Below are 142,984 nucleotides of genomic sequence, written 5' to 3'. Positions count from 1 at the left end.
AGACATCCATACAATGTGGCAAGCCCAGCAAAGTTGATGGTGCCTGATCATCACCTCAGTGCTCATGGTGGTTGCTTGCAAGGAGACACTATCTTTCCACTAGATTTGAAAGATCTTCCACAGGCAGCATTGATGGTACTTCTCTAATGACTTGAGGTATCTCCTGTACACTGCCCACATCTCAGCTCCATACAGTTGTAACAGACTGCCAATGTGGGTTCACCAGATTGGCTTGAGATACTTACTAGGCCTGTGCGAGTCAGCAGTGAGCTGATCCGGCTTCGGATCCGGCTGCTTCAGATGGCTGCAATCCGATCCAGAGCTCCAGAATGGGTTTCACCCTTGATCCGACTGAAGCAGCTCCGAAGCTTCAGAGCCACCGCGGAGATCTGGCCATAGGGTATAATGGGGAATCACTGAAATATCTATAACTTTGTTGGTTTTTGTCCGATTTGGATGAAATTTGTAGGGATGGTAGCCACTGCTAAGAGCATGAAACCTGCCAAGTTTCAAGAAGATCGGTGCAGGGGTTTGGGGGAAACTGCACCTCAAGCTGCAGACAAGCAAAACTCATACCATGGGTGCTTGTGGGACTCACTGTCTCTGGCTTGGGGTGGGGAGGGGAGACACTACTGCAGGCCTGGCTGCTAAGCTGCTGTGTTCTCACGCCCAATAGTGTCATATGCCTTTTGCTAGTCAAGACTCGCGACTATCATGTTCCGCTTTCGGTCAAAAATGTACGACAGTGAATCCCGGAGCACCCAGTGTGCTTCTGTCATCTACTGCCCCCCCACCACGCACATTTGTTCCCAACCCAGCACCTGCCTTAACACCTCCTCCAACCTTGCCACTAAAATCTTAGAAAATAACTTATAGTCTGAATTCAATAAGGTGACTGGCCTCCAATTCTTGATGTGCTCCCAGCCCCCTTTCTTGTAGATCAGAACCACAACACTCTGTGCAAAACCCTCCCCTACCCATCCCCGATCCATAAATTCCCTAAACAGGGCCAAGAGATTCTCCTTAACTAAGTCCCAGAACTTCTAGAATTCCACCAGGATCCCATCACCTCCCGGTGTCTTCTTTAGCGGCATTGTTCTCAACACTCCCAGAATTTTGCTTTCCATCAATTCCTTTATCAGCCCCTCCCTCTCTTCTTCCCCCACCTTTGCTTCCAACCTCCCCCTCCCACCAGACCCTCCAGTTGTTCCCGTCCCACCACTTTCTTGTGAAACAAATCCCCATAATATCTGGTCACCTCCTGCAAAACCCCTTCCGCATCCTCCACCCTCCCTCCATCAACCGTGTGAACCGCCCCCATCACCTGCTTCTTCCTTTTCACCCGCAAGGCGAAAAACCGCCCCCATTCCTCCTCCTCATCCACTCACTCTGCCTTGGCCAGGAACATCTGCTCTTTCATCCTGCTCCGGAACCAATTTTGCGCTCCCTCTCTTGCCCTTTCCCATTCTCTTTTAACCGCTTCCCCCCTTCAACTTTCCACACAAAACTTGAACTTCCACTTGCAAGTATGCTAACTCCTTCTTTTTCCACCATGCCCACCTCCTCCCCATGCCATTGAACCACTCACGCACGCATCCCTTAATTTCCACCCACCAGTCCCACTGTGTTGGGAAAAAGAGCTGCAAGGTTTGCCACTGGTGGTACGCCCTTTGAAAGGCGCAGCATTCTTGGGTGTCGTCCAATAAGGAAACATTTAATTTCCATGCCCCTTTTCCCTGTTTGAGCCCCTGCCCAACGCCCACCTCCACCCACAAGACACAATGATCCAAGAAACTTGCATTGACCAGTCGCTTGCTATGGATCTCCAACCCCTTCGATACCAAGACAAAATCGATTCTCGATTGCCCCCTCCCACTAGGATCCACTCTAGTAAACACCCCCATCCCCTCCAAACATTCAAGAGCCCCTCATCTTTAATCCATCCCCTCAGTCACTTCCCAGTGCTATCCATCCCCACTCCCTGCCCTATCCCAATCTGCCCACCCTCTTCAATAATGCAATTAAAATCCCCCATCACAATCCGTGGTCCTCCACCCCCCATACACATCCCCATTTTGTGAAAGAAGCGCACCCTCTCCGCTCTCTCAGCTGGGGCATATATGTTATACGTCGTATCCACGCCTACAACTTTCACCACTGCAGTCTCCCCTCTTCCAAGACCTGCAGGTCTTTGAATTTCAAGCCTCCCTCCCTTCCCAGTGTCATAACCTAATGAGTATTTTTGTGTGTGCTTCAGCACTGCAAAATTACTTCCAGCCATCTGGAGCTTTCTTTGCTGGGTGCAATTCTCAGCTTCAGAGAGAAAACCCCGGTGCAAAGGAGTTCCCGCCACTCGCATGCAAATTTGTGTCCCACTATTGGCTGTTTCTAAATTATTCCCACGTGGCGGCTAGCGATTGGCTTGCTAGCCGTATAAGAGGCTTGAACAGTTTCCGCCCAAGTCGGAGATCTCTGAGAATCTCAGGAAGATCCTGAGAACCCCGATTCCGAGAATTCCGGGAGAAATCCAAGAGAATTCCGGCAAGGAGTCCACGATTACCTCGTGTGTTTCTACGTAAATCTCGGACCGAATGGTGGTTTGATCAGCCATCAAGAGTCTCTCCCCATCACCAAACGATCCCTGACGTATCCCTACCCTGCGCGCTCGTTGAGAGTCACAGCTCGGACTCTCGTATCGGTTCAGAGAGCTCTCATCATTCGAGTTTTCTTCTTTTCTTCTATCTACAACTGTAACCAAGCAAGTTTTTCTGCCTGCACCGCGACCATCTACGGTGTAAGTAAAACAATCTTTAATCAACCTCCACGCATCAGTGCCTAATTCTAGTCCGCCGTGTCGACTTCCCCGGCCCACGTGCCCGGGCTGCTGGCCACAGCCCCTTGGCCCCGACACCCAGGAACCCCACTCCTGCAGCTTTATTCTCATTCGAACCCCTCATCATGACGGTTCCACCCCCATTGCTTCTCCAAGTATTTATAATTCCTCCCCCATGGTATCCCACACTCCTGCAAGCCCAACACTTGCGTGCCCAGGCCTTGTAAGGTTCAGTGCATTATGCCACATCTCTGCCTCATGTACAGACTTCTTACATTTAATAATGCCAAGATCAGAGCCATAACAGCTATTTTCCAAAGAGAACCCTGCATCATGTCTCATCTATGCCACTACTTAACTCTGAAGTGTCTCCCCCCACTTTTCGCATTCCTGTAGCCCTTGCAAGATGTTCAATCACAGTTGGGATCAGGAAACCAACACCTTCCTCCCTTCCACCTTCCTCAACATCTCATCTATCCACGGGCAGCTCCCCGCTCTTCCCCCCTTCTTTTCCAAGTGCTCCCCCTTCTGTCTCACAGACCTTCCCCCCCTTCCTCCTCTACCCTCTTTTTCTTTGGCTTCGCACTATGTTTCTTCTATCTTTTAACTGAGACAGGCTCTTTCCCCTTATCCCCAGGCAGTTCCAGGTCCATGACCGCTGGCTCAGACTCTTGTGCCCTTTCTCCCATTCCCTTGCTTTGGTCCTCTTCCATCTATGGCTCTTCTTCAGAAGGCTCCTCCACAGCACTTTGTTTTATATATTTAAAAGTGCCAAATTGTGAAGAGAACTGTATAAAGCTATAGTCAAATAAAGTTTGGTCAAAAATTGTAAAAAATTGCCAATAGGTCCAGAAAAAGCACACATTTTCCATTTAGAAATGTATCAAAAAACAATAAAAAAATCATATTTCTGTTATGAAAACTACAAAAAATGTAGGCTTTTTGTAAAATTGCTATAATCTTTGAGCAATCAAAAAATATGCAGTCAACTGAATAGTCAATTGACCGGCTTGCTAACCCTAGTATGGATACATGAATGTAAACTCTAAACTGTCAGTCACAAATGCATGATCAAATTTTTTCTTCTCACTGTTTGTCTTTTTTACATAAAGAATAAGTCACAGTTATTCTGCATCCTCTGTTTATATAACTACTTATATTACATACATTCTGCATTTTCTAATTCAGGACTTTCATAAATTTGCTCAAAAAAAACTAATAAGATATTTTGTTTCACAAAACAATCTACAACACTGCACATGTTTTAATAGCAAGTCCCAGTCTCTCCAATAAGAGCTCTCCTTACCTAAGTAACTGTACTCCATTGTTGGTGCACTTAGGCAGACAAAAAGAGAGGCAACTAAATATCACTGACTCTTGTCAAACAGAACCTGAACAAATATAGTATAACAAGCCAGTGGGCTAATTACTAGGTTTGCCTCTTCAAGGCCAGTGTTGTGGTCACACACAAAAAAATTGCTAACCGAGCTAACAGAGTTAAAAACTGGCTAAATGACCATATATGTAAGTGTTAAATTCATCCCTGTGCAGAGGACAACACAAGGCCTTCAGAAACCAGTTTGTCTAATGGGTGCAGCATACACAAAATTGGCCAATGTTAGCTCCAAGAAACATAACATAAAATAGATAGTATTAGTGTTACCATAGAAGAAGAATGTTAACAAGACATAATTTCTTAAGAGTGGAAGGACAAAAAACCAAAGCTGATCTCCTAATTATGGTAATACGTAAGAAAGCCTGTTAATTAGCTGGAAATTCCACAGCCATGACATCCTTCTGAATACTGATGGCATGAGTAAACTAAACCATTTTACTAGAGTTTTCTCTCCTTATTCCTAATCAGTAGCCATACCTGCACTTTCCAACAATACTGAGTTGAGTTATTTAATACACTTAGCTGAACGGCTGAAAGTGAATAAAAGCTGATACAAGTTCCAGGAATGGGGGGAAATAAGGCATATTTAGGCCTGTTAAACTTGCTGGTATCTTTTCCTGTTGCTGTAATTAAATTTCAATCTGAAAATGCAGCATATTGTTGGCAACAGTCTTTTCTTAACATATAAAATTTAAAACTTATTCTTTTCTGCTTTTTATTTTGTATACTTTGTATACATACAGGTATATATAAAAGTAGGTGATTGGATAGCTTGTTTTGTACACGTATGCACTTTACATTACTAGGTGCACCCCTTTATGGGGTATAATTAATGCAAGATTGTCTCCTGCTTACTGGTAGAAACTGGAAATTCCAGGCCAGATTATCAGCTGCTGCAAATCATACACTAGACATGAGCTTCTGAGGAACTTAACTGATTAACAATACATGAACACCTAGCCATCAAGAGAAAACTGTGTTAACTTGAAGAGAGGGGCCATCACCAAGGAGGAATACTCCTCCTTGGTCCGTGAGTGTAGGAAGGCCAAGGCGGGGGTGGAGCTCAGGCTAGCGACCAGGATTAAGGACAACAAAAAGTCCTTCTTCAAATACATTGGGAGTAAGAAGAGGACACCGGGTAATGTAGGGCCCCTGTTAGACTCAAATGGTAATCTTGTGGCTACGCCAGACAAGAAAGCCGAAATTTTTAACAAATTCTTTGCCTCTGTTTTCTTGGACAGGGACCAGGACAGCTCTCCCACCACAGGTAGGGGCACTCTTGGGGATAGCACTGCCAGGCCTCGGGTCTGCACAGAAGTAATTAGGGATCTTCTGGAAGGGCTGGATGTTTTTAAATCTGTGGGCCCTGATGCCCTCCACCCGTGGGTGTTGAGAAAGCTCGCAGGGGTCATTGCTGTACCCTTGGCCCGGCTGTACGAGTGATCGTGGTCCACGGGCAAGGTGCCCGGAGATTAGAAACTAGCTAATGTGGTCCCCATTTATAAGAAAGGGAGAAAGGAGGACCCAGGAAACTATAGGCCCATAAGCCTCACATCGGTTTTGGGGAAAATCCTTGAAAAAATTACCAAGGATCACATCTGTGAGGGGCCAGCAGGGGAGATCATGCCCAGGGGAAATCAACATGGGTTCATCAGAGGCAGGTCCTGCCAGATCAACCTGATGGCCTTTTATGACCAGGTAACTAAATCCCTGGATGATGATGTCGCCGTGGATGTAGTCTTTCTGGACTTTAAGAAGGCCTTTGACACTGTCTCTCACCCCATTCTCATTAATAAATTGAGCGACTGTAGCATTGATGCCTACACAGTTGGGTGGGTCAGAAATTGGCTGATGGGGCATACCCAGAGAGTGGTGGTGGACAGGTCATACTCAACCTGGCGGGATGTGAATAGTGGGGTCCCCCAGGGCTCAGTCTTTGGGCCTACACTGTTCAACATCTTCATCAGCAACTTGGATGAGGGGGTGGAAAACAGGTTGTCCAAGTTTGCCGATGACACCAAGATGTGGGGAGAGATAGGCACGCTCGAAGGGAGAGAGAGGCTGCAATTAGATTTAGACAGACTACAGAAGTAGGCAGATGGTAATAGGATGGGCTTCAGTGTGGATAAGTGCAGGGTGCTGCACCTGGGGAGAAGGAATCCACAGCATACTTACAGGCTGGGGAGCTCCCCCCTTGAGAGCACAGAGGCGGAAAAGGATCTTGGAGTCATTGTGGACTCCAAGATGAACATAAGCCGCCAATGCCAGACAGCAGCCAACAAAGCCAACCGCACCTTGCCCAAAGATGCATCTCAAGCCAGTCCAGAGAGGTGATACTCCCCCTCTATGCGACATTGGTCCAGCCTCAACTGGAGTACTGCGTCCAGTTCTGGGCACAGCACTTTAAGAAGGATGTGGCCTGGCTTGAGAGGGTTCAGAGGAGGGCCACCCGCTTGGTTGGAGGGCAACAGGGCAGGCCCTATGAGGAGAGGCTGAGGGACCTAAACCTGTTCAGCCTCAGCAAGAGGAGGCTGAAGGGGGACCTGGTGGCTGCCTACAAACTTGTTAGGGGAGATCGGCAGCAAATAGGAAGGGTCCTATTCCCCCCAGAACCACCTGGGGTGACGAGGAACAATGGCCAGAAGCTGCTGGAGAATAGGTTCAGGTTAGAGAGTAGGAGGCACTATTTCACTGTTAGGGTGGCTAGGATCTGGAACCAACTTCCTAGGGAAGTGGTCCTCACTTCTACCTTGGGTAAATTAAAAAAGAGGTTGGATGAACACTTGTCTGGGGTCGTGTGATCCCAGCGTGTGCTCCGGGCAGGGGTGGGGGGTCAGACTAGATGATCCATTTAGGTCCCTTCTGACCCCTAACTACTATGAAACTATGAAACATAATGCTGTATCTAGCTGATTGATGTCAAGAAGTTTGTACTCAGATTCTTCTCAGAAGAGCCTCAAATACATCATGAATAATTATTCTGTTTTAGCTTTTTCCACTTAGTTTGCCCATCTTGGAATTATTATTTTTGCATTCTGGAAAAGAACTGTTGGTAAGAGGGTGAGTGATAGCTTTATCTGGTTATTAGTCCTCTCACTGTCTTGAGAGATAATCACTTTATAATATGCCATATTTATCACCAACTCTTATATAATAAAGGCCTTAGTTCATTTGTCTGTCTGTCCCTAACTCTTTTGGAGCACTCTGGTTAGTGAAACAACCAATCAGAGTGCGGAGCACCACCATGATGGCCGGAATGGAGTGGGGGGAGCAAGGCCAGCACCACTGGTCTTGCTCCCCTACTCTGTCCCCACCATCATGGCGGCGCTCTGCCGCCTCCACGGAGCAGGACCGGGGCAGGGAGAGGCCAGAAGCACTGGGGGCACCACAGGGTGCTGGCAGAGAGGGATGGAGGGGATGGCAGGGCAATCTTCCTTTTCCCCCACCACCCCGCTCCTCGGAGGCGGTAGTGGCACAGGGTGGTGAGTGGCGGCACTCCGTCCCCGCCTGCTCCCCACCCTGTCATTCTTGACAAGCAACTTGCTAGTCACTTTATAACGTCAGGATTATTCATTGTCTTGCTTCATTATTACTGAAGCTATGTTTAAGAAACTGAATTTTGAAACATGAGGCAGTTGATTACTGCCTCATGTAACAGTTTTGGGGAAAAACTGTTACAGACTAATCGGGATTGAGAGGCTAAGAGGGAGCAGCATTTAATGGATATTAGCATAGTCTAGTATGTATGATACATCCTTTATCTATTCAAGTGTTCAGGTGAGAGGAATATCTAATATTAGAATTCTGTTACTGCTAAAAACTAGATTCAATAAGGACTTATCCTTGGGTGGGGGGGCAAAATACAGCCCGCATAGAGTGTTACCTGGTCCGCAGAAGGCCCCTTGGCCCCACCCAGCACAAGTACAGAGGGCAGCCCAAACCGTGGTGCATGTGGCCAGTCCCACCGCCTGCGGATATGGAGGTGCTGTGGATATGGAGGTGCTGCCTGGCACAGCCTGCCCTGTCCTGGTGCACAGCTCTAAGGCATGTTAGAAGCTGTAGTCCATGGGGCAGGTGGTAGAATGGCAGGGAAGGGATGGTGCCGCAGCTGGACTCAGCTTCTCAGCAGCCCCCGCCACCCAGGAGCATGTGCACTCCACTGCAGTCAGACCCCAGCCCCACTGCCTGGGCACCCCGGGCCCATCTGCCCTGCACCCACTACCGGGGTGCTGATCAAAGCAGGCACATGGGTGCAGTCTCCATGAAGATCAACCCAGGATCCCATAGGCAGGGTATGCTTGGCCAGACAGATGGAACGGGGCTGCAGGAAGGCAGACAGCAGTATCTGGGAGCAGGATGGGTGGGTGGGGGCAGGGCTGGGGCCAGGCTCACAGGGTGATGACAATGCAGGGTTAGGACCTAGGACAGAGCCATAATCTGTTCTCTGCGTGTCCCTGAGATGGGCCATGGCCTCACACTCTTACCACCCCGTGATCCTGCTACACCCGCCTGGCCCTCTCCCAGACACCACTCCTTGCCCACCTGCAGCACCATACCATCCACCCATCTGAGCATGCTCTGCCCACAGAGTTCCATGGAGAAACGACCCCCCACAGACTCTTGCTCCACCTGGTGCCCCCAGTGGTGGGTGTAGGGCAGATGGGCTTGGGGCCTGTCATAAATGCCATGGCCTTACCTCCCCAGTCACCAGCACCTGCCACGTGCCCCATGCTGGAGCTGAAACATACTAAAACTGTTAGTGAAAAATAATTTCATACAAGCAAAAGTTAGAAAAGTCTATAGTATGGTGTCTATAGTAATGGTAAGCAAGTTCATCATCACTTGCAGTACCTCAATATGAAGACAATCTTCCAGTAAATAGGGAAGTCATTGGTGACTCAGTAGGTGACTGAGGAAGCCAATCTGAGATCCTATCTGCAGACATGGCAATGTTCTGGGAAGGAGGAGTGGGTCCTGGTGATGTCACATCACAGTTCTTTCCCTTTGTCTCTCTCACCCATCTGCCTCCATAGTGAGGGAAGTTTGCTCAAAACGATAAATGTCTAGTCATATATCACAGCACCAATAGGGATGATTCAGTACCTGAATTTCTCAGGTACTGATGTTAATATTGCATTACTTCAGATGAGATTCAAGGATACCTTGAAGGCCATTCTCTTGCCCATTTCTGGAACAGTGACCATCAGTGAGCTGGAGTATAGGTCCTGTTTTAACAACCAGTTGTCAGGCATCCATATGACATGTCCTGTCCAGGGGAGCTGGTGCCTTATAAACATGGCTTGAATGCTGGTGGCATTTGCTTGAGTCAGAATTCATTCTTCTTCCAACTGATATGGAGGACTTTCCAAAGACCTCACTGATGGTAACTTTCCAAAGCTTTCAGGTGTTTCCAATATGTGTTCCAAGTTTTACATCCACACAACAGGGTAGGGATAGCAACAGCCTGGTAGACAAGAAGTTTGGTTTGGGTTCTGATGACACAGTTTTGGAGACATCCAAATGCAGCACTGGCAGATTTTATCTGGTGTTGAATATCATTGACTATGTTCACTTTTTAAGAAAGATGGCTACTCAGGTTGGAGAAATGCTTAACATTCTCCAAGGCCATTTAATTGTAATATGTGTGGAGCAGCTAATTGTCTTGGGGTGGGTTGGTAAAGTATTTTGGTTTTCTGAAGTTAAGAATGAGTCTAAGCATTTCATATGCTTCATAGAAGCAATCAAGAGCGATCTAGAATGTTTCAGTTGAGTGGGCACACATGACACAACCACCAGTGTACTGACAATCAGTAATAGAGATGATGGTTATCTTGGATTTCGAACGTAACTTGTTGTTAAAGAGATTCTCATCCATGCAATACTAGATGTTGACTCTACATGGAAGTCTATCAGCAATTGGATGTGAAATAGCTTAGAGATAGATGGAAAAGAGTGTTGGTGGAATCACACATCATTGCTTGACTCCTACCCTAATAGTAAATAGGTCTATTTCCAAGCCATTGCTCATCGTGTCATAATGAAGGAGTATGATAATGATAACAAATTTTGGCAGGCATCCAAATCACATCAGGACTTTCCATAGGACCTCTCTGTTGATTGAGTCAAAGGACTTTGTCAGGTAAATGAAGGCCATATAAAGATCTTAGTGTTGCTCATGGCACTTCTCCTGCAGCTGTCTAGTAACAAAGATCATATCTATTGTACCTCTGAGTGGTCTGAAACCATACTGGAACTCAGGTAGACTCTCCTCAGAGAAGAAAGAGAGTCTATTGAAAAGCATGCAGGTGAGGATGTTCCAAGTGATGGACAGGAATACAAAACCATGATAACTCTTGCAATCTGGTCTATATTCTTCTTTGAATATGGTAATGATTCTAGCATCCTTCACATCCGTGGGAATCTGTTCATGTTTCCAGACTTTTATAATAACGACATGTACTTGAAGAGAGCTGTTTTTCCAATTTGCTAATAAACTTCATCTGGACTTCCATCAGGACCACATGTTTTGTAGCTCTTCATCTGCTTGATAACTTTCAAGGCGTCTTGTTAAGTACATGAATGTGCAAGGTTGTCCTTAATGGCATGTTGTGAAACGGCTATAACAGTATTGTCTTCAACATTAGAATCTCAGTACAGGAGCTCTTGAAAGTGCACTTTCCACCATGCGTTGAAGGAGCTGTCTTTAAAAAGTGTTGTGCCATCCTTGGACCTCAGAGGGATGGCTCCTTGTATGCTTGGCTTATAGACAGCTCTGGCTGCCCTGAAGCAACTGTGCATATTGTGGCTGTCAGCAACCATTTGAATCTCTTTCGCTTTGTCTTGCCACCACTTGTTCTTTCAGTCTTGAATTTTCCTCTGGCTCTTGGCTTTGATGTGGTAATAAGTGTCTTGTTTTTGTTTGGAGCTGATGTCATTCTGTCAAGTTTTTCTGTCAACAAGAACTTAAATTTCCCTGTCATTCTTATCAGACCAGATAAGACATTCTTTGATGTTTCTTTGTGGAGAAGCCTAGAGATTCTTCACAGACCTAAAGGATGCCTTTTTTTGAGCCCCTCCCAGTGACCAATGGTGTTGAGATCATCAGGGAGGATGGAAAGTTTCTCACTGAGGAACTGCTGGAAATGATCACTTTTACCAGGGTTTTTTAAACACTCAATATTGAACCTCTTCCTTGATTGCTACTTTTGTTTACATCATTTTGGAGCAATACAAATGGTAATGATGGAACATTTAAACAAAGATCTGTTCAGAAGTCATCAGTACTGTTCATAGCTCTAGTGATACAGACATTGTGATGGTCACACACTATGATTTGAAAGAATTGGAAGTTCACACATAGTCATGGAATTATGACATGACTGACATAACAGAGACTTGGTGGGATAGCTTGCGTGACTGGAGCATTATCATGGATGGGTATAAACTGTTCAAAACGGACAGGCAGGGAGAAGAGGAGGAGTTGTGTTTTATGTAAAAGAGATACATGTTTGCTCAGAGCTCTAGTATGAGACTGGAGATAGTCCTGTTGAAAGTCTCTGAGTTAGGGTCAGAGGTAAAAGCAACAAAGTGATGTTGTCGTGGGTGCCTGCTATAGACCACCAGACCAGGAGGATGAGGTGGATGTGGCTTTCTTCAACTAAAGGAAGTTTCCCAATCACAGGCCCTGGTTGTCATGGGGGATTTCAATCCCCCATGGGGAGGGCAATACAGCAATGCACAGGCAATCCCGGAAGTTTTTGGAGAGTGTTGGGGAAAATGTCCTTGTGCAAGTACTGGAGAAGCCAACTAAGGGTCATGCTCTTCTTGACCTGGAGCTCACAAACAGGAAAGAATTAGTGGGGAATATAGAAGTGGATGGCAACTTGAGCAGCAGTGACCATGAGATGACTGAGTTCAGGATCCTGAGGAAAGGAAGGAAGACGAGCAGCAGAGTATGGACCCTGGACTTCTGAAAAGCAAACTTAAGACTTCCTCAGGGAACTGATGGGCAGGATCCCCTGGAAGGCCTGTTTGGCGGGGGTGGAGGGGAGTTCAAAAGAGCTGGCTGTACTTTAAAGAAACCTGACTGAGGACACAAGAATGAACTATCCCAATGCACAGGAAGAACAGCAAGTATGGCAGAAGGCCAGTTTGGCTTAGCATCCTTCATCTGCCTTTGCAATCATTGTGAAGTATTCTTTCTTCATCTACCTGCTCTGCCATGGAGGACTTTGAATTTTATTTTTGGATTAGTCTGGAAACCTTGCTCTCAACCTTGCCACCATGGGTGATCCTATCAGGAAAGCAGAACTGCAAGTGGCATTGCTCTTGAGGTCACTGATAGCACACAAGCCTCTCTACCACATCAAGATTGCAATCCTTGGGAGGGTAAGCAAGCTGCATTATGACCATTAGGCTACACTATGACCATAATGAAAGAGAATATCACAGCTCACAGTAACAGAAATAGTATATATACACAGTTTAAAAAATATAGCTCCTATAGGAATTATCAATTTAATATCCTGACTCTTGTGTGATCAAAGTTTCATCCATGCCACTACAATAACACAATTCTGAAAGTGGCATTGCTATGCACATTTGCCAGACTACCTCAACATCTCCACAGCACACTGTTGTTCAAATTATTTATGCTGGATGTAAAATGCCTATTTTATTCCTTTAAAAAGAAGGATGTTCCACTTTAACTGTAGCAGAGCTGGTGCCTCATGATAAAGCAGTGTTAAATTTGCCTTGCAATCTACATGAGAAAAATTGTGTGAAATTATAAAAGCTCCAATCCTACACCCTTTGAAATCAATTGGCAAACTTCCCAATAGCTTCAAAAGGAGCAAAGGATGGCATTAGATCTCTAAAATAAGATGATTATTCTCTTCTAAGATGCAGCTGTGCTTCCTATCAGCCCCCTGCAGAAGGGTGACATCCTCCCAGCTTCCTAATAACACTCTGTCAGAGGGATATGTCTTTGACTGCCAGCACTAATCTTACTTCCCAAGGCCACCCAAGGACTACTACTTGGCTCAGTCATTCAAGCTACATTCACCTCACTTGAACAAAAGGGGGAAAAATCAAGCCATTTGAGAAGAATAAATTCAGGAAAGATGACAGAGTGAATGAGCAATGACTTTAATGCTACTTTTATGATTATCTGTGAGTATGGAGAAGCATTAATTTGAAGTGATAAGAATTTCCAGGAAATGTTCAGCACCACAAAAACATAGCATGAAATCCACATGCAGCCATTCAAGTATCTGGTTGTCCAGAGTGCTACAGAGTCTGGCAAAAGCATACAGTCTACAGCCAGGGGCCCAGTGAGCAGTGATCCCAGCATGTTTTGCATGATGGGAGTGTAGGGCTGTAGTGTGCTTGTTCGGTTTCCACTGCCATAGGCTCAATGATTTCACTTCTAGCTGCAATAGATCCCAATTGCCTGCATGCTCCTCAGCTCACAATCCAGCAATGCGAGCAGGTCCAATGCATGCTGGACTCCTGCCAGCACAGAGTCAAGACATGCCACTGTTTCTGCAGAGTTAATTCAGCTCCTGTGTGCGCTGGTGTGCAGTACCGTGTATGGTCATGAAGATAGTGGCCGCAAACCACTTCAGTGTAGACAAGTCCACGGTGGGAAAAGCAGTACAGAAGGTGTCATTGGTTATTCAGCAGGTGCTGGCACCATGATTCACCTGCTTCATCAACCTGGGAGAGGTTTCATAGATTTCATAGACATTAGGGCTGGAAGGGACCTCAAAAAATCATCAAGTCCAGTCCCCTGCCCCAGGGGCAGGAAGTCAGCTGGGGTCATAGGATCCCAGCAAGAAAAACATCCGGGTTTCTCTTGAAGGCATTCAAAGTATGTGGTTGAACCACCTCCGGCAGCAGGCCATTCCAGACCTTGGGGGCTCAGACAGTAAAGAAGTTTTTCCTTATGTCCAGCCTGAAACGGTCTTGCAGTAGTTTATAACTGTTCGACCTTGGAATCCCTTGAGGTACTCTGGTGAACAAATGTTCCCACAGGTCCTGGTGAACACCCCTTATAAACTTATAGGTGGCCATCAGGTCATCCCTGAGCCTGCACTTTTCCAGGCTGAAAAGTCCCATGGCTCTCAGCCTCTCGTCATAAGGTCTGTTTTCCTGCCCTCTGATCATGCGTGTGGCTCTCCTCTGGACTCTCTCAAGCTTCTCCACATCCTTTTCAAATTATGGAGCCCAAAACTGGACGCAGTACTCCAACTGCGACCTCACCAAGGCTGAGTACAACAGGAGAATGACGTCCTGGGATTTGCTCGAAAAGCACCTATGGATGCAAGCCAGCGTTTTGCTCACTTTACTGGCTGCAGCATCACACTGCAGGCTCATGTTTATCTTGTGGTCAATCCGGACCCCCAAGTCCCTCTTGTCCATAGTGCTAGTCAGCCTAGCACTGCCGAGCCTATAGACATGCTGCAGGTTTTTCCTCCCAAGGTGCAGAACCTTGCATTTTTCGGTGTTAAACACCATCAGGTTCTCATCTGCCCATTTACTGAGCCTGTCAAAGTAAGCCTGGATTACCCCTCTGTCCTCAGGTGTGGATGCTTTACCCCAAAGTTTGGTATCATCGGCAAACTTGGCCAGTCCACTTCTGACTCCAATGTTCACATCATTAATGAAAAGGTTGAACAAAATAGGTTCAAGGACAGAGCCTTGAGGGACCCCACTGGTCACAGGGCACCATGACGATTGACTTCCATCAACCACTATCCTCTGGATTCGACCACAGAGCCAGTTCCCCAGCCAGTGGATCATGGTGGACCCGAGGCCGCAGCTGGCCAGTTTTGTCCAAAGACAATCATGGGACACCAGATCAAAGACTTTTTTAAAGTAGAGATATATGACATCAATCTCTTCCCCCTTGTCCAGGTGATAGGTCACCTGGTCGTAAAAGGAAATGAGATTGGTCAAGCATGACCTACCTGCAACAAACCCATGCTGGCTATCCCTCAGGGTGTTGATATCAGCCAGTCTGTTAAGAATGGCCTCCTCGTTGATTTTTTCTAAGACCTTCCCCAGGATAGAGGTCAGGCTGATGGGCCTGTAGTTTGCCAGATCCACTTTCCTCCCTTTCTTGAAGATAGGCACCACATTGGCCTTCTTCCAATCATCAGGCACTTCACCAGAGTGCCAGGAGCTCTCGAACATCTGTGCCAGGGGCTGAGCTATGATGCTAGTCAGCTTCTTGAGTACTCTGGGGTGTAAACTGTCAGGGCCGGCTGACTTGAACGTGTCCAGCCTCTCAAGCTGTTCCTTCACAAGGTCAGCATCGATGGAGGGCAAGGAACCACCCTCGCTTAGGCATACCTGTCCCGTAATGGGCAGAGGCATCCCATGGGACTTGTGAAAGACTGATGCAAAGTACCCATTTAGCAAGTTGGCTTTTTCCTGGGAGTCAGTCGTCAGTTCTCCCTTTTGGTTTAGCAGGGGTCCAATGTTGCCCTTGCTTTTCCTCCAGCTCCCCACATATTTAAAAAAGGACTTTTTATTGTCCTTGATGTTTGTAGCCAGTTGGAGTTCCATGGCAGCCTTGGCTTTCCTGATTTCCTCCCTGCAGCTCCGGACCAGTGCAGAGTATTCCTACTTGGAGGTAGATCCCGGCCTCCATTCTTTGTAGGTCTGTCTTTTTAGACACAGGAGGACCGCCAGTTCCCTGGAGAGCCAAGGGGGCTGCTGTGCCCTCTTGCTGCCTTTCCTCCAAGATGGAATAGCCTTAGCTTGTGCATCTAGGATCACTCTCTTGAAGATCAACCACTCTTCCTGGACTCCCCTCCCTTTGGGGTCATGGTCCCTTACGGCCTCACCAACAAGTCTCCTGAGCTTGTCAGTCAGCCCTCCTGAAGTCAAGGATCTCTGTCCTACTGACTGACTTGACAGCTTTTCAGTGGATGGTGAAGGTGATCAGCTCATGGTCACTGTCACCCAGCTTCCCTTCGATTGTTAGGTCACTGATTAGGTCGTCCCCGGTTGCCAGTACCAGGTCAAGCAGCACTTTGCCTCTTGTTGGCCCATAGACTTCTTGAGTCAGATAGAGCTCATCCACACACGAGGAAGCTTTGCAACCATTTGGATTTGGCCGAGCGCTCTTCCCACAAGATGTCCGGGTAGTTGAAGTCCCCCATGACAACCATGGACTGGGAGCATACAGCCTCAGCCAATTCCCTGGCGAACTCCTGATCAATCTCTTGATTCTGGGAGTGGGGTCTGTAGTAGACTCCCACCATTGTATCTCCTGTGCCATGTTCCCCACAGATTTTAACCCAGAGGGTCTCTAGTCGTCCATCCTGGGTGCTGATGTCAGCTTGTAGGAATGCGTAGTTCTCCTTGACATAGAGAGCTACACCTCCGCCCCTTTTGTCCTCTCGATCCCTCCTGTATAGGGTATACCCATCTATACCCATGGTCCAGTCATGGGTGGAGTCCCACCAGGTCTCCATTATCCCTATAACAACCTAATTATTTGTGCTGAGCAGGAGGACAAGTTCCTCCTGTTTATTCCCCAAGCTCCTGGCATTGGTGTACAGGCATGCAAGTGTCCCCTTGGGGGCCCTTCCCTTGCCCACAGCTTGCTCTAGGGCTGAAGCAGGGGTAGGCTCCCTTAAGTGCCTTGGCCTGCTGGCTTTGCAAGGATTGCTCTGTGGGCCAGCAGTGGCAGTAGTCTCCCCGTACACCGGCGGGCTTAGTTTAAAGCCCGGTGGAGCAGGTCAGCCAGTCTAGCTGAGAAGAGCCTCCTCCCTAGGGGAGAGAAGTGGAGGCCGTCCCTTCCCAGCAGCTCACTGCCTCTCTCACCAAAGAGTGGACTGTGATCATGGAAGCCGAAGCCTTCCCGATGACACCAGCGCTGCAGCCTTTGGTTCACTACCTGTATCCTCCTCTCCCTCCTCAACCCATAGCCCAAAACCTGAAGGATCAAGGAAAACACCACCTGTGCCCCCAACCCCTTAAGCCCCACTCCCAAATCCTTGTAGTGCCTTATGATCTGGCTGGGAGGGTTCCGAGCCCTGTCATTGGTGCCCACATGGATGAGGATCATAAGGTAGTGGTCAGTGGGCTGGAGGAGTTTAGGGATCTTCTCTGCGATGTCTCAGATATGGGCTCCCGGGAAGCAGTAAACTTCCTGGGCCAAGGGGTCGGGGTGGCAGATTTCCCCCTCCATCCCCCTCAGGATGGAGTCTCCCACGACAAACACTTTGCGTTTTGTCTTAGGGAGAGCAGGGGCGGTAGCTGCAGTTGAGCCTGTGTTACCTGCGGGAGCTGGCAACTTAGCAGGCTCTGCTGGGGCTGCAAGAGGTTTGTACCTCTTGGTACAAACAAAGCAAAGCTCCAGCGGGGCAGGGGCCTTGGTGCGGCAGGCCTTAGGGCCCTTGACCACCTTGGTCCAACCCCATGGCTAGACAGAATGGGAGGTCCCTGGGTCCTCCCTTGTCCTGGAGGGAGACCGTGTTCTACCCTTAGTATCCCGGGGGAGAAGGGCCTGGCAGTAGGAGTCTATCTCCTGCTCACAGTCCCTGATGGCACGCAGTCTCTGGACTGTGGCCTGGAGCTCTTCCAACTGGCACACCAGAGACCCCAGTAGGGAGCAGACCCCACAAGGGGAGGTGGCCATGCTCCCAGGCCCCAGAGCTTGAAAAAGCAACAGGCAACCCCTTCAGACAACAGCCAGAGGCTCCGTCTGCTTGGAGCCCAGAACCATGGGCTCCGTCTGGGTGGAGGTCTCTGAGGTGCTGGGGGGGCCACAGACCCCGAGGGGACCCTTGGGGTGCAGCGTGTGCCCATCCATGTCATGCCACCGGCAAGCTGGCTACAGCTGGGGCTGGCTTCCCTAGGGGGGCTCACAGGCAGGGCCACGGGCCCTCCTGCTCACCCTCCTGCACAAACTCCACGCTAACTCACATGCCAGGCAGACAAGTGTGCCTGTTTGCGCAGTCTGTTCACATGGCTCCAGTCATGTGGCTCCTTTGGGGGCTGCGAAGTAGGGGCTGGGGCGGGGCAAGACCCTCCCAGGTTCCTACTCAGCTGCCTCCCGCAGCTGAGCTGGGCTAGTCCCCTCCCACCACAGGCCCTGCTTACCTCTGGCTGCTGCTGGGGGTCAGCGACAGTTGGGGGTCACTCGGGGGCTTTGGGATGCGGGGGCGTGACGGGCTTTCACCCATGCGTCTCACGCCGCTCCCTAAGCCTCCCACCGCTTCCTAAGCCTAGAAGCCTAGGTTAGCAGTAGGGGCACGGTTCTGCTATTCCTCCTGCTTCAGAAGAGGACAGTTGAGTCTTTTCTTTGCTCCAGTCATGGTCTTTGCAAATTATGGCAGCTGGTCACCACACTAAGCACACATGTATCTCCCAACTCATGGCTGGCACTGCACTGAAGGACTCTGATGTTCCCTCCATAGATTCATAGATGTTAGGGTTGGAAGGGACCTCAATATATAATCGAGTCTGACCCCCTGCATAGGCAGGAAAGAGTGCTGGGTCTAGATGACCCCAGCTAGATTCTTATCTAACCTCCTCTTGAAGACCCCCAGGGTAGGGGAGAGCACCACCTCCCTTGGGAGCCCATTCCAGACCTTGGCCACTTGAACTGTGAAGAAGTTCTTCCTAATGTCCAATCTAAATCTGCTCTCTGCTAGCTTGTGGCCATTATTTCTTGTAACCCTCGGGGGAGCCTTGGTGAATAAATCCTCACCAATTCCCTTCTGTGCCCCCGTGATGAACTTATAGGCAGCCACAAGGTCGCCTCTCAACCTTCTCTTGCGGAGGCTGAAAAGGTCCAGTTTCTCTAGTCTCTCGTCTTAGGGCTTGGTCTGCAGGCCCTTAACCATACGAGTGGCCCTTCTCTGGACCCTCTCCAGGTTATCCGCATCCCTCTTGAATTGCGGCGCCCAGAATTGCATGTAGTACTCCAACTGCGGTCTGACCAGCGCCCAATAGAGGGGAAGTATCACCTCCTTGGACCTGTTCGTCATGCATCTGCTGATGCACGATAAAGTGCCATTGGCTTTTCTGATGGCTTCGTCACACTGCCGACTGTGAACATGGAGAACACTCCACTTCAGCAGATGTGCTGAAGAATCTCTCCTTTGCCCTGGCCATGGTATTTACCAAATGTAAAAGCCAAGGATCAATTCTGAAGTGTCCAGACACAAGCCCACCACCCGTAAGTTCCTGCTCTGTGACCTTCCTTAGCTTATAGATAATATTCAGGGGTCAAAAAAAACCATGGGAAAAAAAAGCGGAGTGGCGCACACAGCGACAGCATGCACGGCCCAAAGCTGAAACTTGGCTGTCCAGAGCCACACAGCAGGCTCACCACTGCTGCAGCCCCAGGGTAAAGCTGCTACGGGCAGCCCAGTACTGGCCCCAGCCTCCCATACCCTACCCAGGGTAACCTGCCACACACCAAAGTGCATGAAGCACAGATGTTCCCCAAGGACAACTAGCAGTGGCACAAGGTTGTCCCTGGGGAACCAAATGTCCATGCACATCTGGACGCAGCCCCTTGTTGCAATTTAAGTCTGTTTTGTCTTTTCCCAGCTTCTGTGAACATGGAGAACAGCTAATGTCCCTGCTCTTTACAACAGCTTTTTTATATTTGAAACCATTATCAAATCCTCCCTCAGTCATCTGTTGTTCAGGCTAAGTAATCCCAGTTCTTCCAACTTCTCTTCATATGCTATGTTTCCTAGACCTCTAATCTTTTTTGTTGCTTTCTTTTGAACTGTTTCCAATTTGCCCGTGTCTTGAAGTATGGCACCCAAAACTAGACACAGTTCAGCAGTATAGAACAGAATGAAAGAATCACTTGTCAAGATTTTCACACAATACTCCTGTTTATATACTCTGATACACATTAGCTTTTTTTCAACAAAATTATACTGTTGACTCCTCTTCGTCTTGTGATCCACTATAGCTCTATAGCTCTTGAAACCTAACCAGTTGTTTCCCATTTTGTATTAGTAAATTTGATTTTGTCTTATGTTCAGTACTTTTCCCTTGTCCTTGCTGAATTTCATATTACATATTTCAGACCAGTTTTCCAGGTGATTTTGAATCCTAAACATGTTCTCTAAACTAAAGTGCTTGCTACACACCAACCTTGGCATATTAGTCCTTTAAAATGGAAAACCCAGTGAGGTTGTTTAGTTTATTCTCCTGCCAGTGTAAACTTAGTAAGAATGAGATAGTTCTAGCACAAAACACAACATACAACCCCCAGATCTGTAAATTGCAATACAGCAATAAAAGAGATTTCATTGAAATATGGGGCTGCTGAGAAATCAGTTTGTCTACGGTGCCAAAGATGTTAAGAGATTATTGCCATCTACTAAAGGAGAGATCTTCAAAATAATTTACAGATTTTAATGTAGCAGTTGTTTTTTTTGCAAGTGGTTCCTGTAGATGAGGGTAGAATAACAAGGATTTTACTGATCCACTAGTCAATACGAGATATTGCTGAACAGTTTTCATTAGCTGAAGAGGTTTCTTCGCATTCGTATCAGCAAAAGCAGTTACTATTACTGACTGATCTTTACAATTAAGGGAGAAATAGTCAATATTTTTGAGAAAAACAATGGTGAAAATATAGCAAGTTTTCTCTTGCCTTCTTGAACATAATTAAGCAGATTCAAATAACTGCCCTTTCTTGAACAGCTACTTCACAGAAGCTAACAAATAACTCTCCCAACTATGGAGTTGTGTAACAGGGGCCCCAATACCTATTACCAAGAGCAGGGCCAGGCAGCATTATGGCTAGGGACAGAATTTACACATAAACAAGTTTAAGTAATCAGAAGCTGGTTTAAACCTGTAACAGAACAGAAGTTCAGTGCACATAAACCAGTGTCAAAATGGCTGAAACTGGTTTAAGATAAACCTGGTAGAATGTACTATCAGACTTAGCTGATTTAGGTCAAACTGGTTTATGAAACTTCTGTTCCAGACCCCTTCCTGGTTTAAGCAGGGTTGTCAGGCATCAGCTAAATTTATAGCCCAAAACTAGACAATTTTTAAAAATGGAAAACAATCAATTTTTTATCAATACATGGATGTTCACACTAGGCAATGAATGCTACGGACACTAGTTCCTGCTTTAAGTTCCTAAACAATGGCAGTAATGAACATCACTCATAACATAATTATGCAGTATGTTGTTGTACTTTTATTGTTTAGGTAGGCCCAGTGGGGCAGACAGACTTTCTTTTGTTTATTGTATAACCCAAGCCACTGTGCTCCCCTCAGCCACATCCAGATTCAGGGTCCTGGGGTCTCAAATAGTCTTAGTCAACTCCCCACCCCTGAGGCTGGGGCCACCTCTCCGTGGAGTGCTTTCTTGCGGTTTCCCCACACACTGGAGTACATAAAGTCTAACTAGTTACACAGTTTATTATTTACAAAACAGTCAACATATGAATGAGGTTAATAAGAGAACAAGATATCAGTTATCAAATTGTCAAAGGCAGGTATCAATGAACTAAAACACTCTATACAAATTGAATCAAAGACACCCTCAGTACAACTCCTCAGCTAAAACCTTGAGACTCTAGTGAATTTCAGCAGGAGCACACAAGACATCAGCACTCCTTCACACTGGCAACACAATAACCATAGCTGCTGCTGCTGCTTCAGAAAGTCCTGCTCTCTGCTAGAGCCTCATGGGGAAGAGAAGCTTTCCTCTGCTCCAGCTGTCTGTGGTATCGGTAAAGAAACACACACTGTCCCCTTTCCCCAAAAGCCCCTTTCTCCAATTCCCAGACACAGCCCCTTGTGCTGATAACTGCAACAACCCTGGGTTTATCACCCACCTGGCCCCAGGCTGTTCTCAGTTAACTCTCCCCAGAGCTTTCCCAGATCAACACCCTGCCCTCCTAGGCAAGTCTACCTTACCACCCTTTTTCCTCCACATGCGTCCCTCTGCCTCACAGAGGGAAAAAGGATACCAGGTTGTCTTCTCCCCACCACTAAGGGCAGGTTCACTTCACAGGCTGGCTGCAGGGTGGTTCCTCCCTGAGCTCTGCAGTCCTCTGAGGGGAGAAAGTTACTGCTGGCTGCGACTGTGGACTACAAATTCCAGAGGCACCTGGAAGCAGGAAGAGGAAGTGATGAGCAACACTGCAGAGTCCTGCTCCTGTGATTCTGGACCACAAATCCCAGAGACCTCAAGGGCAGCAGGAAGAGGAAGTGAATAGATTCATAGATGTAGGGTCAGAAGGGAACTTGTAGATCTTCCAGTCCGACCCCCTGCCTGGGCAGGAGAGAAAACTGGCTCAAATGACCCCAGCCAGGTAAACGTCAAGCCTCCTCTTAAAGACCCCCAGGGTAGGAGCCATCACCACTTCCCTTGGAAGTTGGTTCCAGATCCTACCCGCCCTGACTGTGAAGTAGTGCCTTCTAACATCTAGTCTAAACCTACTCTCTAGCAACTTCTGGCTGTTATTCCCTGTTACTCCGGGAGGCACTCAGGGGAACAAGGTCTCTCCCAAACCCCGCTGGTCCCCCCTGGTAAGTTTATAGACGGCCACCAGGTCCCCCCTCAGCCTTCTCTTGTGAAGGCTGAACAGGGTAAGGGTCTCATAGCCTCTCCTCATAGGGTCTGCCCTGCTGTCCCCGGATCATGCGAGTGGCCCTCCTCTGGAGGCTCTCAATGCTGTCCACATCCCTCCTGAAGTGCAGTGCCCAGAATTGGACACATTACTCCAGCTGCAGCCTGACCAGTGTCGCATAGAGGGAGATGATTACCTCCTTGGCCCTGCTTGTGATGCATCTGTGGATGCAGGATAAGGTACGGTTAGCCCTACTGACCGTGTTCTCATATTGTCGGCCCATGTTCATCTTGGAGTCAATAATGACTCCAAGATCTCTTTCTGCCACCGTGCTTTCGAGAAGGGAGTTCCCCAGCCTATAGGTATGCTGCTGGTTCCTACTGCCCAAGTGCAGCACCCTGCACTTGTCAGTATTGAATCCCATCCTATTTTCATTTGCTCACCCCTGTAACCTGTCCAGGTCCTGCTGTAATCTGTCCTTCCCTTCTAGCGTGCCCATCTCACCCCAAATCTTGGGTGTCATCTGCAAATTTAAACAGGCTGCTCTTCACCCTGTTGTCCATGTTGCTAATAAAGAAATTGAACCATGCGGGCCCGAGGACCCCACCACCCACTTCCCTTCAGGTCAAAAATAACCCGTCCACCACCACTCTCTGAGTACAACCCCTCAGCCAATTTGCAATCCATCTGACTGTGTAGGCATCCATGCCACAGTCACGTAGCTTTTTAATGAGAATGGGGTGGGAGACAGTGTCAAAGGCCTTCCTAAAGTCCAGAAAGACTACATCCACCACGACACCTGCGTCCAGTGATTTTGTGACCTGATCGTAGAAGGCAATCAGGTTGGTCTGACAGGACCTGCCCCTAATGAAACCATGCTGCTTGCCCTTGAGCATCATCCCCATTGCTGACCCATCACAGATGTGCTCCTTGATAATCTTCTCAAAGAGCTTCCCCAGGATTGAAATAAGACTAATGGACCTATAGTTGCCTGGGTCCTCCCTCTTCCCTTTTTTAAAGATGGGGACCACATTGGCCCTCTTCCAATCATCCGGCACCTGGCCAGAGCACCACAAGTGCTCGTAAAGCCGTACCAGGGGCCCCGCGATAACCTCTGCCAATTCCCTCAACACCCTGGGGTGGAGAGCATCTGGACCTGCTAATTTGAACATGTCCAGCCCCTCCAGAAGTTCTCTAACCTGGTCCTCCCTGACCCTAGGCTTGGCAGAGTTTCTCCTAAGTCTATCCTGAATCTCAGTAGGGAATACATAGACCATGCTAGCTACGTGCCAGAGAGCTTTGCTCTAGCACCCCCTGGCTTGTGGTCTGAGCCACGGCTGGCATGTGGCTGCATTTCCTGAATCAAAAGTGAATGCATATCTAGTTGTTTCTCAGCTTAACCTCTACAGCTTAAACTAACCTGCAAAGACTGAATTGATTCAGCCTTGGACTTTTTGACTGTCTGTACTTAGCCTATAGGTATAGGCAGCTGGGTCCCAGTCAGCTGCAGGGAAGTAAGCAGCCAGGGAAAAATAAAGGCTATGGGGGTGCAGGTGACTGCTTGGGGCAAGCTGCATGACAACGTAATTGAGCTGTGTCAGCAGCAAAGGGCAGAGTGCTGGCAAACTAGTAAGGTAGTGACTGCAACACAGCTGAAAAGATTGTGGCCCATCAGGGAAGGAACAAGGCAGTAAGCCTGCTGATTAGCAATGGAGGAATTCCTATGCCTTATTAAACAGGTGTTGGCCTGGTGGCTGGAAGAGGTGGAGCCAGGCAGGGGAATTAAACAGGGGTCCTGGGCTAGAGGGGAGCATTTGGTCCAGGTTACGGTAGTGGAAGGAGCAGAACAAGTGTCAGGTAGAAATAATTTTTCATATTTGTTTGTAATTGAGCTGAGGTCTGGGAGTATCTGAATGGGTGGAAGGAGGCTACTGAGGGTGCTTGGTGAAGGTGCAGCAAGTGAACCTTGTGGGTTGTATGTGGCAATGCCTATGAACTGTGTGCAGGATGTCCACAGCAAGGCCCAGGAAACTGTAAGGAGGGCCTGAAAGCCCAACAGAGAAACTGAGATCACTGAGAAAAAGGGTTTCAAGACTGGAAGCCTGGCTTTTTGAAGGCACCCTCTCAAGTAAATCATGGTAATGTCAAGGTATGGTAGGTGAGATGGGAGAGGGTGCCAGAGAGAGGGAAGCAGGCTGGGGCAAGATGCTAGGAGCCTGTAGACTGCCTGAGACTTCCCAGGCCTTGCTACAAGTTGGTCTAATAAAATATATTCCCTACAAAAATCCTTGCTTCTTGCATAAATTCCATACAATTATTAAATGTGAAAATGCACTACAAAACAAATTATGTCAAGATTTTTTTTTTCCACCCCCTAGGAAACATGGACCTCAAGTAAGAATCTCTGTAGCCTGCAATAAGTTAAAAGAACTACACTGCCCTCTGCAGTAACTATATGAATCCTGTATACCTGCTTTTTGCAAGCTAATGATTCCACATTTGACTGTGATGCTTCTTCTATTTTTAAATTATGCAGATGAAGTACAGGCTAAGTATCAATAATAGAATTTTGAAAGGTGAAACTCAGTTGAACCAAAGGCAACTTCAAAGTAAGTAGGACTTACAAAAACATTTTCTTGAGAATTAGATTAAATGAAATGGTTTGTGAAAGATTTTACATTTGTGACACCAGAATTAATATTGTTGTGCCATACTGTAAATTACAGGAATAACATGAACAGGAAGATAGTAACTCTCTCTGAATTCTTCTGATAACTGATTTAGCTAGTAAAGATTGCAGACCTATTCCTTTTATTTTAGTCACAGTGCCTCAATTTGCTAAACAAAACTAAGATGATGGAGCTCTCTCATCCATCTTGCTTGTTCATTACAGTCACCTGCTATGTCTGTCAGTCTGTAGGCCCAGTTCCAGCAAAAAATAAAGGCAAGTACCTAATTTTATTCTAACCAATAATGGCATTGAATCACATGAACAGTTCTATTAAGAAGACTACTCTTATGAACAAAGAGTAATGGTTATAGTTGCTTAAATGTTCACAGGGTCAGGGCCTTGGATCAGTGGTACTCAAACCTTCTGGCCCCACTATCTAGATGAGTGGCGCAGGTTCGGTCTATGGGCTGGATCCTGAATTGGGTCAGTGCATGAGGTTGAGCCATGGGTAAGATCCAGCATACCACCCTGACCCTATGTGCATGGCTGTTTACTAGCATAATCTGGCACACAGGGACACTTTATGAGGACCTCAGGACTTCTGCTCCCCTGCTGCCAATTTCCAGACCCTTAGGGAGTTCCAGAGATTGGACATCATGGCTAGAGACAGACATTCATAAAGCCTGACCTGGAATTGATTCAATCTTTGTAGGTTAGTTTAACCTAGCTAAGCTAAACCGCTTTGTAACTGTACAGACTTTGCCTCTGGACTGAAGAAATGCAGGCACGTGCCTGCAGCGGCTCAGGCTAGAAGGCGGGGAGGGGGAGCGTTAGAGCAGCCCTCCATTCCCTTCCACAGAGCTGAGTTGAGAGAGGCATGGCCCGGCCCCACAGGATGGTCCGATTAGGGAGGGGTTCTTCCCCCTCCTGAGCAGCCCAGCAGGGAGTTGATAACACAGTGTTTATCACCCATAACTCCGTGTTTATCAGCTCATTAAGAAAACAACTGCCTCTCTCCATTAGTTCAAGCTCTTCTTAAACAGCTTTTACAAGGAAGGAACAGAGGGACATTACTAGCTGCCTATTGATTAGCTCCAAAAAGACCTAAGCTGACACAGTCCTGTCTGCCTTTGTCCCGTCTCCCACAGCATAGACTGTAGCCAGCACGTGATATGCTAGCTAATGCTGAGAGGTGTCTGTGTAAGGCAGAGGGGAGAGGGTATCCCTGCTTCAGCAGGGAGTGGTGTGGGGGAGGGTTCCAGATTAGGAGCAAGCCAGGCAGATTCCCTGTATGTGCTGTCTCTGCCAGAGCTCCAGCCAAGGAGCAGAGGGGAGGGGCCAGCCCAGCTCTCTGGAGCAGAGAGCCCTGTCTGGCCCAGACAGCATGCTGGGATGCTGGGGGACTCTGATTTAACTTAAACCAGAAAGGGGTCTGGGACAGACATTGCATAAACTGGTTTGACCCAAATCAGTTAAGTCTGATACTACATTCAACCAGATTTATCTCAAACTGGTTTCAGGCATTTTCAAACTGGTTTATGTGCACTAAACTTCTGTTCTGTTACAGGTTTCAATCTGTTTCTGATCACTTAAACTGGTTTATGTGTAATGTCTGTCCCTAGTCCATATTGCTGAAGGCTGGTTCTAGCCCATGGGCCAAGGGTTGAGCACCCTTGCCTTGGATCCTAAAATCAAAGGTATCAGAATTGTTTTTTCCATGCATTTTACAATGCCTAGAACAAGGTACTGGATGCTACTTGAAATATTAATAAGATAGCTGAAACATTGGACAGCTATAATTTCATTCTAATTATAGTGTAATCATTATATGCTTGTCACATGGACTCTAAATCACTTAAGTGCCTGCTTGAAGTTAAGCACATGCGTAAGTACCATTTAATGAATTAGCCCTTACCATCCTTGTACGCTTTGCTGAAAGACAATCTGATGCCATATGTGCTGATATCAGTGGAACACTCATCGACTGCAGGGATACAAGACTGAACACTGCATAATCTGTATATATCTTACTGCCTATATGCATTTTTCTTATTTTATAGTAGTAGGAATGGAGAACAGCACTACTAATAAGGATGTGAAAAGTGTAGTTTTATGCAGAGTGTTATTTGGACATCAGTGCAATATAGGAGTCAGAATAGGAATGATGTTTAATGAAAAATTAGTTCACTTTTTGCATTGTAATGATATTTCCTTAATACTAAAATACATTTCTCCATTGTGACAGCATAAGTCCTTGCCCCTCTAGAAAGAGGTTCAAAAAGCTAAGATGCAATCACTTCCATTAAGGCCAGCTGTAACAGGGCAGTCTGTTTACAAGAGACTAAGCAGCCTGGGTGAGACTGCCTGGCAGCTGGACTTTTGGATAGAGAGGGAGTGTCCTGCTAGGAGGTATAACAAAGCTTCTAGGTGAGCAGTAAATAAGTGGTGAATTTTGCTGCTTATTGCCAGAAGAAGCCAGTCTGCTGTCCTGGGAGCCAAGGCCAAAAAGTTCTTCCACCAGTGTCTGGGACAAAGCAGAAGTGTTTAATGCGGGGCCAGGCAAAATACAGCCTGCAATTTCATCTGGTGCCCACCAACTGGTCAAAATACAGTCTGTAATTTCATCTGGTCATGGGTGCCCACCAACTAGCCAGCCAGCCCACACACCTCACTCCCACCCTCCTGTGTGGAAAGGCCCAGCCCAGCCAGCATGCACCTTCCAGATGAGGCTGCCACTGCCACTGCTACAGCTGCCAGGGGACCTGCTCAGTTTCCCTGGAATCCCAGTCTGCTTGCTCTGGGCACCAGGTAGGGATGTAGCATGGGCTGGTGGAGGGGAACTGCAGCTGGGTGGGAGTGTGGAGCATGGAGCTGGCAGCAGCATGGAGCCTGCTTTCAGGTTGGGGGTAGGAGCATGGAACTTGGGTGGGCAGGGTGTGGGTGTAAGGGGGGGGGGAACCCCCTCTTCCCCCCTCCACTTCCCTGTGGTGCACAACCCCTGCCACCAGCAGAAGCAGCAGTAGACAGCAGGTGGGTGCTCAGGGCACTTGTGGCCCATACAGGTAATGCTGCCCAGCAGCACACGGCTTCAGCCAGTACTGCACACAGTGGCAAGGAGCACAGCCAAGTCGGCCTGCCGCTATTGCACGAGGCTCCCTGAAGTATGTGTGCAGCTCCTGGCACTCGCATGCTATCGGGGCAAGCCCCACACAGAGCCGGCAGCCTTTGCCCCCCCTGCTGTGCAAGTCCTGGGACTCCTCCAGGAAGCAGGGGTTGGGGCTCCCCTCCACTTCTGGCAGAGTCCCGGGATTTGCACTGCAGGGAACAGCAAAGGCAGCCAGCTCCATCGCACAGGGCTTCCCTTGGTGGCACGCGAGTGCTGGGAGCTGCATGCATGCTACTAGGAGCCCACACAATAAAGGCAGGCCAGCTTGGCTGTGCTCCTCACTACCACATGCAGTGCTGGCTGGAGCTATGTGCTGCCAGGCAGCAGCACTTGCATGGGCCACAAATACCCCTAACACCCACCTGTTGCTGCTGCTACCAGCAGCAGAGGCTATGCACCATAAGGGGGGAGTGTGGGGGGGTCCCCCCACCCCCCTCACTCCACAAATGCCACACACCCAAACCCTACCCCAACCCCCCCATACATACAGCCCAACATACCCTATTGCCCCCATACATACTCACACCCCCCACACCCCACCATACATGCACATGCCTATCCCCAACCACATCCCACATCCTCCACACACAATAGACAAGAGTAAGACCTTATTTTTAAGTTATAATACAATTACCTCTACAGTATACAAACACAAATAGTGACAATTTTTTTTTGTAATAAAATTAAAATGTTATAGTAGGTGTTTGACTTTTAGTATATGATTTGGTTTTTTTCTGGTTCCAAGATGCCAACCCTCTGCTCCCCAAAGGAGTACTTTGGGAGGGGAAGGGGCAAGGGGAGTGACTTCTGATAGCAAAAGTCAGGGGTTAAGGGCGGGACTTCTGGTCCCAAGATGGCGACTAGGGGGTGGCTCACCTGTCAAGCGGTGGGGCTAACCTTGCAGCCCTTGGCAGCTCATTAAGCAGCCCTCCAGCTAGAATAATTGCCTGCCCATGGTTTAATTTGTTTGCTTATTTCAGCCTCTCTGGACTGCGTTTGTTTGAAGGACTGGCTGAGGAGCTCCTCAGGGAGCAAAACCAGCCTGCCAGAGCCAGCAAGCCGACCAAGCTGCCTACAGCAGCCTTTCTGCTAATGTTGACAGACCTTGGGATTTCAGAAAAATAAGTTTTGCTTTAATTGGTACACCCGCAATCTGATTTAATTTACATCAATTTCAGACTCATACAGATTATACAATCATCAGATTTTCAAATCTGTTCTGGCTCCAAAAGTCATCTCTGATGACAAAAATACGATGAATCACCCATGAGGACTAAAAGATTAAACTGCATTTTTTTGGCTGTACCTGCTGAGAACAATGAGGGGAAATTTAACATAATGTATTCCTTATTAAATCAAATCAAGCTTTTGATGACTTATTCTTCTGATGTCCTCAGGGGAGATCTTAAAAAGGGGGCTGTAGCCAAAATGTTCAGGATGTGAAAAATATTCATAGTCTGGATGCCGACTTAATCAAAGGCAGCATGTAATGCTTGCATCACCAGAAAAATACCAGACTTGAACTCCTCCCTTAGCCTGGCAGTTAAAGTTGCGCTGGCGCTTCCAGGGGGTAGATAGCCAATCTTGGGGGGGGAGGGGGGCATGTGCACCCACGTGCACCCGCTCCACGTCGCCAAGGGTGGTTCTCAACCGTTTTTGTACCAGGCCCCATTTATAAACCGATGGCCAGTCCTCACCCAGCGCCCCTCACACCCCACCCGTCTGCCCCCAGGCCGCAGCCCCCCAGTTTCCCACATTTTTCTCCTTTAAAGGAGATCCCGTTTTTAAAGTTTGTTCCCAATTCTTTCATTTATTCTTGTGAGCCGCTTTTGCGTGGAAACCCGCTGTAAGAGAGTGCGCCACAGGAAACCAGCACACCCGCTCCTGGCGCTGCACCCCCCCAAAAAGGAACGTCACGTGGGCGCCTTCCTCATGCACTGGCCCTAAGGCTTTTCCCCGTGGATGCCCATGACGGCAGCTGCGTGACATGAACCAAGCGGACATGACGCCTAACCGCGACAACAGAGCGGAGCTAGGAAGCTTCGGGCAGCGCGGCCGAGCCAGGAACCTGGGGCTTCTCGGACATCCCCACTGCGCATGCGGCAGCCGCCCTCAACTCTCGCCAAGCAGGTCACCTGGCGCAGGGCAGCCAATCAGGTGAGCCTAGCAACCGACTCCGCTTTGCCTTGGCAACGAGAGAAGCGGTTGCCAGGGAGACTAGCGGCGGCGGGGCAAGGCCATGGCGGACGCCCCCGCGGCCGGGCCGCCGCAGGACCTGCCCCTCTACGAGCCCCCGGCGGCCCGGCCGCAGGAGCCGGGCCCCATGCCCGGGCACGGCCCCTACCAGCCGCACGAGCCGGGCTACGGGCTGTGCGCGCCGCAGGGCGGCCCCTGCGAGGACCCGACGAGCGAGCAGCCGCCGCCGTCGCCCCGAGAGCTGGCCCTGATCAACGCCAAGGCGTACCTACTGCAGAGCAGCACCAAGTCCGGCCTCAGCTTGTGCGTGCGGGCAGGGAGGGAGGGGGACCCCGGGGGCAGAGAGGAAGAGACAGCCAAGCTCTTGGGCAGCTGGGGGCTCTGGGGCTCTCCCGGGGCAGACCTGCCTCTGGGACTTCTCAGGGGTCAGACGGGACGTGGGCCTGATTCAGCCCGGCAGCGAACGGGGAGAGGGTGCTTAAACCAGAAATGGGATATTAACATCTTCCCGGAAACATTCCAAGCGTTTCCTCATTCCTGAATGTGCATGAATCCAGCTTAATTCCCCATGTCGTTTACAGCTTTTTTCTTTTTTTAATTAATATATGTCATGTTCCAGGTCAAATCAGTTTGAGCAGGACTCAAATCATTCCAAAAGCCATATTGATTGAGCAGACAGAACTACAACCAGGAGCATCCTCTGTCCCAGGCTCTCAGATACTCCCAGATCCATTGGCAGGCAGATTGACTTTTATTAGTAAATGTTTAGGATTGTAAATCCGAAAAAAGCTGACAAAGCCGGTAGGGAAATACATAGCACCCAAGGGAGGGACTAACAATAGAAGCATGGGGGTGAGGAGGGGAAGGCAACTAGGTTACAGGAGATACAATGTTAGCCAGCTAAGCGGGGGAGGGAGGGCGGGGGTTTGCAACGCTGAGAGACATGCAGGCTCAAACCCGGAGGTCTTGGGATTCGGATGCCCCCACTTGATCTTAGCCTACAAAAGGCCAAGAAGCAATAATTCCTTTAGGGCATTAAATCAGGCTTTCTGTGCAGCCCATCTAAATAGGACATTTATAGCTCATTATTTTGGCACTGCCTCTAGTGCTCAACACGGGCAAATCCAGGGTGGGTGCAGCAGTGAGCTCTCTGGGCTCACAGCCCTGTCAGTGCAGCTTCTGCTGGGAGCTTTGCATGTGCATGTTCTCATGCATGTGCCCATGGCTTTGCATGTGCCATGAGCTCTATGAGCTCATTGGCTGGTTGGCACAGGATCTGCCCAGAGGACTTGCTTGCAGGCTGCTCTGGAGCCCAGGGTGTGAGCACCACTGCTATTCAGCCTTGGTTTTTCTCCCCTGCCCTGAATGTAGCAGTGGGGGAAAAAAGGGGGTGGGCAGCTGACAATGATGCTCAGCTTATGCTTTTGTGTAGCTCACAACTCCAGAGCCCAGGGCCTGAGTATCATGACTGGTCATTCCCTCTTTTCCCTTGATGATGAATGGAGGGTGGGGTGGGGGGAGGAGAGTGAACAGCAGCAGTGCTCGCCACCTGGGCTCTGGAGCTGCATGCAAACAGGAGCCACAGGCAAACCCCTACCTGACCAGCTGGTGAACTTTAAGAGCTCTGCATGTGCTGTGAGCTCATCAAGCGCTACACTGACATGCTGATGAGCTCAGCTCAGTGGCATCCAGGAACTTGTGGGGTGCAGCTGCATCCCCTTTAGCAGTGTAGCACATAGTGAGCTTTCTTCACTGCACCTGCACCACGCCCCTCACCACAATCCTGGATCAGCCCCCAAAGCTCAAGGAGCTATTTCTGGATTTGATATAGTATTCTGCCTGTGTAACATTTTTCCTGGTGACAGGTATGATCATCTTGCTAATATGCTGACCAAGATTCTGGATGAGCACCCCATAAATGCAGCAGACATAATTGAGAATATCAGCAAGGATGTAAAGTGGGCTCAGTTCCAAAAGAAAATGGACACCCTTCGAGATGAATATGAGATTCTTCCAACATTTGAGCTAGCAGAAAAGCATAAAGTTCTGTTCCTCAAGGGAAATGGAGATGGAGATCAGGAGCCAGAAGAGGAAATAGTGAGTCACTATCATAAACATCTTCCCTTTCTGCTTTTATGTGTTATATTATTGCCTGCTAAATGATTCACCAGCAAGACGTGTAAGTAAACTTATCAAAATTGTTCATTATTGGCCTAACTTTATTCCTGTTGAAGCCAAATTAGAATTTAACCTTTATTTCAGTGGGAGTAGATTCCAATCGATATTGAATTCATTGCCAGTCGTAGACATTTGAATCAATGTTAAATAATACATACTTAAAACTCCCTTATGTCAAAGTATCCAAAAGAATAACACTTGTTTTGGGGAATGAGTACTGGATTTATGTGGATTTTCTCTGGAAAGCTCTGGATTTTGAGCTTTAGGTGTTCAACCAAATTGTCTAAATGTGCAAAGTTTCCATTTTTTTTCTTCCAGACTGTATCTGTACATACACATGAGAAAATACAGCCCTGCTATCTCAAGCTATCTTGGTCTCCTACTCTGTTGTTGTACTAGCATTATGCACACCAGCACTGAGATTGTTTGTACATATTGTTCACATTCTTTTCCTGTAACTAGTCTGGTCCTGTATATTTTGTGGTAGTTGGGAGTCTGCTGGGAATTTGGAATCTTGAATATTCTTCCAAACTTCATACCCTAATACTGCAGATTACTTAAGCTTTTTGCTCCATTTCTTCATCCAGATTGGTATATTATAAGTTTCCTTACAGTGGTGTTGTGACGCTTAGGTTATTAATGTTTGTAAATCATTTTGAGAAGATAGGCATTACAGAAATGCTAAATGTTATTATTTTAATGGGTAATATGCTGTAGCTGACCTTTTAAAAAGATCTTTTCATAACACTTTGCTTTAACTCAGGCATTTATTTTTTTTCCTTAGACAGATACCCCTTTACCTAATGTGATGGAAACAGCCTTCTATTTTGAACAGGCTGGAATCGGCTTAAGCAAAGATGAATACTATCACGTATTCCTTGCCCTCAAGCAGCTTGTCAACACACAACCAATCCATACATGCCGATTCTGGGGTAAAATCTTGGGTCTGGAGATGAACTATATTGTGGCTGAAGTGGAGTACCGAGAGGGGGAAGAAGAGGAAGAGACAGAAGAAGAAGAAGAAGAAGAAGAAAAACTGATTGAAGAAGGAGGGAAGGAGGGAAGTGAGGTTGAAGATGAAGATGAAGAGAAAGATGATGATGAACCACCAAAGTCCACCTACAAGCCACCAGCAGCGACCCCAAAAGAAGAAAACCGGACTGGTGCTAATAAGTTTATCTATTTTGTCTGTAATGAACCAGGCAAACCATGGATGAAGTTACCTCCAGTAACACCAGCACAAATTGTTGCTGCCCGAAAAATAAAGAAGTTTTTCACTGGAAGGCTGGATGCTCCTATTGTGAGCTATCCACCTTTCCCAGGGAATGAAGCCAATTACCTACGTGCACAGATTGCCCGGATCTCAGCAGGGACCCAGATCAGCCCACTGGGGTTCTATCAGTTTGGAGAAGAGGAAGGAGATGAAGAAGAGGAGGGAGGATCAGGGAGAGACACATATGAAGAGAACCCTGACTTTGAGCCCATTAGTGTGATGGAATTAGTGGAGTCCCTCTCCAACTGGGTACACCATGTGCAAAATATTCTAATGCAGGTATGTTCTAGGGAATTTCATCTTCATTTGTGAAACCTATTCCATATGGTTACCAATGGTGTCCCAAAATGTAAATGAATTTCTCCCATGCACAAAGATGGCAGCTCTCAGAGGCCATACAGTTGAGAGATATAGTTGTCATGGGTGACCTAAACTACCCTGACATCTGCTAGAAGGAACAGTCAGCCAAATCTAACTACTCAAATGGGTTCTTAACCTGCATACAGGACCTCCACCTAATGGAGGAGGTATACAATCCCACTAGGGGAAATGCCTTGCTGGACTTGATGTTAGCTATAGGGGGTGATCTGGTGGGGAATCTGCAGGTACAAGGTAACCTAGGGGATAGTGACCATTGATTGATTGAATTCACTATCCAGCAGAGGCTGGGTAAATTAACCAGCAGGGCTGAAGTGCTAGACTGCAGAAAGGCTAACTTCAGTGTGCTCAGGTGATTAGTTAGTGAGGCATTGAAGCTGAAGAGCATTGGTGAAATGGGGGTCCAGGAAGGGTGGTCGTTCCTCAAGGGAGCGATCCTATGGGCGCAGAAGGAGACAATCCCATTGTGCATAAAAGGGGGCAAAGGGGCCAAGAAGCCCTGTTGGCTGAACAAAGAAGTCCAGCAAAGCCTAAGGGCAAAAAAAGAGGTATACAGGCTGTGGAAACAGGGTAGCTACCAAAGAGTATACCTTCCTGGCTTGCACTTGCAGGGAATCAGTTAGGAAGGCCAAAGCAGGATTAGGATTTAGGCTGGCAACAAAAATTAAGGCCAACAAAAAGTCCTTCAGGTATATAGGGAGCAAAAGGAAGGTGCAGGATAGTATAAGACCCCCATAGGACAAACTAGGGCCATTGGTGCCAGAGACGGGGGACAAAGCTGAGCTCTTCAATGAGTTCTTTGCATCTGTATTCCTAGACACAGACCAAGACAAATCTCCCAACTGGATCATAGATAGACACAGGAGGGACACCAGCCCACCTACTGTTAGCGAAGACTTAGTGAAGGGGCGCTTGGAGGGCCTGGATGTGTGCAAATCAGCAGGCCCAGATTAACTTCATCCAAGGGTGCTGAAAGAATTGGCCAGTATTATAGCAGAGCCACTGGCACAGCTGTTCGAGTACTCATGGTGCTCTGAGGGTCAGGTCCCAGAGGGCTGGAAAAGGACCAGTGTGGTCCCTTTTTTCAAGGGGAGGAGGGAGGAACCAGGAAACTATAGGCCAGTTAGTTTCACATCTATGCTTGGGAAAACTCTGGAAAAAATCATTAAGAATTACATTTGTGGGAACCCAACAGAGAAAATAATGCTGAAAGGAAATCAGCACCAGTTCATTGCAGGTACATCCTGCCTGACTAACCTTGTTTCTTTTTATGACCAGGCCACAAAATGCTTAGACTTAGGAGTCGAGATAGATGTCATCTACCTAGACTTTAAGAAGGCCTTCAATACAGTATCGCATTCCAGTCTCATAAATAAAGTGACAGGCTGTGATGTAGATGATTACACGGTCAGGTGGGTGGCAAAATGGCTGTGGCAGTGGATGGTGGATGGGTCGATATTGACCTGGAAAGATGTGGGCAGTGGAGTCCCACAAGGCTCTGTCCTCGGACCAGTGCTATTCAATGTTGTCATCAGTGACTTAGACAAAGGGCATAGAGAGCACCCTGTCCAAGTTCACAAATGATACCAAATTATGGGGCAAAGTTAACACAGCAGAGGGTAGGGAACGGATCCAGGTGGATCTGGACAGGTTGGAAAAAGGGCAGAATGAAATAGGATGCAGTTCAACAAAGACAAGTGCAAAGTGCTGCACCTGGGCAAAAAGGACCACCTACACACTTACAGGCTGGGGGATGACCTCCAAGATGAACATGAGTTGTCAATATGATGAACTGATCAACAAGGCTAACTACATTTATCATGCATTAGCAGATGCATGACAAACAGGTCCAGAGAGGTGATGCTTCCCCTCTATGCGGCACTGGTCAGGCCGCAGTTGGAGTACTGCATCCAGTTTTGGGTACCGCACTTCAAGAGGGATGCATAGAGTCTTGAGAGGGTTTAAAGGAGGGCCACTTGTATGGTCAGAGGCCTGCAGGCAAGGCCTTAAGAGGAGAGACTGAGGGACCTAGGTCTCTTCAGCCTTCGCAAGAAAAGACTGAGAGGTGATCTTGTGGCTGCCTATAAATTCATCAGGGGAGGGCAGCAAGGAATAGGAGATGCTCTGTTTATTAGGATACCCCCTGGAGTAACTGGGAACAATGGCTACAAATTGACGGAGAGCAGATTTAAGTTGGACATTAGAAAACCCTTCTTCACAGTTAGGGTTGCTAGAATCTGGAATGAGCTTCCAAGGAAGGTAGTGCTCTCCCCTACCTTGGGGGTATTCAAGAGGAGACTGTGCCTAGCTGAGGTCGTCTGACCCCAACGCTCTTTCCTGCCCAGGGCAGGGGGTCGGACTCAATGACCTTCTGAGGTCCCTTCTGATCCTAACATCTATGAATCTATGAAAGATGAGTAGTTTTCCATATTTGGGGTTGAGATGAAATTTTCTCTTATGGAGTATTGGCAGAAACTTTCTAACTATTTTTGCCTTTCTCTGATAAATAGCATAAGGTGAACAAAACCCCAGGAAATCAATTTCTTGCCTCTGCATAGGGTTAGAGACATTGCAGATTTTCATATTTTCTTACCTGCTTCTAATTTTGTATTTCTGTTTCACCAAAGGCCAGAGACATGTGAGGGTATTAATAAAAATGCAGGTTGTTCGTGCATAACAACTTTTATTATGGAAAAGAGTCCAATATTTCTTTGCAGTTTACTTCCTGTTGTTCACCCTTCACTGTGAGTAGTGGAACTGAGGAAGCGTGATGATTACGGTGGATTCAGGTCCCTGTGTTTTGATGAAGGAAAAGCTGTAGCAGTATATCTTTTGTTCATGTCCATTCTGTTAAGTGTTAGCTGCATTGATGTTAGCCTAGTTCTGGGAAGAGGATCTGTTAATGTGACCTTTCTTTTCTTATGTGACTGGCTGCCCTTGACCTTCAATATGCTAACGATAGTGCCATCCATGCACACACTGAGGAAAACCTCCAGACCATCTTGGATCTATTGTGAGAGACCTGTTGAACTTTGGGCCTCTCTCAACATAGTGAAGACCTGCTCTATCAGCCTGCCTTGGGCCACAAATGTGACCCCCCTCTCCAAATTACCATTGTGGGAAAGACCCTTGAGGTAATCGAACACTTCCTCTACCTCAGTAACCACCCTTCTCAGAGAGTGAGCATTGATGAAGAGATCCAGTACAGGATCCAATGTGCAAGTGCTTCCTTTGGGAAATTGATTCAGCATGTCTTTATTCATTGCAGCCTCCAAAAAGATGCCAAGGCACAGATCTACAATGCAGTCATCATCCCCACTTTCCTCTACAGATGTGAAATGTAGGTGATCAACTGTCATCATCTCAAGAGCCTGGAGAAGTACCACCAACAATGCCTCGAGAGAATCTTCCACATCAAATGGGGAGATCACCACACAAACGCCAGCATCCTTGCTGTTACCAGCCTTGAGTTAGTGAGTCTTAAACACCAACTTCGCTGCACTGAATATTGCGTGCGGATGCCCGACTCTCAACTCCCAAAACAAGTGCTCTACTCCTAGCTTAGTAACAGCCTGAGATCTCACAGTGTCCAAATAAAATGCTACAAGGACGCATTGAAAGCATGCCTCAAGAAAACAGGTGCCAACATCAAGACTTGGAAAGAACTGCCTACTGACTGACTCCAGTGGCACTGCAACCTCAACCAAGTGACTACCTGTTTCAGTGTAAAGTGCCTCACCCTCAAACCAGAGAAAAGAGAATGAAAGAAGGAACAGGTGAGAAATCCTGGCCTATTGCCTACCTCCCACCTGTGGAAAAACCTGCTACTTCTGCAGACAGGACTGTGCCTCAAGGACTGAACTCCCCAAATCACCACAAGACCCATCAATGAACCATGGTAGAGAACATCCTTGAATTGAGGGATTGCCAGTGGTGATGACTGGCTGGCATGTAGAACCACAATAATAATATTGTAAAGTGTGTACACACTGAGTACTGGGTGGGGTGTTTTTTAATTTTTTTGACAACAAAATTTTGGTTTCAAAGTAAATTCAATAGACATTCATACTCTTAAAGGCATTTTGCATTGTTCCTTCCAGCAGGTGGCCAAACAACACAAGTAGATGTTACAAATGCTGACTGCCTGCCCTCTGGGCAGGGAGCTGGATCCAATGATCTTGAGAGGTCCCTTCCAGCCCTAATGTCTATGAAATCTATGAGTGCAGGGAAACCTAGGGCCTCCAATGGCAAGCTCACTTGCCTTTATACAAATGCCAGGAGCCTGGGCAACAAACAGGCCCTACTCCTAAACAGTAATAATTATAATATCACAGGGATAACAGAGACCTGGTGGGACTCCACCTATAACTGGACCACAGATATAGATAGCTATACCCTGTACAGGAGAGATCACGTTACAAGAAAGGGTGGGGGTGTAGCTCTCTACGTGAAGGAGCAGTACACTTCCCTATAGGCAGAGACTGGCAACCAAGGAGGGTGACTTGAGACCCTCTGGATAAGAGTAAGAAGGGAATGTGGTGAAGGGAATATAACAGTAGGACTCTATTACAAACCTCCTAATCAAAAGCAAGAACTTGACCATGAGTTCGCCAGGGAACTGACTGAGGCTGCACGCTCTCAGTGCACAGTTGACATGGGTGACTTTAATTACCCTGACATCTCATGGGAAGAGCACTCAGTCAAATTTGATCAGTTGCAATGCTTCCTCACAAGCATTGATGAGCTTTATTTGTCTCAAGAAGTCTATGGACTGACAAGGGGCAAGACACTGCTGGACCTGGTACTGGCCAAAGGGGGTGATCTAGTCAGTGACCTGAGAAAGGGAAACTGGGAAACAGTGACCACAAGTTGATCCCTTTCTCTATTCACTGCAGAGCTGGGAGGTCAGTCAGTGATACGGAAGTCCTCGACTTTAGGAAGGCCGACTTTCACATGCTTAGGAGGCTAATTGCTCAGGCCCTGAGAAACCACAGTCTGGCAGAGAGGAATGTCCATGATGAATGGTCACTCCTCAAGGATGCAATCCTTGAAGCACAAGGAAAGTCCATTCCAACCCCCAGAAAAATTAGCAAAAGGGCTGGATGACCCCCTTGGCTCAATAGGGAACTCGAGGACCTCCTGCACCTAAAAAAAGAAGCTTATAAAGGATGGAAGACAAGAAACACCACTAAGGAGGAGTACTCAGCACTAGCCCACACCTATAGGAAGCAAACTAGGAAAGCCAAGGCTGAAACTGAGCTCAGACTGGCCATTCAAATCAAGGACAATAAAAAAGTCCTTCTTCAAATATGTGGGAAGTTGTAAAAATAACAAGGGTAACATTGGACCCTTACTAAACCAAGTAGGGCAGCTGATAACCGACACCCAGGAAATGCCAATCTCTTTAACAACTACTTTGTGTTGGTCTTCCATCAGTCCAGTGGGATCACCCTGCCTGACAAGAGGCAGGATCACCAGGGGAAGGGCAAGATTGCGCCCATCATTACCACTGATCTTGTGAGGGAACACCTTGAGAGGCTGGACATCCACAAATCACCTGGTCTGGACAGAACACAACCAAGAGTGCTAAAGAAACTAGCTGACATTATAGCACAGTCTATGGCGAGGATATTTGAGAACTCATAGTACTTGGGCAAGGTGCCTGATGATTGGAAGAGGGTCAATGTGGTGCCTATCTTCAAGAAAGGGAGAAGGGAAAATCCAGGGAACTACAGGCCTGTTAGCTTGACCTCAATCCTTGGAAAGATCTTGGAAAAAATGATCAAGAAAACCATTACCAACATCCTAACAGAAGGTAATATTCTGAGAGAAAGCCAACATGGCTTTGTGGTGGGTAGATCTTGCCTGACCAACCTGATTTCCTTCTATGACCAAGTGACAAAGGAGAAGAGGTGGATATCATATTTTTGGACTTCAAGAAAGCCTTTGACCTTGTGTCCTATGATGACCTCATGGAAAAATTGTGGCCTAGACAATTTCACAGTCCAGTGGCTGAGGAACTGGCTCCGTGGACAGACCCAGAGAGTGATAGTTGATGGAACTGAATCAGCTTGGCACACCGTAACCAGTGGCATCCCCCAGGGCTCCATTTTCAGACCTGTACTCTTCACTATTTTATAAATGATCTGGACTCAGGTGTTATAAGCGGACTGGCAAAGTTTGCTGATGACACCAAACTATCCTCTAGGGTGAAGTGCAGTCACCCTAGAGGATAGGCTGGCAACCCAGGCTGACCTCAACAGGCTTACAAGGTGGGCAGATCAAAATCTGATGGCATTCAACACCAAGAAATGCAAGCTGCTCCACCTTGGGAGAAAGAACCCACACCACACTTACAGACTTGCTAGCTAGCACCACGTCTGAAAGAGACTTGGGGATCATGATTGGCCACAAGATAAATATGAGCCACCAATGCAGTACTGCAGTTCTCAAAGCAAACAAAACTCTAGCCTGCATTGTCTGATGGATCTCAAACAAGACCTGAGAGATCATACTCCCACTTTACTTGGCTTTGGTGAGACCACAGCTGGAATACTGTGTCCAGTTCTGGGCTCCGCAATTCAGAAAGGATGTGGAGAAGCTCGACACAGTTCAGAGGACAGCCACGTGAATGATTATAGGACAAGAAAGCAGGCCTTATGAGGAGAGGCTGAGAGACATGGGACTCTTCAGCCTAGAAAAGCATAGGCTCAGGGGTGGCAGCATTTAAGTATGTAAGGGGTGTGCACCGGGAACTGGGAAAATGTCTGTTCACCAGGGCATGCCAGGGGAAGACTAGGTCCAACGTTTACAAACTTTTGGAAGACTATTTTAGGCTGGACATAAGGAAAAACTTCTTTACTGTCAAAGTCCCCAGGGCCTGGAATAGACTCCCTGCAGAGGTGTTGCAGGCACCTACTCTGGATTCCTTTAAGAAACACTTGGATGCCTATCTTGCTGGAATCATTTGTTCCCTGCTGACTGCCTGCCCTTTGGGCAGGGGGCTGGACCTGATGATCTTGCAAGGTCCCTTCCAACCCTAATGTTATGAAATCTATGAAATGATGTATACAAAATTATGTAAATTCTGCCACTGAAAGTGAATAGTACCATCATAGCTGGAACTAAGGGTGGAGACAGATGTTGTCTTGCATCTCATTTGTGCCTCCATAAAATTAATATATGTCATCTGCAGGGATCTGGGTTTTCTGTTTTCCACAAAAAAACCCAGAAAAAACCACGGATTTCCCGTTTTTATCAGAGAAAACACGGATTTCTTCTTTTCGTAGAGAAACCTGTGGATTCCCTGCTTTTGCAAGCAGCTCTGCAGGCTGGTTGAGCTCCAGCCTGCAAAAGCTGTTTACAAACAGGGTGGGAAACCCCAGACCTGCCTGGAGTGGGAGGGGGAACGTAGGGCCTGAGACAGTCACTCAGCCAGGGCTCTGCTCAGCTCAGCTCAGCCTCCCTCTTCTCCTGGAGCCTGAGGTAAGTGGGACTTGCAGGGGGCTGGGGGCCCCTCTGTCAGGGCTCGGTGTTTATAGGTCATGGCTGGGGGCACCAGCAGGGCTGGGGGGAGCCAGGAGCTGGCCCTGGCCCCACCCAGGCAGCAGCAGTGGGGGACCCGGCTCCATGCTGCTGCAGCTGCCTGCTGTTGGGAGCAGGGAGCTGCAGACTTGGGTCCCTGGCCCCATAGCCCTGGCAGCTGGGTGCCCCTCCGGCCGGGCTGGAGGGGCAAGGGCTGTGGGTGGGGGGCAAGAGGCATGAGTAGGGCAGGGGGGCTGTTGGGACAGTGAGGGTCACCAGCAGTATTGGGGGGGGAGGGCTTTGGGGGCACTGAGAGGTACCAGCAGGGGTTGGAGGGGCTTTGGGGGCACTGAGAGGCACCAGCAGGGCTGGCGGGGATTTGGGGACAGTGAAAGTCACCAGCAGTATTGGGGGTGCTTTGGGGGCAGTGAGAAGCACCAGCAGGGCTAGGGGCGGGCTTTGGGGACAGTGAGGGTTACCAGCAGTACTGGGGGGGGAGCTTTGGGGGCAGTGAGGGGCACCAGCAGGGTTGGGAGTGCTGCAGGGCGCTTTTCATTTTAATAACGGATTTGGGGGGTTTCAGAGAATTTGTGATTTTTTTATCAGAGAAAACCAGGATCCCTCATCATCTGTCTAGTCTAATCATTTTTTTTGATCTGCATGGTATTTTGGTGCTTTAATGTTTCTGAGGTAGGCATTTTAATTCATAACATGATATTTCAACGGTTGTTGAATCTATTTTATAGCTATTGGTATGTTGGTTGTAGGGCCGTTGTATCTGGATTAATCCCATTCAAAAATCAGAGGAAGAAGAAGAAGAAGTTGAAGAAGAGGAGAAAGCAGATGAGTCAGATGAACCACAGCAAGAAGTGGGACCCCCTCTTTTAACCCCACTCTCTGAAGATACAGGTACAGACCACTCAGACTTTCTTGAGTCATTGTATTTTTTGACACTGAACATCTAACGTTTTGGCAGTGGATGAGTGAAAATCTAGAGGTATAGTTTTGTGAGCCATCACAGCAGGTATTTGAGAGTATCAGATAGGCACATTAACTGTATAATTGTACCCAAATAGCCCACAATGAATGCCTTTAAAATTTTGGCAGTTAACTGGTCATTTTCAGGTTTCAAAGTTAACAACTTCTGTGCCTGTTTCTTTCCTCAGACATGATGAAGAATGCCTCGCATTTAGAAACTTGTCTAGCTTAATCCCAATCATGCAGTCGGTCCAACAAAAGATATCACCCACATAAAGCCTTGAGATAAAAGATGAATTTTCACCCCTCTGAGCTGTTGTTTCATGTTCAGGAAGACAATGCTGCAGCACTTAAAAAGAGTTGATTTTTTTTATTAGGGCTGACAAATGAGTAAAAAATTCATCACAATTAATTGTGAGATTAAAAAAAATAGCTGCAATTAATCACAATTTTGATCACACAGTTAAATAATAGTCAGTAACCCCCATCCAACAGTCCAGAGCCTGTGCACCGTGCCTCTCCTCCCCTGCCACTACCAACAGTGCATGGCCCCAGCTCCAACCCGGGTGTGCCCTGCGCCCACTCCAGACTTACGCTGGCCAGGGCAGACCAGCCGGAACCCGAGCAAACAACCCCAACCCTGGCCCATCCTGCACATGCTCAGACTCACCTGCTCACGCTGAGCAGTAGCAGCAGCTGAGCAGAAGCTGCTGGTCGGGGCGGGGGAAGAGTGGCCCTTCCCCCTTGCTGCTGCCGGGCCCTTCTTGCTGCAGCCGCCCAGAGCCCATACCCAGACTGCCCTGTGGCTCCTCTGCACTGCCACTGCTGTCCTGCTGGCAGCCTGGAGGTGGCAATGCCGGTGCCGGAAAGGAACTTCAGGGTAGCAAGGGCACTGGCTCTGGGCAGCTGCAGCAAGAAAGGCCTGGCAGCGGTGAGGAGGTAGGGCCGCTTTTCCCCTGCCCCGAACAGCAGCTTCTGCCCAGCCACCACCACTGCTTCCACTGCTCAGTGTGAGTGTACAGTCTGGAGCAGGCGGGTAGGCTGGGATTGGGGCCGTGCACACGTGTTCTGGCTGGTCCGCAGTTGGTGCGCTCCACCAGTTGGTCCACTCCATCCTGAGTCCAAAGAGGGTGCGGGATGGGCCTCCCCTGGTCAAAATGGATGTGTGAGATTAACACTTGTTACAAAAATTAATGTGTTAATTTGTTTTGTGTTAATCACGTATGTTAACTTCAATATATGAGTCTCTGGGTATAATATTGCACTAGCTCTCTGTTAAGTATAATCCCTCCTTTCTTACATTCAGGTCATATTTCTGTATCATTGGGATCTCATTCTCCCAAATATATCAGTAAGTGGCCCACAATGCTCTCATCCTTGACAAAGGAATTAACATTAAATAATGAGTATTAGCACTGCGTTTCAGGAGCCACGTATGTAGTCATGTTTACTTTTGTTTTTTCAGCATCTGGAATTAATAATCCAGTGATTATCAATGATATTGCCAAAACAGACTTTGGATTTACTGTGCTCTTCCAATATTTTAAAACTGTTGCCCATGCTGGATTCCATCTTCAAACAAGAAAGAACATCCATTTTTGGAATGGGTGTTTCTGAAACACCCATTCCAAGTATCTCCTTTTTAAGATACATCATTTCTTTGTGTTTTAAAATTCTCCTTATATATACTTAAGTACAAAATATTTCATAGATACTTATGAGTCCAGTTATTCATGGCAATGTATATTTTCTTTGGTTGACTCTTAACAGAAATTCAGAACATCCCTCCTTGGACAGCTCAGTTATCTACAAATCTGGTTCCTCAATATGCCGTTGCAGTTATTCAGTCTAATCTGTGGCCCGGAGCATATGCCTTTGCTACTGGCAAGTAGGTACCTTGTGTTCATAGTTAGACTGGGTAATCTTAGTTTCTCATAGTCATCATTTTTACTTCATCTTAAACTGGCTAATCAGAGATATGTGTTTAATCATTATATTGAAGTTTTCTAGTTTCTAATCTATTGACTTTACCCACTACTAAAATCTAAATATATTTGGTATCAGCTGTACAGACAGTAATAAACAAATGCCTAAGACGGGAAGTGAAGAATACCGTATGTCTGTTGGTAAGTACACTAGAAATTTGACTGATAGAATGTAATTAATCAATTGTCCAAGACCCTTGGGTCAGCACCCCTACTTTTGATTTCATTAAGGTTTTTTTCAAGAATAATTACATTTCATGGCTAATTTCCACTGCGGTTTCCAGAAGATATTTTTACCACCTTCAGATGATCTCCATTTTCAGTCCCAACATGGATACGATGGGTGAAATCAGTAGACGCCATATAGGATCATCATGCAATGAAAGATTTTAGTCCAGATTTTACAAATCACATAGTTGAGCACTTACGAGTTTTAGGTAAAAAGGTAGTCATTATTATTTGCATTAGTTAAATGATGCCATTTTTTAAATATACCAAAATATGTAACATGCTTTTGTTAACGAAGAGAAACCTGAGAATTTTTCCATGGAGAATTGTGTGATTCTTTGTTTTTTTCCTTAGGAAATTTGATAATATCTATCTGGGCTGGGGTCATAAATATAGTCCAGATAACTACATCCCCCCACTACCTCCACCAGTGCAGGCAGAATACCCTAGTGGTCCAGAAATCACTGAGATGAGTGACCCCACTGTAGAAGAGGAGCAGGCACTCAGGGCTGCACAAGAAGAAGCTTTGGCTGCAGCTGAGGAAATGGAAGAGATGGAAGAAGAAGAGGATGATGATGAGGATGATTAAAATGTAGAAGAATGAGAGATGTATACTTTTTTAAAATATCTGAATAGTTTTTAAATAAATGTATTATAATTGAGGCACTCTCAAAAGATATGTATATGGAGAAGCCCATTTAAAATAGATGCTTTGTTTTACTGTTGTACACTCTTCTCATTTAGAATACTTTGACTTTAGAAGAATGTCTTTGGTAGTGATTTTAATGCTCAATTATTAAGCAAGCTTTCGGGTTCAAAAACCCTTCGTCAGGCTAAGGAAGTTTCTGCAGAAACTTTTTGAACCTGAAAGCTTGCTTAATAATTGTTTTCCAACTATTTAAGTTGGTCTAATAAAAGATATCAGATTCACCTAAAGAACCTTGTCTGCCTATGTCCTTAGACCAACACGGCTACTACCTACACCCCTGAGACTTTGTAAATACACCTTCACCTGGGATTCTCAGAGGGTTGGGACAAAAAAGCTGCCAAGTCAGCAGCTGAGAACCAAAACTCCCATATCCTTTTCAGCTGTTGGTCATCATAGGACTTTGTCGCAGATTACATTGGGAAACAAAGTTGGTCTCATGGAGCCAAATCCTCTTAGATGCTGAGGAGGCCTTAAGGCAAGGTAAGTGCCTGGCACTTTCCACCGCTGCTTCATTCAGATGTGTATTAGCTGCTACTATATCTGTATAGCTATATCTAAACCTATATAGCTATATCTATACATATGCAGATATATAGATCTATTAGCAGCTAATATATATGTGTCTATACATGTAATTGGCTAGTATATATTCCATCCGCTCCGTTGTCACCACCTCCAAGGAGCCACCCCCTGCTCCATCCCTTGTCCCTGCCATCATGGTGGCACTCCACCACCTCCTGCCGCAAGGCTTCTTCGCGCTTTGATTGGCTGTCAACCAATCAGAGCGCGAATAAACCGTTATGGACAAACAGACAGATAAAGGCTCTTATAATATTAGGATGTAAAAATATAGACATACAGGACATTATATACATATCTATCTATATAGACCTATCTACATCTACACGTATAGACATATATATCTATTTATATGTAGGTATTATATATAGTATCGCCCCGCGCCGGTGGCAGCCTCCCTGTCCCGCCAGCAGGAGGAGCCCTCCAGTCGGAACGCAGCATGGCCCAGTCCAAACCGGGACCCTCCCCCCACTCAGTGGTACAGCCTGGATACGCAAGCGAGGGCAAGGGCCAATCAGAGGAGAGCCTGGGAGACTTGAAAATCCAGACGGCAGTTGAGGCCTGGGCTGTGGCCGCGTCGGGAGTGACCGTTAGCACGGGGGGCGGCGGAGCCATGGTGGAGGAGGGTGCTGTGACAGTCTGCGTGCGCGTGCGGCCGCTCATCGCCAGGTACCGCGGGGCGCCCGGAGCCGAGCTCAACGCTGCGGGGAGCGGGCGCGCGGGGAGAGGGCCCAGGGGCGGCTCGTGACATGCCGTGAGACCTGCCCCGGGGCTGCGACGGCCTCCTCCCCTGCTGCTCGCGGCCTGGCGCGCTCTGCTCCGGACGCCAGGCCCGAGCCTCCGTGCTGGGGAGCGCCCGCGGCCCCTTCTTTTCTCCTGGCACCTGCCCCGGGTGTAGCCGCGACCCGGGCCCGAGCTCCGCACTGCGGCCCCGTGGGGTGATGAAGCGCCTCCTCTTGGTTTTAAATCTCCCGTGGTCCCTGCGGCGGGCCTGCCTCACAACACGAGCTCAGTGTCCCCAGCCCAACAGGCCTCCCTGTGGCCAGTGCCCCAACCCCCCTGGCAGCCCCTGAATGAAGACCTTTCCCCCCACCACACCCTCCCTCCATGAATGCTAAAGAGGAAAAAGAGGCTGTCCACTGCCTGCAATTATCACTTTGTGATTTCCTCTTTTCTGCCTTCCTCCTCCTTCTCCCCACACTAACACTCAAGTTAATAGAGGCTGTTTCTTCCCAGGGCTGTGTTGAGGGGGGAAAGCTGCCTAGGCCCCTGCCTCTGGGCTCCCAGGACCTGGGGCTGCCCTAGCTACTGTGGCTTTTAAAGAGCACTCATTTCTGCACCCTTCCCCCACAGTCATTTATCAATTTACTTCAATTCCTGGCAAGTACCAGGGTTTGGTGCATCCCAGGTTGGTTTGGGGGTGAAGGTGGAGCTACCTGGACCTCTGCTTTCCTTGTGCCTAGTGGCTGAGCACTCCAGGGGCTACTGATTGTCTCTGACACAAGCTCCTGCTTTAAGAAAACTTTTGGCTTGAGGTGGCCACTTGAGATGGGTGCCTGGACCCCTGCTTCTGAGTTCATGGGGTGCCATGTGCTCCAGGGGATGCTCAAGGCCTTGACATCTGTTGCCAACAATAAAATAAAACTGACCTGGGGGGTGGGGAAGCTGTGGACATCTTTGGTAGCTTCTCTCCTCTTCCCCCTTCCCCCCCCCCCCCCCCCCCCCCCCCCAAGGCAAAAGTATGCTACCCCTTCTAGCCACGACCCAGTCCAAATCCTCCTGGTATCCGGAAGATTGATCAATTGCTGCTAATGGAATGAAGTGGACAAGCAGCTTGAGGAAGGGGAGGGAATGCTGTTTTAAAAGCTGAGAAGACATTGGGGAGTCCTTCCCCTGCCCAAGAGTACACAGCACCCTGGGAATTGGCAGCACCCCCTTGATCCACCTGTCCGTTCTCTTGCCCATCCCACCCATTCCAGGCTGGGAGGTCCTGGACTGGGTGAAGTGAGTTCTGGCTGCAAAGAGAAGTAGCCAGTTGCTTGGGAAGGGACCAGCATGAGGAGCAGTGAGTAAAGTGTAGGATGTCTGAAGGACCAACCAGACAGTAGTCGCACAATAATTGGTGTCTGCACAGAATGCTGATCTGGTTGAAAGAGAGCTGGTTGGGAGCAGCCATTATTCTTAAAATAGATGTTAGCCACGTTTTCTATATATCAGTCCCTCTATGTAGAGAGGGAGATCTCTATCTATCTATCTAGACCGAGATATAGATGGATATATATATCGGTCCCTCTATATGTGTGTGTGTGTGTATATGTATGTATATGAGGGACTGATGTATGTGTGTGTGTGTATATGTATGTATATGAGGGACTGATGTATATGTGTGTGTGTATATGTATGTGTAAGGGTGTAGGTTGTAGCTGTGTTGGTCTAAGGGCATAGGTAGACAAGGTTCTTTGGGTGAATCTGATATCTTTTATTAGACCAATTAAATAGTTGGAGAACAATATTTAAGGAAGCTTTTGGGTTTAAAAACCCTTCGTCAGGCTAAGGAAGTTTCAGCAGTTGATGTGTGCTCTTCCTGGATGGAATGAAAAGTAAAAAAAGCCAGTGGCTGGGCTGGTATACAAGGCAGGCAGTCAGTGAAAATGTAGATTGAGGAGTAGGGGGATGAATAGTGAAGAGGAACCTGCCTTACAGCTGACTTCCCAGGTAATAATGTGTCATAAATCCAATGTCTATATTTAGTCCATGATTTTTAGTATCCAAGAGTTTGATGAAGTGGAGTTCATAGGCTCATCTCTGGGAAGTGTTTTGTAAGTTTCCTTTGAGGATCAAGAATGAGAGATTGGAGAGGGAGTAGTTTTCTTGTGAAAAATGTGCCCCCACAGGTAATTGGGTATTCCTGTCTTTGATAGATTTCTGGTGTGCATTCATTCTGGTGCACAGTTGTTGCTTGGTTTCTCCTACATATTTTCCATCAGGGCATTTGGTGCACTGGATGAGATATATTACATTTCTGGAGGTGCAGCTGTAAGATTTGGGAATGCTGATGGCTCTGTTGTGGGGTGTAGTAATTGTGGGGGTGGTGGAGATGTGTTGGTGGGTTTTGCATTTCTTGTCATAGCATGGTCTGGATCCATTTGGTGTGTCCAGAAGCAAACTTCCTCAGACCCAGAACACACCAAATGGATCCAGACCATGCCATGACAAGAAATGCAAAACCTGCCAACACATCTTCACCACCTATGAACTTCACTTCATCAACCTCCTGGATACTAAAAATCATGGACTAAATATAGACATTGGATTTATGACACATTATAACCTGCCTGACAGCTGACTTCCCAGGTACTTCTCCACTATTCATCCCCCTTCTCTTCCCCCCCACACCCAGCCTGTCTCTCACCCATTGACTCCTCATACATTTTCACTGACTGCCTGCCTTGTATGCATACCAGCCCAGCCTCTGGCTTTTTTACTTTTCATTCCATCCAGGAAGAGCACACATCAACTGCTGAAACTTCCTTAGCCTGATGAAGGGTTTTTAAACCCGAAAGCTTGCTTAAATATTGTTCTCCAACTATTTAGTTGGTCTAATAAAAGAGATCAGATTCACCCAAAGAACCTTGTCTGCCTATATATGTATAATACACACATGTATATCAGTCCCTCTATAAGTATGTGTGTATGTATGTATGTATACATATTTGTGTGTGTGTGTGTGTGTGTGTGTGTGTGTGTGTACACATACATATACACTTACATGCATCTATACAGGTCCCTCTATGTATCTGCCCTTAAAAATGGCACTTCATATAACCTCTGACTTTGTTTTCTATGCTGGTTAACAATCCTAAATATCTAGCAAGCCAAATATGAAACTTCTCTTGTTGACTGAATGGAGTAGGATGATATCTGCGGGAGCCCAGACCTGCATGTGTCTAATCTCATGTTGTTGAAAAATCTGAGCTAAACTGTACATTGCATATTAGCACTACTTAAGAGGAGAACCTCTACAAAGGAAAATATATGTAGAACGAGCAAGTATGAATACTGTATTTTATCCCACACAGTGCACGCTTAACCCCCCCTGCCCCAAAATCAGCTGTCTGAAATTGGGGTCTGTGAATTAAGTGGGGAAGATGATTTTCTGCCCAGGGTTGGAAGAGTCCTAATTAGATTCCTGTTCCACGGTGCAGAGCTGTGGTAATTACTATTCAGGCAGCTGAAGGAGTCAGTTGACTTACTGTTCTTCACTGTACAGCTGTTAAGGATTGTTACTTCTTGTTAATAGTCTTTATGTTCTACTAATCAAGCCAACCTTTCTTGGTCCAGGAGCAGCTAGTATACAGCAAAAATGCCCCATTTCATACCCTCTTTTCATTCAGACATTAGCTCTATCAAAATCATAGATCTACCCATGGGGACTGGTCCTCAGTAGCAGCTAGGGGTGTAGCTTTGCTTATGCAGGAAAGGGAGGGTGAGTCAGCTGAAGATTAGGCTTTGCTTCTGCTCTATGCAATCATAACTCCGGGAATCTTTTTTTTTTTTTTTTTTTCCTCCTGCCTTTCAAAATCAAGGTGTGTGTTATTTTTGATGGCATATCATATGTAAGAAAATATGGTATTTATATGGCTAAATAATTAAATTGCTGGAATGTCTCTTATTCTGTTAGTGAAAATGGTGCACTTCAAGAAAAAGCTCAGCTTCACTGGCAAAGTGAGAATTGTACAGTTTCGCAAGTGGATGGTATGAAGAGCTTCATCTACGGTAAGATGTTAAAGATTTATTTGTTTAGATATTTCTGTGGCCTTCATCACTGCAATATCTGAATCCCTCACAGTCATACATGAATTTGGTTCTTGAAGCAGCCCTCTGCATTCCTGCAACATTATAATTCTTTTTAAAAGTCTGGAAGCTCAGGGTAAAAGAGTAACTTGAAGAAACCATAGGAGAACCTGGAAATTGGACTATATCTTACCAGTCCAGTGATATAACAACTAAAGAATTTTTGGTTTAAAATTCCCAGTAGAAAAAATAGTCTTAGAAATTTCTACAGTTATGAACGAAGGACTATTTACCTATTCTTGGCTGTTTTTAGCAGTCTGTTTTCCATGTTTCTTGTTCCTGTTGGCTGTGGAGTCGGTAGTGTTCCACATTCTGTTTTTATTTAAAAAAAAAAAATTGAGGAATTTTTTGGGGGTTTATCTTCGAAACATAAAAACTGAGATGAAATCAGGATAAAAGGAAGAAAAGGAAAAACAACTGTTTAAATCGTGAGGGAGTAAGGCTGGGACTGGGGGAGGGGTGTGACACAGTCTGTCAGCCATTCCTGGGGCTGCATCGGAGAACAAAGCGGGGGGTTAGCTGTCAGTGGGGCAGGGTGCGGCTCTTGCTGCTACGTGCTCCCCAGGAGAGCCGCAGGCTGGGGGTCCTGTGCTGAGCTCTTCCCGGGGGACATGTGCTCCTGGATCAGCAGCAGAAAGCATATGGCGCTGTGTCCTGCCTTTCTTCCCTGGCTGTGTTGGTCCCTCCCCCCTGCTGCTGGGCTGCCCTGATGTTTGGGGGAAGGGGGGAGTGGCATGCGGCCAGATATGGAGGGGGAAGGGACCCAAGCCCCGCACCTCCCGCCCCACCTGGGGGCAGAGCTGGGAGCCCCATGCTTCCGGGAAGTGGCTCCAGCCCCACAGGTCCATGTGGAGTGGCTGGGTGCAGTGCTCACTACAGGGAGTGGGGCCAGGCTGTCCTGCCTTCCTCTCCTCCCTTCCCCTCCCCCTCCCCCCCCCCCAGCTGAAAAAATGGTGGGTGGGGGGAGGTGCTTTTGAACTAAAACTTATCAGATGTGTTTTATTTCAAGGTGCTCTGCTGCCATTTTTTCAGCACAGGGATGCTGATATACACGAGGTGCAAGGCTGCTGGAGTGCATCAATTTCCATGCTCTAGCAGCCTTGATAAATTGAGTCTGCTCTGACGTGCTGGCTCCGTGCATGTGTATATGAGCCTTAACATGAAACTGATGCATCCTATATAAAAAAAAAATAAGGAGTTATCTGTGACATTATAGTCTCCTTTGCATCATCTGCAAAGGAGTTGGTTTTCTTGACCCAAGGGGGTCATCCTTTTGGATTTGGTCAGCGAAATCAGGATAGAATTTTTTTTTTTCTTTTTTCAAGATCGTGTCTTTCATTCACATGACAGCACTGAAAAGGTATACGAAGGTGTAGCTGTTCCAATTATTAAGTCTGCTGTCCAAGGATACAATGGTAAGCCTTACATTGATGTTCATAATTGAATCTTATGGATTTTGTGTGGACAGTGGTCGGTTAACACTTATATTTCATTTTTAGGCACTATTTTTGCATATGGACAGACTGCCTCAGGAAAAACATATACAATGATGGGCAATGACAATTCTATTGGCATTATTCCAAAAGCAATTCATGATATCTTCAAACTTATTTGTGCAGTAAGTAAATTGTGATAGGATAAAGGGAATGGAACATTAGAAAACATTAGCAAGGAAGTTAAGTTAGTTTTGGTAGCCCAGGGGGATGAGGGGATGTGTGCCCCTGGATCTGCACGCAGGGCGGGCTGGGGCGGTGCGGAGTTCTGGGGGGGGGGGGGTGATGGGGAGGGGCTGTGTTCAGAGCAGATGGTGGGGTGGGGGGCTATGGCTATGGAGAGTTTTGGGGTGGCTGCAGCCATCTGCCCCAAGCACAGCCTGATCCAGTTCCAGCTGGGATGAGCTCAGCATTGCCCCAGCCCACAGCAGCAGCTCACCCTGCATACAGATCTAGGGGCAGGAGCCATGGCCCCCAGACAAGCCTCTTGCTGCTCTATCCCCACTCTGCCCCAGCTGTACAGCACCTGCCTCTGCTCCTGCCCAGGCCCCAGCTCCAGCCTCTCTCCCTCACTGTGGGGGCCTCCTTCTGTGCCCCCTCCTCATGCCCCTTCCCCCACAGACTTACCAGCCGGATGCCATTCTCCATGCTGACTGGAAGCATATCAGAATCAGATTGGTATCAACCCATATGGCTAGTTAAAAATCAGCCATCGGTATCAGGCCAAAAATTCTCTACCAGTGCACCCCTAGTAGAGATCATCTTTCCCTTTGCTTGAGGGAATAGGGAAAATACCCTGCTTTAAAGATGGCTAATGGCATCAAATATTTTATTGATTTTAATTTTTCCTTACAAGTAACTGCTGCTATTAAACATAGTCCTATGGTGATATTTGTGATAAGGAAAGGTGAAGTACCACATTTAAAACAGAATGGGTACTGTGTGCCTTTTCTTTTCGCCCTTCCTCCCACCTTGTCTAACTTTTTTAATTTTTAATCTTTAGATTCCAGACAGAGAGTTTCTGTTGCGAGTTTCCTACATGGAAATATACAATGAAACTATAACAGACTTGCTTTGTGACAACAGGAAAAAAAAACCTCTAGGAATTAGAGAGGATGTTAATGTAAGTAACTCCAAAATTAAGGTTCCTGTTTCTGACATATAATGCAATGAATTATTCCAGAAACATAGGGTCAGATTATGACATGCTGATTTTAAATAGAGCCCTCTGATGACAGTTTACCACATAAAGCAGTTACATGATCTTGACTAGACTAGATTAGATTAGCAAAAAGGTGTCCTAATGGGTGTGAAGTATCTAAGTCCTGAGCTTCTGTGTCTTTGTGTTGAACCCATGACCACATGGCCTAGATCCAGCCTGTGGTGGTGGGTCATCTGGCCCCTGGTGCTTCTCTGTGCAGCTGCCAGAGCTGTTGTCAGCACTAGCAGCCAAGTAGTTAATGCTACTGTGGCTTTTATCGCTGTTGCTCTGCTCTAAAGGGCAGCCACTACAGGGAGTCTTGATCCAGCCACATTAACTCCTTGACTACTGGCACTGACACAGCAGCTCTGGCAGCCATGTAGTTAACGCTTTTACTTTTGGCAGTTGTGGTAAAAAGCCTCTAGGATGGATCTGCAAGGAGCCTCAAAGACTGGATCCAGCCTTTAGGGCCAAATGAATTTAACACTCCTGTTATATGTGATAATTCTGTAAACACTCTTCTGCAAAGCTCTAATCAGTGCTTGTTGTCTTCTCTTTCACAAACATGGGAACTTAATTGTTTTAGTTACGAAACCTAACTGTCTGGAACAGTGTGCTGGCTTTTTTGCAAGGTTTTGGAATTGTGTTAAGAAAAAACAGGCATAAAATTGTATAGATTAAAATGTGGAATTAATACAATACTAAGGATGCAAAGAGTATGCCTTTTCAATTAAACACAAGAGGAAATGGAATGAGCCCCAAGGCTTTAACATGTCTCCATTGTCTCAACACCTCCAAAACAGATAATATACTGTCTGTCACTTTACACACATCTTGCACAGTGATCAAGTAGAATTGTGTTCACTATAGCATGAACATTAGTAGTATGAAGATGTTTATATTAAAGGCAAGGTGAAGATATCATTAAAATTCTGTTGCTCATATACTTAGGTCACTTAGCAACTAAAGCTTATGTTAAAGCTTTTGAAATATAATGTTCAGGAGGTAGAAGAGAAGGAAATCTTAGTGTGGCATGAAAAAAAAGTGATGTACCACGCATGCAACTTCTTAAAAATGTTGCTCAGTAAAAATTCTAGATTCTATCACAAATGCTAAAATCTAGGGGAGCTCTTCCTTGCCAACATGTAGTTATGCTTTGTGGATAATCCAAAGCTTTTATATCAAATCTGATGCCCCTCCATCAAAAGTTGAGTCTGAACACACTTGAAACTGCATATTTGTTGTTTGTTTGGAGAAAGGCGGGTCTTTGTTCTCTTTAAATTAAAAATCTGAAACCAGAAGGTACTACAGTACATATTTATATTTACTGTTTCTCAGTAACATTTTGATCTCAATTTAACTCTTCTCCTCCTGCCCCCACCTCTCTGCTCTGAGTTGTGTGAAATTGGCTTTAATATTTAATCTCTTTTAGAGAAACACTTATGTAGAAGACTTGATTGAAGAAGTGGTTGTTGCACCAGAGCAAGTCCTGGAATGGATCAGAAAAGGAGAAAGTAGGATTATTTGGGCCCTTATTTTATATATAGCTGCTCATATATTTATTTTACTAATTACATCAGTATTTTTAAATAATCCATGTTGGCTATTTGTCTCAAGATTATAAACAGTTTATCAGTTCTGCTACTGATAACATTGCAACCTTAATACATTTCAGATGAAAACTGATCTCTGGCTAATGTACATAAGTGTTTTGTGTTTTTTGACAGAAAACCGGCACTATGGAGAAACAAAAATGAATCAACATAGCAGCCGTTCTCATACCATTTTCAGAATGGTACGTGGTTGTCTTAGTTTATTTGCTGTGTGACTAGACTTGTAATAATCTTATGAGACTTATTTTGTTCTGTTTTGTTAGATTATAGAAAGTAGGGAAAGAAGTGATCCTGCCAACACAAACTGTGATGGAGCAGTAATGGTATCTCATTTGGTAAGTTAGACTTAAACTCTGGGAGACTAGGTGGGTATCTAATGTGGGAGTTTACAATTTTCATATTAGGCAAAATATTGAAAATGTCTTGAAAATGAAATACTAGGATCGGTCTCTTAGGTTATGATCCTTCTATGTAAATTAATACAAAAAGCTTCACTGAGGGAAGAATGTTGTTTTAAGACTACAAAACAGATTTTGTACAGACATCTTTCAGATGTGGGTTTTCTCGAAAATTTTCCAATGCCCTAAATAGAGCATGACCTGATTCAGCATGTTTTATTTTACTTGTATTTAGTAAACAAAACTAACAAAGTATCCCCATGTTAATTTTATGCCCGAATAGCCACAAGTATTTGAACTGAAATGTTTGATTAGGAAAAAAATTAAATACAGGACACTTAATGTGGTTTAAATGTTATATTCAAACAAATTCAAAGCTTTGTGGGGAAAAAAATATTTTATTGGAATACTTGTAAAAATTTAAAGACAATACACAATAGCATGTATTTCCCTTAGATTGTTTGTTTAGATTTAAGAAAAAAAACAAAGGCATTGAAAACTGTTGACGCTAATTTTAGCACACCCAAAGAACTGTGCATGATATGCCATGGTTGTCCATTCATCCACTTCAACAGAGTTGAACTCTCTTCCACTGAGGTCATTGCAGCACCTCCAGTTTCACTGTCGTTATCTGTAGAATCGCTTGCACTACTTATTCATTCCATTTCAGAATCAGATTGAGGCAAATCTGATTCAGAACGACTTGAACCATATTCTCTTTTGTTAAAGGATGGTTTTACCAATGAGTCTATGGGCAAGGGCAACTTATCACACTAATTGTGCTTTTGACTGATTCTCCAGAAGCAAGAGATTTTGAGAAATGGAAACAAGCTTAGCGGTACATTCATTTGGTTTTGATTTGATCTGCACAGCCAATTAGGTGAATTCCTAACTTGATTTTTGGTTTGGATGATTATGTGAGTGTATTTACCCTCCTGCTTACAAATCAATAAAACATATATGTGCTCTCTCTCTCTCTCACTTCCTAGGGATAATCACCTGAAAAACATTAGTTACAACTTTGAAACTGCAAAGCTTGCCTAATATTGTATTGGCATCCATTCATTGTTACTAATGAATTTTATGAAACAGTGAATTTTTAGAAATGGAAAATTTCCCATGGGGAAAAATAAAGCACTGTAAAATTTTACGCCCCACATCTCTGACTTCTTTTGGGTCTGTCACCAGCCTTTGATAGCTGCTCACTCTTAGCAGCTAGGTTGTGGTTCCTGACAGTTAGGCCAATAAGTCTTGTTCTTGAGCCCCCTGGTAACTCAGATGCCTATGAGATAAGAGCTGCATGCTAGAAATCATCAAAGAACAGTTGTGAGAAGATGGGGTTTTGTTTTGTTTTTCATGTTATCTTGGATATTTGATTTTTTTTTTTTTTTTTTTTTTTCCCCTAACTACTTGGGTGAGGAGGGAGGGGGATGAAAACAGGTTAAATTCAATGTAAAGGAAGTCAAGCACTTCAAAGCTTAATTGATTTGTCTGAAGACTACCTCATTTAATTTTTAATGAATTTTGCAGAATTTGGTAGATCTGGCAGGCAGTGAAAGAGCTAGGCAAACAGGAGCTGAAGGTAAGTAATTGCTATTACATCTATCATGGTGTTTTCTATAGGGAGCGATATTTTTATATTTATTTAAATGCTGATTCAGATTGACAAACATGGTAATTGTGTTTGTTACTATGAGAGAGGGAGTTAAACAAAGTTCAAAAATAGAGTTCAGATCCCTGTATGGTAGGATGTGGGATAAGAAACAAATAGTTTGGGCATCTTTAGTTTAAAAGCAAAGGGTAAAGGTTTATAAAATAACAAATGATAAACAGTAGTGCTCTATTTATAAGAACAAGGAGATGATTAAAGAAATAGAACAGATAACAAGCAATTGTAATTGACTGGTGAGATTTTAAAGCTGCAAGCTGGGGCCAAAAGCGTAGTACAGTGGGAGAGAGATTATGAAGGAATTCATGATGTGATTCAATGGAATCTGAATTTAAGGGTATCTGACAAAATACAAAACAAAATGGGTTTCTGGTGTGATCTGATATGGAAGTTGCTAAAAACCTAAAATTTTGTTTAACTTTTACTTTCTAATATTAACAGTACAAAAGTACAAATAGACAAAGGTCCAACTTGGTTCTGTTCAATGAAGTACAGAATAAGGACTTCAACAATAGGGCCATGGAAAAACTTGAGAGGGTCCAGAGAAGAGCCACCCGTATGATCAGGGACTTGCAAGGCAAGCCATACGAAGAAAGGCTGAGGGACCTGGGCCTCTAGGCTAAACAAGAGAAGGCTGAGAGGGGACTTGATAGTGGCTTACTGCTATATCAGAGGAGTGCATCAGGAGCTTGGTGAACAACTGTTCACCTGGGCACCCCTGGGGGGAAGACCAGGACCAATGAATATAAACTGGAAGGCCACTTCAGGCTTAAAACCAGGAAAAACTCCTTCACAGTCAGGGTGACCAGACTGTGGAATAAACTCCCTCCAAAGGTGATGCAGTCGCCTACCCTGGAGGTTTTCAAGAGGAGACTGGACAGTCCATCTCACTGGGGTCACTTGACCCCAGTTGTCTCCCTGCCTAGAGCAGGGGGGCTGGACCCGATGATCTGCGAGGTCCCTTCCAGCCCCTAACAATCTATGAATCTATGAAGTAAAATGATGTTGCGTTTCCAGGGCTCCGACTGAAAGAGGGTTGCAACATAAACAGGAGTTTGTTCATCTTGGGACAAGTAATAAAGAAACTCTGTGATGACCCATCTTGGTAAGCATTTATGTTGCATACATGTAGGGAAGAAAGTAATAGTTTTTGAAATTCAGTCTTAATATAGATCCGTACTTAACTTAAAAAAACACAATAATAAGAGATGCCACTTTGACCAAGTAAAGCCTGGCCTAATCTTACCTTTTTTTAGAAACTGCCTTTTGTAGCACAAGAGTGCTTAATGGTTTTATTTTTGTCTATTTGTTTGTTTTTCTTTCCCCTCCTTTCCAACAGCTTTATAAATTATAGAGACAGCAAGCTTACACGAATTCTTCAGAACTCCTTGGGAGGAAATGCTAAGACAGTTATCATTTGTACAGTTACTCCAGTTTCTTTTGATGAAACACTTAGCACTCTTCAGGTAATTGTGTATTTTCCCCCCTCCCTCTCTCCCTTTGTTTTATTCATATATTACTTAATTTTAGTGAGCTAGGGCAGAAAATGTCACGAAGCTGAGTACTATGTTTGTTCATTTAATCTTTCTGGAGGCCCTGAAGAGCACTCTTCCATAATTTGAACTTTCTGGGGTGCCATCCTGCACATCATAATCTAGATAGCATTATCCAGATAGAGTTCCATCTGCCAGACTTAGCTTTTCCTCTTACCTTGTGTTTCAATCTGCATAGCCTGGACAGTTTCCACCTTTCCATTTCCTCTCTTCAAAGATTTGTGAAAGCATAGACCTGTAGTCATAATTACATAGTGTGTAATAAGTGTGTTGCTCAAAAGCATGTGCATGCATGTTCGCTGTGCACAAATACCTACTTTAAAGGACAAAAGCCAAATTTTGAAGTCAAGCACTTCAAAGACTGAAATAAGATTTTCTGTCATTCCCTCTCTTCCATGCTCCCCACCCCCAACCCCTTTGTGCAAGTCTGTTTTATGGCAATATGTTCCACTTTCAAAAAGGATTGTGAGGCAGTCATTGACTCTCGAGGCACTGAGGGGCAGAACTAGCACTTGAAATTTAGTCAGCTTGAAATTTGGGAGACCCTTCTGATATTACTTTTGGAAATAATTCTTTCACTTGCCTCTTGTTTATATTTTCAGTCTGCTTTTGAACAATTCTTTTGTTGTAAAGAATTCAAGCCACAACAAGTCTTGGGATCTTTAACACTACACATTCCTACTTGAGATCTTTTATCTTGTAAATTGGGTGTAGGTGTTTTCACACCTGTTGTGCCCTTAAACCAATCTTACGGCACCCTTGCTGAGAACCACTGTCAAAGTTGGTCCAGTAGAAGATATCACCAAAAAATATTGCTTCTCATGTTTCTTAGACCATCACATTCAAAACAACACTCCAATCCTACATACAGTCTATATCTATCTTTCATTGGACTACTAAAAAACTCCTTGCTTCAAGTTTACCATTACAATTTTTTTTTCTAGTTTGCCAATACAGCAAAAAGAATGAAAAATACCCCTAAAGTCAATGAAGTTCTGGATGATGATGCTCTCTTGAAAAGATACCGCAAAGAAATACTGGACTTAAAAAAGCAGCTGGAAGAAGTGAGTTGGAACACTTTGGGTTCTCTCTATCAACTTTCTTTGGCCATTCTATATAAATACTATATGACAGAGTCCAAAGTTAAAATAAAAACTCAACTAGCTTTCGCAGTGCATTAGTGCAGTCCAAAAGTTGATCCCAGAGTGTGTGTGTGTGTGTGTGTACATCCACAACAGAGTTGCAGGAAGATGCTTACACTTCTAATGACCAAAACTATGCAGTTTACTATTACCACCAGTAATATCACTTTAAGGCTTTGGCTCTTGTCAAAGGAGGTTTTGCTCCAGTCTTATGAAGTGGAAACGTGCTACAGCTGCAGGCAGGTTCAGGCTTCCAGACTGGTAGCAGCCAGCAGCTGTAGCACTCCCTGCCCTCCCCCTGCAGCCCCAACCTGGAAGCTTCCCACCATGTTTGGGCAGCAGTGGATGCAGCTAGCAGGTGCTGGGTCCAGACTGTGGGGGTGGGGCATGCTACAGTTTGGACTCAGGCTGCAGGTGGCAGGGTTGGGGCATGCTAAAGCTGCCAACTGCGATCAGCACAGAAGCTTGAACCCACTCACAGTTGTAGCATGCTCCCACACACCCAGAGCCCTGACCCAGAAGCTGATGGTAGCTGCTGGGTCTGGACGTGGGGGAGGGGCAGGGCATGCTATTGCTGCGGGTGGGTTCATGCGTTCATGTGTGGCAGCCCTGGCTGCCTGGCACCACGTGGCTGCCAGACGCGCTGCCTGCCTGCAGGCCAGATCCATTCACTTACTGGACACCTGTCCACAGGCCACATCCAATCACTTGGCAGGCTGGATCCAGCCCACGGACGATATTTTGTCCATCCCTGCTCTAGAGGGATCTGGTTCACTGCTTTCCCTTTTAAAGCATTTACTGCTGCCACTGATAGATTCAGGATATTGGGCTGGATGGACCACTGCTCTGACCCAGTATGGCACTTAAAATGTGTGTCTATGACTAGTTCTAAGAAGAAATATCCTAAAACAAATTTGGCAAGTCAATTACACATTACTTCAATTGTATTAACAATGGACATGCCTTTCAGAAACTTTTTAACCATTCTTGATGAGGAAATCCATGAGTATCCTTTATTTTAAAGTGAATTGTAGGTAAACTTTGCAGTTTCTTTGCACTCTATAAGCTGTCAAAAGAATTAGAGGAGGAAAGCTTGCATGTTAATATGATATGTTTATGCAAGTAGTTCTTCTAGGAAAACATTATTTACTTTCTATGGTAGGTTTCATCAACAACTCATCTTCATGCTATGGAAAAAGACCAGCTAGCTCAACTGTTAGAAGAAAAAAATTCTCTTCAAAAGGTGCAGGAAGACAAGATACGAAATTTAACTGAAATGCTTGTGACCTCTGCTTCTTTTTCATCAAAACAAGATTTTAAAGTAAGATTGAATAACTGTTCCAAGTCATACAGATGTTTCCCTTGTACTCTGTAGCTGAAAAAGATCTCAGACCATGTCAGGGGTCTGTGTGCACGTGTGTAAAATACAAATTTCTTTCCTTTTTTAAGGCCAAAAGAAAAAGAAGAGTAACCTGGGCCCCAGGCAAAGTAAGTCAGAAGGATAATGTTAACTATCTTACAAGTTTTGAAATGCCAAGCCTGACTGACTACAAAAAACTGAAAACGTCTCTATCGGCATTACCAGATGTGGAAGATTGTAAGTACTGCTCTAAGAGGCTTTAACCAAAAGCTTCATTTAGATCAGCGGTGCTCAATGCTTTTGCCTCATGGGTCACGTGGGCAGTGCCTGGTCTGTCTGTGGACTGAATCCTGCCACTGGGTCTGATCAGAGCACGTGGTGGACGGTGTTGCCCAGTCCTGATCCAGTCACGCACAGTGGGGGCATGGCTCATCCTCAATCTAGCTACAAAGGACTTGGATTTGGCAGCAGGGAAGGGGTGGCAATATTAACTGCCACCACTCCCCCACTACCAAATTTCTCAACCCAGGGTGAATCCTATGGGCCAAGGATTGAGCACCCCTGATTTAGATGATCAGTGGGTACCTTTTAAAACTGAAGACCTAAAGATGAGGCAAGATGGCTGCCAGAGAAACATAACTTTTTACTTAATTTTTGATTACACCTTCCAATACCACTTCAATGCTATATAAACTGAAAATTCCATCCAGGTGTAGGAAAACATTTAATAAGATTTTAATTTTAACTAAAGAGGAATTTGCACACATCTCTTACAACTAAGAGTCTTTTTGGAACAAATGTGAAATGGGTTTTAAAAAAAAATTCTGTTGGAACTATAGCCCAATTTTGTACTCCAGTTTATTCAAGAGCCTATGGTCTGGGTCTTGGGATTACTTTAAAAAAAAAAAAAGGCAGAAAATTCTATATCCTCAAGATGTTTCTCCATTTTCCTGATGAGCTGATTGAAAGGACCACCACTCCAACTGGGCAAACAATTATAACAACCTGTATTTTTCTTTCAGAGAAATCCTTTACTTTCATTTTAACTGTTTAATCCCTAAAGGATTTGGAGAAAAATAAAAGATCCATGGTATCTTCTCCAAGGGAGGTGGTGCTCTCCCCGACCTTGGAGGTCTTTAAGCACCTGGCTGGGGTCATGTGACCCCAGCACTCTTTCCTGCCCAGGGCAAAGGGTCAGACTCCATGATCTACTGAGGTCCCTTCTGACCCTAAAAATCTATGAAATATTGATATACTTATAATGTATTGAGCATAGAAGTTTGGGTTGGAGTTTGGGGGCATGCTTCCAGAATATATGTAGAAGGGTGGCCTAGAAGTTGTAACTTGTATCCAGTGAGCAGTATCTATAACATATTTATCCACTAATTGGTTACAAATGAGTAGAATCCTTTTTTACAAGAAAACAAGCAACCCTAGGATAAAAACTGCTTTTTTTGCCTTTGGTTCTTAAACACATTTTTTTTTCTTCCCCACCCCCCCCACCCTCCAGCTACGCTTTCAGAATATTCTGAATGTGACTTCCAAAGTCTGCCTACTCCTGATTCCATAGTAGAAGTGGAGTGGACTTCTGGACAAAATATGGACTGGGTAATGTTTGAAGATTTGAGAATTCAATACAAATTTTTTTGGTCATTTTAGGTATATATAATATTGTATCGGATCTGACCATGCCCACCTCTGTGCCCAGAGGTCAAATAGCCCTGCATCTAAACCTTAACCAACAGAGTATAGGTCTAAAACCTTTGACCTTTTAATTAATTACAACTTTAAAATCCTGTGTTAAGGATTGTACCGTTGTTTTCCCCTTGCATTAATGATGACATTAGCTATCTATAGGATGGCACTGTGGGGAGAGAATCAATTTAAGCTGTGCTCCACCTCTGGCTACTTCAGAAGATGGTGTGCTATTTTTAAAAAAGTAAGCTACCATTTTGCTTGGGTATCTACTTTTTAACAACTGAAAGCAACGTTTTTCCCCCTAGAGTCAAGACTTTGCAGAATCCATCCAACTTTGTGAAACTCTAGCACTGGAAAAGGTACACAAACTCACTGTTTCCCTAGAAACTGCTGGAGTGCAAATCAATCTATAATATACATATGTTATTGTATCTTCTTTCTAGGATATTGCTGTAAATGAAGCAAATGTCCTGCAAGCTAGCTTTGACAATCTGGTCTTAGAAAATGAGCAACTGAAGCAGGAGATAAGTGAACTGAAAGTAAAACTAAAAGAAAAGATAGAAACTGATGAATTTGAGGAACTGGAAAAACAAATGCAAAAAGACCATGAGGTAAGATCTTGAAACATTAAGTTGAAACTTGGTAAAGCTTCTCTGGAAAACAAAGTAAAGCATGTGTTCAGAAGTATATTTTAAAAAAACCAGTAAGGAATTGCTATTGAATGTAATTTAGGTAAGATTAAATGACTACTTGAGAGGGTCAGACTGCTTGAGGAGTTTTAAAATTCAGATTACTAAAGCCACTGAGTATGATTTAGCATACATAAACTCAGGATTTCACTTAAACGAAACCTGACCTGAATTAAAGAATAAACTTTTTGATGCGTCATTAAGTTTAGTAATGTCCCTTGGTAAAAGTGTGTAGGTTGTAGCTGTGTTGGTCTAAGGACATATCAGATTTACCCAAAGAACTGTCTCTGCCTATCTTTTATTAGACCAGCTAAGTAGTTTGAGAAAATTTTCTGTGCAAGCTTTCAGGTTTAAAAACACTTAGACTGAGGAAGCATCTGCAGTTGGTGTGCTCTTCCTATTCATTCCATCCAGGAAAGCTGTTTTTCCAATTCATAGCAAGAATGAAAATATCAAATGAGCTATTCTGAAGATCAGTCCTCTAATTGTTGCTCACTACCAGTAGTTAACTTCTAAGTGAACCTTTTGTCAGCTTTCTACGAGGTCTATTTTGAATATTAAAAGCAGACATGCTATCAATTTTAGTTCTAGATATTTATTTAAATTAATCATTTGTAGCACAGTGGGAGGGTGAATACTAGACTGCTCATAGGCAGTGGGCATGTCTACACAAAACATTTACTGAGGAATTGCCTAATTAGCTCCTCAGGAAACATCTCTGGGTCTACACATTCAGTGCTATTAGGACAGAGTAGACTAATTTACTCTGTAGCAGGATAATATTTGTTAAATACAAGTACTTTCCTACATCGGTTTTTTTGTTGTTTTGGTTTTTTACTCCGCAGCAACACATGTAGGTGCTGACAGGGCTGACTGCCAGCTAACCCCATAGTGGACCGAGTCGGAGCAGCCCTGGGCTGGCAGGCTGAACTGCAGTGCTCCCTGACAGCCAGGGCTGCTCTGACCCTGCTCAGTGTGCTGTGGTCCTGGGTGCACATTCAAACATAGCACCCAGGATCAATGAACTCTGGCACAATAAGCTCTGGAACTTATTGCTGCACATTAATAGCATATGTATATGCTCTCAGTAAAGCTTTTCCCCCAAAGATGCTGAAGTAAATTTATTTAAATAAATTGTCAAACCAAGTACAAACTTACAATATTGTATGGGGTGAGAGGGTGCAAAAGGAAAGTCTTCAGACTTTTAAAAAAAATTTCTGCAGCCTTTAGCAACAGTTGTATAGGGCTTATGGGGTGAAACTAGTCTTTACTTTCACCTTCTAAGCAAGTTGAGTGAAATGCAAAAAGTTAATTACAGAGCTAAATTTAACAAACCTTAGGTTTGCATAATTTTACAAGATGCATTATCAAGATAAAGTAACTCGCTCCAGAAAGGAACCGTGATTTTGTTTTTCCAAGTAACTTATCTCAAAGGAGAGTATGGAGCAATCTAATTGTGCTGCTTTCCATTGTGGCCTATGCATCTCCTTTGACTACAAGATAAGCCATTTAAGCCCATCTGCATCAATGTGAAGTCAGTGGCACTTCTACATCAGCCCTGTGCCTCTGCACCTTTTGGCACTCACATTTTAAAGGTAGGCACTTTAGCTCTGATACAGACTCCCTCAAACTGTTCTAATTGGTAATATGAATTAAGACTGCTTACCAGTCTAAGGACTAGACTGTAGGTTAAGGGATAGTCTTGAGCAAAAGGAAGGTGAGTTATACCATCCCTTTAGTAATAAAGGAAAACATTGTGACTTGGAGGTATGTTTAACATTCTTTTCCTGATTGACCCAGGCAAGTAATATAATGCTGGCTTATTGGCAGTAGATTACCTAGTGGGTCCCTAGCTGTTTTGCCTGTTCTCCCTAAGGAACTAGGGGTGGAAACAGAAGTGGCTTTTGTGCTGCCATAACTTTTTTATGGCAGCACAAAGGTCAAGCAAACAGATGTCCATATCCCTTGTTGCACTACAAATGCTCTAAATTTGTGCACATGACAAATGTTATAAGTTTGCTGTTTTATTGTGATAGAAGTCTGTTAAGTTTTATGGTGGAAAACTGCAGTCAGCCTGGATCTCCCTGTGCTCTCCAGCCACCCCAGGGAGACGCTCCAGGGGCTTTATGGTCCCTGAACCATTGAACCCTGGGAATTCCCATTCTTGCAGTGGGTATCGGGGGCCCTGATCCTGCATCAGGAGCACCTGTCTGGGTTCCCCCGTTTGGGATTCCCCATGCTTCTGTAGACACTTTTTGTTGCAGTTCTGGGGCTGTACCAAAGTGGTGACAGGGACCCAGAATGTCATACTTGTTCTGGGGTGCTCCTGGGGCTTATGGTCTCAGTTTGACGCTGTTGGAGTCCTGGAGCTGGAACTGCCAGTCAGCTGATTGGTGGTCTCAGCCCTGGGACTGTACCAGGACTAGCTTTGCCTGCTTAAATATGTTCCTGTCTTGCAAAGATGTGCCCCAGGGACACACTTCACCCTTTGTCCCACAGGATCAATGGGCAGGACATCAACCAAAATGCATGTCATCCATTGAAGCAGTTTAGCTGTGCTGAGATGGCTGATCCACTTCATTTGGCAGTGACTATTTTACACCCTAAAGGTTTGGAGCTAAGACTCTATCCATTAACCTGCTTAATCCATGAACTGGCTAGCAAGCAAGTAACCAAAGTACTGTGCCCAGACCAAGACTCAGGAGTCTTCTCTACAGCTATTTTAAATCAATATTCAAAATTTCTAAGGTTATGTTCCTCCTGGTGTTGGTACTTTCCAATTTTAGCTGTCAGTTAATCTGAAATTGACATCTAAAAAGATCTCACTTGTAGATGACCTTGAAGGGGGGGTGGGGATTGTTTTTTGTGCAAACTGAAAAAATGCAGCATGTGTTGCTCTCTTAAATGTTTGTAAGGATTATACTTTTTTCCTGAGAGAGTGCTTCATGAAGTGTAGGATTCTGTAACTGAGAATTTATTTGCTTTGTGAGACCCTGAAGATGAACAAGTTTCCCGCTATCACCTCCTCAGTGAGTGTCATAACAGTTTAGTTATGCGTCACTCTTAAGCCTCTAAAACTGTGGACAAATATAACATTTGAAACATTTCAAACCACTTTGAAACTTTTCAATAGGCATGCAATTAGATGTATACACTTGATAAAATGCGCCAGAAGTGGGCAAAGCATGACAAAAATAGGGTGCAGTTACTAGTCTGGAAAGTTTACTTTTGGAGCACTTTTTGGAATGCTGTGTACAAGTTTCCCACAATATAGTGCTCTTCCAGTGCCCCATGGGAGGGATCCGTGCACCCCGGTTGGGCACTGCAGCTCCCAGTGCTTGCCAACACTGAGATTTACCATTTCAAAACCTGGCACACTGAAACATTTCAAATGTTGCATCTATCTGCGCCCCAAATGACATCAGGAATGCTGAAATTACATGTGACAATCTTGCTATACTGTGACCTCTGCAACCATTCTTTTGTCTTGCATATGGAATTTTGGTACCTTTTTAACTAGGCATTTTGTTAAAGCTATAATATAATTTGGAAAGTGAGTCTGGGGGAGAGGCACTTCTTAACTGTAGAAATGCACATCTTAATCTTCTTCTCACTTTTTTCATTTTAAAAAAAGTTCCTTGATTTATCCTCAGAATCATCCTGTTACCCGCAAATTTGCCAACTCCTTATTCTTGCTCGTAAATTGATGACTTCATAGTTCATAACTAGTGAACTACTTGAATTAGTTTTATGAATGGAGTTTCCCACAATTTTTGCGAGGAATCACCTGAAAAAAAAAATGTAAAAGTTTACTGGAATGCAAAGAAAGCACAGCAATCTCTGCAGCCATAGAGCATATTGTTTGAGAGAGCTACTGAGAAACTGAGCTAGTAACGGACTTAGTGAAGGTGTCAGTTAAGAAAGCAAAAGTGTTTCTTTCATTTCAGTACCATCTTTTAAGCCAGATGCAATGCTGCAGTCTGAAGATGAACAATTTTGCCCCTCAGCCAATCAATGAGCAGGGTTGCTGTCCCCTTTCCCCCAGCCAACCAACAGTGAAGAGGTGGGGGCTCACCATGACAAGACTGTGAAGTCAGCTCTGTGCTGCAAGTGGCTCACAAAAATCCTTAGTCTCACCATGATTTAGGTTACATTACTCACTGAGCACCTAGAAAGCATAGTTCTAATTTTAAAGGACTGAATTCTGCTAAGCTTCTCTCATGATGATTCTGTTGCATATTTCTGGAGTGTGGCATACGTAAGTTTATGATAAATTGTGTGGCTTTTCTCTGCTTAAAAATGATATAATGATTTGTTTGTTAACTACATAGAAAATATCATTTTTTCCCTACCCTACCCTTGTCCTTGCTGGGAAAGCAAAGTAGATCTTGCTTTATTTTCATGGTAGTGGGTGCTTTCTAACATCCTCTGCACTTTTTGCTTCAATTGCTCCACAGATACAACTAATGCATGAAATTACCAACTTAAAGAGTATAGTTGCAAATGCTGAAGTGTACAATGAAGAGCTTGAGGTGAGCTTTTATTTGATGCTCTTGCACATACATGTGGCACTCTCTCTTCTTAAGAGGCTGGAAGCTCTCTGGATCTGAATACCTTTCTTCTACTTACTTTTGTGTAAAGCTTTATAACTAATTTTGTTCTCATTGGCAAAACCAAATTGGGTATCTGGATCTTGTAACTACTTGCACTGTATTTCTTTAACTCCTGCAGGCTGAACTAAAATCAAAATTGGAACAGTTTAAAAGAAAAGAAAGCAAAATACAGAATTTAGAAAAACAAGTGGAAGAACTACAAAAGTCAGGGATAGAAAAAAAGGAAGAGTCTCTTTCACTGGTGAGTTTGAGTTCTCTGGGTTCCTATGCACATGTGCAGAGCCTGCACTAAAATTGAGCACGTCAGAGCAGAGTCACTTAATTGAGTCTCTGGGAGCACACAAACTGATGCACTCCGGCAGCCTTCTGCATTGCATATCGGTATCACTGCACATCTCCGCACTGAAAAAGTAGCAGCGGTGTGCTTTGAAATAAAACACGTTTGAACTTTAGTTCAAAACATCCCATCGCCATTTTTTTTTCAGCTTGGGGATGCATAGTGACACCGATAAATGTGACACGTAGGCACTTTAGTGTGTCTTGCTAATTAAAGTGATCTGCGCCACATACCACACCACATATAAAAATGCTCACTGACTTTTAGAGTTAACTTGGTTCAGAAAGACTTTATATTTTTTTTCTTTTTCTTTCTTCTTGTCAAGTCTTAATGATTATACAAATCCAATCATATTTTCCTAAATAAATCCAACAATAATGCACTTTTGGAGGGTGGTACAAAATATGCTTCCTGATGCACACACTATATCAAAGTGTATTAAAAAGGCAGTTTTTTAAGGTCCAGCTTTCTGAGAAGCTTCTGCTACTATGGGTCTTAAAACAAATTCTCTAGGACTCTTTCTAACCAGCATGGTAGTTGCTTTGGCTGCAAAGAAAGCGGGAGAAGCTAACACAAATGTGTTGCCATGCTATCATTTGATTAATATTTCTCTTGTTTTTCAGGGAGATTCTGATAAACTAACTGATGAAATTCAGCAGTTAAATAAGTCTCTCATTGACACTAAAACTGTAGCCCTGGATGCCAAGAAGGAATCTGCGTTTCTTAGGAGTGAAAATTTAGAGCTAAAAGAGAGAATGGCAAGTAATTATTTCAGCCTTAATGATATTCATATAGCTGTAAAACACTTTGCAAGCCAATTGAACAGGCAACCCAAGAAGAAAGTCTCTTCTTAATTTCATTCTTATTTTGTAGTTGATAGTGTCTTGGGGGGAGTGGGTTGGGGGTGAAATGAAGGGAAGATGGCAGCTTTTTCCATTTCATCTAGATAGTCATTCCACATGTGGGAACAACATGAAAGAGCAAAAGAACGGGACTGACAAAAGAAAAGTATATGATACTAAGGCTGGCTTTATTATAAGAGGTAATAAAACCCTTGAGGAGGTGGTCAGAGGTGTGTAGGCTGTTGCTGAATTACACAGACTTGAAAAAGAAAAAAGACTAGATCAGGAGGGATCAGCACAGGCATGGGCAAAATATGGGCTGGATTTGGCCTGCCAAGGGATTTTGTCCAGCTTGCAGTGGGTCCCTTGGCCCCGCTGGGCCCAGGTGTGGAGGGCTCTCCAAGTCATCCCTCCACCCTGAGATGTGCATCAAGGCTGGGGTGTGGCAGCTGGACTCGCTTCCTGGCAGCCTCCACAGCAGAAGCTCCTTCCAGCTGCCACTACCAGTCTCTGCTGTTGCTACCAGTCTCTGCTGCCGCTGCTGGACCTAGCCCTGCTGCCTGAGCCCCCTGGCCCGTCCACCCTACATCCACTGCCAGGGGTGCTGGACAGGGCAAGTGGGCAGGGTCTCCATAGAGACCAGCCTGCAACTCATGTAAGCAAAGCATGCGGATGAGTGGATGGGATGGGGCCACAGGCTGGTGGGGAGCAGCATCTGGGAGCAAGATGGGTGGATGATTTTTTAGTTTTGCTGACAAGAAGCTTGAAAGAGATTCTCTTGCTGTTAGCCAGTTTAATTTGTTTCAGTGCAGGCGATTTAAGATATTCCTTTTTTTCCTTATAGAATGAAGTTTTAAATAATTACAAGCAAATGGAGAAGGAGGTTCAACTGTATCAAAGTCAACTAGAAGCAGGAAAAGTTAGCTACAAGAAAATGCAAGCAGACCTGCAAAGAGAGCTGCAGTCAGCTTTTCAAGAAAACACAAAGCTGAATTCAATCTTGGAGGGCAAAGTTCCAAACGGTACTGTTACACCTAACAAATACTCACAACTACTTTACAAATCCCTACTGCGTTGCAGTATTTTGATAGGCCAGCCCATGTATCCATAGTCTACTTTCCTTGGAAAGGGAAGAAAATGTGAGCTCTCTTTTTGGGAGCCCCCAGTACTTTTGGGACATACTAGTTGCTTTAAACATGTTAGCGGAGTTCTCCAAACAGCATCATACAAACCTATATCTTGTACGCTATAACAAATAGTCAAGCAAGTCAAGCTTACCTAGTAGAAATTGTCCTACAAATAGCTTGGGTTTCATCTAAGCAAATAATGACAAATGAATAATCAGCAATGTGATCTCTTATTTCTCCACAAATATCACTTTTTAATTAGTTAAGTCCATCTTGGCAAAGATGGTATTCACACATATGGCTTAGGCATCTGAGCCATGAAGCAGAGCTATATTCCCCATTCTTCCCCACACCTGCAATTGTTGCTTTCATTAATCCTTTAATTGTTCAACATTTCAGAATTGCTTTCTCTTGTGGAATTGGAAAGAGAGGCAGCTGGTTTGAAAACAGAATTGAATAAAGCATTAGAAGAAAATGTATGTCTACAGAAAGAAGTAGATTCATTATCAGAATTCAGATCTCTTCCAGATAAAGTTAAGATGCTGCAGAAAGAGGTAAAATGAAAAATGGGAGGTAGGCCAGAGTGTTTTCCTATGTACAAGTTTCTAATCATGACTTTTTTGTTAGTGAAATCTGTAAGAGAGAAGTAACGGGTAAACTACAGATGTGCTCTAAAAATATTTTGAACTGTTAACATCTGCCAGTCACTTTAGTACCCAGTGACATGAGTATATACAACTTTCTAGTGGGCTAAGACAAAATGTACTTTGGAAGTTTCTTACCGTTCTATAAGCTTAGAAAACTAGTTATTGAATAGCCAGCCATTCTGTCCAACCATGCAAATTAACCACTTAAAACAGAAATCCATCTGATAACTAACTGTAACAGGCTGGCTGCTCCCTGTTCCCACCCCCCGCCCTCAACCATGCTGGTGTACCTCACTCCCAACTTGCAGCCCCCACACCCACAGTGCCTTCCCCAAGGCCTGCTGGTGGGGCCCCCAGCTGCCCCTGCCCCACTTGAACTGGAGCATGGTAGCTGTCACGTCAGGCTCCGGCTCATGTGGGCGGTAGCAGAGTGAGCTGGAGGGGAGGGGAATGGGGGGGGCCTGTGGCAGTCCCCACCCTGGGCTGGGGCTACCACACCGTCGTGCAGGCAGTCTGGTTACAGCCTCTTCCACTCCCTAAGCAGCATCTCCTAGCCACCCCACCCCTGCAAGCATCCAGCCCGGCCTTGCAGCTCCCTCTCCCCTCCTCCTCGCACTCTGCCCTGCCGCAGTCTTGGCGCTTTCCCAGGATCAATGTTTCTCAACCTTCAGCTCACGACCCTCAAACCTTCTTGCAACCCACTTGTGGGTTGCAACCCACAGGTTGAGAAACACTGATTTAAATAATCAATATCTAATTTCTGAAATGTCAATTTATCAAGTCCTTTTGTGTTTCTGAAGAAGCTGTCTTGATGACCTGATTCAAAGATTGCTAATAGGGGTTGTCCCTCAGCAGAGACCACTCCAAGTTAAGGTTAAATTAATGTTTGGAGCTGATATATATTACTTACCTTACCTATATCATTTGGCAAGGGACTTGCCCCAACTTGAGGAATCGCTTGAAGTTCTAGGAAAGAATTTCGAGGCAGGTGTACACTCCTAAGTTTCATTCTCCTATTTGCCAACCCTCCCCTCCCCCCCGTTCTGAGATTTTTCCCTAAGTACAATGGGGGTTTATAGCAACTGAGCTAAAAATATGATAATTCTTCACATTCCTTCGCCTTTTGACTTTGCATGTAGGCAGGTTACTACATAGATACTGCAGTGCCCTCAAAATTTGACATTCCTTTTATTCATGTTCCATTCGTAGATGCTTGAGAAATCAGATGAGCTGTGCTTACTAAAATCAGAAAGAGAGAAACTGGTTTCTGAAGTAGCTGACAAAGAAACCCAACTTAAAGGTATGAGTGAAGAAATCAGAAACTCAAAACAAGCCCTAGAAGCTGCCCAACTAAAATATGATCAGGAGTATATAGAATTTAAACACTGCCATGAAGAACTTGAGCAAAAATGCTTGGCTGCATCTGAAGAAAATGAGCAAATGAAACTTCAAGTAGAACATCTAGCTAATGACACGCAAAAGCATAAAACAGCTTTGGATGATGTGAGATTAGAGGTTAGTGCCTTCACTCTTTGTATGTAATAACCATAAGGCTAGTGGTTCTTTTTCAGAAATTGTCATGAAACTATTCTAAGGAAATCTCATTTTCCTCTAACTTCTACTGAAGTCATTAAAAGTGGCATTGTCTTAACCCCTTGCAAGATTAAGCCTCTAATTTTAGATTTAGCTTTTGCAAAATCTGATTGATGGAGACTAGTTTCCTCTATAGATAAAATGTTTGTATTGCAAAAAATTATGCAATTTAAAAAAAAGATTTCTGCCAAAGCAGCTGTTAATAGATGACATAACAATGATTCATAAGATGATATGCTATACACGTTTGATGCAGCAAAAATTGAATGACCCATATTTTTCTATTTGCCATTATTATATATCTTGGATTTTTTGCTACTGCTAAAAAAACAAAAACCCAAAAATAGAGATTCTTGACTTCACAAAAAATTTGATTTCAATTCCTCACTTAGATTGAATATGAATGCATCCTTTAAAGTTTTTGTGTCTCAGGTGACGATATCAGCTAATGCATTTCTTCCCTCATTTAAGCAAATAGTGAGCTATGAAAAATTGTGCATGCAGTATCTCTTGCCACTAACTTTCAGTGCTTGGGATTTTTTTAAATAAGCTCTCTAGGAAAATGCAAGAATTACAAGAAAAGACAGCAGAGCAGGAACAACTTTGTGGTGTTAAAGAAGAACTGGAACAAGCACAGCAATGGTTGTATGAAATGGAGCAGCTCAAAGAGCAGTTAAAGATCAGTGAATCTAGAATGGAGGCCAAGGAGGTAGAAGGCCAGACAATTGTTCAGAAACTCCATGAAAGTCGAGAAGAAATAAGAGCGGTTATCCAGGATAGAGATGAACTGAAGCAAAAATACGATTCTCTTCAAACTGAGATGGACCAACTCAGAGAAGATATAAAGGAGACGGTTACAATGGTAAGAAACTGGTCTGGATTTAAAATTGGGGGTTATGTGACACTGGGACACTTTTTATAGTGTCTAAATTATAACATTGTTTATTTTTTCAATATGACATGTTCTAAAAGACTAGTTCATAATGTGGTAATGAGCTCAAAAAAATTTTTGTTATATCCTTGTCTTGTGCTAAAGAACATCCTGGCACATGAAGAACTGAGAGATGCACAGAGTTCTCTCAAACAGTACCAGCAGAACATTAAAGAGTTGGAGGAAGGTCTCTTAAAGAAAAGATCAGAGATTGTGAATGTTCAAGAGTCTCTTCAGGCAACTATTGGTGAGCTGGAGCTGAAGGTATGATGTTGCCAAGTAATGGGAGGCTAAATATAATTGGCCCATTTCCTTAGAGTTGTGAAATCCTAAAACTGATAGTCCACAGAGGGTTACCTTGGATGCCAGTCGGTCTTACCTCGGTCCTAGGTAAGCTTTTTGAGAGAGTTATCCTGGCGCATGTCCGCGAGGGGCCAGCAGGGGAGATTATGCTTAGGAGCAACCAACACAGGTTCAGTAGAGGCAGGTCCTGTCAGACCAACGTGGTGGCCTTGTATGACCAGGTCACAAAATCCTTAGAAGCAGGTGTAGCAGTGGACGTAGCCTTTCTGGACTTCAGGAAGGCCTTCAACACTGTCTCTCACCCCATTCTCATTAAAAAACTAGGGGGCTAAGCGTCAACACCTACACAGTCAAATGGGTCACTAGTTGGCTGGAGGGCCGCACCCAGAGTGGTGGTGGACGGGTCATTTTTGACCTGGAGGAATGTGGGCAACAGGTTTCCGCAGGGCTCGGTCCTTGGGCCTGCACTGTTCAACATCTTCATCAGCGACTTGGACAAGGGTGTAAAAAAGCACCCTGTTCAAATTCGCAGACGGCACTAAGATGTGAGAAGTGGGCATGCCAGAAGGGAGGAATAGGCTGCAACCCTAGACAGGTTACAGGGTGGGCAGATGAGAACAGGATGGGTTTCAACACTGACAAGTGCAAGGTACTGCACCTGGGGAGGAAGAACCAGCAGCATACCTACAGGCTGGGGAACTCCCTTCTTGTCAGTACAGAGGCAGAAAAGGAGTCATTGATGCCAAAATGAGCCAACAATGTGGGGAAGCAGTCGGGAAGGCCAACCGTACCTTGTCGTGCATCCACAGATGCATCTCAAGCAAGTCCAAGGAGGCAATCCTCCCCCTCTATGCAACACTGGTCAGGCCGCAGTTGGAGTACTGCGTCCAGTTCTGGGCGCTGCACTTCAGGAGGGATGTGGACAACATGGAGAGGGTCCAAAGGAGGGCCACCTGCATGATCAGGGGTCAGCAGGGCAGGCCTTACAAGGAGAGGCTAAGGGACCTGAACCTGTTCAGCCTAAACAAGAGAAGCCTGAGGGGGGGACCTAGTGACAGTTTACAAACTAGTCAGGGGGGACCAGCAGGCACTGGGGGAGTCCCTGTTCCCCCGAGCACTACCAGGAGTGACAAGAAATAATGGTCGCAAGCTGGCAGAGGGTAGATTCAGACTAGACATCAGGAGGTGCTATTTTGCTGTCAGGGTGGCTAGGATTTGGAACCAACTTCCAAGCGAAGTGGTGTTGGCTCCTACCCTGGGGGTCTTTAAAAGGAGGCTGGATGAACACCTTGCCGGGGTTGTTTGACCCCAGTACTCTTCCCTGCCATGGCAGGGGGTCAGACTTGATGGTCTGCTCATGTCCCTTCCAACCCTACCAACTATGAAACGAATGATAGTTAAATACAAAGGGAGTGCTTGAGACATTCTAGTCACTTTGTTTTGCCACCTGATATCAGTAAAGGAGTTCTAAGAGCTCTTCCTCAGTCAGTGGTCACACGTGGTTATTCCTACCAAGCTACCAAGTATGCTCTTCTAATACGTTCTTGATCTACAGAGATGTCTTACAGCTTTGCCCTTTCAGAAACTTTCCTGCCTCTGTTTTCACTGTAAAAGATATTAGGGAGATTCCCTTGCCAGATGCACTCCTCTCTAGGGACAAGTCATAAAATCATAGAAAATAAGGGTTGGAAGGGCCTCAAGAGGTCATCTAGTCCTACCGGAACCATCCCCAACTTAATCATCCAAGCCAAGGCTTTGTCTACTCAAATCTTAAAAAACTCCAAGGATGGAGATTCCACAACCTCCCTGGGTAGCCTGTTTCAGTGCTTTACTACCCTCCTAGTAAGAGTTTTTCCTAATATTTAAGTTAAACTTCCCTTACTGCAGCTTTGAGACCATTGCTTCTTGTTCTGTCATCGCCACCACTGAGAACAGATGAGCTCTATTCTCTTTGGAACTACCCTTTAGGTAGTTGAAGGCTGCTGTTAAATCCCCTCTGTCTTCTCTTCTCCAGATTTAAATAAACCCAGTTCCTAGTACTAGTGCATGAGATTGTTCTGTCTTAAGTACTGGACTTTGCACTTGTCCTTATTGAACCTCATGAGATTTTTTGATCCAATTTGTTGAGGTCTCTCTCAATCTTAGCCCTACCCTCCAGTATATCTACTACTCCTCCCCCCACCCCCAGCTTGGTATCTTCTGCAGACTTGCTGTGGGTTTACTCCATCCCATCTTCTAGGTCATTGATCAAGATCTTGAACAAAACTGGCCCCAGGACCAACCCCTGGGGTAGTCAACTTGATACCAGCTGCCAGTTAGACATCAAGCCACTGATTACTACCCTCTGAGCCCAACAATCCATCCAGTTTTGTCTCCACCTTTATAGTCTGTTCATCCACCCTGTACTTCCTTAGCTTGCTTGCAAGAATGTTGTAGGAAACCATATCAAAAGCCTTGCTAAATTCAAGGTATATCACTGTTCTCCCTGCATCTAGAAAGCCAGTCATCTCATCATAGAAGGCAATAAGGTTGGTCAGGCATGACTTGCTTTTGGTGAATCCATACTGGCTGTTCCTAATCACCTTAGGTCCAGAGAGGTGATACTCCCCCTCTACGTGACATTGGTCTGGCCTCATTTGGAGTACCATGTCCAGTCCTGGGCACTGCATTTTAAGAAGGATGTGGCCTGTCTCAAGAGGGTTCAGAGGAGGGCCACCTGCTTGGTTGGAGGGCAACAGGGCAGGCTCTATGAGGAGAGGCTGAGGGACCTGAACCTGTTCAGTCTCAGCAAACGGAGCCTTGCTAGTCTTCCTGCACATCAGAATAGTTCATTCCTGTGCCCTCAGTAAGACTTATTTAAAATACAGCCAGTAATCCTGGACTCCTTTCGCCCTCGGGTGAGACTGACCCAACCACCCCCCCACCCCCACCCGGAGATGCTGCCCATCAGTTCCCTGAGGGAATCAGTCTACTTTTCTGAAGTTCAGGGTCCTTACTTTGCTACTCCTTCGCTTTGCTTTGCTCAGGTTCCTAAGCTCTATTATCTCATGGTCGCTGCTGCCTAAGTTGCCATCCACTACTGCATTCCCCATCAGTGCTCTGTAAGCAGCAGGTTGAAAAGAGCATAGCCTCTAGTTGGCCTCTCCAACACTTACACCAGGAAGTTGTCTCCAACATTGTTCAAGAACTTTCTGAATTTTCTGTGCACTGCTGTATTGCCTTCCCAGAAGGTAAATTTGAAGTCAGTGGAGCTGACCCAAATTGAGGCTTCAATAGGTGAGGTCATAGAGGAAATTGAACTAAACAGTAGTAAATCATCAAGACCTGATGTCATTCATGAAGGAGCTCCGATTTGGAAATAGTCAAAGTCCTAACTGCAGTATGCAACCTGTTATTAAAAATAGCCTGAGTACTATAGGACTGCACAGTTGCCAATGTCTCCTTCATATTTGAGAGACTCTGAAGAGGTAAACAGTAGGGTCCCCTAGGGATCTGAGAGACTAGTGCTGTTCAACACTGATACTCACCCTTTTCCCAGATCATTTATGAAAAGTGGTCAAATTTGCAGATGACACAAAATCATTAAAAATGGTAAAGACCAAGGTGGACTGAGAAACTACAGAAGACTCTAACACTATTGAGCAAATGGGCATTTAGATAGTAGATAAGTGAGAAATGGTGCATGTGGGCAAAAATAACCCAAGCTATACCTACACTGTGATGGGCTGTACACTAGCTGTTATCAGACATGAAAGAGATTTGGAAGTCATTGTGGACAGTTCATTAAAAACATCAGCTCAGTGCTCAGCAGCTGTCAAATAGGCAAATAGTATTAGGGATTATTAAGAAGGGAACTGTAAACAAGATTGAAAGTATCATTATGCTCCTTTATAAATTCATGCTACATCCCCACATTGAGCCCTGTGGCTAATTCTGGTCCCCATACCTCAAGAAGGATATAGAAGAACTAGAGAAGGTCCAGAGAAGATCAAGAAGGATTAATGGAGGGGCTTCCATATGAGGGGAGGCTAAGGAGATTTAGAAAAGAGATGCTTGAAGGGGGACATAAGGATTTACAAAATAAATGGTGAAGAAAAAGTAAATGGGGATTTATTATTTACTATCTCATGGCAAGAACTAGGTGGGGGTCACAAAGTGAAAGTTGTACGTAGTAAGTTTAGAACAAAAGCAATTTTTTCACATAGTATATAGAGATTGTGGATAGACTTGTCCATAGAGGTTGGACAAGTTCTTGGAGGAAAGGGGCATCTACAGCTATTGATCATGGGAGTTAGGGGTACAGCCTCTGAATTAGAACTTTAGACCTTAAATGCTGGAGGCTGCAAGTGAGAGAGGAACAATGCGGGGAACCCTAGTCATACCCTATTCACTCCCCCTATCAGCCTCCATTCTCTCCCACTGTACAACAGGACATTGGGCAAGATGAACATATGGTCTGACCCAGTAGATGGCAGTTCTTAGGTTTTTATGATATCTAGGTATTCTACCACTACTGTTGTTTGTGGTGTTTGGCAATTGACTGAGTGTATTGGCAAGTTGAATGTGGAAATGAGGCTCCAGGCTCTCTACAGTTACCAAATGTACATCCTAAACTTCTTACTTGGGGCTAGGTAGATGTACATATTGCCCTCCCCAGTATTTTTATGGCAGTGGCAAGTAGTAAGAGAATTTTCTCTTTGCAGTATTTTGAGGAGCACAGGAAGGGGAGAAGGATGATATTGGTATATCTTCCCACAAACTCCTAAAATAAGGGTACAGCAGGAGAGCTCACAGCAAACTAACAAGCTTTGTGTGAAGTTGCTTGAGTGGACAGCAAATAGCCCAGTCTTGCTATGGAGAACTGACAATATTTAAAAAGCCAAGCTTTGGTATTTTGGAGTAGGCCTATTATAACCAACCTCCTGCTGTAGCTTGAAGATTTTAGTTTAGTGCAATTTTAGCTAAAGTAAAAATATTGCAGAGGGCATCACTAGTCAAAGTAAAGGAGAGCAGATGATATTGAAAAGAGGAGAGGGATCCTGCATTCATTGGTTTCAAAATTTCTCCCTTGAAGTTGAATGTCATCAAATTTGTTTCATTTGTGTTTTGGTTTTGGCTATGTGCTTTAGTCCATGTTATTTCTGTAAATCTCGTCTCCTGTAGGTAATGCATCTTACTGAAGAGCTAAAACAGGTCAGTTCAGAGAGAAACCAACTAACTGAAGAAATAAATACTAAAAGCAAGGAAGAAAATGACCAACTTCAGTTGCTAAAGGAACAAGTCTTGTCTGTCACTGGGGAAAACACAACACTTCAGGAAAAATTGGAGGGTTTATTGCTAGAGAAGGAACCATGTAAAGAATGCTCTTCTCCGGTAATTATTTTCTGTTGTCAAACTACGTAAAATACAAATAATAATCTTTCGACTGAAGTAAGAATGCAGTTTAAAACCCCTTGGGGGGGGGGGGGGGGGGGGGGGGGGAAATGTATTTGGGAACAGTTAACACTACAGTTCTCAACTGTTGGAAGCTCCTAGCTGTCAAATTCAGTTTAACATATCCTAGCTAAATGCTATATTTCATCTTCCTCAGGAATGAGGATTTCCTAATGCAAGTAATACAATAATGGAATGAGTTGGCTTGCAGAGATGCAGCTCCCATGTGCAATAGCTAAATAAAGTTGCTTGACTTACTAAAACCTATATTTCACTGGGAATGCATGAAGAAGGCTTGGTAATGGGATATAAAGATGTTGACTATCTTTAGTAGACCTGGTTGCATCTCTTGAAAATTCAGTTGCTAGTTGTGATGCTAAAAAAATAAATATGGAGGCTTCAAAGGGCATACTGTTGAAAATAACTCAACTACTTAGGTTCCTTGAAGAATTTTTAGAACCTTTAAAGATAAACCATTCTCATTGCTCACCTTGCCTAAATGAAGAAAAAAAATGAGTAGTAAACAATATTGCATCTATCCTGGTCAGTCTTCCTTGGATTTAAACATTAATGTGGCATTGGCTGGTTAGGATTTTCCAACAATGTGTTTCAGAACCTTATTTGTCCTTTTAAATTTCTCCCTGCTGAATTAGTTTTGTCTTGTCTCGACATTTTAAAATACTTCATTTTACATAGTATATTAGACAATGTTATTAAGATTCAGAATGGTTAGTTCTTATGTTTTTTGCATTCAGTGGTCATGCATGGAAATCGTAGCCCTGGTTCTGTTCTTGAACCTCCTTTAAGCAAGTTTAACAGGGTCTTTTTATTACTGTTTTTCCCCTCTTAAAAAAAAAAAAAATCAAACAGATCCAACAACTTCAAGAAAAGTCTATCAAGCAGGAACAGCTGCTTCTCTTGAGAGAAGAGATGAGTCAGGCTCAACAGAAATTTCATGAAGTGGAAGAAATAAAATATAATGAATCTAGGATGGAGTCTCTAGAAAGAACAAAAATAGTTCCTGCTCCAAAACTTTATGACTGTCAAGAAATGAATGCAGTAATTCAAGAAAGAGATTATTTGAAAATGCAACTAGAAGCTCTTCAACATGAAAGAGACTACCTCAAGGACATGATGCAGGAAACAAGTCCCACAGTAAGGAAAAATAATTTAATTTTTTTAACTAAAGAATCAAGTTACTCTTCCTGAACACTGGGATAGTGAATACTTCATCTCTCCCCTCAGAAAATTGATTTTTCTTTCTTTTTTTTTTTTTCTTTAATGCCCAGAGCTCAAAGGACCAGGAACTCATAAATGCACATGGTTCTCTCAAACAGCATCAGGAAATGACTGAAGAACTGAAAAGAAGTATTTCAGAGAAGGAAAGTCAGCTCTCTGAAGTACAAGAGGTGCTTGGGCAAACAATCAATGAACTGAAGCAGAAGGTAAGATGTAAATAAACCCCATATATTCAAATTTGTGGTGTCTGTTCTTTTTCAAGCATCTACTCAAAGGATGGGCAGTATAATTCTAATTGTAATTTCACCCAAGGCATTAATTTTCCCTCCCAAGTACTTTGACCTTCTCTCCAACAAGACCCAAATCCTAAAGGGAAGGGGGGGAAACTGAACTGAACTAGCTGTGCTATTGTGAACAGTAATCATTACTTATTAAGAGCTGAAATGCTGATTTCTTCGCGCTGTACGTAGCAAGTTCCTGTGTACTTCTCTGGGGGACATAGTTTTTATTTTTGTATATCTGGTAAAAACCTACTTTTTCCTAAAATTGTTTTTAATGCATGTCTCTTTAATCGTCTTGGCACTAGTAAGCAGAAGTATAACTAGCGGGGTGTGTGCCCTGGACAAACCCTGCTGAAGAACCGGGGTGGTGGCGACAATTTTTCCAAGAATCTTACCTGTTGTTGCAACATGGTCTGCCTGTCCCAGTTATTCTTGCTACAGCAGAAGTGCAGGGTCTGTCCACCAAGCTGCTTGTTGCAACAGAAGTAGTGTGAGGTGGCAGCAGCTGCTGCTTTGCTGCTGTTGTGTGGACTCACCATGAGACTACTATTCTCATGCTTTCACTAAGTTGGCATCTGGGACTCGTACCCCACTAGTCTACCCCATGTTTTATGCTACTGCTAGTAAGAAAAAAATCCACTTAAATTCATATCCTTTGTCTCTGTGAACCATCTCCATTTTAAGCTTGTAACAAAGTACATTTTTTTTAAGAGTTTTGGCAGGAGGGGAGATTGTTCATTGTGAACACGTGAAATTTTAATATTTTAACAAGCCTGATCACAGTAGAAGTAACCATAAACCTTCATTGTAATTCTGAATTTACAATTCCCCCTCCACCCGCAACCCCCTCTTGCCCCAACTATAAACTGACTGATTAAATACTGAAGTTTTCTATTGGGATAGATCACACTTAAAGCCAAAACTCTCAAATGCTGTTTAGATATTTAAGTATGACGATGCATATTTTCACCTTGATCAAATTGTTAATTGAAGCATAAATCAATCCTTTTGAAACATAAGAGTTTTCAGAGCAGAGTCAGTGTACTAGATTAGCAAACTGTCAAAATAATTGCAGAATTCGTTATAGGATGTGCATGTCATTTTATGTGCAGATGTGCATGTCATTTTTAATAACGGGGTATGCAATTTTCTTTTTCCTCCTTCCCTGTCTTTTCCTCCCTTCCCCTTTGCAGGTCACTCAGGTAACTGAAAACTTGACTGGTGTCTCCTTGGAGCATGAGAAACTACTAGCTGAAAAAGAGCATACTGAACAAACAATGAATGAGTGTATATATCAGCAACTTCAGAATATCACATCACTTACTCAAGCGAGAGATGATTTGCAGCAAATGCTAGAGGACATGGAGGCAGAAAGAGACCAATTAAAGGATGATGTACAGGAAAACAGGGAAAGGGTATCAATCTCTTCCTGCTTTAAATTTTAATTGTTAACATCCTAAACTTAACCTGTGTTAAGAGTTGAAGAAATTGAACTCAACTTTAGTCAAGAATTCCTTCCTTACCCCCACCCTGTCTGTTAGTGTGACAGGGGGCAAATTCCCAGGCCCAGTCACAATACTGGGCTGCCCACCTGGCTTTGGGCACGCTGCCCACCTTGCTCCCTTGAGCGACCCCGGGGGGCCATCAGGCTTAACTCCTCTCCTCAGCCAGCCCTGGCACAGCCTTTTGGGCCTCTCCTGCAACCCTCATCTGAATGGTGGCTGGGCGATTTTTAGCAAAATACTGGGCTAACTCTGCCCCTGGCCCCTCACCAGGCAACACAGCCCCCTTATTCTCATCTAAAGGGCTAGTGCCTTGCCCCATCCTCCTGCAACTCATTCTCTCTACTGCCTCAATTGGCCTCCGGCACCCTAAAGCTAACCTTGACCTCTCTGCCTGTTTCTCCCCAGGGCCTCCACACACTCGCACCCCTTGGCCAGGGCCTCAGCTCTTGCCCCTTCCTTGAGCTCCAGGGTCTCTCACCCACAGTAGACTCGGGTGCCCTTTGCCCTGGCTTGCTTGGCCCCACTGCTCTCTAGGGTCTTACTTCCCTATGGACATGCCTGGCCTCACTATGCTTTGGGGTCTTACACCCCTGAGAGCTCAGGTGCCATCCATGGGCATGCCTAGCCCCACTTCCCTCCAGGGTCTTACAGCCCTGCAGGCTCAGGCTCTTCACATGGGCGTGTCTGGCCCTATCTCCCTCCATTGTTATAATACCCACCAGATGGTGAAGGCTGGGCTTTTGAGGCATCCCTACCCACCTTTCACCAGAGAGGTAACTGGCCTGGTATTTCTTGGGGACTCCCTTGCCATAAGGGGTCCCACCAGGCCACCCTTCCCTGGCAGGGTGCTGTTTCAAGTCATGCACAGGACCAGGAGCCTCCTGCCATCCCCATAGCTCCTGCCCTTACCTCCATGATTTTCTGAGAGCAGCAGCTCAGTCGGGTGCTGTTACTTCCATTGGCTACGTGCAGCAAACTGCTGCTCCAGCCCTGAGGGCCGGAAACTGAAAATGGCCACTCATCAGGGCTGGGCCGCATCTGCCCATTACCTGTTCCCAGTTCTCACAATGACAGGCACCGAGCCACCTACCTTCCCCCTTAAAATGGTTCCTGGGTGAGAGAGAGAGTAGGGCAGGAGCTGGGGCACTGCCCAGCCAGGGTGGTGAATGGGACCCTGAGGCCAGAGCAAAGAGCAGGACGGTGCCATGGCTGATCCAGGGGATCAGCATCCTAGTGCTTAAATGGCAACAGGGCACTTGAACTAAAGTTCGTCAAATGAGCTTTAGTTCAAGTGCTGCTGCCACCACTTTTAAGTGCAGGGACACCTTTAGGGGCGGAGCTGAGCAGGGCAAGGGCAGAGGCGGGCTGCCCACTGGGCTCAATGCTCTCCGCCTTGTTGCCTTTTGTCCCAGAAGTTGTGCACTGGATGCACATGCACCACAGGAGGGCGGGCAAGCAGTGGCAGGAGCCACCCGCCTCTCCCATGAGCCATGGCTCCATCCCATGCCCCCCTGCCCTGGCTGGGCAGCACCTGCCCCTCCCCCTTCCCTCCGTCGCTGGGGGGGGGTATTGATCTGTGCCCCTTTCATGCCTCTTCCCTCCCCCCTCCCCTTCCACCGCAACGGACTTACCAACTAGAGGCAGCTGTATCAGAAATCTGATCGGTATCAGCCAAAATGCCTCTATCGGCTATCTGTATCAGCCCCCAAAATCTCTATTGGTGCACCCCTCCACAGAACCCAAACAGTTAGACTAGCTTTTCACTTTCATGTTGTCTTAATATTACAGTAATTATAAATACATGCTATACGGTCTACCGAACACACTTTCACTTGACTCCTACACAGCTTCAGGACTTTGAGGTTGAAGGGATTCTTGCTGTGGTCACTGAGGATGGAAGAATGTTTTGCAAATTACTAAAAATATAACAGGATGAATAAACTCGCATCAATAGCTTGCTTCCAACTCACCCCCTCGCAACTGTTTTATCCATGTTCACAGTCTACGTGCCAGTTTGGCAAGGATTCAATTGCCAGAAGAGAGTACCGTGGAATCCTCCAAAGTAATTTAGTGTGTGAGGTGTCAACTGTGGAAGTATTTCCTAGGTTTCAAAGTGGCAGATTTAAGTTGTGCTGACTACATATCCCCTTTTGGAATTGTTAAATATTGTTGTACACTTTTTTTGCAAGGTCCTGACTGGTAGAATACAAAAAGATATTTAATTACTAATCATGTAATATTTTGCATGTTCAGTCCCTGAAAATTCAGGCAGAAATGGAAAATCTACAGGAGGAGCTGAAGCAACAGCAAGAGCAGGTTGATATTCAGAAGAACTTGTTAGCAGAACGAGAAAAGGAACTGCAGAAGACTAACGAAACGCTAACAGAAGAAACAACACAACTACAAGAGAAGGCAGGTTTTAATAGCAAGGAAAATAAGGACTCTTCCATAAAGTTTTTTCAAGATAAAGAATGCTTGCTCTTTGCTAGTACAAAGAGTAGTTTCTAGAAAAGGATCTGGCATTATTGGAGAATAATTTAAGCTGTTAAGTGCTAACCAGTACTGAAAATCTTACTTATGTCTTCATTTTTGCACATTTTGGTCATTTTCTTCCTTGCTTTTAGTATGGGCATCTATTTACTTCATTCTTTGTGTTGCTGTACACACAGAATTTATGGTGTTTATGGTGGCACAAGGCAACCAAAGGCAATGTTTTTGTCTTTCTCTCCACTCATGGGCTGTGGACAGACAAGCAGTTGGAACAGGATCAAAAGGAAAGGGGAACTGCTGTTCAAGAGTGTGCTGCAGCTCTTGCACTGTAATTGTTAACAAGTGCATGAGCCTGTAAGTAAAACTGCCAACTTTTAACCCTGCTTGATCCATAAAGTAGGTGTAGTCCTGCTACTCTTGTATCCCTTCAGATGGGTCAGAAAGTGAAGCAGCAGCAGCTTTCCCCCTTCCTTCTTGAAACCAATGTGTTTGTTCATGCCCTTAGTTTCTCCTCCAGCTTGCTCCTAGAGAAAAGTCAAAATCTTAAGCTTGCTTTGTCTGACACACATTTGTTTCCAATAATATGGGAGCGTGGCTAAGAAGCTCTTGTTCACAGCCTTTCTTAGAGAAAGGGCAAAAAAATTTAAAACCATTATCTCAGTCTAATATTTTTGCTTATTCAGGAGTCAAAAGCTCCTTGCTTCCTGCATGAATATTTCTGGTATGGGGTATGTACAACAATGGTCATTCCAAATGTTAAACTTCCTAAGAGAAAAGCCTCTAATTCCACTGGGAAACTAAGGACAAAGAAATCTTCCCAAGTCTCCAAAAGAAACATGGATTGGAAGATGCAAAGTCAGACAAGGACTAGGATTGCTAAAACTGTTGCGGTGCCCTGCTTGGCAGTAGGGGAGGAGCATTGGTGATGCAGGTGAAGTCATGAAAAAAGTTCTGGAGGAGGCTTGTTTCCAAAAACACAATTTAAGATTTAAAAATAGCAATTGGTGGCAAGTCAAACTGTTCCTATTAGTCATATGACAGCCCCATGGTTTTGCAAGATAAAGGTGACTTGACCTCACAACTCCCTTGGTTGAGTCACTAGTGCCAAGAATATACTTGGCAACTTCCTACTTGAAGTTGGTGTCCTGATTTTATGTAAGACTTTAGAGGAAGAACTCCTTTAGGGACATGATCAATGTATAACAATGAAGTACGCATAAAGTTACAATATTCAGTCAATATTTTTAACAGATATTCAAGCTGAATGAAGAGTTGAATCTGGCAACTAGAGAGAAGCATCAGCTACTGGATGAGTTGACAGAGAGGATTGAGGCTGGAGATTACCAGTTGCACCAGGAACAGAACTGCTCTTTTGCACATGAAAATGACCAGCTTCAGCAGATGCTGGTGGGTGTTAGGGCAGAGAGAGACAAACTGGAGGCAGACCTTCAAGAGAGAACTGAGGAGGTACAGTAGGCTCTGACTCTTATACTTTTAAGTGTTTCTGTCTAGCAATATTTAGCAGTGATCGGTGTCAGATACCTTCGGGCCTGCCAATAGTAATATCTTCCACTTGATTTCAGGCAGAGTAGGGGGCTGTTTTGTTTTAATACAGTAATTCTGGATGAACTCCCCTTTAAGTGTTTTAAATTTTAAAGATGATTTTAAGGCCAGATTTGGTTGGTGAAAACTTACATTTGTTTCTGTATGTGCTTGCTTCTCTTTCCATTCATCCTGCCCTGGTAAATTTTGGAAAGAAATTGTAACAAGCCTTGCTTTAGAAAAGTATTTCAGCTTACACAGTGTGGCAATTTTTATGCATTTAGTTTTGTTTTAATATTCCTTTTTTTTTTTTTTTTTTTTTTTTTTTTTTTGCAATTCTGGGGCTAATTAAAGACCTGGGTTTAGTCTTCAAGCTTCCAAGCAACAGTATTTGGTCACCTTCAAATTTCCACATACAAGAGACTATACCCATTTAGTAAAAGGAAGGAGAGAAGTTACTAGCAAAACATAATCAAATAACATTTTTCATATTTTTTTCCTGAAATCTTGAGAGAACATAAACTGTCCTTGCTAGCCTTCCATGAGTCTACATAGTAACCTTTTTAAAGTGCACACACTTTCCAGACTTGTTTTCAAAGTTGTCAAGGAATTTATTTCCCAAGGCTTTGTCTTTTCACAGTACATGGCATAATTTTGAGTTGGAGCTCTGAAGGGAAGATATTCTAGCTGCTCAGAAATACTGACTACTTTCCTACCCAGTTTAACTGGCCATCTTTTTTTGGATCTTCTTTTTTTCTTTAGGTCCTGCTTAAAAGTTAATGAATATCCCCCTGTAGGCTGATCATTATTCTATGTTTCTTGTGTTTCAGTCCATGAAAATTCAGGTAGAAATGGAAAATCTACAGGAGGAGCTGAAGCATCAGGAAGAGCTGGCTGATATCCAGAAAAACTTGTTAGCAGAAAGAGAGAAGGAGCTGCAGAGGACTAAAGAAAAGCTAACAGAAGAAACAACACAACTGCAAGAGAAGGCAGGTTTTAATAGCAAGAAAATAAGGGCTCTTCCATAAACTTGTTCCAGGATAAAGAACACTTGCTGTTGACTAGTACAAAGAGTTCTTCAATAGTATTCCCTTCAGTAAGATCTGGCCCTATTGGAGCTGTTGGGTACTAAGCAGTACTAGAAGCTTTGGCTCATAATTATTTTCATTTTTATGTATTTTAGGACATGGAGAAATGTACACATGGAATGGCTTCAAAATGGGAGGCAGAGCTATTGCTCAGAAGTGCTCCACAGTTGTTATGCTGTAAATTTTAGGTCCACATAAGCCTGTTTAACACACATGAACTGCATCTCCCCAACTTTAACCCTACTTCATTCATTGTTAAAGGAGTGGTTTTGGTATGCTTGTATCGCTACAGAATGGAGCACACTGCTATAGGTTTGGAGCAGTAACAGCTTTCCTTTTCTGCCCCTCCAGATGTTACATTACTCTCAGGATATATTTACGAGTTTCCCCCAACAGATGTTAATGGCTGTTGAACAAAATGGTTGGAGTTGTTTCATCTGGCATCTTATCTCTAAACCTATAATGTGGAATGCCAGAGAGGGTATTGAGTAAGGGATAGATCAGTGCTCTCCCTCCTATAGCAGGGGTAGGTGAAATATGGCCTGCGGGCCAGGTCTAGCCTTAGGAGGGACTTTGGCCTAGGGTGAGTCCCTCAGTCCCGCCTGGCCCAGGTGCTGTCCATCCCATGGCAAGTCCTGCCACCCCTAGGCACACAGTGGCACTAGGGTGACTCCACGGACAGACTCCATTTCCAAGCGGCCCCAGTGGCAGCAGCTTCTTCCAGGTGCTGCTGACCCCGGTCCCATGGACGCTGAACAGGGTCTGAGCCCCAGGCTGAGTGCAGAGTTCCAGCCCTGGACTGCCCCCCGCCCCCCCCAGCCATGAGTGGTGGCAGCAGCAGGGAAAAAAGACCCTGGGGCCTCTGCTGGGCTGCCCTGCTCTCTGCCCTGCTACCCCATCAGGTGTGGGTGCCCAGGACAGCCCAGAGGCAGCAGTGGTAGTAAGGAGAAGCCTTAGGGCAGCCCCAGGACAAGCCCCAGGTCCTGCACTTTCTTGCCACAATGCTGCCACTTGTGGCTGGGGTGGGCAGGTCTGGAGTGGGCACTGCGGGGATCACAGCCCCCCACATAGGGCAGGCTGGGGCCTGAGCTGTGCACTCACGCCAGGGCTCAGACTGCCCATGTGGGTCCTGACATGTCTTTCTGGTGCAGGTAGCCACGCAACCTCTCCAGCCCCTCCTCAGATTCTGTACAGGCAGGTACTGAGCTCCAGGCTGAGCACATAGCTCCAGCCTGCCCCATGGGGGGGTGGCGGGGAGTGGCCAAGGTTCCTTCAGCACCTGCTTCAGACCCACCAACTCTGCCATGATGAGTGATGGTGGGGATAAAAAGCAGGACCAAGAGCCTGTGCCAAGCCTACCCTATGGCTCTTCCATACTGCCTCTGGCACCCTCACCAGCCCACCTACACCCACAGCAGCTGCCCCCCACCCTGCATCACAGTCCCACATAAGGAGGTTCGGTGTGCTGTTGCATGGAGGGCAGCTTTCGCCCAGCCCATGACAGCTCCCCAGAACTCCCTATACGTGGTCTCTAGGCCCAAATAATTGCCCACTCCTGCCCTATAGGATTCCCTTCTACCACTATTGGAGATCAGGATACTAGACTAGATGGACCATTGGTCTGATCCAGAATGGCACTTCTTTATATTCTTATGCCAGATATTTTTAATTAATTTTATCCTGAGATTTAAAAATGGCAGATCTACCACCACAAAACTGGTTTTAAACAACAACTTCTTTTGTCATGCCAGGACAAGTTTTAACCTCTAATCACTTAAGGACAATTAACCCTTCTCCCCACTTCCTTTCTCTCCCCACCCACCCTCAAAAAAAAAAAAAAAGTCAGCGTTCTCTTTCCCTCCCTCCCTTCCCCAGCTCTGGGACAGAAGTTGAGCAGCTGGCCCTTTGACAGCCTTCCCAGGGGATAGCTGCCAGGGAGGCTTGCAAACTTTTTTTTGTCCCTGTCACTGCCTGGTGCCAGCCAGGGTGCTCCCTACTCTTTTGCATTGCTTGTTCCCCCTTGGAAGTTTGTGCGCCTACAGTCTGGGGTCTGGAAATGCCATCCACTGGCTAGGATGAGGGTGTGGGTAGGAGGATGGGGGTCCCAGGCTGTAGGCATGCTTCTGAAAGGTCAAGGTTTGCCTGTAGTCCAGGAATATCACTGACCTGATGCTATAGGGCCCAGGTTCCCCCAAGCCATTACAAACTGGGCTCCAAATCCTGTCAATAACCTTGTCTGGCTCAGACTCTCTCCTGCAGGCCAAGGGAGTTAGGAAACTGCTCCATATCACCACCTGGCTCAGAGAGCATGCCTTTACATTCGAGTTTGGGCAGCCATTCAAAGCCCCTAATGCTTTGTAGTGAACAAACTTTTATTGCACTAGAAAAATGGTGTGTGGAGGGAGTCTTTGAAACCAGTTCAAGTGTACATTTATCCTTATACTTCATTTTTCCTCCAGCTTGCTCCTACAGGAAGGTCAAAATCCTAAGTTTGCTGTCAGTTTGACATGAAAAAGAGTTGTCACAGTGGCATGGATTCAATTGGAGTGTATCAAAGAAATATTTATGCAGGTTTTTCTTGGAGAAAAGGACAAAAAGATTCCAAAACCTGTTACCTCAGACTATCTAGTCTTGTGTGTGTCTTTCTTGTAATCCAGTTGTCATGCTATGTCTCTTGCATTTTCAGTCTTTGAAAATTCAGGCAGAAATGGAAAAGCTTCAGGAGGAGGTGGAATATCAGAAAGAGCAAGTTGTTATCCAGAAGAACTTGTTAGCAGAAAAAGAAAAGAAACTGCACAGGACTGAAGAAAAGCTAATAGAAGAAACAATGCAACTGCAGGAGAAGGCAGGTTTTAATAGGGAAAAATGGAGGGGTTCTTCGTTAAATGTAGTGCTAGAATAACCAACGCTTGTTCTTTGCTATTACAAAGAGCACTTCCTTCAAAAAGGCCTGGACCCTTTTGTTTTTATAGAACAATTGGAATCATTGATGCAAATACTGAGAATCTGTCTCAATTTTCTTCATCCTTGTGACTCTTAGGACATGGGCAAATAATATACGGCTGGTAATATACCTCTGGAGCAGGCCCAGAAGGGGAGAGGGAGATGCATGTTGGGAGTGTATTACAACTAGTATGCTGTAACTTAATAGTGGTGCATGAGCCTGTAATGGAAGAAGTTAGTTTTATTGCCCCTTCTGAAACCAATCTGTGCGCATTTCCTTATGCACTTAGTTCCTTCTCCAGCTTGCTCCTAGAGGAAAGTCAAAATCCTAAACTTGCTGCCAGTCTGATGTGAAAGAGTTATCACAATGGCATGGACATAGGGAATAAGTCTTGTAGCAATCTTCCATGGAGAAAAGGACAAAAACATGAAGAATCTAGACCCTTTATCTCAGTCTGTCTAGACTTGTGCTTCCTCAGGACTAGGCAATTTTAAGTTAAGCTTTGTTGCCTATATGAATGTTTCAATTCTTTGCTATGCATAGCAGGCAGGCCTCAGTCCAAATGTTGATCTAAACAAAAAAGAGGCCTTAGTCAGAAAGAAGTCAAATACTAAGAAATCTTCCTATTAAGGTCTTTAACAGAAGAATAAGATGGAAAAAAGGTTAGACCTAAGACTAAGATTGCTCAAACTGATCAGTGAGTCTGTTTGCAGGGGGATGCGGGGGAGTATTGATTTTACAGGTAAAGACCTGAAGTTTTTTCCATTCTGAAGAAGACTTGTTTCCAAAGAACCATTTAAGATTTAAATGTAGCAATCAGTGCCAAGTCAAATTGTTACCATTTATCACATAATAGCCCCATGATATTGTAAGTTGGAGGTGATTTGACCTCACAACTCCCTTAGGTGTGAGTGACTAGTGCCAAGAACATGCTTGGCAACTTCCTACTTGGTCTGTTGTACACCAAAGGTGATGTGTTTAAAAAAAAAAAAAAAAATGTTGGGAGGGAACATTTTAGGGTTACAAATCGATGGGGGGGGGAAAAAATATACTGCACAATGTTAGAACACATTCAATCCAATTTTTAATAGATTGAGAAGTTGAATGAAGAGTTGAACTTGGCAACTAGAGAAAAGCATCAGCTACTGGATGAACTAAGAGAAAAGACTGAGGATGGGGATAACCAGTTGCACCAACTAGAGAAACAGAGCTGTTCTCTAGCACAAGAAAGAGACCAACTCCAGCAAATGCTGGCTTGTGTTACGGCTGAGAAGGATAAACTGGAGGCGGACCTTCAAGAGAGCATTGAGAAGGTATTTGCATGTCCCAAGTAATAGTATGGCTTGGTTAAACAAAGTGTTCCCTTCTTGAGGTACTCCTTCAGTGATTGGCATCCGATATCTGTGGTTTATTTTTTTGTGTTGAGGAGTAAGGGGGCATTGGTTGTTTTACTTCTAATGCCACATTTGGGTGAACTGGCTTGATTAAGGACTCTGAGAATTTTTAGGACCCAGGCCTAAGACTAAAATTGATTGGCTAAAACTGTCACATGCTTTATGCATGTGTTTGCTCCTTCTCTTTGCGTTCACCCTACCCTGGTAAATTCTAGAAAGAAATTATAACAGATTTCTCTAAAGCAAAATTTCAGCTATAACTAATATGGTAATGTTATACTTAATTTAGCTTAATATAATGTTACTTTATTTTGGTGCCACAGTGTAACAAGTGCGCATCCTGGGGCTGGTCTCAACATTGGCCCATCCACTTGTCTTTTGCTTGCCTTCCTCACCCGCCACTCCTTGATGTTAATAAGTATCCAGCGTTAATCAGGCAGGAGGCTGCCCATTTGTATGCCCTGATGTCAAAGACCTATGTACATTGTTCCAGCTACACCTGTACTGTGTCCCATGCCTCACAGATGTTTCCTCCAGTGGTTCACACTGGGACTTGCGCCCCACCAGAGCTTGGGTCCCAGTGCCTTCACCCTGGGTTCTTTCTTTATACATCGCGCACACATACTCTGGGCCTCCGAACCAGTCTCATGGGATCAGGGCTTCAAGCCCCATCCCCTCTGCCCTCCCTGGGTGATCCATTATCCCTGGCCCCAGGAGCTTCCTTTAGCTCCCCAAGGCTCAGGGCTCCATCCCCCTGGAGCTTCTCTCTGGCTTAGGACTCTACTGCGAGCCTGGGCACTGCCACAGGCCCCTCTGCCTGACCTGAGCCCTGCCTCAGTGCTCACAGTGAGCCTAGGCTCCCCCTGCCTTGGTCTCACCCACCAGGGGTGTGGGGCTGTGGTTAGGAGGTACCCCATACTCGCTTTTCACCAGGGAAGTAACTGGCCTGGCATTTCTGGGGAACTATCCTGCCACGGGTAGCTCCACCAGGCCGCCCTTCCCCGGCAGGATGCAGTTTTCAGCCTGACTGGCATTACAGCTAGCTGTGAGCTGCCCTGGTGTTGCCACTCAGGCCCTTGCAAGTAACAGAGCACCCTGTGCTCTGTTACACACAGTTAACTGCACTACTGATCCCAGCCCTCTTCCAAGCAAAAATGTTGAGTCGTCTCCAAATTCATGTACTGGAGACCATATCCACTTTTTTTATACAGAAATAACTAGCAAGTATTATCTCACGCAACATTTTTCATCTTTTTTTTTTCTCCCCCAATATCTTCAGAAAACAATGTGTATTAGATTTGTAGTATGTAAGTTAAACGTTTTCTGAATTAAGTTTTGGAAAAAAACAATACACATTGTCTTGGGAAATTAAAATTCCTTGTCCTATTTGAAAACAAGTTAGCATAGGGATGTATGTTTTGGAAAGACCTGGCATGTGTAGCTACATAGAAGGATAAGCTGGGGGGGCACTTATTTTTATTATAAAATTAAAATAAACCCCCCACCCTTGTCTTTCCATGTGGCTACACACACACCTGTCTTTCTAAAACATACATCCCCATCCTCACTTGTTTTCAAAAATGGCAAGGAATTTTATTTCCCAAGACATGAGTGTTTGGGTTTTTTCCAAAACTTAATTCAGAAAACTTTTAGAATTATTTGGGGATGTCAAGGAAAGTACATAGTGGACACGCCAGTTATACTTTACGGAACCTAATGATCTTTTTATTTTTGCCTTTTCGAGGTCCTGTTTCCTAGTTAACAGGCACCCTTGTATTCTGAGTGATTATCATGCCATGTTGCTTGTTTCAGTCCCTGAAAATTCAGGCAGACATGGAAAATCTCCAGAAGGAGCTGAATCAGCAGAAGGAGCAAGTTGATATCCAGAACAGCTTGTTAGCAGAAAAAGAAAAGGAACTGCAGAGGGCTGAAGAAAACCTAACAGAAGAAAAAACACAACTGCAAGAGAAGGTAAGTTTAATAGCAAGCATGAGTAAGGGCTTTTATGTAAATCCCTGCTAGGGCAAAGAGACAATGCTTACCACTTCTGGAGAACAAGCAAAGCTGCTTGCTAAGCAATTTGCTCATACATTTCTTCATCCTTATACCTTAGTTCTTCCTCTATCTTGTTACTAAAGGAAGGTCAAAATACTAGGCTTGCTGCTGGTCTTCCATGAAAGCAAGTTGTCACAATGGTATGGACTATAGAAAAATTGCTAAGAAGCAGTTTTTTGCCCTTTTCTCAAAAAAACAAAACAAAAAAAAAAACGAGACTGTGAACAAGTGAGAATAATTAGAAAATCAGGGTTGGAAGGGACCTCAGGAGGTCACCTAGACTAACCCCCTGCTCAAAGCAGGACAATTCCAAACTATATCATCCCAGGTAAGGCTTTGTTAACCAGGTCTTAACCTCCAAGGATGGAGATTTTGCTACCCTCCGGGTAGTGTGTTCCAGTGCTTTATTACCCTTCTAGTCAAAGTGCAGGTTGGACATTAAGAAAAACTTCCCTTGCTGCAACTTGAGAACATTGTTCCTTGTTCTGTCATCTGCTACCACTGAAAACAGTCTAGCTCCAGCCTCGTTGGAACCACCCTTCAGAGAGTTGAAGGCTGCTTTTAAATCCCCTCTGTTTTCCTTGCCAGACTAAATAAGTTCAGTTTCCTTAGCCTCTCCTCATTTGTGTGCCCTAGCCACCTAACAATTTTCACTTTCCTCTGCTGAACTCCTTCCAATTTGTCCACATCTGTTCTCTAGTGGGGAGTCAAACTGAACACAGTACTCAAGATGTGGCCTCACCAATGCCAAATAGAGGGGAAGAATCATTTCCTTCAATCTGCTAACAATGCTTCTGCAAATGCAGCCCAGTATGCCATTTAGCCTTCTTCACAACAAGGGCACACTGTTGGCTCATTGAGCTTGTCCATTGTAACCCGTCTTCAGAGCTGCAGCCCAGCCAGTCAGCCCCAGCCTGTACTGGTGCATGGGATTGTTCCATCCTAAGTGTAGGACTTTGCTGCTGCTGCCCCAAGTCTGCAACAGGCTGCAGGTCCCAGCAAGCAGGGGGAGGGGGTGCTGAGTAGTAGTCACAGGGTGCTGCACTCAAAAAATAAGGTACTGTTAATGGCTCCTGCTGCTGCCACTGCCCTGGCAATGCCACACATGCAACAGGGGCCTGAGTGCTGGGGCTACCGTGGAGACGTTGGGCTACACGCAGGTGGAGTAAGGTGCCATGTCAGGGACACTCCATTCTGCTGGGCACTGGACACCTTTGCAAAAGCAGCTTCTCCCTGGTGGCTGCAGGAGTTTGGCTGTGCAGGGCCTGCTGGCACTGAGGCAGTGGTATACTGTGGGGCTCCAAACTTTCCTGGTGACACTGTCCATGCAAGGGTCCACCCCGCCTGCCTGGGATGGTAGCGCAGGCTGCTTGGGAAGTGGGGCTATGGGTAGGAGCTGTGGGCAAGGGGATGACGTGCATAGGAATAAAGCGGTTACTGCTTCTTCATCAAGGGCTGGAGCAGGCAGGAGGCGTGTGTGTGAAATGTAAAACAAACAAAGAAAAAGGCTTATGTCAGTAACTTAAAATGGCTTGCTCTATTACTAAATTGCATCAGCTAATATGGTTGGTTAATCATCAGCTATAGTGGTCAGCCAAGAAAATCTTTATCAGTGCACCCTTACTTCTACTACTTCAGCCTTTTCTGCATCATTTGTTACTAGGTAGCTTTGCCTTTTAAGTTTTTGATCCACACTTTCCATCCTCTTCCTCTTGTTGCTAACGTACTTGTAGAAGAAACCCTTCTCGTTACACTTTTTATATCCCTTGCTAGCTGCAACTCCAATTGCACTTTGGCCTTCCTGACTTCATCCTTGCATATCTGAGCAATGCTTTTATACTCCTCCCTAGTTATGTGTCCAAGTTTTCACTTGCTGTAAGCTTCCTTTTTGTGTTCTAGCTCACTGAAGAGTTCCTTGCAAAGCCAAGCTGGTCTTCTGCCATACTTGCTAATCATCCTGCTTTTCAGGATTGCTTGTTCCCGCACCCTCAGTAAGGTTTCTTTTTAAGATACCTTAAAGAAAGCTCTGCTGGAGTACTTTTCCTCTCAGACTGGCCTCCCCAGAGATCCTGCCCATCAGTTCCCTGAGTGCATCAAAGTCTGCTTTTTCTGAAGTCCAGGGTCCTTATTTGACTGCTCTCTGTCCTTCCTCAGGATCTTGAATTCAGTCATTTCATGGTTGCTGCTGCCCCAGTTGCCATCCACTACTACCTTCCCCACCAGTTCTTCCATGTTTGTGAGCAACAGGTCAAGAAGAGCACTGCCTCTAGTTGGCCACTCCAACACTCACACCAGGAAATTGTGCCCAGCACTCCAAAAACTTCCTGGATTGCCTGTGCAGTCTCTCTTGCCCTCCCAGCAGATGTCAAGGTGATTGAAGTCCCCCATGAGAACCAGGGTTTGTGATCTGGAAATGTGTGCCAGTTGTCTGAAGAAAGCCTCATCTACCTCCACCTCTTGGTCTAGTCTATAGCAGACAATCACCCCAACATCACCCTTGTTGATTTTTTCCCCTCTAACCTTAGCCCAGAGGTTTTCAACACTCCTATCCCCAGTTTCATACTGGAGCTCTGAGCAATCATACAGCTGTTTACATAAAAGAGCAACTTCTCCTTTTCTCCCCTGCCTGTCCTTTCTAAATAGTTTATACCCATCCATGACACTGCTCTAGTCATGCAAGCTATCCCGCCAAGTCTCTGATATTCCAATCACATCATCCAGAAGATACTAAAGAATCCAAGAAACATTATCTCCAAGTCTAATTTTTTTTTTTCATGCTCACTCAGGGCTGAGTAGTTGAGGGGATATTTATATAGCAAACAGAACTGAATATTTCTGTTATATGCTATGTATAACAATGGTCATTCCAGATGTCCAACTAGGCAAAAGCAGGCCTTGGATACAAGGAAAACTAAAAGCCAAGTGTTTCTGGGGCAACAACCACAACAAAAGTAATTAGAATTTCACCTTCATCACCAGTGCTCTTTTCCTTTCTGAATGGGGACATGTTTTCAAAAAATCCTTTAGGATGAGAAGATGCAGTCAATGTCAAACCATGTTTTTGCCACTTCTCAGATGATGGTTTCATGGTGCTATGAGTTGAATGTTATTTGACCTCACAGCAGCCCCTTTGGTTGAGCCATTAGTCCTGAAAACATATGACAATTTTGCTACAGGACAGAGTTCAAACAGGACCCCAGCAAGGTGACCATCCAGGCTTCTACCCTGGAAATCTTCAAACGGAGACTGAGCGGTCACCTTGTTGGGATCACGTGACCCCAGTTGTCTTTCCTGCCTAGTGCAGGGGGCTGAACCCAATGATCTTCCAAGGTCCCTTCCAGCCTTCCTATCTAGGAAGGTGCGAGAATTTGGTGGGTGGGGGAGGAGGGCCTCTCTTTAGGGATGTAATCAATATATAACAAGGGACTGCACAATTACACCTTAATCTGCTCTTATCAGATAGAGAAATTGAATGAGTTGGTTCTGACAAACCATAAAAGGCTTCAACTTCTGGATGTGTTAAGAGAGGAGACTGAAATGAAGGATAAGCAGCTGCAGCAACTGGAGAAACACAGCAGTTCTCTAACACAAGAAAAAGACCAGCTTCAGCAGGTGTTGGAGGATGTAAGGGCAGAGAAGGATCAACTGGAGGCATATCTTCAAGAGAGCACTGAGAAGGTACAGTAAGTTCTGGGAAATGTGTACTAAAAAATGTATCATTCTATTCCCTTCTTTCAGTACTCTCGTCAGAGATTAGTGCCCAAAGACCTTTGGTCTGTCGCTAGTAACTGCTGGTAAATGGGGATTGAGTGGAAGGGGCTAATGCAACATTTTGGAATGAAGTCTTGATATAAGACTGGATGAGGAAATTTTAATATAAAATATTTGTAATATATGTTCCTGAGTTAAAGGGCCTGGCTTATTTATGGAGCTTCCAAGCAGTGGTCATAGGTTCATAGAAAAGTAAAGCTAGAAGGGACCTTTTCACAAGGTCTAGTCCAGCCCACTGCTTAAGGCAGAATCATCCCTGACTAAACCATCCCAACCAAGTGAAGTTTTTTGTTTTTCAAAGAACAGTAGTATAAATAATACTTTCCCATTGCCTAGCCTTCCATGAGGTTATACAAGTCTTTTGAAAATGCATATCGCCTTCCTAATTTGTTTTCAAAGTTGACTAAGAATTTTTTTCCACAAAACCTTAATGTCTTTTTGTTTTACCTGGAAGAGTTTTGGAGTTGGCACTGCCAAGTAAGGCTGAACTGGAAGGAAACTAGAACTTCTGAGTAGCTAAAATAACTGGCATATCTGCTAAGTCTTTTTAGTAGAACACTATAATCCTTTTTAAGGTCCTGTTTCATAGTTAAAAGGCACCCTTGTATTCTGATCATCATGCTATGTCTCTTGTGTTTCAGTCCCTGAAAATTCAGGCAGACATGGTAAATCTACAGAAGGAGCTGAAGCAACAGAAAGAGCAAGTTGATATCCAGAACAACTTGTTAGCAGAAAGAGAAAAGGAACTGCAGAGAGCTGAAGAGGAAACAACACAACTACAGGAGAAAGTACGTTTTGTTGTTTTTTTTTTAATTGGCAGAAAACTGAAACTCTTTAGTTTAATTTCTTCAGCATAAAGAATGTGTGTACAAGGGATGGGGAGGTGAGCAGTTGTATTCTGTTTTAGCTGTGCAGCTCATACAGTAAGCTCTCTGAACTTGGCTCATTGCACATTTGCCAGAGCCATAGGGGATACGCAGTGACTGATTTTAAGATATCAGGGCCCTGGGCAAACAGAAAATTGGAGGCCCCCACCAGGCAAGGGCAGGTTTCCTTTGTGCCCACCAGGAGGCTGCAGCTGGGCCCACCCAGCCTCTGCAGCACATCTGGGGGAAAACCAGGGAGCACAAACACTACTGAGGTGAAGGTGGCCCTGGCCCCAACCCAGCCCGGCCCGGCCCCTCCGCCTGGCAGATGTCGCACAACCAGGGCTGCATTTAAATACAATTTGGCATATGTTTATGAAAACTTGCAGAGAACAAACTTAGGAGGTGTACTGCTAATATAGAGGGGGCCTGGATTATTACACAGGAAGAATTACAACCTTGTGGAATGTAGTAATAGAAATTATATGAAGTTTACCATATTTACTCAAATCCAAGACTACTTTCAATTTAAGATTACAATTCCCTAATTAAATTCTACATATGGAAAATTAGGAATGTCTTATTTTCCATGTAAAGTATCTAATTATTGGAGAGTTGTCTTGAAATTCATTCCCCGTTGCTACAGCAGCAGGAGGGCAACAAATGGGGAGGCAGGTGTGGGGAGCAGGAAGACCCTTGCCCCACTGCCACTTCTTCCACCATCCTCGCATACCTTGTGTTCCCCCCCCCATGTCCGTTTCTCCCCCCACACAGATGCATTTGATACATTTTCCCCCTTCCCCTACCCCACCTGCTCCCAGCCACTGGAGTCTGCAATGTGGTCCTTTTTTCACAGGGTAAGTGAGCGTGTTCTAATCCAGGGGTGGGTGCTCAACCCCTGGTCCGCAGGCCAAATCTAGCTCTGTGCTGTCAATTTGGCCTGCAGGGCTCCTCACAGCTCTGGAAATGTGATGGTGAGGAAGTGGTGGCACCATTCCCTTGCTGCCGAACTTCCAGACCCATAGGCAGCCTCAGGCACTTAATCCCAGCATGCCGGGCTGGCCCTCTGGGGCCCAGCCCCAGTGTACCAGAGCCCATGCTGTCTAGAAACAGCTGCACCCGGCTCCAGAGCCCAGTCACCAGCTCCGTGCCAGAAGCAGGGGAGAGACCGGGGCTGCATTGTCTCAGGCCCCTCCCCCACTGCCCTCTCCAAGGCGTATGTGCATGCGCCAGTACAGAGCTGATGCCTGGGCTCCGGAGCCCAGCACAGCTGTTTGCAGCCTCTCAGCTCTGGGTAGGTGCTGCCAGCCAGGAGCACAGGCTGCTCCCAACAGGCAGCTGGGACACTGTAAGCAGCCCTGTTGGGAGCAGCCCAGGGTCCGTCACTGGCAGCAGCTACCCAGAGCCAGGGCTGGCCATGGCATGCCAAGCAAAATGGCCTTGTGCCATGCTCGGCATGCTTGCTGGGGGTTGCCGACCACTGCTGTATGTTTTACAGGGTGCATTTTGTGGCTTTAGTGTGCAGAGAAAGGTCACAATGGATGATCTAGTGGGCCTCCCTAGGCAAATGGTTGCTTGTGATAACAGGACATACATGACCCCTCTGTGCTTCTGGAATTTTCCAGTTGATGGTTTTTGAGTGAAAATCAATGGTACTAGATGGTAATAAATGAAAAATATTCATTACCAAACTTAAAAGAACTCCACTTCTGGTTGCTACTTCTGATCTATTGTGGATGAATTAACCTTATGTTCTTACCCTCTTTTTCTATAGATTCTTGAAACCCAGAAAGAGCTGAAACAGCATCAAGAACTAATCAACAATGAAAAAAACAAGGCTGAAGGAAGAGAAGCAGAACTACTGAAAGTTCAGAGACAATCTGAGTTTCTAGAAGCGGGTTTAAAGGACAAGGTGAACTTTAACCATTTGTTTTCTGAAGTTTGGCACTGAAATGTGACTCTTGCTATAAAATAAGACTTTGTTCAATTTCAGATTTCACATGATTCACATTTCTGTTAACTTCAGGCTCTTTTGAAGGATACTTGAAAAGTACTGGACATTGTCTTAACCTTTGGTTGCTCTCTTCCTCAGTTTGACTGGGGCAACTCAAGTGCTTTGTATTGATTTAACTGTTGCTAGCACACCAATAGGTCTATCATATATTGATTCATACCAATTAATAAAAGACTGCTCTGCCCTGGACAAATATGAGACTAAGAAGTGATGCAGTGTCACAGTGTTGGTCTCTTTCAATTTTAACATGCAGGCATTGGAATGCTGAATTTGTAAATACCCCTCTTGTCCAGAGAGGTTTTGCAACCAGTAGTTTTTAATAAATGCCATTTTTGGCTTCCTTATTTCCTTTTACAAAAATCATGGACTGCTAGTTGTCATTGAATGATAAAAATCTTATACTATCTAACTTTGATTTCATAACTTCTCTGCCAAGCTACCCTATCTTATAGGTAACTATACTGATAAAATCTGGGTTTTTAGGTAGCTTTCTCTGAGTGGTATGGAATGGACTGATGTTTTCAATTTTCTTCTTTTGATTTAAAACATACTACATAGCCAAAAAAAATCATGCCGGTAGTGTCACTGTTTCTGGTGTCAATTATAAAAATCTTCATCTGCAACCCAGTATAAGCAGTAGTCTTCAATTCCAGTAAATCATGTGGCAAATCACGAGCCTTTGGCTTTGAACTAATATCATGCATAGTTTGGCACCTACTTGTATGTAGCACAAAGTACTGCATAGAAGTGTGTTTATGGAGTATCTGAGCTACTACTTGCAGCAGTTTTAAAAAAAAAAAAAAGGCAACATGCATCACTTCTGGATGAACCAAGTCATGTGGGTACTATATGTAAATTCCTACAGTTGTGTTTAATTTCAAGGCTATTGTTTTCAAATTTGCTCCTCATATCTTTGTGTTCAGGGAGAGCAGAGTCTGCCGGTAAGGAGAGATGGAAGGGGCTGCCAGGGGGAAAAATTGAGGGAAAGCAAAAGAGCTACATGGACCCTTCTCCCCCCTACCCCTGAGATTTATTTCCCCTGCTGTAGCTGTGGGAGGGAGACAAATTCAAGGCAAACCTTCAATAATTAGATTCTATACCTGGAAAATTTATAACAAATTTTATAAATTTGTTTTCATATAATTTAATTATTTGGGGGGAGTCTTTTATAACCCGGGTAGTCATCTATTCTAGTAAATACAGTATTCTAAAGTACACTTCCTTATGAAAACAAAAACTTAATGGGACTTCCATGTTCTTATCTTTGTCATTCAAATTTTTATAAGCCATAATGTAAAAGGAAAAAAAAAACTGGCCTAAATACATTTTTGGGGGTTTTTTTTATCTATTCTAAGCATCTTCAAACCTCTGTGGATTTTGGTACTCAATAGAAGAACTGGTTAATTAAAGATAACTGCAATATTGTTTCGGCTTCCCAATAATTTTGGGGGGTTTTGCCAATTTTGGCTGCATTTTGAACCTTTAACAGTTAAGCTACATTTTTTGTCTCCTGCAAAGATATTGCAAATATTCTTGGAATTGTGTTTATCTTCGTCATTACAATAGATAAGAGGACAATAAAACTACAAAAAACAGTTTCTGCTTCCTCCCCCTGTCTCTGTGGGCCAAGGGGCTGCTGCAGTCATGGCATAGTGTGCAGCCCATGCAGTGTGACATGGGAAAGCCCACGGCTCCTTGCTGTTCAAGCTGGACAGCTCTGCACTAGACCAACTATTTTCATCTCTCATTTCCCTGGTGACCCTACTTGAGGTTTAAAACTAAGTCTGCAAAATTGAAATGCTAATGTAAGCATAATTACCTCTAATTCTTACTCTGATGCTTCTGGGGAGGAAAAGCTCACTTCCAAAATGTCTCTTTCTAATTATCTTGCAAATAGCTACATTAGAATAGTTTGACTGTGTTAGAAACTGTGGTTCCTCTTCCATATTTGATTTACTTGTGAAAATGCTTTGCATGAAAAATTACAAAATGGGACCAGTTAATAGTAATCTTGTATTAACTTTTTCTATAGATCCATCTATTAACTGATGCACTGACCAATATCTCTTGTGAAAGAGATCAGTTATTAGCTGAAAAAAACAATATTTCACTTAAACTTCAAGAACAGATTTCATCAATGAATCAAGAAAAAGATGAGCTTCAAAAAATACTTGAAGGTATCACATCTGAGAGAGACCAACTAAAGACTGACCTGCAGAAAGCTATTAACATGGTTGGTTACAAATATTTTTATGCTAACAGGAGTCATTAGTATAAAAAAAATAGGTTTTAACTGATGCTTCTGCACATGGGTTTTTTCAGTGCAATGAAACAAATGAAAAGTTGGAACTTGCCTTAGACCAATTAAAACAGAAAAAACTGAATGATGTGGCAGTTCAATCAAATCTACCAGATAATGAAGAACAGATTCATTCTGACAGCTTGGAGGCAAAAGCTTTGGAAGTAAAGGTAAATATCAGTAAGTTAATAGATGTGAAACTACAAAATAGGGCTGGAAGGAACCTCAAGAGGGTAATCTAGCCCAGTCTCACAAGACAGAATCATCTTCGTCTAAACCAGGGATGGCTAACAAGCACAGCATGGGGCAGTGGTAGCAGCACAAAGCAGACACAGGGGAGCCCTATGTGGGGTCCAGACAGCTGCAGCAGGAAACTGCTAGCAGGGGGAGGGGCCGTCTTTTCCCTGGGCTGAGCAAGAGTTTTGTCCTGTGCCATTGCTGCTGAGCCGGGGTGGGCGAGCCCAGAGCAGGCATGGGGTTGGCAGGGTCACAGCTGTGCAGCACACATCTCCGCTGGTACCATGGGTTTGGGGCCAGCAGCAAAAAGGAGCTGGGGCAGCAGCATGTGCCACAGCTGGACTGTGCCTGGGCTAGGGGACAGAGGGACCTATTGCAGGTTGGACAAAGACCCTCTGTGGAATGTATTTTGCCCAACCCTACTCTAGCCCCCTTACCCAGGGTCAGGACTGCAGCTGCTGCCTGCTTGCCCCCTGCCACCTCTGAACCCTGCCTTCCTTTTTTTTTTTTTTCACCCACTTCCCCATACAGCCTCTGCTCCCTCACCTGCCCCCTCTCCTTTCCCACCTCTGGGCTAGGGCCAGGATTGGTGCACCGGGCTGGAACTGAGACAGAGCCACAGAGCAAGGGGAGGGGGAGTGCAGAGAAGAGAGATAAGGAAGTGGAGGCTGAGGCTACGGGGAGGGGGGGTAGGGAAGCAGGCGATAAGCAGGGGACAAGCTGCTTGACCTCTGCATACCATCTGTTCCCCCACTGTCTGCCCCACTGCAACAGTGTAGGGGATGAATTAAAGACAACCTTCCAATAATTAGATTCTCTACATGAAAAATTATAACACTTATACATTTTCCATGTATAGAATCTGTTTATTGGGGAATCATCTTAAATTCAGGGTAGTCTTAGATTCAAACAAGTATGGTATTATTGGAGATTCCTCATGGGGGAGGGAAGTATGAAGCACTGGAGAATCTATCTTTCTAACGAGCCAAGGAAGAGGTTTGGTTTTTCATGAAACATACAGGATACTTTTGATAGTACAGCAGATAGAGTATTAGGTAAAGACTTGCAACATCTTCTAAACTTATGAAGAAAAAACTTAAGAGTTTATTTGAAAGCATATGAGTTTAGTCTGGGTTTGCTTTTTCTAAGAATTGCTAAATTGCTGTCTCTCCCGATGGCATTAAATATAAAAACTGCCAAACTAGATCAGACCGCAGGTCTGTCTAGCTTAGTATTGTCTCCCAACAGTGGAAAGTATCATTTGCTTTATGGGAAGTGTTTAAGAAACGGGACATGTGTATGTGATTCATTCCTTGCCACACATTCCCAGTTCCTAGTAAAAAAAAGCCTTAGGGATGTCCTGAGCCAGAGGATGTTTAATAGCTCCTGGTGGACCTTTTTCTTCAGGAATGTCTCCAGTCCACTTAATTATTTAAACTTGGCTACATCATTTTTTTTTAAAGCCTCTCTCAACATCTTGTGGTAACAAGTTCCACAGTTTTATTACAACCTGCCCAGCCCTAGTTTCTAAATCTGCTACCCGATTTCATCAGGTGTCCCTTTTAGGTCTTGTATTATCACATTTGTCTATCCCATGAGGTAAGTAATGGCTGAACTTAGTTTTCTTTGTGCTTAAAACCTATACATTTCATTGAGAGCATCAGGCTGGTGGCTTTGATCTTTTCTTAATGTTTATATTATTCCTGAATCCGGTTTTGTTTTTGTCTTTTTTTTTTTTGTTGAGTTTTGTTTTCTGTTTTTAACATAGTTACTTTTGGAGAAATTCCCAAAGATGGAGAAGAGATATGATTGTTTCACTACAATGTCTCTTAATCTGGAGAGTCAGCTCAACAGTCAGAAAGAACAGATAGACCTGATTCTAAAACAGCTTTCATCTGAACCAGCTAAACAAGTTAAAAGACTTCAAACTGAAAATGAGAGAATAAGCAGTTATCTCCAGAGCTTATTGAAGAAACTTCAGGTATAAATTACAAACTGCGGTTGTTTGGATGGCTTCCTATTGCTTGGTTTCATTGCTTTGTTCCACCGTTCTACAAATGGTGCGGCTAAAGTACTGTGTAGTTGTAACTAGACCAAGAAGTAACATGTAACATTGGAGTGAGAATTCATTTTCAAACATCCTGCCCTGCTATGCATGCCCATAGAATGCAAATTGATTTCTAGTTACTGCATAGGTCCTGAAAAATAGCACCAGTTTCTCCGTTTTAACTTATGAGCATAGTTTGGCTGCTTTTAATAGTATTACATCTGAATGTCAATTAACTGTAACTACCCAAAGAGAACTTCATCTGCATGCTAGATGGTCCAAGATTTGAATGATGGATTTTTATGTAAACATTCTGTTCTTTAAAGAAAAACAGAAACATTTAAACCTCTAAAGCTTCATGTTTCTCTTGCACAGTCTTGCAGTGTGGCAGGTTTTGATTCAAGACCTTAATAGTTAGGTTATTTCTGGGGATCCCCATCACACTAGGAAAAGGTCCATCAATATAGCGATATAGTAAATAGCAGTTCCCTTCCCATATCTTTTCGTAAAGGTTCTTTTCATATACTAGTTATGGCCACAGAGTAGAGAGAGCACTTAATCTTCACCTTAGCCTCCCTTTCCTACTGAGGCAAAAATTGTTTTTAACTCTTTCACAGCTGAATTTTCAGCAGCTCTAGTCTCCTCAGCCAAAATCTGAAGCCATGTAGCTGTTGCTAAAGACTGGGTACCATGGGCAGATCTAAGTTTTTGGAAAAAAGCTAAAAACAGGCTGTAGGCGTGTGAAATAGAAGAAAAGAAGCCAGGAATAGCTATTAGACAGCACAGTCGATTAGTGAACCATCAAGATTACTAAAAAGGAGCGAGGGTTATTAACACCTATGGAGCAGGAATGGTATAGAATAGATTGACCCACTAAGTCAAGGGACTTCCTCAGTACTTCCTGAACAGAAATGACACTCTAATTGTCAAGCAGCTGGTTTTAAACTTTGGATGGAGTAGGAATGAGAAGTGGAGGGCTGCAGGTGTACTCACTTGAATCTGCCCCTGCTGAACCATCACCCCTCCCTCCATACAGATGCTGCAGGAAAAAGGAAGAGAAGCAGAACTGTCTTTCAGCATCTCCATGCTTCTGTTCTGGGTAGAAAATGGGGAAGCAGATTCTTGGAAGGCTAATTTTGGCAGGAAAGGGTGGTATGCAAGTAAATATGATAATGTGTTTTGTTTTTTTGGTTGCTGTTCATGTTTATGATTCTTAATGCATTCCTTCCATATTCTTCATTTAGCCTATTAAAGTTCTATACTCTCTAATAGCCAAAAGCTACCATATTTTCTTGCATACCACATACCCCCAAATAAGGTATGCACCTTGGTTTTTGGAAGCCAGAAGTGGGGGGGGGAACCCCAGAGTCATGCCTGACTGATGTAGAGTGAGTCGTCCTAGAAGCAGTCTAGTTGAGGCAGCAGGAACGTCTTGGTGGGGCAGGACAGCAATAACGCTGGTCCTAGAACATTGCAAGGATAGTATCAAGACTGTCACTACTTTACTGTAGATAGTTTTTAATATAAGCTCCTATAAATAAGTGTTTCCACAAATCTCGCCCAAACCCACTTCAGTTGGCGTTCAGGCACAAGCTACAGTGCTCAGCCAATAGCTGCTGCGGCTGTTAGAGGGTTAATAAAAGACTGCCCCTTTTTGCTGGGGCGGGAGAGAAGTTGCAGCCATCTTGACAGCCATTAGAGCATGGTGTCTGCATGCTTCTATGCCAGCAAAAAAAAAATCAGCTTCCCCACTCAAAACAAACACCCCAATGTGAGGATTGATTCTGGAGGATAAAGGTGCGCATGGTATGTGACTAAATGGTGTTAGTCAAATCAAACTACCTCTTAAAATGCAAGACTATTTTGTCTAGGACAATGAGTCTCGACCTCTTTAGTCAGGACACTCCTCCCTATTTTATTGTTATTTATTTATTTTAATGTGGTGGCATTCCTGGCTGAGAACTAACATTGTGATGCCTCAACTTACCCAGTAGCTCACTCCCTCTTCCAGTTCCTGTAGCCACTGTAGAAATGTGTGCCATAACCAGAAGTTCAGTGGGCTGCTAGGCTTAAATGGACCTATGCACTTTTTTGACAGGTGCTACCCTAAGTCTTGTTCTTGACTGCAATTCATAGAAGTAATTTCACTGCCTCATGAAAGGTGGGGGAACCTGGTTTCAAAGGGTGCCTTTTCATCTCTGGACCATTCGAAGGGCTAGTTGAAAGTCAAAGTGAGGGGGACATCCCAAGGAGCTGTCAAGGAAATCTGTAGTCACTGACCTGGGGCTGTATCCAAAGCATGAGAGTGCTCAGGTCTTCCGACAGTGCCTGAGATCCAGATATGCAAGTGTCCATGGGAACTAGGATGAGAGTGTTGCTGCTCACAAAGTTCAGAGAGCTCTTTTTTTGTATTGATGGCCACAGGGCTTTTTCTAAACAACCTGTGAAGTACTCTTCATTCATTTATAAGCTAACTTTTTTTACTTGGGGAATGAGACAGCTGAGGAAGGGCTGTCTGCTTTAGGCTCATCAGGGCATCCTAATGAGGTAGGAGAGTGCATGTGTGCCACATCCCCTCCCAGCCTGGCTGTGCACAAAGTGCTTGGGCAGACACGGTTCTTTGGGTAAATGTGAGATCTTTTATTACACCAGCTAAATAGTTGGGAAAATTGTTCTTTGCAAGCCTTTGGGTATGAACACCCTTCTTCAGGCACAGAAAGAGTTTCTGCACTTTTTTACCTGGCTCCAGCAGCACTAGCACCAGTACACCCTTGACTGGGGGAGGGGAAGGGGGTTCATGGCACCCTGGTTGAGAACCACTGGTTTGGGGCTATGTAAGGTACAGGTTTACAGTCATATAGCAGAGGAATAACTGACATGAGTTTCATTATTTGGATTTGATTTATTTGTTTACAATAAACCTCTTGTTACATGCTGCTTCTAGTTTTTCCAGATCCATGGAGTGCTACAACTGTCTAGCATTTTATCTAGATGCAAGGTACCATTAATTCTAATCTATTGATGCTTCCTTGTTCTCAACAATAGTTTCTGTTCAGCCGTACTTGCCTGAAGAAGGGAAACTACTATGGCACTGTTAACAAGTGTGAAATGGAGCTGCTAGATAAGAAGAGAGAAGTGATAAAGCAGGTAAAGTTTAGAATATGCTTAAAACTTGGCTGTGTTGCACATTCTGTAAACAGCAAATAGTGCATTTAGTAAAACTTTTTTAAAAGTAAGGTGTTATAATAGTATTGTAAATTATACCTCCTGAGTTGATGTTAACAGAGGTTTCATGTTCTTCACTGCACTAGTTTTCAAACTGATACATTCCTCTCTCTTTCTATGCAGCAAATTGTCCAAGATATGTCAGCAATGGAAACTGAAGCTCTTGGCTTAGAGGATGAATTACAACAGGAACAGCGTGCAAGGCAAGAAGCAATTCGGTTCTTGGAAATGTGTTCAGAAACTTGTGACGTTGAAAAACTTAAAGATTGCATAAAGCAAGAGAATGAGAGGCTTTTAAAAATGATTAATCTCTGGACTCCTAAAGTGAAAGTAAGTCATTGCCAATTTGATTTTTTTTTTAATTCCTTTGTTTTAAATTATGTTTATGCTACATGATCTTACTAGATTGTCTCTCTCAAGTTGATGTCCAATTTAAAAATAATAATAAGAAAAATTATACATTGAAGGCCCTAAAAGACTTGAGAGCAGGAATGCTAACACTTTTAAAGAATGCACAGAGATTTCTTTTTAGTATGGTTATATCAGTCTTAGAAAAATAAATTGTAAGTGCAACATGTTACCTTTTTCTGAGGGGGTATTTGAATGGGTTAAAAAAGAATCTAGCTTACTCTGGTATCTTCTTGTTACATCAGTCTTTACAGCAAGGACTTTTTGGAAGTTTTAAAGACTTGGTTTGTCTGGGAAGAGGTTATTTGCTTTGGTTTCCCAATGTGCCGCTGCGCCCCCCCCCCACCCCCCCCCAAAAAAAAAATATAGTGGGCAATATTCCTCTAACTTCAGCATGTTTAGGAGTACATGTGTTCATAACTCCAGGGCCTGATCCAGGCACTTCTCTCCATCTTGCTAGTCTTGCAAGAAGGTTCTTTTTAGTCTCTTGAATCCTACTTCTAAAGATCTTGTTTGATTAAAGCCTGGTTCTGTTTATTTAAAAAATATATATATATGCAAGATTAACCTCATTTCAAATTTTCTTAAACTCTGTCTTCAAAGCAGTTAGGTATTCTGCCCTCCTCTCTGGTTGAAAGGGTATTCCAGAGCCTTGTTCTTCAGTTTGAATAGCATTTTTTTTTCTTCTATTCCTGATATTTGCAGACAAATTCTATCTAAATTTAAACAAGTTTAAATAGCTTTGCTAAACTAAACAAGTCACATTTTAATTCTGCCTCACTTTGAGAATAGGAAGAGAGCTGAGGTTTTTTTGTGGAATGCTTTTGTTAGTCCTTTTTATCTCTGGAAGATCAGACTTGCATCTAGGGAGAATTAATATATTCTAAACCTAGAGTCTTCTCTTTCCTTTTAAAGGAAATAATCCCTGCCATTCCTTTAAATCGGTGAGCCTCTGTCATCTAAATTATTTGGGTTGTGGAAAAAGTAAGATAAATGTTAACTGGAACTGTTAACTTGTAACTGAAACTTACTAGAATGTATTTTGTATTATACCTCTCACTATGATCTAATTGTGCTGTTTCAGTATTATTGAACAAGAAATCTTTTTTTTTTTTTTTTCTTGATTTCATCATAACTTGTATGCTGTAAGAATCCTTGAGGGATGAAGAGGCCTTTGTCATGTTTATACATTATGAACTCCAGATCCTCAAGATCCACAAATTAATCTTTGCTTAGAATCTGTTCTTTTCTTTACAGCATCTTATTTCTAAAATGTCAATTTCATATAATTACATCCATTGCACTATTTTAATTTATTTTAGCCACACTTTCAAGCTCTACTGGACATAGACAGAGAAACTGCCAATTATTGCCAAAACTTTGAAACAGAACTGAATCAAAGAAAAGAAAAGACTGAAGACATGCTTCAGGAATTGAAGACTACTAAGGAACAGCTCACACCTTGTAGCACTGCTAATCATGCACTAGAAGAAGAAAACTATAGACTTTGCAATAAATTAAAAACCACCAAACAAGATGTAAAGGTAGATAATCTGAAATAAGGACATCAGAGACTTTTTTTTTTCCTATTTTGTGTATCAGCTGAATATATTTTTTTAAACTAAAGGAAAGTCTCTAAGAATAAACTAAGCTAGCAGTGAATATAAATCTGCCATACAAGCCACAGACTGCACTCAACTCAACTTTTGTAGCTGTCTGACCCAGACCATCCCCAGAGCCAGTGCACAAGGCTAGTCTGGTGTAGGAGCCACATGCAGTACACGTCCTGTGCCAGTCCTGTGCACCTCATGCAGCACAATACTTGAACCAGGGCTGTTGCATGCTACCCACAAAGCTGGTCAAGGGCATTTGCTGCATGAAGTGCTCATGCTGGACTGACCAGACCTGTGCACTGGCTTCAGTGTGTGGGACTAGTTTTTTTGGGTCCAGTCTGGCCCACAGACTAACCAACCCCATGCCCTTCACCTGACCTGCAGGGGGAGAGAGGCTCATGCCTCTGCTTTAGAATGTAAAAAAATAAATTTTGGCTGAAGCTTTAGACTTTTTTTTCAGTAGTACACAGTATACTAACATTTAAAGGTTTGGAATAAACTCGGCGTGCTTTCTAATGGTATGATAGCTACTGGGCTACATACTTATATAATTATCTAAAGGTTGTTAAGACTTTGGCATAAGGTCAAAACACCCTCTGGTCATCTTTATTTTGAAGAGGAACTTCAGAAAATATACTGTTTTAGCCCTGAGGTTGTGTATGATGCAACGTAGGTGATGCATCAGACCATAAGTGTCTGTAGAAATGAGCAAATACTTAGACTCATAGGGCATTTGTACACATGCACACAGAGCACTGCGTTGCATGCATTTGTATAAATGGCAAAAAAAATAAAAAACGCCTTCAATGTATTGTAGTTCAAAAGTGCACTGCCTCCATTTTCTGTGCACTGATGCACATTTTGCCATTTATACGAATGCATGCGACAGTGGGGCGCATCAGCTCTCATGCATCACAGACTCAATTGATTGAGCCTGCTTCAGTGCGCTGGAAATCCAGCGCATCAGAGCAGACAAAGGTATGTATATAAATGCCCATAGACTCATAGAAAATTAGGGTTAGAAGGGACCTCGGGAGGTCATCTAGTCCAACCCCCTGCTCAAAGCAGGACTGTCCTCAACTAGATCATTTCAGCCAAGGCTTTATCTAGCCAGGTCTTAAAAACCTCCAAGAATGGAGAGTCCACAATCTCCCTGGGTAACTGGTTCCAGTGTTTTACTACCCTCCTAGTGAGGGAGTTCTTCCTAATATCTATCCTAAGCTTCCCTTGCTGCAACTTGAGATGGTTGCTCCTTGTTCTGTCAGTTGTACTTGACCTACAGGGCAAAAATGAAAATATATCTGGTAGGATGCCTTCCCGTTTGTAGTGCAGGGTGGGTAGCTGTTATTTGCATACAGTCATCTTTCTGCTGTTTTTTGGAGGCTTTAAGCCTGTTTTATTGCCTAAAGATATGAGATCAGTAAAAGATTTTATGCAGACAACTCTGAAGACCTGAAGTAGTTTCCGTATGCAGTGAGGCCTTGTCCCCAGCAGCTACCATCAAGAGTGCACAACACTACTGCAGTGTAACTACTGGGGTTCTAGTAACTTTTAATAACTGATTGACTTTCTTTTGAAAGATAATGAAAGCAGAAGTCAAAAAGCTTGAAAATACATTAATTGAAATGGAAAAAAATGTCAAGGAGAAAGAAGAGAGAATAGCAGTCTTGTTATCAGAGCTTAAAAGGAGAAGTGCTACAAGTGAGCTTACCCAACTTCATGCTAAATTAAATGAGACTGAGAAGTATCTTAAAAGTACGTTAACAGAAAAGGAGACTCTTGAGGTATGTTTATATTTACTGTAAAATTACGGTAGCTCTCAAAGCAAAATATTTAAATTTTTTTGTTTAGTTTGTGAGTTAGTGTGAAGACAAGGCAATACTTGAAAACTAGTATGATCCATATGATATGGAACAAGGGGAAAGGATGGACCACCATGGTGTAAGATTCAGCTCCAGCAATAAGGAATTGAGCTTTACCCCAAGTCTTCTAATTAGAAGTTAGCAGTATAGCCTTTGCTGGAGTACATTGTAATATTCCCAAGGGGAATTATTTTGAACTTTAAGTTAAATCTTGTATTCTTTTTTTATTCTTCAATACCAGTACAGTTCCTAATGCGTATAATAGAGATAGGTACTTAGCTCTGCTAGTGTTAAGTTGGGCAGAAGGCACATGTTTAAAGCCTCATTGGTCAGATATCTACATCTGCTGAAGTAGATTGTCACCTATGAAAGTTTAAGCTTCTCTGACTTGAGTAGTCTGTGAGGCACCACACTGCCCTGCCTTCTGCCTAATGCTTGTATTGAGAATATTCAAGTACTACTGTATGCCCTGTATATGAAGTAGATTGTTAAAAATATCATGAACGTTAAACAGATATTCAGAAAGTTCTCAAACTGCCAATAAGCAAAGTAGGCCAGCATACACGTAGCTTCATCAACCTTTAGCTAAGCAATTTTTTTGTTCTAAAAATCTAAATTATATACAAATAGCAGTGTGCAAGTCTGCCATAGGGTTATCTTGATACAATATTTGCCTTTTCTGTATAGATTTCAGTGATAAAGGCAAGCTAATTGTTCTCTAGTAAGGTGCAGAAAGCTGTCTGCCTGAGATATCCAGAGCACTTTACAGGGTATAAGCAGTGATATTTGTCCCTGATATCTACAAGAATAACACGATTGGTGTTGTTGCCCTAATAAAATGATTGTGTGCATGAGCTGCGGACTTTAAGTGGTGGGGCACTGTTGCTGCTGCATGCCAAAATTTTTCTCTATGCAAAAAACCATTTCTATTTACATTTTAAACTCCATTACAAACATGATGCATGAGTCAATACTCTAATTCTGTTGCCATTCAGACCAGTTGCTGCTTAGTAATGTAGAGAGTTTAACTCTTCTGACACAGAATCTTATTCAGCAAGATTTGAATGGCTAGGAAACAGATGGGTGCAGCATACTTATGAGATTTATTTTAACCAATAACAGCTCTGACTTTTCTCTCACTGGACTTTTTTCCTCCCACCCAATGTGTTAGGTTAAATTAAATAAAGGGGCTGAGTTGTACAAAGAAGAAATTGATAATCTCAAAACTCAGTTGGTGAAATCTGACATGGAACGAATGAAGCAATCCAAGTTCTTTGAACGGGAGTAAGTGGAATCATTACCATTGGTATACATGCTTAACTTCTTATATGCTGTATACGGAAGCTACAGGTCTGAAGTTTAGGAGTACATGTGCAGTTTCAAATACCTCAGGAACATGGGCAGATCTGGGATTTTGAAAATGAGGGTGGAGGTGGTGTGGTACACTATCACCAGGGATCCAGGTTTACCATGAAAAAACACGGTAAAGAAGAAAAATTTATGGAAATTTTCTTCTTTAAAGGGAAATTTTCCCTTTAAAGAAGAAAAATGCAGATTTTCCCCTTGCAGACTGGCAGTTTCCCAGGCTGCAGCAGGCTGCTGGAGGGTGGAGCAGGGGGAGGGTGATCAGAAGCAGGAGGTGCCATGTGCATCTACATCTGGATGCACACGTGAATAGCCAGGCAAGGTGGTGGGAACCACCCTGGCAGCTGGATATATGCAATGGGGTTGGGAGGCCAGGGCTTGGGGACTGTCCACACAGGCCCATTGGCAACACTGGGAGGGATTGGGGGGGGACACATACTCCCACCCTCCCCAGACTTCTGCACTGATAGTGAGGCACAGGGCTGCAGCCTGGCTGAATCAGCACTGGGCAGGAGCTGCCTCTTGACCCAGTGGGCAGGATCTGGCACAGGAGGGCATGGTGCAGCAGGGAGACCTGGTGGTAATGCTGCTGCCACCAGGAGTCCTGAGCCAGCCACACTGCCATGGCTACCAAGATGAGGCGCCCCCTGCCCACCACCACAGTGGGAGCAGTGGGGGGAACAACTTCATACCGCCACCACCTGGCTGCTGCTGGGCAGGCAGAGGGCACCTCACTTTGGCAGCCATGGCTGTGCAGCTGGTGCATGGCTCCCGGTAGCAGCACAGTGTCTCCCTGCCCTGCTGCACTTTCCCATGTCAGGTCCTGCCAGCTGGGCTGTGAAGGTAGCATCTACCTGGTGCTTGTCTGGCTAGGCTGCAGCCCTCTGCCCCATTTAACACACAAATATGGGGGGCATATGCCTCCCCATGCCTCCCCAACACATTGCCAATGGCTTTGCCTATGCCAACACACCCTCTGCCCCCTCTCAGGTTCTGACTTTGCTCAGGAATATATGAAAACTGAATTGATTGTAAAGGCTCTTGGACTCTGAGTGTTCAATAATAGGGTTTTTTAAGACCTGTTGAGTATTTGATACAACCAGAAAATTGAGCTATTTTCAAGCACAGTAAAAGAAAAAGGAAAAATAGATTACTTTGGTTGGAATTATGAATTCTTAGCTCTTAAATACCTGCAGTTCACCTGAGAATTTGACTCTCAGGAAGAAATATGGTTGTGGGGGGCATGTTCCTTCTATATTTGCATCCTGTTATTTGACATCTTTCTTGGAACAAAACAGACTAACTAAAGCTGCAGAATGAGAGCTAATAACACATCACACAAATAATAGATTTGTCTTTATTCTTTATGCAGAACTGCTAATGCAAAAGCTCTGGCAAAACACAAAGAGGAACAGTTAAGAAAACTAAAAGAAGAGCTTAGAAGAGCACAGCAAGAGCAAAATGTTTCTGGTAAATAATATATTTTTATATGAAAAAAATCTGTTGAATATATTTTTAAAGTTAAGGTATAAAATATCATATGTGGGAATAAGATCATAAAATACTATAGTATGTCTTGCCTATAGTTGGTTTAAGGAAGAGGATCCAGGACTCTGGGGGAGAGAGAAGAAATGAGAGAATATAGCTGACAGGTTAAATGCTTTGTACCCACCACTCTAATTCTCAACATCATAGTACCTTAGAACTTGTAAGCTAAGTGCATCGGCAGCAGTGGTGAAATGATGCAGGCCTTGCTTTCCACTTCCTGTGCCCTAGTTTCTGCTGTTGGCCTCATGCTTTCTCAGTGGAATATTGAGAAAATCAGCTTGCATAAAATGGTTTGCATGTGGCTTTAGTGAAGTCAAAGGCAAGTGGGAATCTGTCCTACATGAGCATCTAATTCTAACCACTGCTATGATAGAACATGGCTACATACTTTGGGTTTGTCAGTTAAAAACATTAAACTGACAAACCCAAATGTCAGCTTTGTATTTGGTGACTGACAGCTTAAATCCCAATGTAGATAAATTAAAGCTTCGCCTCTGCTGTTTACACTTTGGCCATACACAGACATTCAGTTTCTCCTGGGAGAGTTGCCACTCTCGCAGTGAAACCATGAATATACAGATTTCAGATTTTTTTTTTCTTCCAGAACAAAAATAGTTATTCCAGAAGACAAATAACCTGAGAACAAGGAAGGTTAAATCATTCCCATGACTTTCTCCTGAGAGAGCATATGTCTGTACACACTTGCTTCTGAGAGAAGCTACATCATAGTCTTTCCAGGATGTTTTGCTTCTGCTTGCCCCTCACCCCCTCCCCTGTCCCCACAGGAGATATTGTATTGCTTGCTGAACTCAACTGCTCCAGCTACAGGGAGACAGGTTGACTCTGAGCTGCCTGGGTTAGCCAATCAGGGGTGCCCTGTGCACTGCTGCCAACTGTCTCTGAGCATACTGAGGGAGATTGCAGAATATGCTGAGATGTATGCATAGGGGCCTCCTGGCCAGGGCTGTCTCAGGATAGGGGAGTGAATCAGGGCGACTGCCCCAGGCCCCATGCTTTGGGGGACCCTGCAGAGCTGGGCAAAGCAGTGGCTCTGTGTCCAGCTGCTCGCTACCCCTCCCCACCTCCACCCCACCCTTCAGGTCCAGGGCCCCTGGGATCGGAGCGGGGGGGGGGGGGGCTCCACATGGCTGATTTGCCCAGGGCCCTGCACCCTGTTTGGGTCGCTGCTGCTCCTAGCTGCTCAGTGGCAGCACTGCAAGCTCTGTTCTTCAGGGGCTCAGCATTCAAATCTGTTTGGGCATTTTGTATTAAGTTTTTCTATCGGGGAAACAAACCTGGGAGAATTCTCCCAGATCACTTGAACGTGTGTATGCAGCCTTAATCTACAAGAGGGAATACTTAAATATAATTTCCTAGTTTTATAGAAACTAGAAAAGATTGTTTACTTGTTTTGCTTAACTCTGTCCATAAATGTGTTTAAATCAATATTATACATATTTTCTAGTTATATCAGAAAAAGAACTTCCTCAGGCATCCCAAATACCCCTTACTTGTGGTGGTGGCAGTGGAATTGTACAGAGCACACAAATGCTGGTTTTAAAATCTGAACAGGTTAAATTACAAAAAGAAAATCTTCATTTGAAGAAGCAAAATGATCTTCTTCTAAGGTAGGCTTTTTATATTTAACTATATTCATTTATCAAATTTAAGTGAGAGAGGGTCCACTGGCTCTGACGTTGTGTGAATCCAGCCAGCAATAATGACTGTTGCTGTGACTTGAAGCTAGCTTTTTCTCAACTTTTTCCTTCTTAAGTGCTTCCCTCAGTTGACAAATAGTATGTCTAGTTTACCGATTTTTTTTTTTTTTTTGACAGGACATCTGGCATGGAGATTTTAGTTACTCTGGCTTTATCCCTCTAAGTTAAGACCAAGGAAATCATTTGGCACTGTAAAGAAGCTTGTGTTGTCATGCTTGTGATCATATCTTTGGTTGCAGGAGCTTCCCACCAGTGCTGCCAAAGTATATAACCTTCATTTAAAAAAAGCTTGTAAGTTTCCAGGTTTTTTCACTGTTCATCTTTCTCCTTTTTAAGCAATGAGCATCAGCTGAAAAAGGAGCTTACAAAGTGGAAAGAAAGAGCACTAAAACTGAGAGAAGTGTCTTCTAGAGGTGTTTCTCAGGAGATGATTCCAAGGTCTCCAAAGAAGACAGCATCTCTTCCTTGTAAAGAGCAAATACTTTCTCCCAAGGAACACAATTCACAAGCAATTCTGCCCTTGGATACACCAAAACATTTGCCACCGACTTGCCCCACAAATTTCTTCGATAACTCCAGCTTAGGCACGCTTATAGGTATGTTATGCAATACTGCACTGCTGGTTAAAGGAATTGCCATGCAAATAGTGTACTTCACATAAAATGATTTCAGTAACAAATTTGTCTCCCTTTATAGAAAAAAGGTTTAGGCAGGCAAGGTTCTTTGGGTAAATGTGATATGTAGAAAAAGCTTTTAAATTTTTTTAATTGTTTTTGTTAAACAGCTATTCAGTGGGATGTTAAAGGATTGGCTAGCAAGAGCCACAAAGACTCCATAGTTAAGTGCCTACTAACTGTGCACCAAGGGATTAGTATGCACAATTTTAGTATTTTTATTCTGGAAGTTGGGTTAGCTTTTCCTTGCAACATAAGTGTCAATGACTGGCTAGTAAAAATTATGGACAGACAAAATATTTGGCTTCTGTTTTTAATTTTATTATTATTACTAAACTTTTATATAACTTAATTTCCCTTATTCTAGAAAAGAATGTTCAGAGAAGGCTACTGGCTAGTTCCAGCCATATGACTTTTTAGTGAAAAGATTTTAAGTGAACTTCTCTCTCTACAGGCACCAGCCCCTTATCTTTTTAAGATTAGTCTGGTATCCACACTGTCAGTCTGCTTTTGGCTACAGTGATGGTAGCCTGGAGTGCGTACACACGTACTAAGTCAACTTAAAGCAGACTTAGTTAAGTTTGCTAAGTTAGGTCACATTGGAATGTATGTGCATACAGTTCCTTGACATGGTGGCAGCCACCTTGTGAGCTAAGTCAACTTAACTAATGCAACTCATGATAATACACCTTGGAATTGTATTATCATCTTGTGCTGTATTTGTCAACTCTGCTTCACGTACCCATGTACTCTTAAAGTTGAGTCGACTCTAACTGTCAGAAAGTTAATGTGTATGTACGCACTCCAGGATAGTATCTATACAGGCTCTTTCTCACTTCCACCTCAACCCACTGCTGAATTTCAGGTTCCAGCCTATATGCCAAGATCAGAGTTGGGCTTTGCCAAAGCTAGAATTTAGAGGTTATGACCAGTCATGCTGTCAAAATCAGTCACTTTGCCTTCTAAACCTCTAGTTGGGGGACAGCAATTGTTCTTTATGGGTCTGTTAAACTGGGTAAATTTAAGTTTAACTTACTGTAATTATTTTTTTCTTTTTCCTTTTGTATAGATGCACGACCTGGAGGAATAGAGCCTACAGAGGAACAATATAAGCACTGGTTAGGAGTTTCAGAAAAGGATGAAGCACCTGACTGTACAACCCAATAAAGCTCTGTTCCTTGTTCTTGCCAGTGAATAAAGCCAGACACTGCATATGTAGAATATACTTGCTGCAGAATTAGCAACTGGATTTTAACCTCAAACTGTGGGAACAGTCTTCTGACATTATTATCTCACTTCTTAGGGGTAACTTTGCTGTCACTTCTTTTGTATTTGGGATTTAACAATTCTTAAGAGCTGGTGTTGCCTACTTCCAGCTAATGCTGTCTCTTCAGCTGTTCTTCATTACTTACCTTGTGATGGCAAAGATAAAGTCTGCAAGCTAAAGAGGAATATAGAATGGATCGCAAACCAAACTGCATTTTCACTGTGAAACTTATCAGTCTTGGAGACTAATGCTGCCACTCCTACAACAACCGTCCCAACATAAACCAGTCTTTCTCAGTCTGTTATAATAGAAAGAGCTCTACTTTTCTGCTTCTTTTTTCTACCTTTGTGGAAGACGTTTTTCTGGTTTTTATATCACTTTGTAAGACTGGGGAATTGTATTCTCAACTTCTTTTAACCACTGTCTGGAAAAAATAACAAATAAACTGCTAGCATTTCATTTACAGGAGCATGCAATCTAAGTGCAGATATGAGATTTTTTTTTTTTTTAAATGAAGAGTAGAGGCTACTGTGGTTCCAAAAATAATTTTGTGAACTTTTTTTTCCCCCCTGAACATAGCTATAGTGAGTACAGAGTGGGGGAAAACTGGCTGCTTTAATGCTAATCATCAGTTTCTAACTGCTTCCATCTACTACAGATAGAAATAGGAAGTGGAATGCTTATGCTGCTTGTTTACAGATCTAAACTGCAAGACTGACCTATATCTCACCATTGTGATTATCTGTGGGGGTCTGTCTCTTTGTATCTCAGGTATTTAAGAATGTTCTTGATTTAATAAAGTATTAAATGTTTAAACGATTTTATTTGTCAGGCAATAATTTTATGTAATCTTAGTGAGGTGGAGATGGTACAGAGGGTAGGTCTCAGTGGTAATGGTTGCTTAGTTGATCTTGTGGGGAAAAAATCCACAATAATATTCCCATTATTTATAAAGTAATCATATAGGCTGTTCTGTTACCATTTAGAAAAGTTGATTCTGTGCATGAATCAAGACCAACAAAATTGCATACAGCTCTTATTTAAAAAAAAGGTGGGGGGGAAAGAATATGCAAAGTTTTATTTTGCCAATTTTAGTACAGCCTTACATGTCCAACAACTGATGCTTTAGCACTGGAGCTTTGATTAACATAAACCCCGTGTACTGTGTAGCCTTGCTGATAGTAGTCAAGATGCTTGTCAGCTTTATAGCCATGTCATTAAATATAAAACTTCTCAGCCTGCCCCCAACTATGCAATGGGCTGCAGTACCCGTTTTCTCAAATGTTCTCTATAATCTAAACTTTCATGGGGGAGGCAGAGAAAATTCTACTTATGATTGCAAGAGAACCATTAAAATTATGTCCACAGTTTTAACGCTATCTTTTGAACCACTAGACAATCTGGAACATATATGTGAGATCTGAACCAAACCTTCATAAGATCTTGCTTTTTTTATCAAAGGATAATAATTTAAATTAAGACACTTTTACTGCTGATCACTTAACAGAAACTGCTTAATTTTGTTTTTCTTACCAACCTAAAGTGCCTGCAATCACATCACTTCCAAAACTAACCTTCCCCTTCTGCCAAAAGGAGTCCAATTGAAGTTTTTATAGTATCCCTTTTCTCTGCAGAGGAATCCACTGTTTGGAAGGTGCTATTGGGTTGATTCCCACAATACCTTGAATTAGAAAGCTTTGTTTTTTGTTGGTAGAGTTTCTGTTGCTTTTTGTCCCGTTATACTGTTTAGTAATTACTACAATTCTGCTTGTTCTTCTGCCTTCACTTCACTTTGATTCACTCTTTGCTGATTCTTGGTGACTGTATGAGAGAAGCTGTGCAGCATAATGAGAAACCTATTTTGATTTGTCTTTTTACAAAAAGTTTTTGCTTCTCTCCAACCCATGGTCTGATTTTAATGAATACCAAAATTCATACTAGAATTTTTTTTTCCCCCAAGGGAGACCAAAACATAATAGCTTTTAATGCTGGTCAGTGTCACTTCAAAATGTTGCCTTGGGCTAAGTACAGACATCTGGGGGGAGGTTAAGTCGGATTAAAAATGGCCGCCCAGTTTAAACTTGGCTTGTCCTGATGCTGACCTTACACTGACAACTTGGTCTCGGTGACCAGCAATCGGTGTAAACTTGTAACTGTGCAGAAGTTCCACATGCAAACTGGTCTAAAAATTGCAGAACCCAGTTTAAGATAAACCTGGATCTATGTAGTATCAAATGTATTCCATTTTTAGGTCAAACTGGTGCTTTCCCTGCGCAGCCTTGGGGCTAGGAAAACCCAACCACTAGTCCCAGCCCAGGGCTGTTCTTTTCACCCCCCTCCTCCACCACAATAGGCTTCTTTTTTTTTTTTTTTTCTTCCCTTGCTCCCCCCTCTCTCCCCTTGACCAGCCAAGCCTCTCACCCTGATCCCACAAGCTGCTCCAGGTGCAGCCACTTCTATCAGCATTTGCTGCTGCCAGAGCTGAGCAAGTAAGTCCCTGGTGTGGGGAGGGATGGGGGTGTAGGTTCATTGTGGGGAGGGGACCACATCCCATCTGTGGGTTGCACCTGCCCACCCCACCCCCCCATCTCTCATGGGTCACCTTTTTCCATGTGCCACCCCCCTCCAGCCTATTGGACCCTCCCTCCCCCCAACCTGCTTGCTAGCCCCCCATCCTGGCTTACCTGCAGCCATTTTGAACCAATTTAACTTCTCCGTAATGCCCCCAGATGTCTGTACTTTAGCCTTGACGATTGTTTGCTGAAAGCTGCTACAGCTTTACAAGAATTCTTCTTGTGGCACGAGCTGAAAAATATTCTTAAACCTTGAAGTCTTCAGCAGTAACCATGGCGCTGCCTCCAAATTCCATAAACAGCAAGTGTTACCTATTTGTGGTGGATGGAGGAAAAAGTGCTGATAGGAAGACATTAGAAGAATGAGTTCTTGGCTAGAAAGCTAATCTGCAAGAACCAGAAAACTGGTCACTACTCAGCAGAAAAGCAACAGTACTAATTCAAATAGCTAAAGAGTGTTTGAACAAACTTTCCAAGAAAACGCATACATTTGTGACTGGGAATATGCTTACTTGCTAATTTTTTCCCAAGAGTGCTGTCTGGATATTAAACAATCTGGTGGAGCATTTTTAGATGTAAGATCATGATGAGATCAAATAATCTTGTCCTGAAAGTGTTCGAAACTTGATGATGCTATAATTTTTTTCACGTCAGAGTTGTAAATCTGTGGACTTAACTGTACATATAAGAATAGAGATAGACAAACAAGTAAAAACAGTTGATCAGGGGGAAAAAAAAGTTGACTCCATGTTAGCTTTATTATGTATGTGGATGTATACAATTTCATTCACCACTGGGTTTTGCTGATTTTCTATATGCATAACTGCCAGTTAATGTTGACTTTTTTCTTCTCCTCGAGAGGGGGGGGAAAAAATGCATAACTTTTTATATATCCCAAGCCACACTAGATGGCAGCATCTCCATGTTTCAACAGGGACTGGGATGGTTTTTAAGTTCAGCTGAACTACAAATCCCAGCAAACACTGAAATGCATGCAACTTCCTCAAGTACAGAGGCCTAACAAACCTGAAGAGCTGCCTCCATATATTTTGAGGTGGGTAGCTGTTCTTTTCTGTTTCGTCCTATTAGTTGTGCACAGAGATACTAATGGAAAAGTTATGGTTAAGTTCTAGAGCAATTCCTTTATGGTACGTTTTTTGGTTTCCCAAAGGCTGGGTCTTAAGATGAGTGGGATAGTCTCTTACCAGACTTGCCTATTTTAGTAATGAAGGTGTGGTGTAAAGTACAGCCTAAGTTGAAAGCTTAAGTGTTTGGTAGTATCAGTTAATCACTACTAAACATGAGCTATAAAAACTATCATATAATTAGAGACCTATATGTCTTGTGGCTCATAACAGTTTTCTGGAATGTATTCACGCAAAAGTAGTGTTGGTGAGATTACAGCAGCATGGGCCTGGTTGGAAGGTTGGGGAGCAAAATGAGAGCCCAGACAAGCAAATAACTCAGCCAACATGAGCAAGCGTGTCTAATCGTTTTGTAAGCAGCTGCTTGTGATGCATGCAAGCTGCAACAGAGGGCAACAGTCCCATGGACCTGATTTTAGTGGAAATTGCACCTTTCTAACTGCAGTGCACCTAGGTAAAAGCTGTGCTGAGAAGCAGGTAACTTGCTTGTGCCAGCCGAACCAGGGGAGCAGTTTTGACTATTCAGCTCGTCTATCTGTTCTTGGAGACTTTGGCCTCTTTAAACCTTAGGCTACAAACCAGACTGATTTTTTTTTTTTTTTTTTTTCATGTTCAATGTAGCAGAGTATCCATAATAGAGCCAATCAGGGCCTTTTCTATTAAATGTTTTTGTTGAAACTGAAACTTGTCATGGAAATGTACCAGTTTGGATGAAGTTTTGCTGTCAGAAGTTTCTCTGAGCCAGTATGGGACCTCTATCTGAAACCACAGAAACCACATCCAGAATAGAGAATATTCTGGAGTTTGGCCCCCTTGTCTTGGATGTGGGAGATACAAGCTTAACGTCCATGATTTGACTCAGATGGAACAGGCCCTTGAGCACGAGTCTCCTGCATATCTCACAAAAGCTCTAACTAACCTGAGCCTTGTGGATACCCTGGTCAGTCTCCCTGTTTTTTTTCATAAAAACTAAATGCGTTTTAGTTTTCTGAACGTGAAGTAGAGTGGTAACGTTATTTTTAATCTCAAAGTTCTGTGAGATGTGAAAACTATTTCCTTCGCACCCACCTACTCTGCATATATTTGCTGTTTACTGCTAAATCTCATATCTCATAAAGTGATAATCCACTATGTACTTTGCTAGGTATGTTTTGTTCTGTTCTTGAGATTTATCTGCCTATAACAGTAGTCACCAACCAGTAGATCACGATCAACTGGTCAATTTTGTGGAGCCTCTGACAGTCTATCTCAAGCTCAGTCACACACACAGGTGGAGGGAGAGAGAATTATTTGGTGGGGACTAATCACGTGCATGCATTCCACCCCCCTCCACCTGGCAGGTCAGTCTGTGGGGGAGAGGAAGGGAGGGGGGTGCAGATCAAGATACCCACGGTGAGGAAAGAAGTGGGGCAGGGGCTGGAGTAGTGGAGCCCTGGCTGGTGGCACAATCGGAGCCCAGGTGGCTTGTGCAGGAGGACTTATGCCGCTGCATCCACCCCAGTGGAGGTCTGGGGGGCATCTGCCCCCCTGATACGTGCGCGGAGTGGAGGCTGCCACTGTGCGCTGGTCTCTGAGCCCCAAGCCCCGCTGCAGCTACCCCAGGAGCGGTGCAACACCAAGTGTGTCCTGCTGCCGGGTGTGTGGTTCAGGCAGATCCTGGGTTTCACTTTAATTCAAGAAGTGATCTTGTGCTTAAAAAGTTGGAGACTACTGGCATATAGGGATAAGCCTGGCCTTCATTGTTTCAGCTTTTTATTTCAGAACTGTACCATTTCAGTACAGGTTTCCCTCGCTTGATGCTGTACATGCGTTCCTGGAAAAAGGTGCATAACTCGAATTGACATAAAGGGAACCCGCTTTACAATGTAAAAAATAGGGATACGTTCCCAGACCTCAACTGTACTGACCCCCCTGACCCATTTCTACCACTTACAAGACAATTTTGGTACTCGGCAACACCAGACAGTACACACAGGTACAGGGCACTATCATAATGGGGATGGCAACTACAGATACATGTCACAGACGAGTGAGGAGCACAGATCCACACGAGATGATATTTTGGTGTGTATCGTTCCCACAATAAACTGCACAAAGCAACTGACTCTGGGCTTCCACCACACCAATTGCGTAAGAGTGAATTTACCTCGCGTATAACGAATTTTTGGTATAAAAAGGGTCATTGCATAAAAGCAAATTCACACGTACAGGTTTCCCTCATTTTATGCAGGTTCTGTATCTCCTACCCAGGAATAGGGCATTCTCCAGCACTTGTTAAAGGAAGATGCTCAGTTATCTGTTCAGCTACAGAATGTATTTGATGGTTATTCATTACAGCTGATCATAACTTGCCTTCCTGTTTGGAAGGGCAATATCTGTTTAAGTATCTTCAGAATCCAGAATGGGCCGGCTTGATGGGAAGGTCATACTGGTGTCTGCAGCAGCACAAGGGATTGGTCAAGCCACTGCTATTGTAAGTCTGTAAAGATTTGTTCTTTTTTCCACTGTATGTTCCTTACTAGCTTTGCTGTGATGACTTCTCTGTTGCCCTCTATACTGAACAGCCTTTATTAATCATGAATAAATTCCAAACGAGAAAGAAGCCAAAAATACCCAACTTTCCATGGAAAGCACGTGAAGTATGACTGCTACACCATAAGAACTTAATTTCCATTATGGAAAATTCATTCAAGATTGCACACTCAAAATTCCCTGTTATACCACTATTAGTACTGCCCTGAAGGACCTTCACAAGTCACCTGACTGGGTATAGTATCACTGACATTGGACTATGAGTTGACATTCACTTAGCAGACAGCTGCAGGTCTTCCATCTTTGAATGGTGGCTAGGCCATAATTGGCTTTCAAAGATTTCTGTTCCTTTGTTTTCGAGAAGAGGAAAATAGGAGACGATCTAAGCAACTTCCTCCTTTCCAATCCCAAGATTCCCTCTTGGAGGTCAGATAAGTTGTTAATACTGCTAAAAATCAATGCAGGAACAGAGTGAAATGGAATTTTGACCCTTATGTACTGTGATACTTTTGGTGGCAGTGGTGGGGCTCCACGTGGTGGGGTAGCTCATAAAATACCACAGTTACAACATCCAGAGTAAGGCAAGTATAGGGTGCCTCAAAATCCTAGCCCCCACTACCTTCTGGATATTCCTTGGTTGGAGAAAGTCAGGGTGATGTCCCTTAGCCAGAAACACACCCTCACTGAGGTGTTAGGCAGTTTGTCTGTTGTTCTCTGGCAAAAGCTACAACCATCAAGGCACTGAACATCTGGCCTCTCAGTCTCAATGGTCTAAAAGGTGGGTGGTAGGTGTAGGGCAGCCTCCACACCACTCCTCCATACTCTTGCCTAGGCATACACATCAAAGGTCTTGGTGTGATGGTTGCAGGACTGTTCAAGTAGATTTATCAGGCACCTGACTAGACTTCTTAGACCTTTAAAGGATCTGTGGTTGCCTACTACTGTGGAACTGTGTAACGAAATGCAAGTCCGTTACAGATATCCTGTATTGAACCATCGCTTAAAAACAACTTTCATAAGGAAGACCTAACTTACAAAATGGGTCTCTTTCTTAAAGAGTTTGCTTTTGTAAAATTGCAACAAGTTCCAGATGAGAGTGGTATGTCTGAGCCTTCTAAAGACAACCCTCAACAATAGCTGAAATTGCATTATAGGCATTTTTGTGGTATGGGGTCCTTGAGAAATTCTTGCTTCTGTCTGATGCTTCAAGGCACCTTTTGACAATAGATTACTCTGGCAAAAAGTAGCTATGTAGCTAAGGCATAAAGTAAGCTCTCTCCCAATGGATTTTAGTACCTTTTTTAGGGGTAGTGCTCAGGATCAAGTACCTGGCTCCGTTGTGTGCAGTAAATAGTGGGAAGAAAAGTTATTAGATAATGCCGCCTTTAGTGTTTTGAATAATGTACTAGAATTTAGCTTATGCAGAGCTGTCACTTTCCATAAATAGTAGAGCCAGGTTCTACATCTTGGTTATATTTAGCTAACAGTGGGTGCCTCTACACATGAAGTTAATGTGACACAATAAACTCTGAGCAGTTCACACCAGAGTTAAAGCCTCCTGGGCACAGTGTCTACACATACACACAGGACAGCAGTGCTTTGAGCTGGGGAAGAGCAGGCCCAGGTTGGCAGCAAGTGGGGGAGGGTGCCAGCCTCAGGCTCCAGGTGGTGGCGTTGGGCAATGGAAGGGCTGGCTGGGGCCTGAGTGCCAAATGTTCAGAGCTGTGTGGCTAGGCAGCAGGTAGGTATCTGACCCTATGCTGCCTGGGTGCAATTTATTCCTGGGTCAGCATTTCCACATGTTTCACCACTGTTAGTACCATCTTTTGGTGGAGTTATTGTCCCAGACTATACTATCTAACAGCTGAATTAATTTACTGTACCCTAGTACCGGTTTGTGTGTAGACAGTGTCACTTGAGTGTGGAGCTAAGTCAGCTCTGCAGTAAAGTACACATGTAGATGTACCCACTATCTTATAACCTGGTCCTACTAATCTGTAAGACATTGGCTAGTGTACATGCTGCCCTTATCAGATGTTATATATTATATGTCGGGCAGTGAGACCTGCTGAGAAAATTATGGACTCTGGTTTGGAGAGAGGGATCATCAGCTCTGTAGTCATATCACATGTGTAACTGTCTAATACCAGAGTGTTTGGAAATGTAGCCTTTTATTGATATTTACCCAGAAAGAAATGCAACCTTTGCTCTCTTGAGTTAGTCAGCCTTTATTGAAACTTCAAATAGCCAAACATTAATTGTGTACTTTTTTACTTATGAATTTAAGGCTTTTGCAAAAGAAGGAGCCAAGGTCATTGCTACAGACATCAACGAGTCAAAGCTGCGGGACCTAGAGAAGTATTCTGGTAAATGGTTTACAGCAATCATTGATCCAAGTCTTCAGTAGTTCTTAAGCTGCTTATCAAAATCTCATTTAAGGGTAGCCCAGAATTCTAAAGGTGGCAGAATGATTTAATAACAGCCCCTAAGTGCTGATAGCCACTTTTTTGCTGTAGCACAGAAGGTATGGGGGCTTTGTCCAAGTGCTAGTATTCCACTGAAACAGCATTTCAGAATGGAGGTTGCAGGTTAATGGATTAACCCCAGCTATCTGACCTCTTTAGCACTCCTGAAGACGTTAATTGCTGCTCTGCCTTACACTACCATTCATTTTACCTATGTAACTTTGCCTAGGTCAGTGGGCTAGCTGTCAAGTGGTGTTTGTTATCAGTAGGAATTGTTCTGTTTGAACTTTGGGGTCACTAGTGCTAAAAGCAAGACATTCTACAATGTTAACTGAAGGCCTAGCTCAGGGGTGGGCAATTATTTGGGCAGGAGGGCCACTTAAGGAGTTTTGGTGAGCTGTTGAGGGGGGTGGGGGCAGGCAGGCTCAATTGATGCTATCCAGCCTCAGGCCATCCACCCCTCACCCACTGCCATGGGCACTGGATGGAGAGGATATGGTCTTCATGGAGACCAGCCTGAGACCCCCGTGGGCAGGGCATGCTTGGCTAGGTAGATGGGATGAGGGCTGGGGCAGGGCCAGAGTTGTGATTACAGTGACAGTGTAGGGACAGGGCCTAAGGCAGAGCCATGATCCACTCCCCACAAGTACTTGTGATAGGTGCCATTTTTGCAGGTAGAGATGTGCAGGGAACAGATTGCATCTCTGACCTTAGTCCCTGTTGCCACCACCCATCCCGCTCCCCAGACGCCACTCCCTATCTGCCCAGCCAAACACACTGCCCACAGGGATCCTGGGCCAGTCTCCATGGAAACCCAACCCATCTGGTGCCCCCAGCAGTAGATGCAGGGCAGATGGGCCCAGGGCCAGATGGGATCAATGAAGCATATGGGCCGGGTCCAGTGGTGGCATTGAGGCAGCAAAAAGGAGCCACCACTGCAGGGGCTACCAGGAAGCTGAGTCCGTCTGCTGCGCTACTCCCACCTTGTTGCACACCCTGGAGGCAGCAGGACTAGCCACATGCTCCATGGCCCAGGTGGCCCCTTGCTCCTTGGCCAGGTGAGGCCAAGGGACCTGCCATGGGCTGGGTAGCATCCCTTGGTGGGCCAGATTTGGCCTGTAGGCTGTATTTTGCCCACCCCTGGCCTAGCTTAATTAGTTGTTAAATAAAAATAGTGTTCTGTTTCAGTGAATGTAATTAATACATTTAGAGCCATGTAATATGGTAACTAGTAAGAATTGGTGTACTGTTAGAAAATAATTCTACTGTCATCAAATCAGTCCCTATTTTGTTTGTATAAGTTCTGAATTCTGAAGGCTAAGACCAGTATCAGGAGGTAAAGTCAAACTATCATGCACTCCTATCCTCAAAAAAGGAGTTTCAACCCCATGATCTGTTAAATCTTTACTTTTTGAAATACTAGCAATATGGGATGGAAATGAGCTGGAGCAGACACTCCACTGTTCAAGTTAGTTGCCTGCCTGGAAAGAATTAGCTTCCTTGCTGGCAAATCTCCCAGAAGTACTTGATGCCACACAGATGTCACCCTGGCTCACAAGGTACAGGTGTATTTCAGTTAATACTGATTTAGCAACTAATTCTCCTATCAGCATTAGTCACTCAACCAGGTTAGTTTCACAGCTTTCATTAAATTGTATGCATCTGGGTGTGGATGATTAACATCACAAAGTGATTACATTCTCAGCACAGGAAACGAATCATGATAACTTAATGAATTATACATGTGAGGCTCTGGAATGCTGCATGGCCTATGGCGTGTTTTATTCTAGGGGTTATTTCATTTGTTAAATTCTCTGCATTTCAGCCAGTGGATGGCATACCTGTGGCTTGTATATTGAAGTAACTGTGGCCCCTGGCAGACATTGTTACACTTAAGGTGTGATTAACTAGTCAATCCTATTTTAAGTAGTAACCCAGCCCCACTTTCATGCAATTAATGGCATGATAAAATAGAATAAGCCACAAAACTATCACACAAAACATGTACTAACTTTGTGGCTGGTTCCTGTCATGCCTTGAACTGAATGTGTGGCCAGCACCAATCAGCTGATCACAGGCACACATTGGAGCCTTTTGCTTCCTTGTGCTTCCATGGCATATAGTAAATAGCATAACTCTTGCATGGTAGGCTTGGAATTTCATGGAATTTTTTCATTTTATGGTTGCATTCAGAAAGGACTGGCCCTGGTGAGCATTCATTGACTTTAATGGCAGCTGCAAAATTAACCAGGTTTTCTCAAATCAGACAACTGGTCTTTAACTAAAAAAAAAAAAAAGTGAACTAAAATCCTTTTCTCTTTTATTTTTTTTTTTCTTAGGCATCCAAATATGGGTGCTAGATGTCACTAAGAAGGAGCAAATAGAAAATCTGGCCAAGGAGATTGAGAGAATTGATGTTCTTTGTAATATTGCAGGGTAACTAAATCCTATTTAAAATTCCTTCTTCCACTGACTTTTTAGTGTAGCTGGTCTATTTAATGACTGTTCTTTTGGGTCTGCCTCACAGAATCCTTCATCGCAATTGTCGGTTTTGTGGATAGTCTCAATAGAAAGCAATGAGGGGGACAGGCGGTAGAAGAGAGCTGGAAGATGGGTAGTGGAGGGGGGGTTTGTGGGGGGTGTGGATAGAAATCAAGCAGCTTGACCCCTGCCCCTTGCCTCCCCCCCTCAACATATTTTGCCTCCTGTAGCCTCTGTCTCCCCCTGAGTTTTTGGTCCCTCTGCCCCCTGGCTGCCTCTTCCTGTCCCACCCCAACCCATGCTGCTGCTAACATTTGCTCTAGCAGGGTGTAGCATGTTTGTGTTCTGGCCCCAACCTGGCCCAGCAACAGTCGCAGCTCTGGCTGGGCCCTAGAGCGAAGTTTCAAGCTGCCACACCCCCACCACCACTGCTACCAGGCCAGGTAGGGGTTCAGAGCAGAAACATGTTCCATGCCCCAGACTGAAGCAGAGCCCAGAGCAAAGGTAAGCAGCTGGGGGCGTAGGTGGGGGATCTGAGCTGTGGGGGGCAGAGGCCATATTGCAGCAGCTGCAGCTTGGATCAAAATCACAACAGTACCTGCCCCTCTGCTGCCTGGTACTCGATTCCAAGATAAGGGGCTTTTTCCCTATGTTATGTTGGGGGGGAACTTTGTCTTGGAATCAGGTAAATAAGGTATTACTGATGAAGATGAGGGGAAAAATGCATGCAGATCACAGATATGTAATGGAGGAAGTAATCCATTGTTCTTTGTGTGGTTAATCCAGCTTTGTTCATCATGGAACCATTCTGGAGTGCGAAGAGAGTGACTGGGACTTCACAATGAGCCTCAATGTTCACAGCATGTATCTAATGATCAAAACATTCCTTCCTAAGGTAAGGCTCTGTCTACCAAGATCCCTATATCTGGCAGACATTATACTGTATTTAGAGTAGGATAGGAGTAGATTATGTTAAGATCCTGGAGGTAGGAGTGAAAATGCTGGGATGTGGCTATCGGGCTCTTAGGGCTGCGTTAGTAGATTTCTTATTTAGACTTAGATTTCAGTTGTGAACAGTATGTAGAAGTACATGTGGGGAGAGTTTTTTTAGGCTTGTACCTAAATCAACTGTTCAAACATGGAACAGAGACGTCATGCCAATGCAGTACCACACAACATGCATGTAGGCAAAATTATTCAAGGTAACTAGCTTCCTGCTGAGGATATTCTTATGAAGCTATTTAGTATCACTGGTGACAGTATGCTACTTATGGGAACAATGATCCCATTAAGTAAACAGAGAGAATTTTCGTATCTGATTATATAATAGCAAAGGATACTTTCTGAAAGATACTTCACAGACAATAACCATCCAGGAAGTATTTACCAGAAACAGTTGTGACACTCTAAGTAACCTAAGTTGTCACCATGTGAACAAGATGGTATTTCAGTATGATACTAGACCCTGCTCTTCTCAAACCCTTGGTACCAGCTGGCCTACACTTCCAGAAGTGGTTATATTGAATTTAGCTGCCTCAGTTCTCAGGTTGTCATGTCTAAAAGAGACATGACTGTCAGAGGTGAATTCCTAGCACTTTCTGAAATTCGCATCTCTTTAAAGCAGGGGTGCTTACACCCCAGTCCATAGACCAGATCTGACCTACAGAGCTCCCCTTGGGTCTGAAAACTTTATGGGAGGGGACCAATGGCAGTGTTTAATTGCCACTTCTCTGCTCCCAAATTTACAGACCTATGAGAAGACCCATGAGCTAGATAGCATGGCCCTGCCAAGGCTGCATGGAGCCCAATCTTTGCTTTTGGGTCCCAATCAGGTTTGCAGATTGGCTCCATGCCACTTATCAGGCCCACAGACAAAAGACTGTTTTAAAGAATACCTGAAACTGGCCATCCTTTTTTTTAAACAATTGTTACATAGCAGCTAGCTGTGCCTTTAACTTGCAGTGGCAACTTGGGTCATCTGCTCTGAAGCAGCACTGAAGAGAGGACTCTAACTAAGCTCCCCACACTCTGGTTGCACTTTCCTGATTTCAGGGGGGTGGGGTCTAAATCTTGTCCCAGAATAAGAAGGGCTTGAATGAAGGAAAAGGAGTGGGTTGAGTAGTGGTGATAACCACATTGGCGTTGGGTACCTGGCTGGGGAATCAGTAAGGCAGTGGTGATTTAGGGGGTAGTGACTAGAAAACTAAGATTTACATAAATGACAGCTCACACGTTCATCAAATCCACTCAGCCCTTGACTCTATGGAGCCACAGGCTGTAGATGAACGCTTGCATACATTCAAGGGGTGTGTGTTATAGCTGAGGAGCACATGCTCTGCTGTGTGGCATGTGTGTGTGCGCTCATACATGTGTATTAATACAACACCTCACTAAGTCAACAAGATACCACAAATGTAAGCAGTTATTAAATATACCCAGCATTGTCCTAAGACTAAAATAGCCAACCTGGGACTATGCAGAGGAAGCAGAAATCCTACTGCTTAGTAGGAAAGCATTTTATTTATTTTTTAAATCAGATATAAAACTTATTGCTGATACCAGTGATTTTATAACTTACTAGTATGCAGTAGCCCTTAGGACAGTGTTTCCTAGACTGTGAGGTGCATCCCCCTGGTTGGAGGCATGTGTGAATCGCTACAGTAATTGGCAGTGCCCTGCTGCTGCTACTCCCACTGCCAGTTGCTGCTGGCAAAGGCAATTGGCAGTGAGGGAAGCAGTGGTGGCAAGTGAAGTAGGGGAGCATGAAAGTGCCCAGCTTTGCTATGGTGCAGTGTTTTGCAAATCTTGTAGGTTTACACAAGCCCTAAAGGGATCTAAGCAAGATCAGGACCCTATTTTTCTAGACACTGAATATGTGTGTATAAAGAGACAATCCCTTCCTTAAAGAGAATGCAAACTAAATTGCTAAAACAGACAAAGGGAGGGAGAGAGGAATTGTCTTCATTTTATAAATGGGAAGTAGATAGATGAAGAGACCAAAAGACTAGCCAAAGGCTTCACAAATAGATTATGGCACAGTTAAAAGTTGAACCATGTTCTCCCAAGTTGCAGTTCAGTACTTTAACTATGGGCACAAATAGAAGTGATATTTTTGAGCGGTCTGGGCCCTGAAAGCTGTCTACAGCTGTCATAAAAAGCGTGCATGAATAACTTATCACATGAAAAAATAACCCTAGTTAACTTGGGTATTAAATTAAGGTGCTCAAAAGCAGAGTTCCTTGGGGAACTTGTGTTCCCTCCAGGGTTAATTTTTCATGGAATCAGGCAGCAGGGTTGGGTTGTCCCCCTGGGTTGTCAGGGGAAAGGAGGGGGAGCTGCCAGCTGTTGAATGGCCAGAGCTAAGGGGGAGTGGAGGGAGGGGGAAACGGAACCCCCTGGATTTTTGTCCCCCCCCAAATCTACCCTGACTGCAGTATTAGAGGGAGCCAGGTCAGGTGTGTGAAATAAGAGGGCTCCATTTCCCTCCTCCCCACCTCTGCTCTGGCCATTCAGCATCCAGGAGCAACCAGCACATAGCTCCTGTCTGGCTTGAATGGCCGGAGCTGATGGAGAGGGGGCAAAGTACAGAGCCCCCTCACCTGCAGCCTCCCCACAACTACCCCCAATACCCCAGTCAAGGTAGCTGGGAGGGGCCCACAAGGTATGGGGGCTCTGTTCCCCCTGCCATTCCCCCTCAGCTCTGGCTATTCAGCAGCTGGCAGCTCTGCTGAATGGCCAGAGCTGGGGGGAATGGGGAAAGGGGCAGTTTGGCAGCCTCCTTAGAGGCTGCTGGAATAACCCCATCTGCTGGCCAGGGCCATTGCAGGCAGGCAGATATCTGTTGCTTTGGAGAGGTGACTCTAACTTATGGCACTTCACATAAAGAGCCATGAGTTGGACCAGGGCCTTAACATCTATCTGTGCTTAAGGCCATTCTTCCTCTGATTTTAAAACACAGCAATAAGTGTACTTAAATGTACTTAAATATTAGACACTAATTCATTTTACATGCCAGGGAGGGTAATAAATAGAGGATAGATCACTCTAGATATATCAGATTCAATGCTTTCTCAACTACTGGGATGAATAAACTATTGGTCTGACCCAAGTTTTAATGGACTCTAGCATGATAACTCTTGCTCTTAAATAGTTTCATAGTTGGTAGGGTTGGAAGGGACCTGAGCAGATCATCTAGTCTGACTCCCTGCCATGGGCAGGGAAGGATGCTGGAGTCAAATCACCCCAGCTAGGTGGGTGTCTAGCCTCCTTTTGAAGACCCCCAGGGTAGGGGCAAGCACCACTTCCCTTGGAAGTTGGTTCCAGCTCCTAGCCGCTCTGACAGTGAAGTAGTGCCTCCTGATATCTAGCCTGAATCTACTCTCAGTCAACTTATGGCCGTTGTTTCTTGTTACCCCCGGTAGTGCTCAGGGGAACAGGGACTCTCCCATTGCCTGCTGGTCTCCCTTGGCAAGTTTATACGTGGCCACCAGATCCCCTCTCAGCCTTCTCTTGTGGAGGCTGAACAGGTTCAGGTCCTGTAGCCTCTCCTAGTAGGGCCTGCTCTGCTTCCCCCTAATCATGCAAGTGGCCCTCCTCTGGACCCTCTCGATGCTGTCCACATCCCTCCTGAAGTGCGGCACCCAGAACTGGACACAGTACTCCAACTGCAGCCTGACCTAATGTTGCATAGAGGGGGAGGATCACCTCATTGGAATTGCTCATGATGCATCTATGGATGCACGACAAGGTGCGATTGGCCTTCCTGACTGCGTCCCCACATTGGCAACCCATGTTCATCTTGGAATCAATAGTGATTCCAAGATCCTTCTCTGCCTCTGTGCTGATGAGAATGGAGTTCCCTAGCCTGTCAGTATGCTGCTGGTTCTTCCTCCCCAGGTGCAACGCCTTGCACTTGTCCATATTGAAACCCATCCTTTTCTCATCTGCCCACCTCTGTAACCTGTTGATCTAGTTGTAGCCTGTCCCTCTCTTCTAGCATGCTCACTTCTCCCCGCATCTTAGTGTCATCTGCGAACTTGAACAAGGTGCTTTTCACCCCCTCGTCCAAATCGCCGATGAAGATACTGAACAGTGTGGGCCCAAAGACCGAGCCCTAGGGAACCCCACTGCCCACATCTCTCCAGGTCAAAAATGATCCATCCACCACCACTCTGGGTACAGCCCTCCAGTCAATTTGCAACCCATCTGACTGTGTAGGCGTCAACACCACAGATGCCTAATTTAATGAGGATGAGGTGAGAGACAGTGTCGAAGGCCTTCCTAAAGTCCAGGAAGACTATGTCCACCACGACACCTGCATCCAAGGCTTTTGTGACCTGGTCATAGAAGGCCACCAGGTTGGTCTGACAGGACCTGCCTCTAATGAACCCATGTTGGTTGACCCTAAGCATAAACTCCACTGCTGGCCCCTTGCAGATGTGCTCCTGGATAATTTTCTCAAAGAGCTTCCCCAGGACCGAGGTATGACTAACTGGCCTATAGTTTCCTGGGTCCTCTTTCCTCCCTTTTTTGAAAATGGGGACCACATTGGCCCTTTTCCAGTCATCAGGCACCTCACCAGAGCACCATGAGTGTTCGTAAAGCTGTGCCAGGGGTCCTGCAATGACTTCTGCCAGTTCCCTAAGCACTCTGGGGTGGAGATCATCAGGACCTGCTGCTTTGAACACATCTAGTCCTTCCAGAAGTTCCCTGACTAGGTCCTTACTGACCCTGGGCCTGGCTGACCTCCCCTGGGTCCATCCGTAATCCCAGTGGGGGGGGATGTCCCTGTCCCTGGTCATATCATCTGAATGCATAATGTTGGGTAGGAGGTATTTTCTTTTTCATCCAGTTAGATCACAGCTTTTAGTCAATGATGTTCAGTATGAGAAACAGCCGTTCACCAGGCAAACCCTTACATTAAGGCTACTAGTGCCTTCAGCCCTTTTAGCTGTGAAGAAGGTAAAATTGAATTGGTAACTACAGGGTTTCTCCACTTTAACTGAAGCATTGCAGTGTAATAACCAATAATTCTTTAGATAGAAGCATAAGAGAAGAAGGATGTTGTAGTGGTTAAAAAGATGACTAGGGCTAGATATTAGAACAATTGGGTTAAACTCTTGGTCCTGCCACAGATTTGCCATGTGACCATGAGCAAGTCACTTTACCTGTTTCTTAGCTGTAAAGTCTTTACCTAGATCAAAAGTGTAAATTATTGTTTGTAAGTCACTTTAAGATAATCTTCTGGACGTACTTATCTAGCACCTCCAGTTAGAAGAGAGTTATCACTGATGAAGAGAATAAGACCTTTCTCATAGTTACAGTATATTTGAACTAGAAATTCAGTTATATCTATATAAAAGTTCTGCTCTTTGTATAGGGTTTTTGATCCACAAGTAGTCCCACTGATGTAGCTTGGACAATAACTTGCAAACTAAGCTAGTGTTTAATGTGAGTATGGGTACAGAACTGGTCCTTGGTCCTTTGGACTTTAGCTTTCTTTTGAATGACAGCATATGTATTTTTTTTTACAGATGCTTGCCCAGAAATCTGGAAACATTATCAATATGTCTTCTGTGGCATCCAGCATTAAAGGTCAATAACTCCTTAGCTTTGACATGTACATACTCGTGATAGCCCTATTGGCACTCTGGCTCTGTAGAATAATGATTACCAAGTCTCTTGTTTTGAAAACGCCTACTTGAGAAAATTCAAGAATGATACAAAATATAGATTTGGCCCCTTGTGCATATACATTTCAATGTAGTCTTTAATGATATCAGCATATGCAGGGGTTTCTTGTTTTTCCAGGAAACCCTACATTAGTGAACAGGAGATTTTACTCAGAAATTAATTGGGGCTTTAAAATGAAATTAAGTGATCAGCCAGACCCCTGCTTCATTTGTGGAAGTAGTTAGAAAGTGTAGTAAATAAGTCAATGACCTGGAAGAACCAAAAGGAGGGACTTGTGACTATGGAAGTTGAATGCCACTCTGGAAGTTGAATTTTACTCCCAGAGGCATGGCAGAGCAGCCTTGTGTCCAGGGCAGCTGTGATGTACATGGCAACACAAGTGAAGTAATGCCCGTAGCAGTAGTACAGTCACCTGCTCCAGCAGCTGGGGCTATTTTTGCATTCCCCATGCCTCTGACAAAGGTGGTACCTTGTTTACCCTGTCTCTGCCACAGTTTTATGTTGAATCTTGACAAGTCCCTTTTAAATGCGAATTTCATAAATGTTTACCATGTGTTCCTCAATTTCTGGTTACCCAACTTGGTATCAAAGATCTGATTTGCAGAGAACTGAAATAGATGGAGCTGTGCTCCAGATATATGAATTTGCTATAAAGGATGGCACTCTAGTCATGCAAGTTCTTTTGTTTGGTAATTAGCCTTGTGGGAGCCAACCTTTTTGGCAGGTATGCCACAAATTAACCTTGCATCCTCCCCAAATGTCACTCCAATCCCATTCCCTTGCGCAATCTGCTTCTCTGCTTTCTACTCTCTGCCCAAGGTGTAGCTCTGCTTTGTTTCCTGCCTAATCTGCCACTCTTCCCTGCTCCCTCCCAGATCTGCCATTTGTAGAACATGTGCTGCAGGTTGACCATCCCTGCTCTAGCCAACCAGTCATGGTCCCTTCAGGGAGGTTCCCTGTGCTACTGGAAACAGGAGAGCCCAAGAACAGCTCCATATGCAACAAACGTGACTATTTTTTTTTTTTTTTGTTTTTCTTTCCATGCTAACCTGACATTACATTTGTCAGGAGTTGTAAACAGATTTGTCTATAGTACTTCAAAGGCCGCAGTTATTGGTCTAACAAAGTCTATAGCTGCTGACTTCATTGAACATGGCATCAGGTGCAACTGCATATGTCCTGGTAAGTATTTTTACAATACTATGTGAACTTGTAACAGAAGTTGAATAACATGGTTCCAAATTTAGTTTGAGGCTAATAGGAAATAAAACCTGAAAACAACCCACTAAAAGGTTGCTGAAGGTATCGGCAGGCAGGGACAAAACCAGTCTTTCTTCTAGCATTTCCTGAATACATTGCTGTCTTATCATTTAGCACCTGTCCTGTATATTAATAACCTAGAAGTCAAGGCCTTTATTCAGTAAAAATACACATGCACATCATAAGTACACAGGTAGCACTTGTTTGGTGTGTTATTCCAGGTATAAGCAAATGAACATGCAAATCAGAAACTGGAGAAGGAAAGACTACTTACCCCTTAGAGTTTAAATGCCTGTATGCCAAACTCTATGGAGTATGTTCACCTTTAAGGCCTATAGCCAGTAAAGTAAAGCAAAACAAAACAAAAATTCATGTGTCACTTGAATAGCATAGCAAAATGAATTAAATGACTAATGCCAAGAAATAAAGGTGGTCTCATTGCTGTAAAAGATGTAAACAGGAAGTCTTGTACTCTGGAAGAATTAAACTGTCTGTGAAACCTCTTGCAAGCTAAATATTACTCCTCACTCTCTATCCATAGTAGTAGGATAGTTTATCACTTGGTAGTATCCTGAGCTGTGAATGTGTTGGAGCTGGGATCTTCCCCTTGCTTTTATCAACTGCAGGTAGAAGTTTCAAAAGCACCCAAGTGACTTAGGCACTTACACTATATTTGTCAAAACTGACTTGGGTACTGAGGAGTTTCAAAGTATGGGAATACTGCAGCAGAATGTAGAAACAGTTGAGTTAGCTTAGGGGCTGGTCACAGTCTAGCCAGAGCAGCATGCAGATCCATGAGGGTTAACTGATTCTGCTTCTTGGCAAGCTAAGTAAGCACATGCTGAGCTCTGCATGGTAGAGGTTAGACTGCTTAGCTCACTTAAAGCTAACTTGGATACCTCTGCATCACACTGGTGACCCCAATATAGGCATAGCCACAGTCTCAACAAAGGTCAGTTGAACTAGTTGTCCAGACACCTTTTTAATCTATCTTATTGTGAATCCTGTACAACCATGGCACTGTAAGTAATAGACTTAATGTTGAGGAGTTCTCCCTTGTGGCTTTTGAGTCCTGGTCAGTCCACTTCAGTAGTGGTACTGAATTCTGAATATTGCCTTAGGAACTGTTGACACTCCATCTCTACGAGAGAGAATTTGTGCTAGACCTAACCCAGATCAGGTAAGCAAACTCTAATTTATATTGAGTGGATACATGTGCATACAAACTGTTTGGGGCGGGGTGGGACTAAACAGCACTTCTGCCTACCTTTCTGCATTCCAGAGAAGCAATGGTAGTGATGTCACCTTCTCTCCTTTGTCTGCTTAATCAGATGGTGTTTGGTGGAATTTTGAACAGGGGGTTGGACTAGATGACCTCCTGAGGTCCTCCCCCCCACTTTCTAGGATTCTATGAAAATTGGTCAAGGTTATGAGCGTATTGCCAACATAGCAAATGTAGAACAGAATAATCATGTTTATATACTTGATCTTGTGATGTTGATACTCTGACTATCTTGTGTCCATAGGCGCTGAAAGACTTTCTGGATAGACAGAAGACTGGTAGGATGGCTACTGCTGAAGAAGTGGCCCACCTCTTTGTGTATCTGGCCTCCGAGGAAGTAAGTAGTAGATAGCAAAAACAGTGCATCACAGTAGCCCAGGCTATTTTTCTGCCTCTCAGTGGAGAGACTTTGCTGGTGGTAGAGGGGATGGGGATGGTCTAGTGTAGTCTTTAAGCCAAACTATTGCAACAGTATAAAGCTGACATTTTTACTGAGTCCAGTCCAAGATGCAAAAAGTGAGTTATTGCCTGGCACTGTTAATGAAGGTTAAGTTGTCATTTGCTAAGGACCATGTCATGGATGGTACATACAGGCGAGTCTACTGGCCTTGCAGAGACAGTTCTGTGGGAGCTGCTACTAATAAACTTCCATGACAAATAGCCCTACCTTCAGTTGGGGGACCAAGGGGAAGGCATTAGTGAATCTATGATCTAAATGTTATGCAAGAGCAAAGGTTTATCTTGGTCACAGAAAAATGCTGAATGCTATCAGACTGGCATTCCTGGGTTTCCAGTTTATCTGTACAAGCTTTGGCCAGACAAGGTCAATATATTAATTAATAAATCTGAACTGAGTATGGCTTAGTGCTGACCCTGAAGGTAGAGTACCACAAACACAACTTCCTGAGCCATCTGGGTTTTTCTTGTGGGTCTCTCAATACAGTAGCAGTAGCTGACCAGGCCAGATCCCTCTAAACCTCTGAGGCTAATCATGCTGCAGTGTATGGTGATATGCTTACAGGCCAGATTCTTTTGAGCATTAGCTTGGCTCACTGTCATTTATGCCAGCTGGCCTGAAGGCAAGAGCTAATGCGTTTGCCCAACTACAGTAGTAGCTGAAAGGAGTTTAATTTTTCAGACTGTTTAACAGTTTTAAGAACCACCATTGTACTTGTAAAACTGCTGTTTGCTGTGAGAGTAACTGGTTTTGTTAAATGAATTTTAGTAATAAGTATTTTCCACTGCTTAATAGTCATAAATGATTACTAACAGTTACTGTGCCTTTTCATATATTTTTAGTCTGCTTACATGACTGGCAATGAACTTATCATCGATGGAGGCTGGAGCTTGTGACTTATGAATATTCCTGCAGACAAGTATTTGCAAATGGAAATTCTTGCCAGAAAAAAAAAACAAATGAAGAAATTATCACAGTGTATTAATATTTTTTGCACCATTTTAATGACTAAAATGACTGACTTTCAAATCCTAGCCAGTGCATGTGCACAGTGATGCTACCTTTTTCTAAATTACTTTTTCTGATTTTTCTTTTGTATGCTTTACTTAGTAATTGACTGTTAGAAATAAAATGCATTTCATTCAACTTTGTATGAAAGCTCAAATTCATGAAAGAATAGCAACCTTAAGGTGTCATTGTGCCAAATGTGTTATTTATAGGACAGTACTTAGACTCCACATTTTAAGCCAGGCTAAAAGGAATTTAAATGCCACATTTGTTCTCAACATCGGCCATGTTTGGAGGTTTAAATATCCCTGCTTGGATTTCCTAGCAAATTTGGGGGGACTTGATTGGGAGAAATCAAAAAAGCTATGTTTGAGCCTGCTGAACTGAACTGTCCAGTTGGATACAACAGGAACAAGTGGTACTTTTAGTTTCAATTGCAGCAAAAAAGCAAATGGGGAATATGAAGACTTGTAAGTCTAAACTAATGGAAGTATTGATCAGATTTCTTTCGGGTGGTGGGCATTTTGATATCTTGTTATAGCACATTAGTTTTTTCAGATTTAAATACTAGTCACCTCCTCCCATTTTCCAAAGACTTAAATATGCCTTTTTTGCAGCTGCTAGAAAGCAGTCTGTAGTTCTTGCAGCACTGGAGAGGAAAAGAAAACCTCCAATCAGTCAAAATGCTATGTAACTAACACTCCCTTGTAGCAGGAATGATGGCAATGTGCCTGCTTCAGACTATTAATAGACTAGGATCTTGTAGTGTTCTAGTGTACAGAGTCTTGATAAACTTTGTACGCAGTAACATTTTTTTCACTTTAATTACTCCAAATATATATACAAGTTGCAGGTACCAAAATGAAGCAGACACTGCTAGAGGCCAAAAACAGAACTCTTTCATTTCTGATATGGACCAATGCCCCCAAAACTGGTTTCAGTACTCCTCATGCCAAATTCTCAGTTTTCTGAGTATTCCATAGATAACATTGCATGCTGCCTTTGTATAATAATTTACGTTTGAGTAGTGAAATTTAAATGGTGCATCTAGTTATTGTACAAGAAAAGAAAGTTGATTGGTTCCACCACTGATGATGGAGGTAACATGCTAGTCCTAAGGAACAGATGTGTTAATAATGAGATAGTCATGTTAAATAGATGAATGTTAGCATTAGGTTTTCTATTGTTAGCTTCTCAAAGTCCTATACAACACATCACAAAGCTCTACCAAACATTGTTAGTTCAGTTTCCTCCCCAAAAAACTAATTCTGCAATAGCTGGGGAGAAGGAGGAGTTGTTGATGATGCTGCCAGCCTCCTGAGCTGTGGGGCTTGCAGCTATGGCAGCATTCCCCTATGTTGCCCCTGCTGCGAGCCCCACAGCCCACATTGCTGTGGGGCTCACAGCAGGGGCAGCAGGAAGACTGCTGCCCCTGCTGTAAACCTCCTGAGGTGTGGGTTCGCAG

At 44.3% G+C, this 142,984-nt stretch overlaps 3 protein-coding genes and 1 long non-coding RNA gene across 7 annotated transcripts; 3 read left to right on the top strand and 1 right to left on the bottom strand.

The window, feature by feature from the left end:
* Positions 1 to 30,871: 30,871 nt before the first annotated feature.
* LOC102565543 (radial spoke head protein 6 homolog A) lies at positions 30,872 to 46,317 on the top strand. The gene is made up of 6 exons (XM_006272751.4): positions 30,872 to 31,146; positions 32,709 to 32,940; positions 33,806 to 34,573; positions 42,964 to 43,105; positions 44,945 to 45,062; positions 45,742 to 46,317. The coding sequence occupies exons 1-6, from the start codon at positions 30,887 to 30,889 to the stop codon at positions 45,974 to 45,976; spliced, it is 1,755 nt and encodes a 584-aa protein (XP_006272813.1). The 5' UTR covers positions 30,872 to 30,886; the 3' UTR covers positions 45,977 to 46,317.
* Positions 46,318 to 47,099: 782 nt separating this feature from the next.
* Positions 47,100 to 120,442, top strand: CENPE (centromere protein E). Of its 3 annotated transcripts, XM_059722349.1 has the most exons (50): positions 47,100 to 47,344; positions 51,357 to 51,451; positions 52,855 to 52,944; positions 53,029 to 53,147; positions 54,026 to 54,145; positions 55,656 to 55,737; positions 55,951 to 56,018; positions 56,100 to 56,171; positions 57,765 to 57,816; positions 58,921 to 59,008; positions 59,243 to 59,369; positions 60,401 to 60,520; positions 61,761 to 61,919; positions 62,048 to 62,195; positions 63,469 to 63,566; positions 63,962 to 64,015; positions 64,100 to 64,267; positions 68,803 to 68,877; positions 69,077 to 69,199; positions 69,919 to 70,053; positions 70,982 to 71,159; positions 71,664 to 71,818; positions 73,121 to 73,426; positions 74,055 to 74,366; positions 74,541 to 74,699; positions 79,902 to 80,111; positions 81,042 to 81,326; positions 81,461 to 81,616; positions 82,885 to 83,106; positions 85,450 to 85,608; positions 86,938 to 87,153; positions 88,059 to 88,217; positions 91,003 to 91,161; positions 92,352 to 92,573; positions 94,467 to 94,625; positions 98,169 to 98,387; positions 99,122 to 99,268; positions 101,121 to 101,258; positions 103,393 to 103,593; positions 103,683 to 103,829; positions 105,665 to 105,877; positions 108,989 to 109,090; positions 109,292 to 109,498; positions 110,899 to 111,120; positions 112,770 to 112,973; positions 114,223 to 114,335; positions 115,789 to 115,886; positions 117,430 to 117,592; positions 118,019 to 118,278; positions 119,426 to 120,442. In XM_059722349.1, exons 1-50 carry the CDS (start codon positions 47,115 to 47,117, stop codon positions 119,521 to 119,523), a joined length of 7,812 nt encoding a protein of 2,603 aa, XP_059578332.1. In that variant the 5' UTR covers positions 47,100 to 47,114; the 3' UTR covers positions 119,524 to 120,442. The 3 variants fall into 3 exon arrangements, with proteins under 3 accessions (XP_059578332.1, XP_059578333.1, XP_059578334.1); XM_059722350.1 differs by lacking the exon at positions 63,962 to 64,015; XM_059722351.1 differs by lacking the exon at positions 68,803 to 68,877.
* Positions 55,527 to 59,767, bottom strand: LOC109283319 (uncharacterized). Its single transcript, XR_002090428.2, has 2 exons — positions 59,614 to 59,767; positions 55,527 to 55,712 (listed from the first exon to the last, which is right to left on the bottom strand). It is a non-coding gene; the product is annotated as an uncharacterized LOC109283319 (long non-coding RNA).
* A 2,703-nt stretch (positions 120,443 to 123,145) lies between the features above and the next one.
* Positions 123,146 to 141,657, top strand: BDH2 (3-hydroxybutyrate dehydrogenase 2). 2 transcript variants are annotated; one of them, XM_014600030.3, is made up of 10 exons: positions 123,146 to 123,250; positions 125,709 to 125,814; positions 128,161 to 128,239; positions 130,678 to 130,774; positions 131,606 to 131,714; positions 137,353 to 137,413; positions 138,581 to 138,694; positions 139,894 to 139,952; positions 140,299 to 140,391; positions 141,354 to 141,657. In XM_014600030.3, the coding sequence occupies exons 2-10, from the start codon at positions 125,743 to 125,745 to the stop codon at positions 141,405 to 141,407; spliced, it is 738 nt and encodes a 245-aa protein (XP_014455516.1). In that variant the 5' UTR covers positions 123,146 to 123,250; positions 125,709 to 125,742; the 3' UTR covers positions 141,408 to 141,657. The 2 variants fall into 2 exon arrangements, with proteins under 2 accessions (XP_014455516.1, XP_006272788.1); XM_006272726.4 differs by having other exon boundaries at positions 123,190 to 123,250; positions 125,679 to 125,814.
* Positions 141,658 to 142,984: the final 1,327 nt, after the last annotated feature.

This window comes from Alligator mississippiensis, chromosome 2 (genome assembly GCF_030867095.1).
Source record: "Alligator mississippiensis isolate rAllMis1 chromosome 2, rAllMis1, whole genome shotgun sequence".
Classification (NCBI taxonomy): Eukaryota; Metazoa; Chordata; order Crocodylia; family Alligatoridae; genus Alligator; species Alligator mississippiensis.
Note: the sequence above shows the minus strand (reverse complement) of the source record. Positions and strands in the feature narration are given on the sequence as shown.

Bases quoted from the DNA above. Each gene is read 5' to 3' on its own strand.
- BDH2 (XM_014600030.3), top strand. From the start codon at position 125,743: ATGGGCCGGCTTGATGGGAAGGTCATACTGGTGTCTGCAGCAGCACAA. The intron at 131,715-137,352 runs GTAAGGCTCTGT...TTTTTTTTACAG, and splicing joins TCAAAACATTCCTTCCTAAG to ATGCTTGCCCAGAAATCTGG. The intron at 140,392-141,353 runs GTAAGTAGTAGA...ATATATTTTTAG, and splicing joins TGTATCTGGCCTCCGAGGAA to TCTGCTTACATGACTGGCAA.
- LOC102565543 (XM_006272751.4), top strand. From the start codon at position 30,887: ATGGCGGACGCCCCCGCGGCCGGGCCGCCGCAGGACCTGCCCCTCTAC. The intron at 34,574-42,963 runs GTATGTTCTAGG...TGTTGGTTGTAG, and splicing joins TGCAAAATATTCTAATGCAG to GGCCGTTGTATCTGGATTAA. The intron at 45,063-45,741 runs GTAGGTACCTTG...TTTTTTCCTTAG, and splicing joins TATGCCTTTGCTACTGGCAA to GAAATTTGATAATATCTATC.
- CENPE (XM_059722349.1), top strand. From the start codon at position 47,115: ATGGCCCAGTCCAAACCGGGACCCTCCCCCCACTCAGTGGTACAGCCT. The intron at 81,617-82,884 runs GTAAGATGTAAA...TCCCCTTTGCAG, and splicing joins TCAATGAACTGAAGCAGAAG to GTCACTCAGGTAACTGAAAA. The intron at 115,887-117,429 runs GTAAATAATATA...CATATTTTCTAG, and splicing joins GCAAGAGCAAAATGTTTCTG to TTATATCAGAAAAAGAACTT.